The sequence below is a fragment of the Pelophylax lessonae genome, assembly GCF_965119305.1.
Source record: "Pelophylax lessonae genome assembly, chromosome: 12".
NCBI classification, from domain to species: domain Eukaryota; kingdom Metazoa; phylum Chordata; class Amphibia; order Anura; family Ranidae; genus Pelophylax; species Pelophylax lessonae.
This window is the reverse complement of record NC_138779.1, coordinates 29,489,318-29,633,496: the sequence shown is the minus strand read 5'-3', so window position 1 is coordinate 29,633,496 and position 144,179 is coordinate 29,489,318. Positions and strand designations below refer to the sequence as shown.

General features: G+C 43.0%; 1 protein-coding gene across 3 annotated transcripts; it reads right to left on the bottom strand.

Annotated features, from left to right (window-relative positions):
* Positions 1–29,572: 29,572 nt before the first annotated feature.
* On the bottom strand, positions 29,573–133,780 carry B3GAT1 (beta-1,3-glucuronyltransferase 1). 3 transcript variants are annotated; one of them, XM_082273418.1, is made up of 7 exons: positions 133,371–133,780; positions 59,626–59,744; positions 59,345–59,491; positions 50,253–50,761; positions 35,330–35,626; positions 32,189–32,291; positions 29,573–30,252 (listed from the first exon to the last, which is right to left on the bottom strand). In XM_082273418.1, the coding sequence occupies exons 2-6, from the start codon at positions 59,627–59,629 to the stop codon at positions 32,205–32,207; spliced, it is 1,044 nt and encodes a 347-aa protein (XP_082129544.1). In that variant the 5' UTR covers positions 59,630–59,744; positions 133,371–133,780; the 3' UTR covers positions 29,573–30,252; positions 32,189–32,204. The 3 variants fall into 3 exon arrangements, with proteins under 3 accessions (XP_082129544.1, XP_082129545.1, XP_082129543.1); XM_082273419.1 differs by having other exon boundaries at positions 29,573–30,255; positions 59,609–59,744; positions 133,371–133,779; XM_082273417.1 differs by having other exon boundaries at positions 29,573–30,255; positions 133,371–133,779.
* Positions 133,781–144,179: the final 10,399 nt, after the last annotated feature.

The window sequence follows — 144,179 nt, the reverse complement described above, 5'->3', positions numbered from 1 at the left end:
TAGGCTCTCACAGGCATCTTATTTATTCTGCTTCTTGCTTTGTACTAAAATATTGAGCTTGGTTTCTTCTTGTCTTCTTTTCCATGACAAACAATATGAAACTTTGTGTCATTTCTGCTACAGATAATGTTACAGAAATATAACCTGTTTTAAACCAGCACTAGTTTAATAAATAATAATAAAAAAAAACTAATAATATATAATAATAATATATAATAAAAATATATAATAATATATAATAATAATATATAATAAAAATATCTAATAATATATAATAATAATATATAATAACAATATCTAATAATATATAATAATAATAATATATAATAACAATATATAATAATAATATATAATAACAATAGTAATCCAACCTTTTTTTAGCCTGCATAGGTTTAGTAAATAATAAATAAATAAATAATAAATTATTAAATTAAAAAAATTGAATAAATGTACATATAATCTTTTACTTAGGTTAAAAAGGGGACCTGCCACAATTTGCACTCTTGAGTTTTATTCTCATGAAATATGATATTTTAGAACGGTGCCTTCACTACTCTCCAGCTGAAAACCAAGAAATCAAATCATACAGCATAGTTGTTTGGTTGTAAATTGTACTGTGTATGTAAGGGTAACATGGAGCCTGCCTGTTTAACCGATCTGTATCGTGTTGCACCAGGCTCTCGTACGGCGAGGAATTGTGGAACTGTTATTGACTGACAACAAAGATGGAATCCGCTAGGGCAGTATGAAAAGAGTATATTGTCCTCTTCAGCATATAAAATGCCAGTGTTGTGCTGCTCTATGACAGTTTTGTACAGAGGAAATATTAATGAAAATTGCTGGATCATTTTGCTGTTATCTAAGAGTTCATTTACCTTTTAAAGTTCATAAAATTAAAAAATGTAATACTCACTCTTGACCACAAGATGTCAGTGTTGCACTGCTTCAAGGTAACAAGGCTGTCAGATTATAGTATGGGGGTCAGAAGGGCTTTGTCGTTGCTTCTGATCTGCTCAACATAACTAGACTGGTGATCCCTACTCCAATCTGATCAGCCGGACGGTCTTTCAGTTCAGTTCCTGTTACCTTTTCCATATTGAGGAACACAATTACAGCTATAAGGCTAGGCACATGTTTCTTTAAAAAAAAAAAGCCAACCTATTACAGGGGTTCGGAGAACTATTAAGTCACATCCTTAAACACGTTAAGGGAATTTTATGGTGCCAAGAACACATACCAAACAAATTATCATATAAAATACACCGTAATCATTATTACACCTGCAAGTACAAAGCATTAAAAATGGGTGACTCAGTAATAGTTCCGACATCACCAAAGTAATCTTTAGTACATAAAAAGGAACGTCAGCACTTATTGCCTCATAATCACTTACCCTCTTGCCGGCCACGCACTGTAGCTTTACTGCTACAGTGCGGGCCATCTGTGCAGAAACACGTGTATATACAGTATCTCACAAAAGTGAGTACACCCCTTACATTTTTGTAAATATTTTATTCTATCTTTTCATGTGACAACACTGAAGAAATGACACTTTGCTACAATGTAAAGTAGTGAGTGTACAGCTTGTATAACAGTGTAAATTTGCTGTCCCCTCAAAATAACTCAACACACAGCCATTAATGTCTAAGCCGCTGGCAGCAAAAGTGAGTACACCCCTCAGTGAAAATGTCAAAATTGTGCCCAATTAGCCATTTTCCCTCCCTGGTGTCATGTGACTCGTTAGTGTTACAAGGTCTCAGGTGTGAATGGGGAGTAGGCGTGTTAAATTTGGTGTTATCGCTCTCACTCTCTCATACTGGTCACCGGAAGTTCAACATGGCACCTCATGGCAAAGAACTCTCTGAGGATCTGAAAAAAAGAATTGTTGCTCTACCTAAAGATGACCTAGGCCATTGATGGCAAACATTGGCACACCAGATGTTTTGAAACTATATTTCCATTGATGTTCATGCACTCTGCAGTGTATACTTGAGGGGGGGGGGGGGGGGTACCGCGCCTCAGGGAAGTATTGTACCTAGTCTCATAAATTGTTGGTGAACACAAACCAAACAAGTGTTCAATAACTGTGATGATTCTCAACCACATCTATGTGTTGGCTACAAATATATAAGTGTGAAATAGAATATAAATAAATCCGCGCTAAGGATGTCAGAGGATAAATTAAATGCGTGCACAAGTAAGCTGCAGCCTCACTTAAAATATAGCCAAAAAAGGCTATATAAATATGTATGTAAATATGAAGTGGTGGCGCTGCTTATAAAGTGCAAATAGGTATATATAAATATATAAAATGAAAAAAATAATAAAATGTAGAAACACAGATGTGATTGAGGAATAAAAATATAAATATAAATGGTGGATATGTAAATAATACCACAATATAGTGAAAATCCAACATAAAATGGTATTGGGAATGAGTTAATATGGAATATATGAAAAAATATAAAAAATATAATAATAAAATGAAGTAAAATATAAATAACCACCAGAGTGCGTAGTATAAAGTGCAAAGTACTACAATATATATAACTCTTAGTATATACCTAAAATAATAATATCAGCATGTGGCAATAAAATGGTAAGAAAATAACTTGAAATAATAATACATAGACAATAGTATAATATAAAAAAGTGTGCAAAAAGTGCAACAATAAAATTGGGTGTGCGGGAAACTTTTCCAAAAAAATGAATAAAGTGCGGGAAACTATTTTTACAAAGTGCAGCAAGAAGTGATGTGATCTAAATTCATGTGATAAATAGTCCGTATAATAATAAAGGTGCAAACAATATTATGGGCAAGCTCAATGTGCAAAGAAATATGAACTCCAAGGTAGAAATAAGAAATGGTATTAGATCAGATCAGCTGTTAAGATAAGTCCATATATAGATGGTTGTGCCCCGAGGAGTGGTGAATGGATAAGTATCCAGCGGTGACCCCCAAGGTGGGTGACTGGCGAGTGGCGGGGAAACCTCTAGTAGAAAAACCTACTCACCAGATGTACCCACCCCACACAGGGGTATAGGGCAGGTACTGTGGAAATATCCTGTTGGTCCTGGCTCTGGGTAGTAGTTCCCTTCCTGGGGGAGATGTAGTATAGGGTCCGCAGGGATATCCTAAAGTGAGATCCTATCCGATAGTAGGATATCCAACGATCCGTGGGGTGAACTGATATGGCCACTCAAAGGTATGTGGATGGAGGGATCATATAAATGGAAAAGAACTCGATAGTGTAATACCGTTTTTAAGGTTTATTCCTTCCAGCAGTAACATAAAAATGGGTACTCACATAGATAAAATCAGTAAACAGCGAGGTAGTGGCGTCCCGGAACGCAATGCGTTCCAACTGGAGACCGGAACCGGAAGTGACGTGACGGCGCTGTACGCGTTTCGTCATGTGACGTCTTCTGCAGCGTCCAGTCACTTCCAGCGTAAGCCCTTTTGTATATGGTGGTTGCTAAGCGACGGGGCTCGTTTGTGAAATACAACGAGAAGTAACAGGTGTTCAATATAGACTGATGCCGTAGGTCAATTGCGAAAACGTGTGGTGCAACTAATAAGAAAATACGACCATGGCTTTCTTCTTGGCAATTGCAAACCAAGTATGTGTATATTTCAATCAATATCCTATGATAAATCCAATAACCCACGTCCGCTCGATTGAACCACCATATATACATACAGGGAGGTATACAACATATATATATATAATAATAAAAAAATAAAAAAATACTAAACATTTTATTTATTAACAAATATTATAAAAACAGAGGATGAGTGTAAAATATAGAATCTTAAATAGTATGCCGTATGGTGGAAGAAAGTATATAGAGGAGACAAGGAATGTAATCATATATAATGCGCCATCTGGTGGACGGACATATATATGGTATTAACCATATGATGTATATACTAAAAGTGTGTATATAATATAATTTAAATAATTATAAAGCATGATATGTGATTTATAAAAATTATTATAAAATTAGTATGTGGTAATTGGTGAAAGGCAATGTGAATAAAGGTATAAAAGTTATACAATTGATAATATTGAATATCAGTAATTTTATATAACATGAAGGTGTGATATAAAATAAAAATATATATATAAAATTAATATATAAAATTAAAAATGTGATAATTGGTGAAAAGCAATGTGAATTAAAATATAAAATAAATATGTAGTATATTATGAAAGACAAAGTAAGGTGGAATACTACGGAGGAGGACATCTAGTGGATGGTCAATATACTACACCGAGAGTATATATATAAGATGCTAAATGGATGAAGTAAAAAGGATTGAGTGTAATATATTCAGATGATATGATTAGGCTAATAAATATAGATGTATATGGGATGTAGATTAATGGCATTAGATAAGATATAGGAGTGGAGGTTATGTAAAATTAAAATACATTTTATAGTGATAGAATAGGATAATGAGGAATATGAATATAGAAAATAAAAGATAAAAATATTGGGATAATGGATAAAAATTAAGATAAAAAAGGATTTAAATAGAAAAAAGGGGAATTAAAAATTGGAAATAAAACAGTTGAGGTCTATGTCCAAATTGAGTCCCCTAGGCTGAAGTGTATTAAGCCGGTAAATCCAGCTAGTTTCGTTTTTAGAGATTTTGATTCTTTTATTTTCGCCTCTCCAGTGTCCAGTAATGGAGTCGATTCCCACAAAAGTAAGGCACCTTGGGTCCTTATTATGTACCTCTGCGAAGTGTCTGGAGAGACTATGTTTCGTAAACCCCTTTTTTATGTTCTTAACATGCTCTCTGATGCGTACAAACAAAGGCCTGGTGGTCCTGCCCACATATTGGAGCCGACAAGGGCACTCTACTAGGTAAGTCACATGGGTGGTCTGACAAGTTATTAATTTGTTAATCTTGAACTCTTCCCCACTCCATCTGGATTTGAAATGTAGTGTCTTTCTAGGTTGTTTGCTGGTTGATCTACAGGGTAAACATCTATTACATCGAAAAAACCCTTTTAAATCAGGGAACAATTTTACTGGTTTGGGGGGATCAACTGCATTGTGAACCAGTTGGTTGCGTAGGTTAGGGGCTTTTCTGTATATAAATCTCGGTTGTCTGGGTAGCATTTTGGACAAAGTTTTATCAGACTTCAGGATAGGCCAGTATTTCTTCACAATTTTCTCTGTTTGTCTGAAGTTTTGATGAAAACCGGTAATAAAAGCTAGCTCATTCGATTTTTGTTCCGGCATGTTAGTTTTATGTAGTAATTCTTCTCTATCCGTTCTCAATATTTTATTTCTGGCCGTAATTAGCTTCTGTCTGTCATATCCCTTTTCTTCAAATCTGTTTATTAAAATATCCGTTTGTAGTATGTAGTCTTCCAAATTGTCACAATTTCTTCTGATCCTGACGAATTGGCTTTTTGGGATTCCTTCTTTCCATCTAGGATGGTGACAACTGGTACTGGGTATATATCCGTTCCTGTCTGTAGGTTTAAAATAAGTCCTACTTTTAAGTATATTATTTTCTTTAAAAATGTTAAGATCCAAATAATTTATCTGGTTAAAACTCCAATCTCCTGTAAACTTAATGCCATATGGATTCTCATTCATCTTTAAAAAGAAATTGTTCAAAGTTTCTTCAGTCCCCTCCCATAAAATGATGATATCATCTATATATCGTCTGTAAAATATCAATTCTGGTATATTTTGGCTATAAATGATGTTCTCTTCTAAAAGGTCCATAAACAGGTTCGCTACGCTGGGTGCGTAGCGTGCTCCCATTGCGACCCCTTTTGTTTGTAAATAATATTTGTTTTTATGCCAGAAAAAATTACTACTCATAGTGAGTTTTAGACCATCCAGTATGTATTTTATTTGCGTTTGTTTTAACTTAGTGCGTTCATGTAAAGCAATATCTACTGCTTCTAATCCCTCCGTCTGGTTGATGCTGGTATAAAGAGAGTTAGCATCTATTGTCGCCAGGATACATCCTTCTGGTAATTGTACTTCTTTTAGTGCTTTTATCAGCTCTGAGCTGTCTTTAAGATATGATTTTCCCATTTTTACAGCCGGCTGTAAGTATCCATCCAGATACTCCCCCAGTCTAGAAAATAGTGAGTCCACACCACTCACGATGGGCCTTCCTGGGGGTTTAACGGGATCTTTATGTATTTTGGGTAAATAATACAGTACTGGAATTTTACTTGAATTGGGTAATAAATATTGTGCTTCCTTCTTGTTCAAAATCCCCAATTCTTTACCTTTATTGATGAAATCTTTTAGCTTCTTCCTATATGTCGTGGTTGGGTTGCTTTTCAGTTTTTTATAGGTGTCTTCCACACTTAATAAGTGTATCAGCGCTTTTAAGAAGATGGTAGAGGAGGACTTGAGGAAGATAAAGAAACCACATAAAAAATTCAATAAAGTAAAAGCAGCTATCAAACAATTGGAAGACAGAAAGGGAATCATAATCCGACCCGCAGACAAGGGAGGAGGATTAGTAATTCTGAACAAAACTGATTACGAACAGGAAATGAATAATTTATTAAGTGTGGAAGACACCTATAAAAAACTGAAAAGCAACCCAACCACGACATATAGGAAGAAGCTAAAAGATTTCATCAATAAAGGTAAAGAATTGGGGATTTTGAACAAGAAGGAAGCACAATATTTATTACCCAATTCAAGTAAAATTCCAGTACTGTATTATTTACCCAAAATACATAAAGATCCCGTTAAACCCCCAGGAAGGCCCATCGTGAGTGGTGTGGACTCACTATTTTCTAGACTGGGGGAGTATCTGGATGGATACTTACAGCCGGCTGTAAAAATGGGAAAATCATATCTTAAAGACAGCTCAGAGCTGATAAAAGCACTAAAAGAAGTACAATTACCAGAAGGATGTATCCTGGCGACAATAGATGCTAACTCTCTTTATACCAGCATCAACCAGACGGAGGGATTAGAAGCAGTAGATATTGCTTTACATGAACGCACTAAGTTAAAACAAACGCAAATAAAATACATACTGGATGGTCTAAAACTCACTATGAGTAGTAATTTTTTCTGGCATAAAAACAAATATTATTTACAAACAAAAGGGGTCGCAATGGGAGCACGCTACGCACCCAGCGTAGCGAACCTGTTTATGGACCTTTTAGAAGAGAACATCATTTATAGCCAAAATATACCAGAATTGATATTTTACAGACGATATATAGATGATATCATCATTTTATGGGAGGGGACTGAAGAAACTTTGAACAATTTCTTTTTAAAGATGAATGAGAATCCATATGGCATTAAGTTTACAGGAGATTGGAGTTTTAACCAGATAAATTATTTGGATCTTAACATTTTTAAAGAAAATAATATACTTAAAAGTAGGACTTATTTTAAACCTACAGACAGGAACGGATATATACCCAGTACCAGTTGTCACCATCCTAGATGGAAAGAAGGAATCCCAAAAAGCCAATTCGTCAGGATCAGAAGAAATTGTGACAATTTGGAAGACTACATACTACAAACGGATATTTTAATAAACAGATTTGAAGAAAAGGGATATGACAGACAGAAGCTAATTACGGCCAGAAATAAAATATTGAGAACGGATAGAGAAGAATTACTACATAAAACTAACATGCCGGAACAAAAATCGAATGAGCTAGCTTTTATTACCGGTTTTCATCAAAACTTCAGACAAACAGAGAAAATTGTGAAGAAATACTGGCCTATCCTGAAGTCTGATAAAACTTTGTCCAAAATGCTACCCAGACAACCGAGATTTATATACAGAAAAGCCCCTAACCTACGCAACCAACTGGTTCACAATGCAGTTGATCCCCCCAAACCAGTAAAATTGTTCCCTGATTTAAAAGGGTTTTTTCGATGTAATAGATGTTTACCCTGTAGATCAACCAGCAAACAACCTAGAAAGACACTACATTTCAAATCCAGATGGAGTGGGGAAGAGTTCAAGATTAACAAATTAATAACTTGTCAGACCACCCATGTGACTTACCTAGTAGAGTGCCCTTGTCGGCTCCAATATGTGGGCAGGACCACCAGGCCTTTGTTTGTACGCATCAGAGAGCATGTTAAGAACATAAAAAAGGGGTTTACGAAACATAGTCTCTCCAGACACTTCGCAGAGGTACATAATAAGGACCCAAGGTGCCTTACTTTTGTGGGAATCGACTCCATTACTGGACACTGGAGAGGCGAAAATAAAAGAATCAAAATCTCTAAAAACGAAACTAGCTGGATTTACCGGCTTAATACACTTCAGCCTAGGGGACTCAATTTGGACATAGACCTCAACTGTTTCATTTCCAATTTTTAATTCCCCTTTTTTCTATTTAAATCCTTTTTTATCTTAATTTTTATCCATTATCCCAATATTTTTATCTTTTATTTTCTATATTCATATTCCTCATTATCCTATTCTATCACTATAAAATGTATTTTAATTTTACATAACCTCCACTCCTATATCTTATCTAATGCCATTAATCTACATCCCATATACATCTATATTTATTAGCCTAATCATATCATCTGAATATATTACACTCAATCCTTTTTACTTCATCCATTTAGCATCTTATATATATACTCTCGGTGTAGTATATTGACCATCCACTAGATGTCCTCCTCCGTAGTATTCCACCTTACTTTGTCTTTCATAATATACTACATATTTATTTTATATTTTAATTCACATTGCTTTTCACCAATTATCACATTTTTAATTTTATATATTAATTTTATATATATATTTTTATTTTATATCACACCTTCATGTTATATAAAATTACTGATATTCAATATTATCAATTGTATAATTTTTATACCTTTATTCACATTGCCTTTCACCAATTACCACATACTAATTTTATAATAATTTTTATAAATCACATATCATGCTTTATAATTATTTAAATTATATTATATACACACTTTTAGTATATACATCATATGGTTAATACCATATATATGTCCGTCCACCAGATGGCGCATTATATATGATTACATTCCTTGTCTCCTCTATATACTTTCTTCCACCATACGGCATACTATTTAAGATTCTATATTTTACACTCATCCTCTGTTTTTATAATATTTGTTAATAAATAAAATGTTTAGTATTTTTTTATTATTATATATATATATGTTGTATACCTCCCTGTATGTATATATGGTGGTTCAATCGAGCGGACGTGGGTTATTGGATTTATCATAGGATATTGATTGAAATATACACATACTTGGTTTGCAATTGCCAAGAAGAAAGCCATGGTCGTATTTTCTTATTAGTTGCACCACACGTTTTCGCAATTGACCTACGGCATCAGTCTATATTGAACACCTGTTACTTCTCGTTGTATTTCACAAACGAGCCCCGTCGCTTAGCAACCACCATATACAAAAGGGCTTACGCTGGAAGTGACTGGACGCTGCAGAAGACGTCACATGACGAAACGCGTACAGCGCCGTCACGTCACTTCCGGTTCCGGTCTCCAGTTGGAACGCATTGCGTTCCGGGACACCACTACCTCGCTGTTTACTGATTTTATCTATGTGAGTACCCATTTTTATGTTACTGCTGGAAGGAATAAACCTTAAAAACGGTATTACACTATCGAGTTCTTTTCCATTTATATGATCCCTCCATCCACATACCTTTGAGTGGCCATATCAGTTCACCCCACGGATCGTTGGATATCCTACTATCGGATAGGATCTCACTTTAGGATATCCCTGCGGACCCTATACTACATCTCCCCCAGGAAGGGAACTACTACCCAGAGCCAGGACCAACAGGATATTTCCACAGTACCTGCCCTATACCCCTGTGTGGGGTGGGTACATCTGGTGAGTAGGTTTTTCTACTAGAGGTTTCCCCGCCACTCGCCAGTCACCCACCTTGGGGGTCACCGCTGGATACTTATCCATTCACCACTCCTCGGGGCACAACCATCTATATATGGACTTATCTTAACAGCTGATCTGATCTAATACCATTTCTTATTTCTACCTTGGAGTTCATATTTCTTTGCACATTGAGCTTGCCCATAATATTGTTTGCACCTTTATTATTATACGGACTATTTATCACATGAATTTAGATCACATCACTTCTTGCTGCACTTTGTAAAAATAGTTTCCCGCACTTTATTCATTTTTTTGGAAAAGTTTCCCGCACACCCAATTTTATTGTTGCACTTTTTGCACACTTTTTTATATTATACTATTGTCTATGTATTATTATTTCAAGTTATTTTCTTACCATTTTATTGCCACATGCTGATATTATTATTTTAGGTATATACTAAGAGTTATATATATTGTAGTACTTTGCACTTTATACTACGCACTCTGGTGGTTATTTATATTTTACTTCATTTTATTATTATATTTTTTATATTTTTTCATATATTCCATATTAACTCATTCCCAATACCATTTTATGTTGGATTTTCACTATATTGTGGTATTATTTACATATCCACCATTTATATTTATATTTTTATTCCTCAATCACATCTGTGTTTCTACATTTTATTATTTTTTTCATTTTATATATTTATATATACCTATTTGCACTTTATAAGCAGCGCCACCACTTCATATTTACAAATATATAAGTGTATTTCTAAAATATTAAATATATATTAAATACATAATAACCAGTCTTAGTATGTGTTCAAAAAATCTCTTTCAAATAAATAACATATAAAGTGCACCAGTGTCTAAAGAGTTAATATAAATAAGGATACTAACACTCTTACAACCAAATAAATTAATAAAAAAGACAAGAAATTCATACAGGTGACAATAAAGTGCTCAGTACTTAAATATACAGGTGGGTGAATTATTTTTCAATCTTAATATACAGTCCTTGTAAGGTGCTTAGAGTGTCCAAAATAGCAAAGAACAATGTGATGTATTTCTTCTACACGGTGTTCACCCTCCACCTAACACCGTGTAGAGTTGTGGGGTGTTTCTTCTCACTAGTTCCCCCTTAGGGTGTGCTGCTTGCTCACCTCAATATATATGGTAATGCGCCTTTTGATATACATTAACTACTCCTCTCCTCTCCTTCCTTATACTACGATCAGGGATGGTGTTCAGTCTGTATTACATGGATCGGGGTACAGCGTTCTCCAGGTATCCAACGGATCTCAAAATGAAAGGCTCACATAGTGCAATATTGCCATGATAAAAACCACTTTATTTAAAACAATCAAATGCACTTACATACAGACGTCTAAAACTGCGCCTTTAGCTGTAAACAGGTAATCGCGGTCCTCACTTCGCATTCGAACGTCACTTCCGGTCAAACGGCCCTACGCGTTACGCCACTTCCGCTCACGTGGCTTCTTCAGGGTAAAATTGGTGGTTCAGTGGTAGAATTCTCGCCTGCCACTCGGGAGGCCTGGGGTCGATTTCCGGCCAATGCAATTACGGCCTCTTTGTGTTTAGAGCCCCTCGGGTAGCTCACTGCCCACATTTCAAGTCTGGTGGAATGCGTCAAAGCACAAGGTGTTTATTAAGGATCCCCTGAAGAAGCCACGTGAGCGGAAGTGGCGTAACGCGTAGGGCCATTTGACCGGAAGTGACGTTCGAATGCGGAAGTGAGGACCGCGATTACCTGTTTGCAGCTAAAGGCGCAGTTTTAGACGTCTGTATGTAAGTGCATTTGATTGTTTTAAATAAAGTAAACCAGCACATGACATCACTTCTGAAGTAGATTTTTGTTGGCCGGGAAAAATTAGTGTGCAGTCTAGGCACATTCCAACCAACAAAACACCACTCTGGACAAAAGTCGGACGATCGGTCGGCAGATAATCGTTCGTGTGTACGAGGCATAACTCAATTCATCAGGTTGCATTTTTAACTAAACATCTTTTTTGGGTGTATTTTTCTCATATTTTTTTCACTGCATGTTTAGTTGTTTTCATGCCACATTATTTACCATATAATTATTCATGATTGCACTATTAGGCTTTAGCGCCGCTTCTTATTTATATGGATCTCTTTTGGGTGCACTGACCTTTATTATTCTGCACTGTTGGAAGACTCTGCTGCTTCCTCTATCTGTCTTCTACTAAATTTCTCTGCACTGCTGGGGGACTCTTCTCCTTCCTTTTATCCAACTTTCCTCTTCTGAAATACTCTGCAGGAGGACTGCTATTTTCTCTGTTTAACTCTCCACTCTTAAAATTAAGTCTTTTTCTCTTTAGGGCAACAAACCAGTGTTGATGATGGAGTACTGGACGGGGTGGTTTGAGCCTTTATTAACCTGTAAATGTTTCATGGCGGCACTGGTTTTAGGTTCATGGCCGGCACTCTTCACGTTCATGAGTATTGTTCAGATGTCACCAGTTATAGTAAATTCAATTTCTTTTATTTTTTTTTATTGGAATGTTAGTACTCCTACTGATGAGTTCAGACATCAGGAGTAGTAGAGGGTTGGGTTAAATCCATCACTTCCCAGCTTTGATAATTCTCTGTCATGTGAATGAATGCTGTCTTTGTGAATCACATACTTTCTTCCCCAAACTCTGGGGGGCACCATTTGCAAGATCCCCCCCTACCAGATAACTCTTGCAGCTAATAAAAGGCAAATGCAATTTTAAAGCAAACCTGTAAGGAAAGAAATATGGAGGTTGCCATAACTAATTTCCCTTTTTGAAAATGCTAGTTTCTTTAGTGTCATTCTGATCCAGTGCCTTCATCACATAGGGGTCTATTTGTAAAAAAAAGGTTGCTTTGCAATTGTCTCCGCATTTATTTAAAAGTTGCAAAATACAATGTCCTGGCAAGGGATGCCTCCATCCACCTTATTTGTTTGAATGAATAAATCTGTTTTCTTTTTTTTTGTTCAGTCCACTATGGTCAGTTTTAATCCAGAGATGGCAGCAGGAATATCTGACCATTGAATCTTTTGTATGAATTGCTGTCTCTTTCCAAAAACGCACACATTTTTTTTTGGCCAAGTCAGTGTATTTATTCACATAGTAGACGCAGAGGGGAGATTTACTAAAACTGGAGCACTCAGAATCTGGTGCAGCTGTGCATGGTAGCCAATCAGCTTCAAACTTCAGCTTGTTCAATTAACCACTTGCCGACCGCTTACTGTTTATAAACGTCAGCAGAGTGGCACCTACAGGCAGAATCACGTATATCCGTAATTTGCCTGGGAGGGGCTAGGGGGCAAGTGCGCGCCACCGGCGGCGCGCTCCCGCCCCGATTGTCAGCGGGGATGCCGGCGGGTTTGTCAGGCAGCTCCGATTGCCACCTGACACCCGCGATCGTTCCCCGCTGAGGGAGAAGGACGGTCGGCTGATGTAAACACAGCTGTCCATCCCTCTCCCTGCAATGATCACAGAGACCATGTGATCCTGCTATAAAGGATTGCATGTCTCTATGATCATTTCACAAGCCCAATCCCCCCCACAGTTAGAATCACTCCCCTAGGGTCACATTTAACCCCTTGATCACCAACAGTATTAACCCCTTCCCTGCCAATGACATTATTAAAGTAACAGTGCATATTTTTAGCACTGATTACTGTAGTAATGTCACTGGTACCCCCAAGAGTGTCAGTCAGGGGTCCGATCTGTCTGCCGCAATGTCGCAGTCCCGCTAAAAATCGCAGATCGCCGCCATTACTAGTAAAAAAAACCCAATAAAAATAACATAAATCCTTCCCATAGTTAGTAGACGCAATAACTTTTGCGCAAACCAATCAAAATAGGCTTATTGGGATTTTCTTTTTTACCAAAAGTATGTAGCAGTAAACAAATTGGCCTAAAATGTTAAAAAAATTTGATTTTTTTTTTTTTTTTTTTGAGAATGTCATATAGCAGAATGTGAAAAATATTGTTTTTTTTTTTCATAATTGTCAGTCTTTTTTTGTTTATAGCGCAAAAAAGAAAAATCGCACAGGTGATCAAATACCACCAAAAGAAAGCTCTATTTGTGGGAAAAAAGGACGTAAATTTTATTTGGGTACAGCGTCGCACGACTGTGCAATTGTTCGTTAAAGTAACGCAGTGCCGAATCGCAAAATAGGGCCTGGTCATTAAGGAGGAAAATCTTCCTGTCCAGAACTGGTTAAGCTTAGACAATAAAACCTGGAAGCTGATTGGTTACTATGCAGAACTGCACCAGATTTTGCACTCTCTAGTTTTAGTAAATGTCTGTCCACATCTTTAGCGTTGTTGATTCTCTCCACCCTAAGGCTGGCCCTAATTTATTTTTTTTCCTTCAGCCCACAGGCTGATCAAAACAAATCGAACAGATTCCCCCATCCATGCTATACAGCAGGGACAGACAAATCTCCTGCCGTCTCCAATGCATTTCGACAGCTGACACCGGCAGTGGTCAGAATACCCGAAACAGCAGCTGCATCAGGTTGGATGTAACTGCTGTTCAGGCAAAGTACTTTTCAGGCGAGAGGGCCACTCTCATAGAGAATTTTGGCTGGTTCATCAGGAATGACCAGTAAAAACAGTAGTAAAGGCTTTAAAAAACAAAAACAAAAAACAAACCCAGCAAGGTAAAGGCATAATGTGCTAGTATGCTTCTGCAGTGGTGACAGCACTGAACGAAAAAAATAAATTATGTCACCACTGCAGAGGCTTCAATCTTCACCCTGTCTTTCATCCGGGCTCGCGGGATGCAGCCGCTTGAATGGCTGAGCCACTATAACATCACGGCCGCGGCTCAGAGATATGAAGGAACGGTACAATGCATACCATTCCTTCAAAGTGCATGCGCCGGTGATGTCTCTGGCTGCTACTCCCTAGAATATCTCCTAAACAGTGCACTTTTAAGGAGATATTCAGTAGGTAAGCTTTACTATATGCATTCCTGTGGGTAAAAAGAAACTTTGAGAGTTTACTACCACTTTAAGATTGATCAGCTAGGGAGGTCTGCAGAGACCACAGTGCATTTATACGCATGAGATCATTTCCCTCTACCGGCAACAGTCATCTCATGTCTTTGTTGGTGTAAGTGTGTAAGGTAGTACTTTACCATGTAGGGGAAAGTCCTCTCTGGTTGCTCATGAAAAGACTCAGGAGTGACTCCATCATTGGTGAATGCGAAGCCCTATGAAGAGTAGTCTCAAACCTTATTATTGTTAAGAAATCTTGAATTGATTGGTAACCATGCATATACAGCCAATGTGTTTCATAGTTCTACCCCTTCTTCAGGGCTAAAAACTCAGGAATGCTGTATAGTGTGGGATATAGTGTGAGGTTGGACATTTTGAGTGATGTAAAGCTATGGTTCAAGTCTCAGTTGCAATCCAAACTTGTACAAATGTGTACACACATTTACCAAAAAAACTTAAGATGTTTTGACAATCAAAAAAAAAAAAAAAAAAGGCTGTACTGAATGAGGAGCATCGTAGAGAATAGTAATCTTGTGTCTATGGGTAGCCTAATACAGCCATATAGATAATCCATACATATCCAAATAGTTATTATGTCATAAGAGAGGCCCGAAGCAAAAAAATAAAATAAAATAAGCGCAGGACTGGCATGACTAGGGTAGCAGCAGTTAGAGGGTTAAAACATAATAAAGTCAGCAGGGCTAAAACGTGTAGAGTTAGTGTGTGGGTGGGGCAACGTATGTGGGGAGTAGGAATGTGAAGTCTGAAGGGGCACTCGAAGATCGGATGACAAAGTTTCCCACCCTTCCGCCCTGTTGATGGAGATTTTATTGGATGGTTGTACAGTCAGGTTCATAAATATCGTGAAATCGACACAATTCTAATCTTTTTGGCTCTATACACCACCACAATCGATTTGAAATGAAACAAACAAGATGTGCTTTAACTGCAAACTTTCAGCTTTAATTTGAGGGTATTTACATCCAAATCAGGTGAAAGGTGTAGGAATTACAACAGTTTGTATACGTGCCTCCCACTTTTTAAGGGACCAAAAACAATTGGCTGCTCAGCTGTTCCATGGCCAGGTGTGTGTTATTCCCTCATTATCCCATATACAAGGAGCAGATAAAAGGTCCAGAGTTCATTTCAAGTGTGCTATTTGCATTTGGAATCTGTTGCTGTCAACTCTCAATATGAGATCCAAAGAGCTGTCACTATCAGTGAAGCAAGCCATCATTAGGCTGAAAATACAAAACAAATCAATTAGAGAGATAGCAAAAACATTTGGTGTGGCCAAATCAACTGTTTGGAACATCCTTAACCACTTGCCGACTGCCTAACGCCGATCTACGTCGGCAGTCAGCCCCTCACAGGCAAAGTGACGTAGGGCTACGTCACTAGCTTGTGAGGGTCTAGGGAGCGAGGCGCGCTCCCGCTCCCGCGTGGTCACGGACCCCCCCGCGCGTGTGACCCGCGGACCCGATGTCCGCCGGTCACTCTGCGATAAACAAGCTGCCTGTCATTCTCCCCTGTGTATGAAGGATGATCATATGGTTCTATGTAGAACCGTTGATCACTCTTCATACATCTGAAGCCACAGCCAATCACAGTAGAAAGCACGCCCCTAGGGACACACATAGCCCCTCCCTTGCAAAAAAAGTTAACCCCTTCACTGCCAGTGTATTTTTACAGTAACAGTGCATATGTATAGCACTGATTACTGTAGAAATGTCACTGGTAACCCCAAAAGTGTCAAAAATGTCAGTCAAGGGTCCGATCTGTCCGCCGCAATGTTGCAGTACCGCAAAAAAATCGCAGATCGCCGCCATTACGCGTTAAAAAAAAAAACAACAAAAATGACAAAAATCTTTCCCTTTGTTAGTAAATGGGATAACTTTTGCGCAAACCAATCAAAATACGCTTTTTGCGATTTTTTTTTTTAACCAAACATAGGTAGCATAAAACAAATTGGCTGAAAATGTTAAAAAATTTTGATTTTTACATTTTTTTGGGGGGGGGGGGAATTTCATCTAAAAAAATGTGAAAAATATTGCTATTTTTGCAAAATTTACGCTCTTTTTTTGTTTATAGCGCGTGATCAAAAAATCACACAGGTGATCAAATACCACCAAAAGAAAGCTCTGTTTGTGGGAAAAAAAGGACGCAAAATTCGTTTAGATACAGCGTCGCACGACCGCGCAATTGTCCGTTAAAGTCACGCAGTGCCGAATCGCAAAATACCCCCTGGTCAGGAAGGGGGTAAAATCTTCCGGGGCTTAAGTGGTTAAAAAGAAAGAACGCAGCGGTGAGCTCAGCAGCACCAAAAGACCCGGAAGACCATGGAAAACAACTGTGGTGGATGACCGAAGAATTCTTTCCCTGGTGAAGAAAACACCCTTCACAACAGTTGGCCAGATCAAGAACACTCTCCAGGAGGTAGGTGTATGTGTGTCAAAGTCAACAATCAAGAGAAGACTTCACCAGAGTGAATACAGAGGGTTCACCACAAGATGTAAACCATTGGTTCAAAAACAGGAAGACCAGATTAGAGTTTGCCAAACAACATCTAAAAAAAGCCTTCACAGTTCTGGAACAACATCCTATGCACAGATGAGACCAAGATCAACTTGTACCAGAGTGATGGGAAGAGAAGAGTATGGAGAAGGAAAGGAACTGCTCATGATCCAAAGCATACCACCTCATCAGTGAAGCATGGTGGTGGTAGTGTCATGGCGTGGGCATGTATGGCTGCCAATGGAACTGGTTTGCTTGTTTTATTGATGATGTGACCGCTGACAAAAGCAGCAGGATGAATTCTGAAGTGTTTCGGGCAATATACTGGCAACCCTAGCATATGGAAAAACCTATTCAGAGAAAGGAAATACAATAAGACACGTGGCCACTCACTAAAACTAGAGGAAAAGCGGTTTAACCTTAAAATACGTAAGGGGTTCTTCACTGTGAGAGCAGTAAGGATGTGGAATTCTCTCCCGCAAACCGTCGTATCAGCAGGGAGCATTGATAGTTTCAAAAAACTATTAGATGGGCACCTTAAAGACCACAACATAGAGGGGTATACAATGTACGGTTAACAGCAAACACACATACACACACACACACACACACATCATAGGTTGAACTGGATGGACTGATGTCTTTTTTCAACCTCACTAACTATGTAACTATGTAAATATTATCTGCTCATATTCAGCCAAATGCTTCAGAACTCATTGGACGGCGCTTTACAGTGCAGATGGACAATGACCCGAAGCATACTGCGAAAGCAACCAAAAAGTTTTTTAAGGGAAAGAAGTGGAATGTTATGCAATGGCCAAGTCAATCACCTGACCTGAATCCGATTGAGCATGCATATCACTTGCTGAAGACAAAACTGAAGGGAAAATGCCCCAAGAACAAGCAGGAACTGAAGACAGTTGCAGTAGAGGCCTGGCAGAGCATCACCAGGGATGAAACCCAGCATCTGGTGATGTCTATGCGTTCCAGACTTCAGGCTGTAATTGACTGCAAAGGATTTGCAACCAAGTATTAAAAAGTGAAAGTTTGATTTATGATTGTTAATCTGTCCCATTACTTTTGGTCCCTTAAAAAGTGGGAGGCACATATGCAAACTGTTGTAATTCCTACACCTTTCACCTGATTTGGATGTAAATACCCTCAAACTAAAGTTGAACGTCTGCAGTTAGAGCACATCTTGTTTGTTTCATTTCAAATCCATTGTGGTGGTGTATATAGCCAAAAAGATTAGAATTGTGTCTATGTCCCAATATTTATGGACCTGGCTGTAGTGGTCTGGCGGTTGGGGTCTTTGGAGGCGTCCAAATTTTTATGGGTAATATTAGAGTAAGGACCTGTCTATGGTATAGCGTCCTGTGGTTAATTCCGGTTAACGGGTATTTGTGGAAATGGAGGTGTCTGCGGGAAATTTGGTATTGTCCTCAAGCCCGTGTTCTGCGGCTGAAAGCCCTTAAGTAGTCCTGCAGATACAATTTTGTGTTGGTTCAGTAGTGCCTCCAAGCATTGGCAACCTAGGGGGTCATTACTATTATTTTATATTTCTGTTCTAAGGAACGTTGTTATGTTGTTTATGGTTAAAAAATGGCTGATACAGACAATTTTCACTCCAAAAAGGTATGTTGGTTGTATCATTTTAGGTATAAATGGGAAGTGGGGTTAACTTTGGTCATTGCGGTCTACGGGAGCATAGTGGGCAATACCACTGGTATGCCCTAGTCATGTGTTTGAGATTACAGCAGAGTCACTTCTACCTGCACCCTCCCTGCTGCCAAAAGGAGCTTTTACTGTAAAGCTGAAATGCAGCCTGTCACTGTGGGACGTCCTGCATCTGACAGGAGAGGTGAGGGAGGAGATTTCCTTACCTGCTTGGTTTATTCTCTGTAGGCCTGAGGTCAATAGTTTTATGGTCTGATCTACATAAATGAGAATAAAGTATTATATACATTTTGTGGAGCAGACCATAAAATATAGGAGACAGTAAAATCTGTTGAGCTTTATTCTCGATAAAATAAATGACTGAATAATCGATAGTATAATTTAATAGCAAATGCATGTAAAAAATGTTTGCTGTTTGTTAAAATAGAAACAACCATCAGTAATAAATATACAAAGTAGATAACTGGTTACCCCCGTCTGTACTGGTTTTGTATTTACCAGTTTACTAAAATCACAATAATGAATTTTGCTGAACAAAGCTGACCCTGCTAGCCGTTATAAATGTCTATGTGGTGACACCCTCTGACCAAACTGAAAGCCTCAAATTTTTCTGGGATTGAACCACCTTTGGATAGTTGGATGTTAATTCTTTTGGAAGGATACTTGTGCCCTGGACTAACCTCTGATATTCTGTTTTGCTTTGATCCCTGGATCTCCATCTGCAGCCATTTAAGTCGGAGGTTCCAGTAAATATGGAAAGCTTGCCGGTGAATGATGGAAACAGCCAGTCCTATGGCTACACTATATATGATATGGTGATATACGGAGGAGGAAAGGTCCAGATCAAAGGACTTGTCAGGGACCGAGCACAGGTGCCATCTCAGTTCCTGTACACCTTTGTTATTAGATACATGATTGAGTAGACTTACAGTGTGAACCCATCTCTATTTCAGGTCTTCGTGAGCACTCAGTCAGTGGGATTCATACTGTAGACCACAGGTGTCAAACACAAGGCCCGCGGGCCGAATCCGGCCCTCCAAGCCATTTCATGTGGCCCTTGCACCTCTCCTGCAGCTGCTGCATCTCCCTCATCTCTGCCCCCACCTTGTCTCAGCAGATGGCAGCAGAGAGAACAGAACTCCTCTGCCAGATCCTGTGCTTCCCCCTGCAGCTGCAAAGAGGACCCCCCCCCTCATCTCAGCAGTTGGCAACAGAGAGTAGGACCCAACTCTTTCTACAGATCCTGCACCTCTCTGTGCAGCCGGAGCACCCCCTTCTCTCCGCCTCCACTGGTCTCAGCATTTAGCAGACTCCGGCAGCTGACTCTAGCCCTCCTCCAGACCTTGAAGTTGCTGCTTCCCAGCTCTGCCTCCAGCTTCTTCCCAGCAGCAGCACATGGTAAAAGGGATTCACTGTGATGTAAGGGAGGGTGGGGGCTCTTGACTTCTGATGGTGGGCTGCAGATAGAACTGGCCCTCTGAGGGCGACCATAACAGTGATGCGGCCCGCAATTGAATTGAGTTTGACAACCCTGCTGTAGACTATAAGAACCAGGGAAGGCCAAGCTACAACTTTGTGACGTTGTTCTGTGCAATACTGACACTGTAAATTGCTCATGCTGGTTAGCAGAAAACCTAATGCTGTAAAGGGGGTAAACTCTGTACTTGGTTCTTTCAGCGATGAAGGACCTTAGTTTGTGTCATGTTTGCACGGTAATTTAAAAAGTGAAGGAACAAAATGAATAGGGGCATGGGGGAGCTGGAAGCTCGCTGTACCGTGTCGATGTTCCCCACCTTGGGAGGACTAGCCGGATGTGAAGAGATGGCAGCAAATCAGCTTTGTCCTGGCTTCAGGACAATAATGGCCAACATTGGCACCCCAGATGTTTAGGAACTACATTTCCCATGTTGATCATGCACTCTGCATTGTAATTGAGCAATATGGGAAATGTAGTTCCAAAACATCTAGGGTGCCAAGGTTCGCCATCACTGCTTTAGGAGGTTGGAAGTATAGAGATTGCAATCTTATGGGTCTTTCCTAGCACCAGTGTTGGTCTTTATTAGAAAAAAAAGGCATCTTTAAGAATTCTTCCAATGTGTCCATATACAGTACCTACTTTCTTTTCTGTGCAATTATTGCACACTGACTCTCCAACTTATAACAGAATTTAACAAGGAATTTGTAAAATAGACATCTCATCTAAGCTTCTGAATCAAACAATCCTTCCCAATGTGGCACAGCTCAATCCTTCCAGAGGCTTCTCTTCTTCATGAAGCTCCAAACACTTGTAAACAAATGTAGACCCTAAACTCAGGTGCTCACGGACTATTTATGTGTATAATAATATTGTTTTTAATGTATTTTTTAAACTATAAATGTAGATAATATTATTGATTTTAATTATGACATTTCAGTTTTTGATAGGAACTGGTAGGTTAAAAATGTTATTGGCTTCTATAGAGACCTCATTGGTAAGAATTCCCAGCAATAGGTTGTGCCTCCATCCCATTGGACAATTACAAAATTGACTGTTTAGGGGCACTAAAACACTTTTAGGCTTTGTACATGTGGGCTTTAGTATGTGAATGAGTAGTGTACAACAAGTAGTTGCAAAGCTCCAAGCAGCTTTATTGAAGCCTTTACCTCCTTTAAAGTAGACTTTCACTCAAAAGTGAAGTACCGCTCATCTTCCTCATCCTACCCTGCCTCATTTGCAGTGTTATTTTTATTTATTTTTTTCTGGGAGTGGGTACCTTTTTAATGACAAGTACCCAGTCCCATTTTTTCAGTTCTCAACGCACCCAACCCCTTCTTCAAACCTTACCCAACCCACTCATCATGCATCCCAGGAGGCTGCAGGACCAGTCCTATGTGCTGCTGTGTTGTGCAAATGCGTAGTGGTGAGCTGGCTGTGGGACATCGGGAAGTCACAGCCAGCCCCAAATACAAGATGGTGGCACCGTAGATTATCTAGATGCCCGGCAAAGAAGTGACAGTGCTGGACCCCATTGGCTGCTATGTGTCTGTTTCTTAACCACTTCCAGAACGCCTGCCGTATATATACTGCGGCAGGGTGGCCCGGCTGCGCAAAATAACATACATATAGGCGATTTTGTGCATGGGTTTTCAGGGGCGCGCGTGCGCCGCTGGAGCGCCGCTCCCACTGTGATTGGACACAGCCTACCAATCACTTATCTAGTACTTGATCTTGCACTTCCGGGTAGGCGGTGCGCGCGTACCGCCAGCGACCTGGCTCTGCTGTGATTTTGCACAGCAGATGCCGATCAGTGGGTGCCGGCCAATAGATTACTGCTGGCACCTGCCGATCATCCGTAACACACACACAGGACAGGGCTCTGCCTATGTAAACCAGGCAGAGCTCTGTCCTGTCCACAAGGAAGTAATGGATTTACTTTCCCCCCAAAGCAGGGAATTAAATTGATTACTAGTAAAGCACCTAACACTGTACACATAAAACATTGGCTAGGCAGGAAGGGGTTAAAGGATCACTTAACAACAGTTTTAATAACTCAACCCCTTGATGGTGACGTAACACAAATATGCGGCCTTCTGCTTCAAGGGGTTGTTACGGGGTGATGCCTGCAGCTGCCCCGTTTTTTAGAGCTGACAGTCGGCTTTTTGTTATAACAACCATTGCGGCGAATCAGTCACTTGGCTGTTATTACAAGCAGTGTGAGGGGACGTCCCCCCCCCCCGCCGCCTCCTGCATCCTCCCGCACTGCCCGGGTCTCTGGCCGCCGTCTTGGATATAGTAACCAGGAAGCAATGTCACAACATCACTTCTGGTTTAATGGAATCTTAAAGGCGCCAGTTTAAAAAAATATAAAGTATTCAAAAACGCAGATTTTGGCGTTTTGAATACTTTTGAGCGCAAAGGAGGAGTCTGGGGTCCTATAGACCTCAGATCCCTCCATAAAGAGTACACTGCCTATTACTTTCACAAGGGATGTTTACATTCCTTATGGCAGCAATAAAAGTAATAAAAAAACATTTTGTAAGTGCCTCATTTCTCCGTGCTTGCACGCTGAAGCGAATACATACATATGTCGCACCCGCAAATGTAAACAGTGTTCAAACCACAGTTATCGCCGCAATCGTTAGGGTGAGAGCAATAATTCTAGCACTAGACCTCCTCTGTAACTCTAAACTGGTAACTGTTAACATTTTATAAAGGATCGCCTATGGAGATATTTAAGTACTGTAGTTTGTCGCCATTTCACAAGTGTGCGCAATTTTAAAGTTTGGTATCTATTTACTCTACTCTACTCTACTCTATTTACTCTACGTATATCCTCCTCAAACTGAAGCTCTGAGGAAGAGGAAGGGCCTTGAAACGCGTTAGCTAGTTGCTGCAAAGGACTTCATTACTGGGACGTGACATCTTATATGCTGCAACAACCTCATTGTTGATATGCCTTATTATTATCTCCGTTAGTGAGTATACATCTTAATTATTTTTATTAAAGCCGTGTTATCTGGGGTAATGCGCCAGATGGTGCGCCCTCTGTTTTTTTCTTTCTTTTTTGTTCTCTGCTGACAAGGGTACCTTGCAGACTGGCAACTTTCCGCCCAGGGGGCAAGTACAAATCAGAGGCCCATAATGCAGTGACTTGGCCCCCCTCCCACTCTCCCTCACCCCCCCCCTTCCCACTCTCCCAATCCTCCTCCTGACCCCATTCCAAGATGAAGCCCTGCTCCAGATACTCTCTACTTACCGGCTGAATCCGGGCTTCCGACCTGGCCAGCAGGGGGGGGGGTTGGGGGGGAGCTGGGACAGCTCGGTTAGGGCTGGCTGGGGCAGAAGAGTCTCCAGTGGGGCATGGAACCGGCCTCTGCTCAGACACAGTTTACACCATCCATGCTGGCGGGGGGGAGGCTGCGCTCTGTCCTTGTCTTCAACCCGCATTCAGGAATCCTTTAGGCATGTCTGTGGCAGAAGGGGTGCAGCCTTTTTATGTGGCATCAGAGCAGCCCAGGGGGCAATTTCCCCCCTGCCCAAGCCCTCCTCTGGTACCTTGGCACTGGAGTCCTTGAAATCTATAGTCCCTGAAAAAAATTCAACCTGTCAGCGGCTCCACTAATTAAAATCTCACTTTTGGGGACAGATGGTTTGAAAAAAGTGTAGTTAAATCCCTCACTAGCCTAGCAGATGTCTGCTTTAAATTTTTTTGACACGCGATGACAGCTGGAAATTGGTTACTGTGGTAACAGAACACTTTCATCTTACCTTTTTTATATACACACGGTCCATGCTGGTGTAATATCGCAGACGTGAAATGGAAGACGAGGAGCAGGCTCTGTCTAGTGCGGTATTCCGTCTGCTTTTGGCTCACAAACAAACCGGCTGCGCGGCCTTGAGCGGTAAATGAATTGTGTGCAGCAGATGCGCTGCCAGCATTGTGCTTTTAGGAAATCTTCTGTAGGACATCTTATAGCTGTATTATAGGGGACATGCGTATTGTTTTCTTTTCTGCCTTGCTGCTCTGAATCTACAGCTAGACAGATCTAAGCCAGGGATCCTCAAACTACGGCCCTCCAGCCAGGGCCGGGACAAGGAGCTGTATTATAGGGGACATGCGTATTGTTTTCTTTTCTGCCTTGCTGCTCTGAATCTACAGCTAGACAGATCTAAGCCAGGGATCCTCAAACTACGGCCCTCCAGCCAGGGCCGGGACAAGGGGTGGGCAGGAGGGACGGCTGCCCTGGGTGCAATGGGTTATTGCAGGGATGGGGGGCATCCTGACCCTAACCCTAAGGTAAGGGGGGGGGGTGCAGTTTGGCATATTTGCCCTGGGCGCTGGATGACCTTGTCCCGGCACTGCCTCCATCTGTTGCAGAACTACACATCCCATGAGGCATTGTAAAACACAGGCATGATGGGAATTGTAGTTCCTGAACAACTGAAGGGCCATAGTTTGAAGACCCCTGATCTAAACAAACCCATCCAAAGTGATAGGACTGAAATAAGACTTGGGGGGGGGGGGGAAACAAAAAACAAGAAGCATTTTTTTTCACAAACATTCATTTTTTTTTTTTTTCATTTTAAATATGCAAAACAAAAAAAAAAATCAAAACAAAAACCAAATGTCGTTCCAGAAAAGAAAACCTGTTTTAAAAACAGCAGCCTGGTATTTCTGCAGGAGAGGCGGCATGTGGAGGGTGATGAGGGGTTAGAGGTCATCTCTGTCTGTCCCGTCAGTGCTCCCTCTCCTCCGTATTTTCTTCATTATAAGTGCATTTTTCAGGGCATGTGATCAATGAACAAACACATCGGCGGCCCTTTTCTCCGCTGCCGAAAGACTGTTCTGTTGCAACGTGACTGCATATTAGCCTTTGTCCGCACGGTCATGAAACAGTTTGAATATTACAGTGTTTGCCGCTGCGCATCTTCCGGGTCATCCTGCTGTAAGCAGAGGATAATTCATCACTGTAGCCAGATGGGGGCAGTATTTGCAAATGTACAGAGACAAACCTGGTTGCATTGGCACAGATGTATTCAAGTTGGATGTACACCTATTTTAGAGGTATAGGTTTGTCTAACAGTCTTATTATATAATAGGGTTAAAGGACTGAAATATGTTTTTTAAAGGAAAATGCTGCTGCAGGTTCCCTCGTGTACTGTCATGTGATCAAAAGTCTAGATTTTAAAGCAGTGGTCGTCAACTTGTGAGCTAAAGGGGAACTCAAATGCGGCCCCTGACATCACCATAGGGCCGCACATAATGTTCAATATATGTAATGCTTCAGAGGACTGTCAGAAACTGCAGACCTAAGGCTCCATTCACACCTGAGCGTATCATTTTCGGGCGTTTTTCAGGCGTTTTTTTTGCAGGTGATTGCAGGTAGGCATTGACATCTAACAAAAACGCCTGTAATCTGCTAAAAAGCAGCTCATGTACTTTTTTGAGCTTCAGCATTTTGCTTCAGGCGACAAAACGCTCATATGTGACCAGGTGCCATTGAAAAGAATGGGATTTTGCTTGTTGGGCATTTTGAGACTTCAGAGATGAGCGTTTTGTGAGCTGAAAAATGCTCAGGTGTGAACAGGGCCTTATAGAGGAAATGAGGGTCAGAGAGTGAGGAAAGGATAGATTGTTGGCTGGGGAAATGCTGCCGAAGACTGGGAAGACGCTAGTAGAGATCAATCCTATTACCCCAATCAATGTTTCCACTACAGACTGCTGAGGTCCAAGGGCCACGTATCATATATCAAAAGGCTGCATGCCCTTGGGCCATAGGTTGGGCACCAGTGCTTTAAGGATTTAGTCTACTTTTTAGATCATGTTTCAATTTAAACCCACATTTAGGGTTTAACATGAAGCATGGCAGGGGCAGACTGGCAACCTTCGGCCCAGGGGGCAAGTAGAAACCAGAGGCCCATGGTGCGGCGACTCGGCCCCCTCCCACTCTCCCTATTCCTGTCCTCCTCCTGACCCCCATTCCACAGGGCTTCAGATACTCTCTACTTACCAGCTGAATCCGGGTTCCTGATCTTGCCAGCAGAGGGCAGTTAGGGGGAGCTGGGACAGCTCGGTCAGGGCTGGGCGGGGGAGAAGAGTCTCCAGTGGGGCATGGAACCAGCCTCTGGTCAGACACAGTTTACACCATCCATGCTGGGGGGGGGGGATTGGGGGGGGGGCTGCGCTCTGTCCTTGTCTTCAACCTGCACTTAGTAGGTCAATGGCAGGGACTTTTTACTTCCCTTCACCAGGAATCCTTTAGGCATGTCTGTGGCAGAAGCAATGCAGCCTTTTTATGGGGCATCAGAGCGGCCCAGGGGGCAATTGCCCCCTGCCCCCTTGCCCAGTCCTCCCCTGAAGCATGGACACATACAGCATCCAACTAACACAACCCCAACCACCTAACACTCTTAGGCCCATTTCACACAGGCGGTGTGCCCGACGGATTCCGTTTTGCTCAGCTGGGATCGACCCGCCGATCCCCGCTGAGCAGGCAGATGACAGGTTCCGTCTCCACTCACTGTACAGACACGGAGCTGTCAGATCCCTGCTCTCCTCTACAGGAGATTGGATGAGAAAGGACCACCTGTCTGTTTTCATCCGATCCTCCAGACGGATGGAAAATAGGGTTTCCATCTGTCCGGATTTCACAAACAGGATCGGATCGGATAGCAGCGGGTGTCAGCGGAGATGTCACCGCTGCTCCATAGGGCTGCATGGAGCATCCAATCAGGTCCGCCTGAAAAACTGACAGGTGGACCGGATTGGAAAGCCCGTGTGAAAGGGGCCTTAGGGTGCATCTTCTCATTGCAGTTCTACCCTGTTATTTACATTTAGCATCATCAAGGTTCTTCTGGATTCATCAGTGGCAATCGCTACAAATCCCATCTGTCTTTGCACCAGCTGAGTGTGCCAGCAACAAGATGGTGACGTTACCACAATTTTAGTGCTGGAAGGCAGAGGAGAAATCACCACCCCAGGTGAGCCGAGGAGACAACAGGTAACTCTACAGGTGCTGGCCCGACTCACCACTGCGACAAACAAGGAAATTTGGAAAAGGCACCCGGGCACAGCAACGGGATACCAATAAAATGTCTTTATTGTAATGCAGACAGATGCAGTCACAGGAATGATCGGAAGGTTAACATGTTTCACACATCTTGTGCTTAGTCATAACCCTTGAGGTTAACCTTCCATTTATTGCATCTGTCTGCATTACAATAAAGAAGTTTTATTGGTATCCCATTGCGGTGTGCGGCTGCCTTTGCTAAGTTTCCACAATTTTAGTGCTGACATACTTCTTCCAGCCCCATAGCAGAAGGGTTGAGGCAGGGGCGTAACTAGAACCTTCAGGGCCCCGGTGCAAGAAACCATAAAGGGCCCCCCAGACCCCTGGCCGGGGGCCCTTCCCTTCAAGCCTGGGGCTCTTCCCACTGATCCTGGGGCCATTGACTCTCATCGCGGGGCCCTTTATTACGGTCATGCAGCGGGACCCTTTCACAAGTTCTGCAGTGGGCCCCCTTCCTGCCATCTTGGGGTCTCCCCACGGTAATGGAATGCCAGGGCCCGGTTGCAAGTCTGACCTTTGCGATCCTGGAAGTTCACCCACTGGTGTCAGTAGTTTTTATTTCTTGGTATTTTAATTGTATTATTTTTTATCATTTTATTTTATTTTTTTACAATGTCACTGACTATGACTCTGGGAGGGAGCACAGTGTGTGTGTGGGGGGGGCACACAGGGCCCAGAGACAGCAGAACACAAGTGAACTGGATAGGAGGAACGGCGGGGGCAGCGTACAGAGGAACCAATCTCCTCCAAAAAGGAGGACAGAGATTTCTCTACATGCTGCCCCCGCCACCCCTCCTATCCAGGTGTACAGGGGAGCCGCACAGGCCCCCTGGAGCATGGGGCCCAGTTGCAATTGCAACCGCTGCAACCCCTGTAGTTACGCCCCTGGGTTGATGGTAAACACTGCAATAGCTTGCTTATGTACTGAACCTATGATGAACTGATAGCCAGTGCAGGCTTCAGTGCAAAACATTAGCAAATGCACATTGGTGCATTTGCTACTCATTTGCAAAAGGTGGGATATCACTTTAAAGACCATATCACACGGCTACAGGATTACTAAAATCTGCAGAGAAGATCCTCACCTACTTCCATGCATTGCTCCTTCACTGGCTGGATGAGTGTGATGTTGTTCCTTTGCTGATGCTGCAGAATGCAAGTGACCAGCGAAGCAATGCCTCATTCATTCAACCAGTAGGAAGTGAAAGATGAAAAGAGGTAAGTCTCTACCTTGTTTACTCCCAATCCAGTGCCGGGACAAGGTCTTCAAGTGCCCATGGCAAAGATGCCAAACTGCCCCCCCCCTTTTCCTTAGGGTAAGGGTGCCCCATCCCTGCAATAAACCATTGCACCCAGGGCAGCCTCCCCTCCTACCCACCCCTTGTCTCGGCCCTATCCCAATTCCATCCCAACATGTGACATGGCTGTTAAAGTAGATCAGAATTTGGTTTGGCTAATCCTTCCCTCCAGCAGAGATCACTTGGCCGGAGAACTAGGCTTTTGTTTATAAAAGCTGCACATGAGGGAGCTTTGGGGCAGCATTTTCTCCAGGAAAGGTAAACATTTTAAGCATTTCTGTTACTCTTCATTAGTCAATCAACAGTAAGACTGTAAGTATTTGTCCACATAAAGTCCTAATAGAGAAGGTGCTGAATATGGTATTGCTTGGAATTTCTGATATAGTCGTGTTATGAGAAAAGTCTGATTACACTGGATCTTTTTTTTTTTTAAGAAAATCAATCTAATTAGAGAATTAAAATACTGAATTGAATTTCTAAATGTGCAGGATAATGTGAAAGATATACAAGGGTCCCCTTATTTACTGGTACATACTTTCTAACGAGTCTGACACTTGGTTGTAGAGGTCAGGGGTCAGAGGTCACCACATAGTTCTCAGCATGGGGGGGGGGGGGGTTAAGGTAGTGGAAAGCCAAAAACTGCCAAATGACCTCTTTTTCTCAAATCCAAAGCACGGACAAAGTATGGATAAATAAGAGAAAACTTTAAATCTTCCGCTGGTGCATAATTTATAAAAATTCAAGACTAAATATTCAGATTCTTCCATAAGCCTAGTGGTGGTCCATCTCTGCATATGTGCCAGTGTATGCATCTTTTGCTTTATACAGTAATGTGAAAAGATTTTTATTGGTTAGTACGCCATTTTACTTTTTCGTTGTATGACATAGCCAGGGTACTGCTTTTTTTGGCTTTGGGGTAACATGCTTATGTGTGGAGAGCAGTGATGAATTTATCCAGATAGCCAACAGAATGACCAGCAGGTGGCAGCAGAGGAATAGGTCTGTGCTTGCTGCTCTGATCAGTAGGTGAAGCTGTGTGGTCATTGGTTGATGGCACCTCACCGCCATGATTATCGCTCAGCATCCAGCCAAAAGTTCACGTTATTCGCAGTTTTGGAAGGTGATGCTCTGGAAGAGGAGTAAACGTCCTTTGCTCTCTGCATCTCCAACCTTCCCTCTATCACATGTGCTGTGCTTCTTGGAAAATATACACATGGAGCCCCTTGCGAGCTGCAGGGCGGGGAGGGGGAAATCGGCGCTCGAGAACACACTCCCAACTTCTCTCTCTTACTTCATCTGCTGGAGGAAACAAAGTGAGAGCTGTGATAAGAGCAGACCACTGAAACAAGATCCCTTAATAATCATTAACATCTTAATGAGACAAATGTTAAAGCTCTGCTCCGGGCAAACCGCTTAAAGCTAATCTTTAATCTGCTTATATTTTGCCTGCCTAGGTTTAACCCTGGCCCATCATCAGCATACAGATACCAATTGTGAACTGGTCTCTGGGCCAATCCGTGCCCCACTCTTCAGCCCCATACCTTTCCATTCCCAAAACTGGCATCACTACTCCCCACATGTGCGTGATGTGCTGGCTTCCAAATTCCAGCAATCTGTAATCACTGATTGAGGCCTATGACAGCAGCCAAAAGAGGCCTTAGGTTGGTCAGGAAATTCAATGATGATTACTCCAGCAAAGAGAAAAGAAAAGGTGCTGCTACCCCAAATCGTTTCCAGTTTATTCATACTCCATAAAAACAGGTGAGTACAGCAGATGTTAACGCGTTTCAGCCACAAAAGACCTTGCTCACAAGGCCTTTTGTGGTTAAAATGCATTAACATCTAAAGAAAAGACGCTGCTACCCCAAATCATCGAAAATCCTCCTGAGCTGTCTGGTGCAGGATAAGCAGTCGCTCAGCTGCCAACCCGATAATTAATTGAAGATCATCCGCAACTCCATACATGCTCTTAAATCTTTTCCAGTTTATTGATACTCCATAAAAACAGGTGAGTACAGAAGATGTTAACGCTTTTCAGCCACAAAAGACCTTGTTCACAAGGCCTTTTGTGGCTAAAACGCATTAACATCTACTGTACTTGTGACGGACTTCGGACACCCCGACTGGGTATCTCTGCCAAGAAGCTGCTTCCTAACCTCTGGAACACGAGACCCGTGAATCTGGCTATAGTTACCCCAAGAACGAGGCAGTACCAGTTTTTGAGCAAAAAAGAATAAGAACTTTTTTTTTTTTTTAAACACAGGCACAAAGAGATACACACTCTGGGACAATCCCCCCTCCCCTTTAGCAGCTAATCCACATACACATATACATCCCATAATAGGTTGATTCCAAGGCAGACAGAAACCATAGAACAATGGGATACAGGCACTTAACCATACCAAACCCCACCCCACCTAAAACTATCTAGCAATGGTCTATGAGACACTCCTACAATATTCTAGCAATCTGAAAAGTCAAATTATTTATCTTCATATATTTCTTGAGTGATATTGTTCAGAAATAATATTGTCCCAAGTGAAAGAGCCCCTTCATTCTTTCAACAAAAACCACATATATAGAACCCAGGATAACCGGGGTAAAATGAAGTGCTGAGCACAGTGTGGTTGTACAGCGAGTCTGATTAGTGCAGACCCGAGTGGGGTTCTTGGTCACCCTGTGCCCCTAATAAACACAGGGTGACTTACACATAGGAGGGGCCGGGGAAGCTGGACAAGGAGTTTCCCGACCTCTCTAAGGTAATCTGGGTTCCACGAGCCCCCCACCCAAAGTGACTCCTATCACAGTACTCACCTGTTTTTTGGAATATCAATAAATTGGAAAAGATTTAAGAGCATGTATGGAGTTGCGGATCATCTATTAATTCAGTGATGATTACCAGAAGAACATTAAGGCTCCATTCACATCTTCCAACAATTGTTACCAGCACCTCAAATCTGCCCAAAAAAGCAGATGTGCTTTTGTACAGGAGAGGGCAGGACAGAAGGGTGACACACAAGCTGTCTTAAGGGCCATTCACACCTAACATATTTGAAACGCACATATTTTCATGATTTGTAAAATTGGAAGAGACGAAATTGTCATTAGGGGGAGGAGGATTAGTTTAAAAGCAGGTCCTCCCATAATCAGCGTAGTGGTGACTTGCTGCCTGTGATGCAACCGTATGCTGATGACTTGCTTCATTGACAACTAAAGGAAGTTCTCAACTCACTGGTATTAGTCTGTTGTCAGATTTCCACATTGGGGTCTGTGAAGCCTTTCTTCCCCTCATTCACCAACACTGGTTTCTCCGTCCGCGTGTGCCATACCAAAATCTGAAATATAATAAGATTAAAGTGTCAATAATATCATGTTGTACAGCATAATTAAATAGAACAGTTTAGTAATTCATCATGGTAAGAAGGTACTCTGGGGTCTAATTGCACAAGAAATTATATTTGTTTTTGATCAATTTTATTTATATTTAAAATTATATTGAATATATAATTTTTATTTAACTACTTGCCGAGCAGCCGCCATAGTTTTACTGGGGCAGGTTGGCTCTATTACGCAAAACAACGTACCTGTAAGTCGCTTTGTGTAATAAATAGTGGGGGCACATGCTAGAGGGGGAGCCAATCAGCGGGTCCGGTGGACGCGATGTCCGTCGGCCACCCGCAATCGCTCCCCATGGAGGCCGAATGGCGGTCTGCCTATGTAAACAAGGCAGACCGCTGTTCTGTCAGAGATGAACACAGGGATCCTGTGTTCCTGCTATTTAGGAGCACTTGGTTCTGTATTCTGGGAAAAGTAACACATATGGTATAGATCAGTCATGTCCAACCTGTGGCCCGGGGGCCGCATGGGGCCTGAGATCGCAGGCAATGCAAACCACTGCCCCCTGACAATTTTTATTTTTTTTTGCTGGGGAGGAAGGAAGTCGAGTCGGGGGCACGGCCACAGAGGTTGCCTCAGAGGGGATCATCCACTAGTTGTGTTAGATTAGTGCTGGGGGGGGGGGGGGGGGCGCAGCAGCATGGGAGGGGCGCGGCGGCGTTTTATTACTTATATACCTTAACCATAGTATATATTTTTTATGCGGCCCGAGAAAATTTCTCTACACTCAATGTGGCCCAGAGAAGCCAAAAGGGTGGAAACCCATGGTCTAGATGGGGGTCTTCATGGTATTTAATAATATAACTTTATTTTCACTTTTTTTAATATTGTTATGTTGTTGTGCCAGCAGCTGTTCTTCTGCATATCTAGTAAGCGCAGTCGTTTTCTCTATATAGATATGTATATATGGAACCTGGAGCAGGCAACACACATAGGATTGCAGTCAGTGATACCAAATGCTGTGTTCTGCAATCGTCCTACAAAAAAGAGATGAAGAATGCAGACCTGTCAGTCATTCTACGTCTGCTTTACTGGAGGAGAAGCTCCGAGTCAACAAAATGTATCTAACAGAAAGCAGCGAGTAGCAGAATTATTTCCATTTTTCTGGTATTAAACAAGCCCATTAGATCCGGCATTGCATTTAGCTCAGCAATATTCAGCCTTGATGTATGCAGATGCTGACTTTAGTGCTACCTGCTGTGTATTTCTACCTTTGTTGCCAAACTGGGATAGCCCCTACTTATATTTGTTACATGTTCCCATTCATATGGCATATTTAAAAATTGTTGCTTACCTTTTTACTTGCAAAACAAAATCAAAGATATTCCCTGCTCAATTTACCGACAAGCCTGCAAAGAACTGAATTATCCTGTGCAATGGAAACCCAGCACATAGCACAATAGCAGCAAAAGTGTCCAGTACGCCCCCATTACCAATATTATAACAGTACAAACAAATGGCCCCTGCCCCACCTATAACTGGCCTTCGCAGAAAGGGGCGCATAGAAGGGCAACTCAAGCAAAACAAACCCAGAGACATTCCCAACTAAAACTTACCGATCAGCCCGCAACCAACCAAATTATCCTGTCTTACAGTATGCATTAAAAACAGGGGTTTAGTCTGCACATTTGCAAATACATGCGTAAGCTGCAGAGCCCCGTCAAGGTATTTTCTGTAGTCCTATGTCTAAATTTTGAGAGCCTCCATAGAGGAAGAACATGAATTATAATGGATAGGCAGAGGGCAGGTAAGCCTGGAGGGAGCCCACTCCTCCCTAAAGGAGTTGTAAAGGCAAAAGGTTTTTATCCTTATGCATTCTACGCATTAATATAAAAAGCCTTCTGTGTGCAGCAGCCGCTCCAGTACCCCCTAATACTTACCTGAGCCCCATCTCTATCCAGCAATGTCCACGAGTCTCTTGGCCAACCAGGTCTCTCTTTCCTGATTGGCGCCATCGGCTCCTGCTGCTGTCAATCAAAGTCAGTTAGCCAATCAGGAGAGAGACGGGGCAGGCCCGAACAGCAGCTCCATGCCTGAATGGGGACCCAATAGCAAGCTGGTTGCTGTGGGGGCACTCAAAAGGAGGAGGAGGGGCCAGGAGCAGTGAAGAGGGACCCGATAAGAGGTGGTTTGTGAAAAACCACTTCACAGGGCAAGTAAGTATAACATGTTTGTTATTGAAAAAAAAAAAACATGAGACTTTACGATCACTTTAAAGGCACAGGGGCGCACTGAACACCCAGCATATAGCACTTTGGCAGCAAAGGAGTCCAGTGCGTCCCCTCACCGATATTTAAACAGTACAATCAAATGGCCACTGCCGCACCTATAGTTGGGCCTTTGCAGCAAGGAGCACACAGAAGGGCAACACATGCAAAACAAAACCAGAGACTAAACCCCTGTTTTTACCACATATTGTTAGACAGGATAATTTGGTTGGTTAACAGGTTGGTTGGTGAGTTGATCTGGGAATTTTCTTTGGTTTTGTTTTGCATGCGTTGTCCTTCCATGTGCTCCTTGCTGCAAAAGCCACTTTTAGGTGGGGCAGTGGCCATTTATTTGTTACCTTATGTAAACTCCAAAACTGAAGTTTTCCCCTTCTATGTAATGTTAAATCGGAACCAAGCTCTTTTAATTAACATGAACTATTTATAATCCTTATGCTACAGCGCTGTGAGACTAAATCAACTGCCTGTAAGGCATCTGGGTGGATCCCAACATTATTGTCAAGACTCCTCCAGTGTCTGGAGTGGCTCTGTGATCTCAGCCGATGGTGGAGTAAGTGCACTCCTGTGACTCACAAGAGAAGTACTACCAAAAGAGCTCTAACCATACTTATCTTTTAAAATCCGTTTGCTAGAAGACCACAGATAGATAAAATATAAACATTTTTTGGGTGGGTTTAGCATTCAAGTGCTGCCGAGTACCTAAATATGACCAGAAATCTGGTGCCAGACAGAAACATTGAGCTCCTTACCTTAGTGCAATTGTCAGCTTTTGGTTCCAGGTCATTGAGGGTCACCAGCTCCCGCAGCAGACTGCTTTCCTGGTAACCTCCTTTCACCCCTCTTAATTTGAAATATGCCTGCGGTCGCTGAAGTATCAGCCGCAAATTGATGGCAAAGCCGGCCATGTCTATTGCAAACGGTCTGTGCGGGTCAAAAACGGTCTTCCACCCATAGACTTTCCCCGCAGCGTTCACTTTGGGAGACTCGTACCGCAATCCTCCAACAAAAGCCACTGGCCACACGGACACTTTTCTGGTGTTTCTCATCTATAATGATAGGATACAGAGTTCTCACAATCAGGCTGACAACATAACAGTACAGTGAGAGCCAAGTCTTCCATCACAGCTCCCCCCAACCCACAAGTTACACACACAACTAAAACTCAAATACCTTTCACATACTGAAAATATCATTTATTTGGAGTGTCTTCCCATAAATTTAAAAAGTCCTTCCAAGGTCAATTGTCTCTTGAGACGTTTTGGTCTTTGTGTCTGAAAGTGTCTTTCACTTTCCTAAAGTGTCTGTGCTGCCTTCAGCAAGCATATCCCAGTGGTTAAATGGTGGCAATAGGTTTCCAGAATCAGTTCATACATGGTACCCAATAATGTGCGCCATGATGATTTATTATAATTTTACAGATCTTACCTATTCCTACAGTGCCAACATATTCTACAATGCCTTATAGAGGAAAAAAACAAAACATTCAGAAGTCCCCACCCCTGAGGAGCCAAATAATTACCATTATGTTTTTGGTAAGACAAGAATGCTAAAAATTAAGCCAGCGTAGAAAAGCTGTCCAGTTCATAGGAACCCCCTTTTTTACAGTCACTGATTACCAACAAATAAGGTAGTCATTTTTTTAGGCTTGATAGACAAAATCAAGTTAGTCTAGACCAGGGGTCTCCAAACTATTGCCCTCCAGTTGTTCAGGAACTACAATTCCCACCATGCCTAGTCATGTCTGTGAATGTCAGAGTTTTACAATGCCTCATGTGTAGTTCAGCAACAGCTGGAGGGCCAAAGTTTGAGGATCCCTAGTCTAGACCTTATGCTCAAAAGGAGCCTGAAAGAAAAAAACCCTTGTTGGCCATACCACCCAGCCTGTCCTTTTTCCTGCTTCCAACACAATATTGAAGAATGGACAGAAACTAAATGGCTGCTATAGACCACCGTTACTGTACACATAGGTGTGCGCACAGGGTGTGCCAGGTGTGCCCAGGCACGCCCTAATCACCCTGTGTGGCATAGATTCCCCTGTTTACACCCCTGATATTTCACCAAAGCCCCCTAACGGGGCTCAAAAAAAAAATTGTAAAAGCAAAATAAAATTGTAAAAAATAATAAAAAATAAAATAATACAAATAAAAACTACTGACACCAATCTCTGCTTTACTGATGCCTCCACTGCTCTACTGCCACTGTCAGTATATATACACATTCACACACACATATGTGTTTGAGCTTTGAGGTGCACACCCTAATGTGATAGGCCGTGCACACCTATGACTGTACACCTCTTCGTTTATTTGCATAACTCCCAACTGTTCCCTATTTACAGCAACTATCCCGCTGTTGGGTCAGCTGCTGAATACAATACCTGCCCCCCTGTCCCCCTTTCCTCAGTTTTCCCTCTTTTTGAGCAGCTCTTAAAAATGTTCTAGGTAAATCAACTAAACACTCCTGTATGACACTCCAAACAAGTACCAAATCTAATTTAAGGGGAAAAGAAACTTCCTTACTTCCTTCACCTTCCCTGACTGAGTCAAATCCTCTTTCATTTGTCTCTCCTACGTTTCCCCACCCAGACACTGCAGATAACAGTGGGAGGGTTTCATTAACAGAGGCAATGCCGCCAATCAAGAAAGCAAGATCAGGTGTGGCCTGGTGCTGATTGACAAGCTAAGGTCTCGTGAATCAGCAGTGACATTGTTATTAGCCATGCCGCCTGCAACATCTTCTCATCCCACTGTAGCACAAGCAGACACATTCTACATGAGAGTGGAAACTCTGCTCTGAGTTCAGGAGCAGTGCAACATTGTTACCACACTGTCAGGGCCGCCATCAGGGGTGTACAGGCAGTAAAATTGTAAGGGGCCCGAGGTTCCAAAGGGGCCCGGCCCGCACCCCCTACATAATTTGAAAAAGTCAGCAGCACTGACCAGCCGGGATTTATTTCACTGCCAGCACCATCCCCCCACCCCCACGACCCCCCCTCGCGTGACACCGGGAGTGGGGGGGTGTTGTGTTGGTTTAGGTGTTTGTTAGTGTGCAGGGGTTGTGGGAGAGAGCCACCGTGATACATGTCACCAGCAATCCCCCCCCATGCGGAGCCAGCAAAAGAGATGAGAGCACCTGTTCTGATCGCTGACAACACCGCCCCACAGGTAAACCTGGGAAATTCGCTCCGCTTCCTTTTGCTCCCTGCTGAGGCGGAGCCTGCTGCTGCAAGGATAGTTAGGTATCATCTGATTGAGCAGCACTCGGGCATGGGGGGGGATGTTCAGCTGGTCAATAGGGGAAGTGGCCCCAGCCCTCGCAGGTGCAGTGCTGGAAAGCAGCATGGAGGGTAAGTCACTGACCAAGTTATGTGTGTGCAGCGACGTGCTACTTGTGCTGTTGATTGGACTCCTCAGATGGGACACAGACACCAGACAAGCCGGCATGATGGAGTTGCATTGTGAAAAATGGATGAGGATGATTCTGGGTGGGGATGAGAGTTCACCTTCACTATGTAACTTTCATCCCCACCCAGAATCTTCCTCAGCCATTTTCACAATGTAACTCCATCATCCTCATCCCCACTGAGGCCAGATTCATCCATCCCTCTCCACAATGTATCCTCATCACCACCCAGAATTATCCATCTCTTTCCACAATGTATCCCCATCCCTGCCCAGAATTATCCATCTCTTTCCACAATGTATCCCCATCCCTGCCCAGAATTATCCATCTCTTTCTATAATGTATTCCCATCCCCACCCAGAATTATCCATCTCTTTCCACAATGTATCCCCATCCCTGCCCAGAATTATCCATCTCTTTCCACAATGTATCCCCATCCCTGCCCAGAATTATCCATCTCTTTCCACAATGTATCCCCATCCCTGCCCAGAATTATCCATCTCTTTCTATAATGTAATCCCATCCCCACCCAGAATTATCCATCTCTTTCCACAATGTATCCCCATCCCCACCCAGCATCGTCTCCAGGATTCTGGGCGGGGATGGGGGGATACACTGTGGAAAGGGATACGGATAATTCTATGTGGGGATGGGGATACATTATGGAAAGGGATGGATTATTCAGGACGGGGAAGGGGATACATTGCGGAAAGGGATGGATTATTCAGGACGGGGAAGGGGATACATTGCGGAAAGGGATGGATAATTCTGGCTGCCCTGCACACTGTATTAGGTTGACTTCACTTGCAGGAACAACGAGTATTTTTGGTGAGGGACTAAAACAAAACCATAAGGTAAAGTGCAAATATTTTAAAAAATTGCTGCAGCTCGAGTGTTTTTTTTTAACAATGGAAACCTAAAGTTCTATTCTAACTACTAAGTGTTATACTACACAAACATTCCTTTTTCCCATTCTTTGGGATTTGGGTATGGTGGGGTTGTGACCTTTGCCCAGGGCCTTCCATTAGGGGGGACAGCCAAAACACAAGTAGGGGGCCAGGGCATCCCAAAGGGTAGGGTGGACCACCCCCCCGGCTGCTTAATCTGCTGTGCGGTGCTCCTTTCTAGGTTAGGCCCAGCCAATTCAGCAGGGAAGGAAGGGGGGTGGGCAGAGGCAGAGAGGAGACTGTGCGCTGTGATCTGCAGGCTGTAGCAATGAAATAAAACTTTCTCCGGCCAAGCAGACTGTTTCTTCACTTTTGGGTGCCGCCATTCCGGTGTAGTAATCTCCTGTGTGAGACATGTACGTGACAGTCCTAACCTCTTCTATATCAATGCGCAGGGCAGGCCGAGACTGCCATGTACTTGTCTCGCACAGGAGATTACTACACCGGCACAGCGGCCCTGAAAGTGAAGAAAGAGTCCGCTTGGCTGAGGAAAGTTTTTTTTTTTTAAATTGCTAGGGCCTGCAGATTGCGGTGCCCAGTCTCCTCTCTGCCTCCACCCACCCCCTTCCTTCTGAGGCATTCCCCATGACTGGGATGGCTGTGTGTGCTAGGAGGGGGTCTTCCATCTGAAAGGTGTGGAGATGTCCACTAGCAGACCTAGATGTCTCTGTTTGATTGGGCCGTCTCTTTGCTGGACTGGGCAGTCTCTTTGCTGGACTAGGCAGTCTCTTTGCTGGATTGGGCAGTCTCTTTGCTGGATGTCTGCTGGATTGGACAGTCTCTTGCCTGGACGGGGCTGTCTCTTTGCTGGAATGGGCTGTCTCTTTGCTGGACTGGATTGTCTCTTTGCAGGATTAGGCAGTCTCTTTGCTGGATGGGACTGTTATTTGCTGGATGGGGCTGTCGGCTGGAATGGGCTGTCTCTTTGCTGGACTGGATTGTCTCTTTGCTGGACTGGATTGTCTCTTTGCTGGATAAGGCAGTCTCTTTGCTGGATGGGGCTGTCTCTTTGCTGGAATGGGCTGTCTCTTTGCTGGACTGGATTGTCTCTTTGCTGGATTAGGCAGTCTCTTTGCTGGATGGGGCTGTCGGCTGGAATGGGCTGTCTCTTTGCTGGACTGGATTGTCTCTTTGCTGGACTGGATTGTCTCTTTGCTGGATTAGACAGTCTCTTGCCTGGACGGGGCTGTCTCTTTGCTGGAATGGGCTGTCTCTTTGCTGGACTGGATTGTCTCTTTGCTGGATTAGGCAGTCTCTTTGCTGGATGGGACTGTTATTTGCTGGTTGGGGCTGTCGGCTGGATTGGGTTGTCTCTTTGCTGGATTGGGCTGTCTGCTGGTTTAGGCTGTCTCTTTGCTGGATGGGGCTGTCTCTTTGCTGGATGGGGTTGTCTCTTTGCTGGACTGGGCAGTTTATTTACTAGACTGGGCTATCTGCTGGATTGGACAGTCTCTTTGCTGGACTTGGCTGTCTCTTTGCTGGATGGGGCTATCTGCTGGATTGGGTTGTCTCTTTGCTGGACATGGCTGTCTGCTGGTTTGGGCTGTCTCTTTGCTGGATTGGGCTGTCTCTTTGCTGGTTGGTGCTGTCTCTTCGCTGAATGGGACTGTCTGCTGGATTGGGTTGTCTCTTTGCTAGACTAGGCTGTCTCTTTGCTGAATTAGGTTGTCTCTTTGCTGGATGGGGCTGTCCGCTGGATTGTGTTGTCTCTTTGCTGATTTGGGCAGTCTCTTTGCTGATTTGGGCAGTCTCTTTGCTGGATGGGGCTATCTGCTTGCTGGATGGGGGCAGCCTCTTTGCTGGATTGGGCAGTCTCTTTGCTGGATGAGGCTATCTGCTTGCTGGATGGGCGCAGCCTCTTTGTTGGATGAGGGCAGTCTCTTTGCTGGATGGGGCAGTCTGCTGGATTGGGTTGTCTCTTTGTTGGTTTGGGCTGTCTCTTTGCTGGGCAGTCTCTTTGCTGGATTGGGCAGTCTCTTTGCTGGATGGGGCTATCTGCTTGCTGGATGGGGGCAGCCTCTTTGCTGGATTGGGCAGTCTCTTTGCTGGATGGGGCAGCCTGCTGGATTGGGTTGTCTCTTTGCTGGATTGGGCAGTCTCTTTGCTTTATGGGGATTTCTATTTGCTAGATAGGGTTATCTCTTTGCTGAATTTATGGGGATGTCTCTTTCCTGAATGGGGCCAACTCTTTGCTGAACATATGGGGAGGCAAGCACTGATGACTTGGAATACACTTTTAATTTTCATACAATCGGTTGTAAGAGTATTAAAATAAAAGTGGGTGCACTGAAGGACTTGGTTGAATGGCTAGTGGATGGATTCGATAGGACGGCCAGTGGGCGGTTCCTGGGAAATGTTGGTGGTCAGGGCTGGGTGGAGCCCAGGCCTAAAGCTTTGTAAGGGGCCCCAAAATACCTGATGGCTGCCCTGTCTTTGCCTACTAACTCTATGCAGAAAAATGTCCCTCTCTCCCATCTCAGAAAGTTGGGAGTTATGTGATTGTACGTTTAGTTCAAAAGGGGAACAATAATTAAACTCTAAACAAACACAATGTGGCTGATTATAGGAGCCGGGGCCTTGGATGCCTGAATCGTTATTTATTGTACATCGTGCAGCGTAAACGCAACCTCCCCCATGCACAGCAGTACATCAGCGGAGAGCTCAGCAATTCTGAGTACTAATTTGTTGCACCTTTAACAAGCCGTGCATTGTGTTAGAAAACTGCACAGGAACTACAAAACTACTTGACAGTAATTACAGTCATTTGGTTTGAGGCCTGTCAATCACACACTGTATTGGTGACAGCTATTATATTTCTAAAAACAACGCTACTGTTCGGCTGTCTTCTCCCACAGATGAGAAAACAATAACACCCGCACGGTCCCCCAATGTGTTTGGGGCCCCCCCACTGTTCCTGCATCAGTCCCTTTCCTCTCCCGCCCTCAGTGTGGGCTGTTTTAAGACTTTGTTAGAAAAGGTAAAAAGTGAACTATGTTTCTTTTTATAACTGACTAGCTTTGAACTATTCCCAGCAGCTTCCAGCCCTAAAATAATCAAATAATCGTGTTTTTCCCAAGGAAAAGCATTGACAGGCGGCTGTACAGTGAATCAGGAGGAAATCCCAGGGAAAGGCGGAGGAGAGGCCGGTGGCCTGCAGGTTCTCTTGTGTGAAGGGCGGAATCCCAGGAACCATGTGGATGTGTCTGCTCTTATCCCCTGCAGGAGATGAGAGGTTGGGAGTACGCTCACCTAAACGCATTTCTTCTTTGATAATGTGCAGGTAATGTAACCGAAGGAAAGGAAATGGCTTTAGATGGAAAATCAGAACAAATGTGAGCGAAACCATTAAATCTGCACATTTGTATAATTTTCCTTTAACCACTTTAGGACCGGAGGATTTTCCTGCTTTACGTCCAGGCCACTTTTTGCAACTTGGCACTGCGCGACTTTAACTGACAATTGCGCGGTCATGCAACGCCGTACCCAAACGAAATTTACGTCCTTTTTCCCCACAAACAGAGCTTTTCTTTTTAAAGGAAAAGGAATTGGCAGCACTCCAGGTTGAGTCAAAATCCAGATCAGGATTTTGAACCAGATCCAGATTAGGGTAATGATTAAGCACACAGTCAGTGTGTGAAACGCGTCTACCTTGTCACGATTGTCATATTTGGATGTCCAGTCAATAAATCTGGATTTCGACTCAACCAGGAGTGCTGCCAATTCCTTTTCCTTTATCAAGTTTCCACGGAGGCGAGTCGGGGCACCGGTGTGAGTCATCACGCAATTACACCACCTTGAGCAGTGAGTTCTTGTCTCTTCAAGAGCTTTTCTTTTGGTGGTATTTGATCACCTCTGCACTTTTCATTTTTTGCGATATTAATAAAAAAAAGCGACAATTTTGAAAAAATAACAATATTTTTCTACTTTGACAGTTAAAAAATATCCAATATATTCAATTTTTGTCATATATTTAGGCCAAAATGTATTTAGCTACATGTCTTTGACAAAAAAATTCTCAATGAGCGTATTTTTAACCGCTTTAAGACCGGAAGGATTTTACCCCCTTCCTGACCAGGCCCTATTTTGCGATTCGGCACTGCGTTATTTTAAAGGACAATTGCGCGGTTGTGCGACGCTGTACCCAAATAAAATTGCCGTCCTTTTTTCCCCACAAATAGAGATTTCTTTTGGTGGTATTTGATCACCTGTGCAATTTTTATTTTTTGCACTATAAATAGAAAAAGAGCGACAATTTTGAAAAAAAAAAAAAAAATATATATATTTTTCACATTCTGCTATATGACATTCCCCAAAAAAAAAAAATCAAAAAATCAAAATGTTTTAACATTTTAGGCCAATTTGTTTTCTGCTACATATTTTTGGTAAAAAAAAGTCACAATAAGCGGTTATTGCGTTTACTAACTACAGGAAAGATTTCATGTCATTTTAATTGTTTTTTTTTTACTAGTAATAGTGGCGATCTGCGATTTTTTTTTTTTTTTGCGGGACTGCGACATTGCAGTGGACAGATCGGACCCCTAACTGACATTTTGACACTTTTAGGGGTACCAGTGACATTACTACAGTAATCAGTGCTAAATAATATGCATTGTTACTGTAATAATGCCATTGGCAGGGAAGGGGTTAACCCTGTGGGTGATCAATGGGTTAGATGTGAGCCTAGGGGAGTGATTCTAACTGTGGGGGGGGGGGGGGGGGCGTGACTTCTGAAATGACCATAGAGACATGTGATCCTATATAGCAGGATCAGATGATCTCTATGATCATCTCAGGGAGAAGGGCGGTCGGCTGTTCTAAACAGAGGGGAGTGAACTCAGGTGTCAGGCGGCAATTGGAGCCGCCTGACACAGGCATCGACTTCCCCACTGACAAGCGGGGGCGGGAGCCATACATGTACAGAAATTTGTCCATGAGCGGCTGCCTGCCTGCTGTAGTACATCTGCGGCGGACGGTCGTAAAGTGGTTAAAACTCGGGGAATTACAAAAAAACAAAATACCCTTTCCACACTGCAAGGGTAAATACTCATTAACCACTTCTGGACCGGAAGGATTTGCCCCCTTAAAGAGGTTGTATACCCTCTCTTATAACTTGTACCTATAGGTAAGCCTTTAATAAGGCTTATCTATAGGTACTGTAAATATCTCCTAAACATGCACCGTTTTAACGCAGCCGATGACATCATCGGCGCATATACTCTGAAGCACACTTGTATAAAGTACTCGAAACCCATACTTGAGTAAAAGTACAAATGCTCGATCAAAAAGTGACTTGAGTAGAAGTGGAAGTGCTCGATCAAAAAGTGACTTGAGTAGAAGTACTAAAGTATTCAACATTTTTTGTACTTAAGTATTGCAAGTAGTTTTTTTTTTTTACTTTTGCTACTCAAGTACTAAAAGTAAAAGTACAAGTACTGTGTTATGTAGTTATTAAAGAAAGAAGTCAAAAGTATTGCACAAACCAATAAATATACGCTTATTGAGATTTTTTTTTATCGAAGACATGTAGTTAAAACATTTTGGCCTAAATGTATGACAAAAATTTAGTTAATTGGATATTTTTTATAAGAAAAAGTAGAAAATGTAATTTTTTCTCAAAATTTTCAGTATTTTTTCATTTATATCACAAAAAATAAAAATTGCAGAGGTGATCAAATACCACCAATAGAAAGCTCTATTTATGGGAAAAAAAGGACGTAAATTTTGTTTGGGCACAACTTTGCATGACCGCGCAATTACCAGTTAAACTCACGCAGTGCCAAATTGCAAAAAAATGGCCTGGTCATTAAGGGGGTAAAACTTTCCGGTCCAGAAGTGGTCAATATTGATCCCTACGGACTACGACTGGGATGCCATTAACCACTTTAAGACCGGAGGATTTTCCTGCTTAATGACCAGGCCACTTTTTTCAACTTGACACTGCGCGACTTTAACCGACAATTGCGCGGTCATGCAATGCCGTACCCAAACAAAATTTACGTCCTTTTTTCCCCACAAACAGAGCTTTCTTTTGGTGGTATTTGCGCTTTTTATTTTTTGCGATATTAATAAAAAAAGAGCAAAAATTTTGCGAAAAATTGACATTTTCTACTTTGACAGTTAAAAAATATCCAATATATTCAATTTTTGTCATATATTTAGGCCAAAATGTATTTAGCTACATATCTTTGACAAAAAAAATTCTCAATGAGCGTATTTTTAACCACTTTAAGACTGGAAGATTTTACCCCCTTCCTGACCAGGCCATATTTTGTGATTCGGCACTGCGTTACTTTAACGGACAATTGCACTGTACCCAAATAAAATTGATGTCCTTTTTCCCCCACAAATAGAGCTTTCTTTTTACTTTTTTTAAAAAAAAGAGCGACAATTTTGAAAAAAAAAAAAACAATATTTTTCACATTCTGATATATAACATTCCCCCCCAAAAATTTACAAATCAAATTTTTTTTAATATTTTAGGCTAATTTGTTTTCTGCTACATATTTTTGGTAAAAAAAAATTTGCAATAAGCGTATTTTGATTGGTTTGCGCAAAAGTTACTAACTACAGAAAAGATTTATGTCATTCTTATTGTTTTTTTTTTTTTACTAGTAATGGCGGTGATCTGCGATTTTTAGCGGGACTGCGACATTGCAGCGGACAGATCGGACCCCTAATTGACATTTTTTGACACTTTTGGGGGGACCAGTGACATTACTACAGTAAACAGTGCTAAAAATATGCAGTTACTGTATTAATGACACTGGCAGGGAAGGGGTTAAAAGTGTTGGTGATCAAGGGGTTAAATGTGTGCCTCATGCTTATTGACGTGTGTGGGAGGAGGGGGTTCTTTGGCACAGACACAGATCGCAGGTTCAGCTATGCTGAATCCTGTGATCTGTCCCTGCCTGTCACAGAGAAGATCCGCCTGCTTTGTTTACATAAGTGAGCGGATTTCTCACTCTTTCCCCCGACGATCGGGGAAGAGAGACGGTAATCACTGTCTCTCCTCCTCTGGCCCGACTCCCGCTGTGTCTAAACACAGCGGGAGCGAGCCTCTGGGACAGCAGGGAATCCAGTGACGTAGCTCTACGTTGCCAGACCCAGGTCAGTAGCAGCAACGTGAGCAGTCCTAAAGTGGTTAAAGTTCATGTGCGTGTAAAGGCAGGCGTCCCAATATAAAACGTGAAACCTGGTCAGGAGATGGCCTTCGCTTTGATGTCTAATGGCTAATAGGCTGCAATATTTACCTTATTCTTAGCTACGGCTGGCTTTAGGAAGTCACCTCTTCTTTCCAGGGTGCGGGGCTGTGGTGGGCCCTTGCCGTCCTCCCTTGCAATGCAAGGCTTTTGCTCTTTCAGTGACTGATTGCACAAATAGATGAAGCTTGCCAGAGCAAGAAATAGGGCATGTATTACACCCTATTCCTATACCCCTAGACTTAAACTTTTGACCTTTGCAGTGCAGGGGGCTCCACTGCATGTGTATTTTTTGCAATTATTGTACTTAAGATTTTAACCACTTGACCTCTAGCCACTGTGCTGCTACTGCGGCACAGTGGCTCGTTATCGTCCAGCGACGTAGACCTACGTCGCTGGACTCCTCCCCCTGTAGGCGGCGCTCCCTCTGTTTTCATTCACAGCGGGAGTCGGGCCAGGGGAGGAGCGGCGGCGATAGCCGCTGCTCTGCCCCGATCGTCGGGGAATCCAGTTTGGAGATCCGCCCGCCTGTGTAAACAGAGCAGGCGGATCTCCTAAGTGACAGGGAGTGACAGATCGGAGTGTTCAGCATAGCTGAACATCCGATCTGTCCCTGGCTCACTCAGTCACCTCCCCCCCCCCACACGTTAGTAAGCACCAGGCATACATTAACCCCTCCCTCTCCAATAAAATTAACCCCTTCCCTGCCAGTGTCATTTTTACAGTAACAGTGCATATTTATAGCACTGATTACTGCAGTAATGTCACTGGTACCCCCAAAAGTGTCAAAAATGTCAGTCAAGGGTCCGATCTGTCCGCCGCAATGTCGCAGTCCCGCAAAAAAAATCGCAGATCGCCGCCATTACTCGTTTAAAAAAAAAACACCAAAAATGACAGAAATCTTTCCCTTAGTTAGTAAACGCAATAACTTTTGCGCAAACCAATCAAAATACGCTTATTGCGATTTTTTTTTACCAAACATGGGTAGCAGAAAACAAATTGGCCAAAAATTTTTAAAAAAATTGTTTTTTACATCTTTTTTGGGGGGAATTTCATATAAAAAATTTAAAAAATATTGTTATTTTTTCAAAATAAACGCTCTTTTTTTGTTTATAGCGCAAAAAGTAAAAATCGCACAGGTGATCAAATACCACCAAAAGAAAGCTCTGTTTGTGGGAAAAAAAGGACGTAAATTTCGTTTGGGTACGGTGTCGCATGACCGCGCAATTGTCAGTTAAATTCGCACAGCGCCGAATCGCAAAAAGTGGCCCAGACGTAAGACAGCAAAATGCTCTAGTGGTAAAGTGGTTAAAGAATACCTGCTCTAGTTGCCAGGGTGTTTCTGGCTTCAATACCTTCCCAATCTTTGACCAGTAACAAGTATGCATATCTGGAGAGTGAGAATGAGGTCAGACCTGCTGATCTGAATACTTGTTCCAGATCTGAGACTTTGAAGAAGTCATTGAAGCACTGTGACATGCTGAGAACTATCATTTTAAGGTGGTCAGCAGTCGTATCATCTTTACTTTCACATTAGAGGTTTCTTTTAATAAGCTAAAGTGCATTAATAATTGAAATATTATTTTGATTTAACAGATCACAGGAGATATCCAGCAATTGACTGTTTGCCCCTGTAGGGCCAAAGAACAAATTCACTTTAAAGCCCAACTCCAGGCTCAATAAACTTACTAGGGTTATATCTGTTATATATACCTTTGCATCAAAAGTAACCCCCGTCATGCAGGCTTTCTTCCAAATCCATCAAATCCGCTAACTTATGTACCAGATTAGTAGAGCTCCTACTGTACTTCCAGGCCGCTCGGATGTAAGCTCTGCATGTCTCCTAGACCCCAGCACTGCAGTTGTTTCTCCTCCTTGCTCTTCTCATGGACATTCACAAAATGAAGCCTGGGGCTGTGAATTTTGTAAATAGCCTGGAGGAGAGGGAGGTGGAGACGCAACCTCGGCACCGCAGTCTATAAGACCTGCAGTTTACATCCGAGCAGCCCAGAACAAGCAGATTTTATGGATTTTGAAGAGAGCCTGCATGGCAGGGGGTTGTTTTGGATGCAAAGGAATACATTACTGCTATAGCCCTGGTAAATGTATTGAGCCGGGAGTTGAGCTTGAACGTCTCTCCAGCTGTACATATTCACTTTTCCTTTACTCTCTTACAGCTTTGCTTGTACAGACAGCCCTGGGTTAACTGCAAGTTGCTCTAGTTGGAGCTTACACAGGGCTGAGGATTCTCCCTGTTTCCAAAATGTTATATTGCAGCTTACCAGTCCTGGTGGTGGATGCATAAAAGTGGATTTTCACTGCATCTGAGCATTAAAACCAAAAATGCTATTTAATTCATTTTTAATATTCAAAGCAAACTCCCCCCCATCCATCCATATCTCTCCATGAAGTATTTTGGTGAGAAATCTCTTTGAAAAGCATCCCCCCCTAGCATTTCTTGCCGCGGCCATCTCGAGTAAGGGCAAATGATTCAGGTAGCATTTACTTCCTGCCCTTAGCTCAAGTATGCATGCAGGTGGGTGTGCTTAGCCGAGAAAACCCCTCCTCCTCTGCTCCCCTCCAGAAGACTCCTGGGATATATGACATAATTTGCCTAGGCAGGAAACCAGGAAGTAACTAAAGAAATGTAAAAAAAAAAAGTTTAAAACTTGTAAATATGATATAATTTCCTATCTATTCACTAATGCCAGTAGCCACTTTAAGTTTCTTGAGGTTTTTTTTTTTTTGCCTTTACCTTACGGTCCTGGCAGTACCACCGTAAAGTGGGCTAGGACTACAGAACACCTCTCCTTCTTCTTGTCTCCATAACTTTTGGGGGGGGGGGGGGGGATTAGGTCTGTAAACCATAGAGACAACTCAGACAGGGTTAAGAATGTTGACATTTTTGTTTAGTATTGTCATCTCATTAAAAGAAGGTTAGCCCCTCTGCAAGATTTCTGTCTGGTTCGGCAGGTATTTTTTTCACTTATCAAACAGAGATAACTAAACAAAATCTGTTATATAATAAGAGAAGTTCATTGTTAGGGTTCACATACACTTTAGTTTAGTGGTGAATTTGCGCAAGAAGAGGTCTCCATAAAGTCTGGTCCTGGGGACCTGGGGGAGGGGGGAAGGGGAAAGGAAACACCAGGGGTAGGGGGACCCCCAAAAAGTTCAGGGGGTAGCTGTCCACTGTAGTGGCTGCCGGCGGAAGAGACAGAAGAGATCTCTGGGGGGAGACAAGAGGGAAGACAGCGCAGCGCCTTCTAAGTGCATCAAGACATTTATTGCAGTATGTGCAGCAGTAATACACTCACATTTAGTCAGTGAATAAGATGCAGTAAGTCAAGTAATGCAGATCATCAGGGGCATCACTGGAGCGGGTCCTGGTGGTGGAGGCAATGGATCCCAGTGAGAACGGCAGGGGGGGTTTACTCCGAGTGTGCAGGGACGGCCTCGGTGGTGTCCGCGGGCTCCTTGTCAGCTGGTGGAACGCTGGCTGTCCCTGCACACACGGAGGAAACCCCCCCTGCCGCTCTCACTGGGATCCACTGCCTCCACCACCAGGACCCGCTCCAGTGATGCCCCTGATGATCTACATTACCTGACTTACTGCATCTTATTCACCGACTAAATGTGAGTGTATTACTGCTGCACATACTGCAATAAATGTCTTGCTGCACTTAGAAGGCGCTGTGCTGTTTTCCCTCTTGTCTTCACATACACTTTAACTGAACCTCAATAATACCACAACCTCCTCCAATGCCCACATCTAGCCCTTTAGGAGGCAGAAGAGCAATCTTCCTGGCTGTGCAGTTTAGATAAAATATAGACTCTCTGACTTTTCCTAGTTTCTGGCGTACATGCTGATCCAAAAGGCTTTAATATTTTTTTGAGCATTGACCTGGAACAAGGATGAAGATCAGGAGCTCGCACTTTCTGCACAATTGTTCCAAGTCAGTAACTCAGAAAGTACTGAAGCCAGAGCCAGCCAACTAGTATTCTTAGAAGTGACCAATGAACTCCTCTGAATTCCACCTAAAATTAGATGAAATGGCCCCTATTGGAGTGTCTTGTGGATCAAATTTCTTAGCCAAAGGCTTGTGTTGTAGAATTTCACTCACCTCCTCGAACAGGTCCAGACTGTAAGTGTTGTCATCATCTGCAAAATACACCACTCCAGGCAAGCTGTTGTTTTTGTTAAATGTCTCTCTGAGCCATCGTAAGGCCAGGTTTCTCTGCATAGTCCCGCGGGGTATTCTAGGGTCCCTGGTGTCCCCTCTTAGTTTATAATTACGTGGGGTCTCCACGTTAAGGTGGGTGTAATTGAGGCCGGAGTCCTGCAGCATCCGAGTGACCAGAGGGGTGCGCCGCTGAGAGTCCTCCACCAGGATCCAGTGCAGGTTGGGGACATGCAGTAATGTGTTGGCCAGGCGGGTCAGTTCGGCCTTCTGCACCGGTCTGCTGTAGGTGGGGGTGATGACGTGGATGGTTGGGAGGTTACCCATCCAAGGTGGGGGCCGTGTATATACATACTCAGTCCTGACAACTTCTACTATATCCCTCTCCGAGGAACAGTATTCCCTGGAATCTGAGCCTGGATTGGCATCCCTCCTGCCATCAGTCCCGTCCTCTGGAACAAACAGAAGAACAATTATTCCAAAGGAACTCGAGAAATACAGTCCTACTGTGTTAAATTCCCTAACCTTTCACAAACTTCTAACTTCCCCACTGTTCTTGGTGTGTTCAGTTGACTAAAGCTGAATTTTGTAGTTAATATTGCTTTAGCAGATATAAGCCGCAAGTGGTGGTGTAGGGGAAATACGAAATAGGTCTTGCCCACATACAGCAGGATCTCGATTTAGAAGTAATAAGATGTACTAGCATCTGATCAATAGGGAAACCCATTCTATACAATCCAACAAACTTCAGCTCTGAAGTATTGCCCTGACAATATCCCTTATCTTTGGATAAATGTATTTTAATGTTCTAATCAGTGTGACGTAAAAGTAGCATATATAGCCTGCAATGACCTACCCTACAGTATAGTGAAGTGATGGAGAACCTTGGCACCCCAGATGTTTTGGAACTACATTTCCCATGATGCTCATGCACTCTGCAGTGTAGTTGAGCATCATGGGAAATGTAGTTCTAAAACATCTGGGGTGCCAAGGTTCGCCATCACTGGTATAGTGTAATCACAGGCCAGCACTTGGATATGGAAAAAAGACAAAGGTAGGGGGACCAGAGCGGCTCTACTTTGAGAAACATTGGGCTAGGGAAATTTCTTACATCTTTAACCCTTCCAGCTCTCTTCTACTTTTATTGGATCATCTTAAGTCTACCCAAATCTATTAGTTGTGCAAAACAAGACAACAGCAAAGTGCAGAGCCCAAACCAAAAAGCAGATTGACAAAGCACACGATCATCAGTGAAGTAGTAGATGAAATATACAATGGCGGTAAAGATGGTGAGAAGAAGGAGAGTGGTAGATTGGTATATAGACATGGAACTGGAACATGGCTGATGCATGGTTGGTAAGTCCGATTCAGGAATATAGATTATTCTAGTTGTTAACTGAGTGCAAGTAGTGTTTGTGTGAACAATATCAGTCTACAGTAAATGGATATGCTGCATTGTTATCAGTCCTTAATGATTCAGGAGACTGCATTTTCAGCAGTCACTGGTCTCTAGAATTTGGGTAGGTTACATGTTCTTAGTGAAGTCACTGCCCTCTAGTGAATTGATTGATTGTATTCTCGGTGACGTCACCAGTCTTTTGTGAATAAATTGGGTACAACCAGCCTGCTGGATTTATTTGCAATTATCGCTAGCGGCTGCTGAAGCCGCTAGCAATAATCACTGTCTTCTCCCAGGGGGGATGGATTTCCTTGTCTGTGTTGATGGAGAAATCATGCAAGTTTCTTTCCTACAACCTGTGGTTGCAGGAAAGAAATTTGCACCAACCATGGCTTGCTTAATTGATGTCACTGATCTGTATTCAATGTATATGTTGCATTCTTAGAGTCATTTCACACAGGCTTTCCGATCAGGTCCGCCCATCAGTTTTTTAGGCGGACCTCATCGGATGCTCCATGCATCCCTATGGAGCAGCGGATGTCAGAGGTGACATGTCCGCTGACACCCGCTGCTATACGATCCGATCCTGTCCGTGAAATCCAGATGGATGGAAACCCGATTTTCCATCTGTCTGGAGGATCAGATCGGATAGGATGGGATGAAAATGAACAGGCGGTCCATTTTCACCTGATCTCCCATAGACGAGCGCAGGGCTCTGAATGGTACGGTGATCAGAGACGGACCTGGCATCCGCCTGCTCAGCAGGGATCAGTGGATCCCCGCTGAGCAAAACTGAATCCGCTGGGCGGAAAGCCTGTGTGAGAGGACCTTATGTCATGCCACTAGTAATATACAGGCTGCATTCTCAGTGATGCCATTGGTCTTTAATGAACAGATAGGTTGTATTCTCCATGATTAAAGCACTCTCTAGTGAATGGATCGGCTGCATTCTTGTTAATGTTACTGCTCTTTATTGAATGGATAGGCTGCATTCTCCTTGATGCCATTGGTCTTTAATGAACAGATAGGTTGCATTCTCAGTAATGTCCCTATCTATAGTGAATGGATAGGCTGCATTCTCAGTGATGTCCCCATCTCTAGTGAATGGATAGGCTGCATTCTCAGTGATGTCCCCATCTCTAGTGAATGGATAGGCTGCATTCTCAGTGATGTCCCCATCTCTAGTGAATGGATAGGCTGCATTCTCAGTGATGTCCCCTGTCTATAGTGAATGGATAGGCTGCATTCTCTGTGATGTCCCCTGTCTATAGTGAATGGATAGGCTGCATTCTCAGTGATGTCCCGATCTATAGTGAATGGATAGGCTGCATTCTCTGTGATGTCCCTATCTATAGTGAATGGATAGGCTGCATGCTCAGTAATGTCCCCATCTATAGTGAATGTATAGGCTGAATTCTCAGGAAGGTCCCTATCTATACTGAATGTATAGGCTGCATTATCAGTGATGTACCTATCTATAGTGAATGGATAGGCTGCATTCTCAGTGATGTCCCCATCTCTAGTGAATGGATAGGCTGCATTCTCAGTGATGTCCCTATCTATAATGAATGGATAGGCTGCATTCTCAGTGATGTCCCCTGTCTATAGTGAATGGATAGGCTGCATTCTCAGTTATGTCCCTATCTATAATGAATGGATAGGCTGCATTCTCAGTGATGTCCCCTGTCTATAGTGAATGGATAGGCTGCATTCTCAGTGCTGTCCTGATCTATAGTGAATGGAAAGGCTGCATTCTCAGTGATGTCCCCTGTCTATAGTGAATGGATAGGCTGCATTCTCAGTGATGTCCCCATGGCTGCATTCTCAGTGATGTCCCCATCTATAGTGAATGGAAAGGCTGCCTTCTCAGTGATGTCCCCTGTCTATAGTGAATGGATAGGCTGCATTCTCAGTGATGTCCCCTGTCTATAGTGAATGGATAGGCTGCATTCTCAGTGATGTCCCCTGTCTATAGTGAATGGATAGGCTGCATTCTCAGTGCTGTCCTGATCTATAGTGAATGGAAAGGCTGCCTTCTCAGTGATGTCCCCTGTCTATAGTGAATGGATAGGCTGCATTCTCAGTGATGTCCCCTATCTATAGTGAATGGATAGGCTGCATTCTCAGTGATGTCCCCTGTCTATAGTGAATGGATAGGCTGCATTCTCAGTGATGTCCCTATCTATAGTGAATGGATAGGCTGCATTCTCAGTGATGTCCCCATCTATAGTGAATGGATAGGCTGCATTCTCAGTGATGTCCCCTGTCTATAGTGAATGGATAGGCTGCATTCTCAGTGATGTCCCCATCTATAGTGAATGGATAGGCGGCATTCTCAGTGATGTCCCCTGTCTATAGTGAATGGATAGGCTGCATTCTCAGTGATGTCCCCTGTCTATAGTGAATGGATAGGCTGCATTCTCAGTGATGTCCCTATCTATAGTGAATGGATAGGCTGCATTCTCAGTGATGTCCCTATCTATAGTGAATGGATAGGCTGCATTCTCAGTGATGTCCCTATCTATAGTGAATGGATAGGCTGCATTCTCAGTGATGTCCCCATCTATAGTGAATGGATAGGCTGCATTCTCAGTGATGTCCCCATCTATAGTGAATGGATAGGCTGCATTCTCAGTGATGTCCCCTGTCTATAGTGAATGGATAGGCTGCATTCTCTGTGATGTCCCCTGTCTATAGTGAATGGATAGGCTGCATTCTCAGTGATGTCCCTATCTATAGTGAATGGATAGGCTGCATTCTCAGTGATGTCCCCATCTATAGTGAATGGATAGGCTGCATTCTCAGTGATGTCCCCTGTCTATAGTGAATGGATAGGCTGCATTCTCAGTGATGTCCCCTGTCTATAGTGAATGGATAGGCTGCATTCTCAGTGATGTCCCCTGTCTATAGTGAATGGATAGGCTGCATTCTCAGTGATGTCCCCTGTCTATAGTGAATGGATAGGCTGCATTCTCAGTGCTGTCCTGATCTATAGTGAATGGAAAGGCTGCCTTCTCAGTGATGTCCCCTGTCTATAGTGAATGGATAGGCTGCATTCTCAGTGATGTCCCCTATCTATAGTGAATGGATAGGCTGCATTCTCAGTGATGTCCCCTGTCTATAGTGAATGGATAGGCTGCATTCTCAGTGATGTCCCTATCTATAGTGAATGGATAGGCTGCATTCTCAGTGATGTCCCCATCTATAGTGAATGGATAGGCTGCATTCTCAGTGATGTCCCCATCTATAGTGAATGGATAGGCTGCATTCTCAGTGATGTCCCCATCTATAGTGAATGGATAGGCGGCATTCTCAGTGATGTCCCCTGTCTATAGTGAATGGATAGGCTGCATTCTCAGTGATGTCCCCTGTCTATAGTGAATGGATAGGCTGCATTCTCAGTGATGTCCCTATCTATAGTGAATGGATAGGCTGCATTCTCAGTGATGTCCTGATCTATAGTGAATGGAAAGGCTGCCTTCTCAGTGATGTCCCCTGTCTATAGTGAATGGATAGGCTGCATTCTCAGTGATGTCCCGATCTATAGTGAATGGATAGGCTGCATTCTCAGTGATGTCCCCATCTATAGTGAATGGATAGGCGGCATTCTCAGTGATGTCCCCTGTCTATAGTGAATGGATAGGCTGCATTCTCAGTGATGTCCCCTGTCTATAGTGAATGGATAGGCTGCATTCTCAGTGATGTCCCTATCTATAGTGAATGGATAGGCTGCATTCTCAGTGATGTCCCTATCTATAGTGAATGGAAAGGCTGCATTCTCAGTGATGTCCCCTGTCTATAGTGAATGGAAAGGCTGCATTCTCAGTGATGTCAGTCTATAATATGAGCACCTTAAATCATGTGGACGGACAGAATGTAAAAAGCATACATCTCAATGTAATGTAATGTGATCTGAGGCTGAAGGGTGTAAATCACAAAGGTAAATGCTGGCGCAAATGATTCTGATGGGAGATGATATTCCCAGATTCGGGGTCTCGTATCAGTTCTGGGCATCGGTTACAGGGAAGGTTAATACACCCAACTTCATGTCACTCTGAGGATTACAGCTTCTATCAGTGGCTTCTTGCCCAGCTATTTACCTTTGTGATAGCTTCCCCTCAAGCACAACATTCTATTACAATGACAAAACTATACATCAACAAAAATATGAGAGAACATTTCTGAAAACTGATAGAACTGAGCAGAGGAAGAGATATTGCCCATAGTAACCCAACAACCCCCCTTTTTTAACTGAGAAACACAGGCTTTGTACATGGCCCTCACTCATGCTGCAGATATCAGACTGGAGGAAGTCCTCCGATATCCAATCTGCAGCACCTAGGGCAGGGGCGTAGATAAGGGGGGGTCAGAGGGGTCCAAACCCCCCCCCCCCAGAGCATTGGTATATTTCACAGCAGCTAGGCTAGTGTAGCCCATCAGCTGCGGGAGCTGGACTGCCACTGGGAAGACCACCTGTCTCATCCACGAGGCTGATAGTCAGGGCCCGGCTGACATTGAAGCCATGTTTACTATTTGCTTCACTAACAGGTGTGCCTGCTGGGGGTGCTGTATATACTGTATACAGGCATACCCCGCTTTTAAGTACACAATGGGACCAGAGCATGTCTGTAAAACGAAAATGTACTTAAAGTGAAGCAATACCTTTTTTCATTTCCTAGGCAAGCTGGCTGGCCACAAATAGGATATGTTGTAGTCCTGGGTCCCCTCACATTGCTCCCTAAGTTTGGTATCCCTGTCACTTATGGTTTGGGAGTAGTGCCATGTCAAGCTGACCAAGATTTCCCATAGACGCCAATGTTAAAAACTGGGAGTAATGCCATGCCAAGCTGACCAGGCTGTGTCCGTACTCGCGAGTGTACGTAAAGTGAGTGTACTTAAAACGGGGTATGCCTGTATATATATACACACCACAATTTGTCACAGCGTGGCAGGCGTGCTAATTATTGTTCTCTGGGTACTCAAGGCTGACCCCCCCAAGGAAAAAAAATTATCTAAGGATCTGAGAGGGGTACAGAAGCAAAGAACTGAATAGATTCCATAGATATATTGCAGGTCCTTGCCTGCTTCTGTTCTTTATATATTGATAAAGGCCTTGGCAGCACAAGCTTAAAGTTATATTGCATGAAAGATGAAGCTCCAGGAGTTTGACTTCACAATCTCTGCACTCATCTAGGAAAACCGTATGAGCGAGGAGATGGGATTTCTAGAGTTTGAAATGAAAATGTTAATAACATTATATACTGCAGTACAGATTGTGCTGCAATTCTATATCCCAAACCAGTTTACAAGAATGGCGTTTCTCTTTAGTTTTCACCACCCTGAACCAGGTAAGTAGTAACCCTGCACAGTAATGGGACAAGGTCATCCAGCATCCAAGGCAAAGATGCCAATCTGTGCCCCACCCCCATACACCCAGCAGTCACTTGCTTGTCAAAATCAATGCCAATGTTACTACGCCTTTGAGCCTTGTAACAGAAGGAAGGCGCCTCCATCCCTACAGTAAACCATTGTGCCCGGGGCAGCTTCCCCTCCCACCCACGTCTAGTCCCGGCCCTGACCCTGCATATACTGTACATGTTACTTTGGCCACTGTGTAAGATTAGGTGGTGGGTGAGTTTGTTGTCATTTGCTCTGGGATACCAAATGGCAATTGAGTCTAAGTAGAACCAAAGACATTTTGTCTTACTGAGGATAGAGTAAGGGAGGGTTATAACCTGTGTCAGCTTTTTTGCCATCTGTGTCCCATAGGGAAGATTTCCCATTAGTTCTTGTCCCACAACCTAAACTCCCAGCACTACCATAGTAATACTAACAGTCTGCCAGAATGTCAATAGCCAGAGAGAAGACGTGTGAATACCGGAGTGCCCTGTTAGCTAAAGAACCCATATGCAGCAATATGGGACAAACGAGAAGTAGTAATTGAGCATGAAGCTTCCAAATTACGTATTTAACACATTTCAATGGAATAGTCTTCTCCTCTCTTACTTTCTGCCTTCAAATTAGACACTGTGCCCAATAAAGACAGACATAAGGCAAAATGGACTAGTCCCTAGTATTGCCTGTGGTCTACCTACACCTGATCTTTCTCCATTACTAACAATGCCTTGTTCTGCACTGTGTCTTTGTGTGTGGGTGGCCATCTTGGTGGAGACGGTGCCAACACCAAGGAGAACCGTGAACAGTACATTAGTACCATCACCAAATTTCACTCCAAATATCCTGAGACTAGCAGTTAGGGGCAGCAGTGCCTTAGATCTCACACTGCACATACACTATATTGTCAAAAGTATTGGGACGCCTGCCTTTACACACACATTAACTTTAATGGCATCCCAGTCTTTTTTAGGGTTCAATATTGAGTTGGCCCACCCTTTGCAGCTATAACAGCTTCAACTCTTCTGGGAAGGCTGTCCAAAAGGTTTAGAAGTGTGTCTGTGGGAATGTTTGACCATTCTTCCAGAAGAGCATTTGTGAGGTCAGGCACTGTTGTTGGATGAGAAGGCCTGGCTCGAAGTCTCCGCTCTATTTCATTCCAAAGGTGTTTGGGTTATCGGGTTGAGGACAGGACTCTGTGCAGGCCAGTCAAGTTTCTCCACCCCAAACTCGCTCATCCGTGTCTTTATGGACCTTGCTTTGTGCGCTGGTCCAAATCATTTGGTGGAGGGGGGATTATGGTGTGGGGTTGTTTTTCAGGGGTTGGGCTTGGCCCCTTAGTTCCAGTGAAGGGAACTCTTAAGGCATCAGCATACCAAGACATTTTGGACAATTTCATGCTCCAAACTTTGTTTCAAACTCAGTTTGGGGATGGCCCCTTCCTGTTCCAACATGACTGCGCACCAGCGCTCAAAGCAAGGTCCATAAAAACATGGATGAATGAGTTTGGGGTGGAGAAACTTGATTGGCCTGCACCTCAACCCAATAGAACACTTTTGGGATGAATTCCCAGCGGAGACTGCGAGCCAGGCCTTCTTGTCCAACATCAGTGCCTGACCTCACAAATGTGCTTCTGGAAGAATGGTCAAACATTCCCATAGACACACTTCTAAACCTTGTGGACAGCCTTCCCATAAGAGTTGAAGCTGTTATAGCTTCAAAGGGTGGGCCAACTCAATATTTGAACCCTACGGACTAAGAACGGGATGCCATTAAAGTTTATGTGCGTGTAAAGGCAGGCGTCCCATTATTTTTGACAATATAGTGTGTGAAGCTATGAAGCTGTAGTGAAAGGAGTACCTAGGCACCCTCACATACAGGGAAGTGCACTGCTCTTTTTCTGGAGAAATTGCAGAGAAAAGGAACATTTTCATGGTACTGCTTAGCTAAAATTAGCAATTTAAATTTTTCCCTTATTACAAAACAGATCTTCGACTATTGAGTTCAGTTCCGCTTTATATAAGCCGTTTAGTCCTACAAATTACAGAACAAGAAATGAAACCGGCCAACCTGCTTAGAACAGTTTTCAGAAATGTCCCGTTGGATGACATCAGGATATGTTGGCAGAGGATGAGGACATGCACCACAGACTGGTCAGGGGGTTGATGAGTATGGAGGTCAGTGGTGGTCAGTGACACAACAGGACAATTCTAAGTTGAGGGGGGTCACAGAGTCTCCTCACCCTTGTGTGCAGTGAGCAACGGGGACAGAGTACTGTGGTGCCATACTGTGATGAGCAAAGTCCAGGGCAGAACGATCAGTACAATAGCCAGAATGTCCCTTCTCTTCAGCATCTCCAGGGTAGGCTGACCCCAGTGCTCCTCATTACCTGATGAGGACACCCCGACAGCACAGAGAACAGCAAAAGCAGACAGGAAAAGAGATCAGTATACAGACAGAGAGGAGCAGGAGAAACACAGCATAGCTCAACACAGTCACCTCTTACCAGCGTTCAGAACCCACCCATTGCAGCAGGCCGGGGATTCCAGGCTCTGCCTAGATAGGGGGAGGCAGGTCACAGAGACTGGGGGTCAAGGCCCCTCACCGGCCAGGACCTGGAGATGCACCGCACAGAAGGAAACCTGTAGAGAAAGGACGAGAGAGAGAGAAGACATGTGAACACCAGAGAGCACTGTTAGCTAAGGAATCAATATGCGTCTTCCCACTGCATTGCAACAACCCGTGTCACCGTTAAATCCTCACGAGCAAAATAATAAAACGACAAAATAAAACCCCACATGGCATCTGCACATTGAAGAGTAAACTTAACCATAAAGACTATTTTTATTTTTATCTTAGCAATTGTTCGTGCACCAAAATGAATTTGGATTTATTCATGGATTTGTCAGCATTTACGCGGCGCTGATTAAAAGTAATAAGGCACAGATTGCTCACGGTCAAATATACCCATCACACCGCCTGCTACTACCAACACGGGAACTGCATGGAAATGATATACTTCTATAATGGAAGAGTGAATGGTTATATAAGAACTCTTCTACCTGCCAACTGGTTTTCGATGTGGCTATTCAATGTGGCAGGAATGTGAATCGCATTTATTTTTCCAACTGTTTATTTAGCAGTTTGCCTGGAGTTCTGCTGTAAAGCCCAACTTCGGAAAACTTAAAGAGGATCTCCAGGGATCTGTCAAAAAATAAAAGTCAGCAGCTACATAAAGTGTTGCTGCTGACTTTGGGAAAACAGCCACTCACCTGTTCTACAGTCCAGCGGTGAGCTCACCTCAACCATCACTGTGCGCCGTGAGATGTTCGGGGCATCTGGCATTTCCAGCAGATGGTGTAATTGGTGAGCACATTATACTATTGAAATACATTCCTAAGTATCTAAGAACATGAAAATATTGTGGATGGATATTATGTTCTCTTATTATTATTGTGTTTTTCTTTTTTCTTTATAAGCATGTGGAAACAGTTTTTGAATGTCATATACAGTCCCTGAGAAAGCATTCCAATGAGCAGAACGCTCTGCGAAACGCGTTGGACTGATTGACTATGTATTTAGATTGCATGCTTTATCTACAATGAATGCAAACAGGCAAATGAGCCACCACTGTATGGTTGTACAATGTTTTTATTAATATGTTTTTTGATACTATAATAAAAAATGTTTATTTTTAGCAGAATGTATTTTTTCTAGCTATGACAACCTTACAACCTTGAAAGTCCTATGATTTAGGATAAGAGTGCAGAAATATTTCTGTTGGGGTTACAGGTCCCCAGCAGTTTCTTGTTTTCTGGCCTCTTTTTTCCTTCTTTCTCTTTCTAACATACAACTAAGTATGTGGTTGTGATTGGTTGTCCTTGGAACCGATATCCCTAAACTATTTCTCATCTCAGCCATCTTCATCCTCCGTCCTCCTTCGGCGGCCCCATCATCCTCACTATGAGTACCCTGATGTGACAGCTTGTGGCTTCACAGTCGGGTGCCCACTGCACGAGTCGTGCTGCTCATCCTGACTGGTGGTTGCAGTCTTCTGGGAGCTGTCAGTGTCCCAAAAGACTGCAGGGGGGAGGGAGGAGAACTTCCTGACATAAGTGGGAGCAGGTACCTGTCAAAATCGGGTACCTGCTCCCCCCACCGCTCCTCAAAAGTGCCAGTTGTGCAAGAGGAGTGGGGGATGAATCCTTAAAGCAGAACTTCCCCTTTTGGGTGGAGTTCTGCTTTAAGGCAGAGCTCCACCCAAAAGGGTTTCCACTTGTGTGCACCCTCCACTGCCATATTTGGCACCTTTTGGGGGGAGGCGAAGCGGCTACCTGGTTTTGACAGGTACCCGCTCCCACTTACCGCTCAGATCAGCCCCCGTTCCTTCCTCTGCAGTCTTCTGAGACACACAGGGGTCCCAGAGGATTATGGGACCATGCACAAGGCATAGTACGACTCATGCATGTGCAGTAGGAAACCGGCTGTGAAGACGCAAGGCTTAATTTCTTGTTTCCCATACATGAGATGCCGATGCCTGCACCCGAAGCCGATTGAAGAATTGGCTCAGGGGAGGACATCGCTGGATCCCTGGACAAGTAAGTGTCCCTATACTAAAAGTCATCAGCTACAGTATTTGAGCCCAGAGCTGCTCTTTAAAAATTCCTCCCCCTAGTGGGGCAAGCATTAACTGCTTGTTTATGTCTATGGGGGCATAGAAAAGAAGATTTACTTACTTGATCCTCCGCACTGCTAGACCAGTCCCTGCAGCCTCTTCTCCCCCATGATCTAGCGGTCTAAGGTTCTGATATCATCAAGACCATTGCAGGGATTATATATAGCCCTACATTTGATGTGATGGCACCAAAGGATAGTCAACTGTCGGAGCATGGGGGAGCCTAGTCTGTTGGGGGAGCGAAGGATGGGGTAAAGTAAATGCTTTTACTCCTGCCGCCCCAATGCAAGCCCCAGCGCTCTATGGTTCTGATATCATCAAGACCATTGCAGGGATTATAGTCCTATATTTGATGTGATGGCACCAAAGGACAGTCCACACAGTGAAAGGGGACAAATAAACAAAAAAAGGGTTAGGGTGGGGGGCACACCCTGAACATGCATTTCTAAAGCTGGTGCTGCTATGAAAACCAAAATACATATAAAACTACAGAGAATAGTGCACACATGCAAGAGAAATAACCATCGAATATAACAAGGCAACTAAGACCTGATCAAAAAAAGTTAAAATGGTGATTTAGTCCCACCATATGGCCATATCGTGCTCAAGCCCACCACTACGTCAAAGTACCCCATTGTCAGTGGGTCCTACACTATCCATGAAATGAAGGATAAATCCAACCTCCCTAAACCATTGGAGATACACAGTGAAAGGGGGGCACATGGGAGGGACGGGACTCAGAAGCAGACAGAACAGGGAGGGGGATCGGAGTCGGAGAAGCAATGACAAGAATGATACCCTGTGTCTGTGTCTCTCCCTGCAGCAGCGGAAAGCTGGCAAGAAGGGGAGAAACTGGCTTTCAGCTGCTGCAGAGAGCCACACAGGGCTTCCTTCTGTAATTGCACCTTTGCACCGATTTCCCCATGCTGTTGGGGCCCCCCTGTGTGCCCGGGCCTCCTACAGGAGGACTGGTGGTCCCCCCTATCAGCGGCCATGCTGATAGGTGACATTTGCAGCCAAATGTACAAAAGAATCTGACATTTTTTTCATGCAACAACCCTGACACAGCTGTTCACATATGTAAGATTGTCATATATCTGGTTACTAGTATACATAAAGAGACCTCCTGCTTGGAATGTATCAGTACAGGATGATGAAATCTGTATTTGAACAGCCAGGAACATCACAAGAACTTGGACCCTTAACTGCATCAGTGTTCTTAAAATGACAATTGCTGTAAAACATCAGTAGAATGAAATGAATGCCATTCTCCTCCGGCATGAATCATTGATGAGCCCATACTGTATATACAGTAACTGCAAACTCAGGAGACAGACACTATATAAAGAGAAGGAAGGCGGCATGCACATTCTGCTCGCCATACTGCACACATCACGTCGCCTGCAGCTTGATTATGTGAAAGCCATTGCAAAAAGAAAAGTACGTCCACTAACAACTACACTCCAGCTCTTATTTTTCTATCTGACATTTCTAAAAATAAGAACTACAATGTAGCTCCAACACAATACGCATTTTATTGCAGATTATATAGAAACATCTCCAACGGCGCCAGTTCCTTAACCACTGGCTGACCGCCTGCCGTGCTGGCTCAGCTGTGCAAATCGCTATACCTGTATGGCGATCCACTGGAGTGCTCTTGAGGGTGAGCACGTGCCACCGGCGGGGGACGTCCACCCCCACCAGGCAGCGGGAATGCCGATCCACGGGGCCGGTGGCCGCGATTACCGCCGGGCACCCGCGATCGCTCCCCACTGAGAGAGAAGGACAGTCAGACAACGCAGCCAACCGTTGTTCTCTCTGAAATGATCACAGAGCACATGTGATCCTTCTATATAGCATCACAGGTCTCTATAGTCATTTCACAAGTCCCTCCCCCATATAGTTAGAAAGCACCCCCTAGGCCACTGATGGCGAACCTTAGCACTCCAGATGTTTTGGAACTACATTTCCCATGATGCTCATACCCTCTGCAGTGTAGTTGAGCATCATGGGAAATGTAGTTCCAAAACATCTGGGGTGCCAAGGTTCGCCATCACTGCCTAGGCTCACATTTAACCCTTTGATCGCACTTAGGTTAACCCCTTCCCTGCCAGTGTCAGCTATTGTAAACACAGCTGACTGTTCTTCTCCCTGAAATGAACACAGAGCGCCTGTGATCCTTCTATATATGATCACAGGTCTCTGTGGTCATTTCACAAGTCCATCCTCCATACAGTTAGAAAACACTCCCCTGGGCTCACACTTAACCCTTTGATCACCCCTGGGTTAACCCCTTCCCTGCCAATGTCAACAGTAACAGTGCATATTTTTAGCACTGATTACTGTAGTAATGTCACTGGTCCCCCAAAAGTGTCAAAAATGTCAGTTAGGGGTCCGATCTGTCCGCCACAATGTCGCAGTCCCGCTAAAAATTGCAGATTGCCGCCATTACTAGTAAAAAAATGTAAAATAAAATTAAAATGACATAAATCTTTCCCCTAGTTTGTAGACGCAATAACTTTATCACAGTTACACTTTCAAGCGAAATAATGGACAAAGATATTTTATGTCTGGCTTTTTCTTTTGCCATCACAGACGCCGGAAATCAAGACAACTATTCCTGAGGATATGAATTGTCTTTATTAAATGCACTGACCCATGCATACAATTATTACAAAGGTTTTTCATTGAAGGTCACCCTCATTGTTATTACTATTCAGCAGGAAGACAGATAAAACATAGCTACGTATTTAGTACGGTTGAAGAAAAAAGCACCAAAAGTCCATCTATTTTAACCAACGGAAAAAAAAATAAATAAAAAGAAAACCTTCATATACACAATCCTACACCCACAGCGGATCCAGAGGAAGGCAAAAACCCCCTACAAAGCATGGGCCAATTTGTTCCAGGGGGGGGGACTTCCTTCCTGATTCCCCAGAAGGCAATCAGATAGTCCCTGAATCTACAATCCCTGGTGTTATTACCCATAAATAAAGCCAGAGGTTCCCCGCTGTCTCCGGGGGATGGTCAGAGGGATGTGGAAAGTAAAGCTGATTTGATGTTTATGCTTGATTGACGAATGGTTTGGGTTGGGGGGGGTTTATTGGTCTTGATGGTTTGTGGATGTCTGCTGTGGTTGTGGGTGGGTAGACATAAGTAAGTTAGTGGTGGTTGGGGTTGGAGCGATTGTGTCAAACACAAGGCCCGTGGGCCGAATCCAGCCCTCCGGGCCATTTTATGTGGCTCTGGAACCTCTCCTGCAGCTGGTCCTCCTCCAGACCCTGTACTTTCTGCTTTCCAGAAATGCCTCCAGCTTCTTCCCATCAGCAGCACAAGGTAATGGGGGGTGCACTGGGATATAAGAGAGGGTGGGGGACTCAACCATTGATGGTGAAGAGGCTCTTGATGTCTTATGTAAGGGTAGGGGATACTCTGGACATCTAATCTTACAAATACAACTGGCCCTTTTGAGGGAATAATAATGCTGATGTGGCCCGCGATTAAATTGAGTTTGATACCCCTGGGTTAGAGTATGTGATTTTAATGTGGTTGTGTGTACAGATATGGGGAGTCCTGGCATGAGCATGTTATACTAGTGGTTACTAGATGAGTTTTGGGACATTCTATTCTTGCAGTTGGTGCAGGCTGGCCGGTGGTGGCCTTTGTCTCCTCTCTGGATGGTCCTGTGACACCACCTCCTACCTTGTTGGTGGGGGTTGGCGGGTATGCTGCATGTGAGTTGTCACGCAAGCTTGGTATTCAATTCTACTGTGGTATGTACTTTTTTAATGATGAAATGAGCTGTATTGTAATATTTTGGTAAAGTGGATGTAAAACCCATTCATGAAATCTGAACCAGGCACATATATCTGTAGTGTTTACTTATCTCTCTCCAAAGCCCTAAGTCCTGTGTCTTTCTGCTGCTCTGTTCCTCTGTTATCAGCATGATAACTTCTTTTTTTTTTTTTTGTAGATTCTTTATTTAAAGGTATGCAAAATATACAGAAACTGTAGTAAGACAGAGCATCATAGTCCAAGTGTCTATTATACATGGTACATATCTGAAAATGAACTAGCGTGGGTTAAAAAAGTAATAACCTCTTCCGGACCGCCCGCCGCCTTTTTACTGCGGCAGTGCGGCCCTCCTGCGCAAACCGACTTAGACCTACGTCGGTCATGCGCCTGCAGCTAGGGGGCGAGCCTCTGGCAGCGGAGAAGCCAATGCATGCGGCAGGCGGCTCTGATTGCCGCCTGACACCCGCGATCAATCCCTGCTGAGAGTGAAGAACGGTCGGCTGTTGTAAACACAGCTGACCGTTCTTCTCCCTGGAATGATCACAGAGAGCCTGTAATCCTTCTATATAGGAACACAGGTCTCTGTGATAATTTCACAAGCCACGCCCCCATACAGTTAAAAACACGCCCCTAGGTACATATTTAACCCCTTGATCACTTACTGTGTTAACCCCTTCCCTGCCAGTGTCATTATTACAGTAACAGTGCATATTTTTAGCACTGATTACTGTAATAATGTCACTGGTCCCCCCAAAAGTGTCAAAAATATCAGTTAGGGGTCCGATCTGTCCGCCGCAATGTCGCAGTTCCGCTAAAAATGGCAGATCGCTGCCATTATTAGTAAAAAAAAAAAAAAAACAATAAAAATGACATAAATCTTTCCCGTAATTAGTAGACGCAATAACTTTTGCGCAAACCAATCAAAATACGCTTATTGCAATTTTTTTTTTACCAAAAATACATAGCAGAAAACAAATTGGCCTAAAATGTTAAAAAATGTTGATTTTTAAATTATTTTTTTTTTGGGAATATAGCAGAATGTGAAAAATATTGTTTTTTTTCCAAATTGTCGCTCTTTTTTTGTCTATAGCGCAAAAAATAAAAATCGCACAGGTGATCAAATACCACCAAAAGAAAGCTCTATATGTGGGAAAAAAAGGACGTAAATTTTGTTTGAGTACAGCGTCGCATGACCGCGCAATTGTCCGTTAAAGTCACGCAGTGCCAAGTTGAAAAAAGTGGCCTGGTCATTAAGGGGACAAATCCTTTCGGTCTTGTAGAGCGGGAGAATAATCTCTTTATTTCTGGAGTGAATCCCCTTTTTTATACATGCCAGTATTCTGTTGGCTTTGCTTGCAGCGGCTTGGCATTGCATGCCACTGCCAAGCCTGTTGTCTACCAGTACCCCCAGGTCCTTTTCCATCCTAGACTCACCCAGAGGTTCCCCCCCTAGTGAGTAGCTTGCTTTCTGGTAAATATAAAACAATATCCCAAACTTTGAACATCTCACAGAGCACTGTTCAATCCATCATCCGAAAATAGAAAGAGTATGGCATAACTGCAACCCTACCAAGACATGGCCGTCCACCTAAACTGACAGGCCGGGCAAGGAGAGCATTAATCAGAGAAGCAGCAAAGAGGCCCATGGTAACTCTGGGGGAGCTGCGGAGATCCACAGCTCAGGGGGGAGAATCTGTCCATAAGACAACTGTTAAGCTGGATACACACTATACAACTTTTGTTGTTAGAATTCCTTTAGATTTACCTTCAACTATGTAGTGCAAGGGCCGGCCTGACTGCATACAAATTGAAAGTGTTTTGGTTTGAGCTCATATTATATGGTTTTGGTAAATCTAAAGGAAAAAAATCTAAAGACAATTGTATAGTGTGTATGGCCCATTAGTCATGCACTCCACAAATCTGGCCTTTATGGAAGAGTGACAAGAAGAAAGCCATTGTTGAAAGAAAGCCATAAGAAGTCCAGTTTTCAGTTTGCAAGAAGCTATGTAAGGGACACAGCAAATGTCGAAGAAGGTGCTATGCTCAGATGAGACCAAAATTGAACTTTTTGGCCTAAATGCAAAACACTATGTGTGGCAAAAAACTAACACTGCACTTCACCCTGAACACACCGTCCACATCGTGAAACATGGGGGTGGCAGCATCATGTTGTGGGGATGCTTTTCTTCAGCAGGGACAGGGAAGCTGGTCAGAGTTGATGGGAAGATGGATGGAGCCAAATACAGGGCAATCTTAGAGGAAAACCTGCAAAAGACTTGAGACTGGGGAGGAGGTTCCCCTTCTAGCAGGACAACGACCCTAAACATACAGCCAGAGCTACAATGGAATGGTTTAGATCAAAGCATATTCATGTGTTAGAATGGCCCAGTCAAAGTCCAGACCTAAATCCAATTGAGAATCTGTGGCAAGACTGGAAAATTGCTGTTCACAGACGCTCTCCCATCCATTCTGACAGCTTTTTGAAAAGAAGAATGGGCAAAAATTTCACTCTCTAGATGTGCAAAGCTGGTAGAGACATCCCCCAAAAAGACTTGCAGCTGTAATTGCAGGGAAAGGCGGTTCTACAAAGTATTGGCTCAGGGGAGCTGAACTTTTCAGATATTTATTTGTAAAACATTTTGAAAACCATTTATCATTTTTCCTTCCACTTCACAATTATGTACCATTTTGTGTTGGCCTATCATGCAAAACTCCAATAAAATAAATTTTCGCTTTTGGTTGTAACCAGTGGTGTATTTAGGTTTTGTGCTGTCCTAGGCCTGACTAAGTTTGTGCACCCCCTAATTTAAATATGACCCACCCCTTCCTGTAAAGGCCACACCCCTTCCGGTTTATGACCCGCCCTGTCATCTGTACACCACAGTCTATCTGTGCCCATCAGCATAGCCTTATCAGTTCCCATAAGTTCAGCCTCATCAGTGCCCATCAGTGCCGCCTCATTACTGCCCATCAATGCAGCCTATCAGTGCCCATTAGTGCAGCCTATCATACTGGCAGGTAGCAGTGTGACTGCTTTATGGGGGTGCCAGACTGATTTGCCTCCTGGACCCTGCCCTCTGGCCCAATTCGCCCCATAATACTGGCACTAAACTAAAAAGTGTAGCGCAAGCCAGCGGGGACCCTTTCCTTGCAGGCGCCGGGAGGAGGCTGTTTTTTTCCATGCGGTGTGCAGCTTTTTTGCTGCCCCCCTGCAAAGTGCCGCCCTAGGCCTGGGCCTTGTCGGCCTAGGCCAAAATACAGCACTGGTTGTAACATGACAAAATGTGGAACATTTCAAGGGGTATGAATACTTTTTCAAGGCACTGTATATTGCATTTAAGAATGCATTCAGCTTTTTTTTTTTTTTTTTTTAGAGAAGAAGCCATGAAGAACCCCAAAACCCCACGAAGAACCCCAGAGCCATTATGTTTCTACTCTATTTACTATTTCCCATAAGCCCCTGTTACAGCCAACATGAAACTGATGTTCAGTTGCATCAATATTCCCCAGAATACACTTCCATGGCCCTAATCATCCAGCGTTGGCCTGAGTAGATTCCCATGCATACATCACTAAATTATTTACAAACACAATTAGAGGATCACAGACTTTCCTATGCAAATCATTCTGCTGGTATCTTCTATAAAAACAGGACTGTTCCTCGAAGCCCACGCTGTATCTATCAGACACCGGACTAATCAAGTCACTGACTTTAAAACTTTAATTGCGGTCAGAAAGGTCACATTATCGTCAACTGAGAGATGATTTCTTCTCCATGGGCTGGCTACTTTATCTCATGATAGATTTTCCAACAAATTGTCCAGCAATTAAAAATAAAATGTTGCAGTAAAATGGAATCAATATTTTTTAATAAGATATTTAAAGTTGAAGATTAGGTATGACAATTTTTACATGGATATTGTGACGTCACCACCCCGCATCTCCACCTCACCTAATCAGAAAGCGCTGTGCATTCATTAATAAAATGCAAAGTGTTATCTAATTGGACAAGGTGGATATTGTGACGCCACTACCCTGCCTCTCCACCTCACCCAATCGGAAAGCGTTTTGCACTCACTGATAAAATGCAAAGTGTTATCTAATTGGACAAGAAGGATATTGTGGCGTCACCACCTTGTCTCTCGACCTCACCTAATCAGAAAGCTCTTTGCACATAATGATAAAATGCAAAGTGTTCTCCAACTGGACAAGGTGGATATTGTGATGTCACAACCCAACCTTTCCACCTCACCCAATCAGAAAGCGATTTGCACTTATTGATAAAATGCAAAGTGTTATCTAATTGGACAAGGTGGATATTGTGGCACCACCACCCTGCCTCTCCACCTCATCCAATCAGAAAGCGCTTTGCACTTATTGATAAAATGCAAAGTGTTATCTAATTGGACAAGGTGGATATTGTGGCACCACCACCCTGCCTCTCCACCTCATCCAATCAGAAAGCGCTTTGCACTTATTGATAGAATGCAAAGTGTTATCTAATTGGACAAGGTGGATATTGTGATGTCACCACCCTGCCTCTCCACCTCACCCAATCAGAAAGCGTTTTGCACTCATTGATAAAATGCAAAGTATTATCTAGTTGGACAAGTTGGATATTGTGATGTCACCACCCTGCCTCTCCACCTCACCCAATCAGAAAGCGCTGTGTACTCATTAATAAAATGCAAAGGGTTATTATCTAACTGGACAAGGTGGATATTGTGACATCACCACCCTGCCTCTCCTCCTCATCCAATCAGAGAACACTTTGCACTCACTGATAAAATGCAAAGTGTTCCCTGAATGGTGCCCGTGCTGAATAAGTGACCTTCTGTGTTTACTAAGCATCAGGGCAGCTGCTTGGCCAGGGAACCAGGAGCTAATGGAGATCACTAGAGTAGTGGTGCCTACTACAATGATTTCCAACTTCCACAGGGATCCCACAGATATGGCACATACATACTTCCTTGGTCCAAGCTCTAGAAATTGCCATGTCTAAACATGCTTTAAGTTCCGTCACCACAGCCCCTTTCTCCTATGCTCCGGTGGTTGCAGATCCTCTGATGTCATCAAAACCAATGCAGGTCCATAGCCCTACATTAGATGTGAGGATGCTGAGCCCATTGCTGGATCGTAGGGAAGTAGAGGAGGGAGCAGAGGATCCTGTGTATTATATTATGTATTTCTATATTATACATATATATTAAAAAAGAATAGCGCGCAAATGCAAAAGAAATTACTACCAAATCTGAAGACAATCCATAAATAAAAATGGGGATTTGGTCCCACCATATGGCCATATCGTGCTCAAGCCCACTACTGCGTCAAAGTACCCCATTATCAGTGGGTCCTACACTATCCATGAAAAAGAGATGAATCCAGCCTTTCTAACCCTTGGAGATAATACTCCTTGCTGGGAAAGATGTGCAAATGCACTACAGGGGACTCCTCCTATATCCACTTGATGGTGGACACTGATTGAGTACAGGTGTGTGTGGGGGGGTGGGGAGGGTTGCTCAACCTCGATAGTCTGGTTTTTGCCTGTTTATTATATATTATACATATGTGCAACAGTACACTAACAGTTTTGGGGGCGGTAAAACTCTGCGGCTGAGTTGCACTTCTACCCCCCCCCCTCCCCTCTAAGTGCTACCCCCTTTAGCTGCCCGGGGGTGTACATATGAATGCAGGAATGAGGCAGGAAATATACCCTCTGTCATTTTCAGTGGGTGTAGCCCCCGCCGAATGTGACTTATTGGAGTAAATAGGGCCGCTCTGCAAATACCCTGCAACCACATGCAAGGCATACAGTTGCGGGCCACTAGTGCAGGGCTTAGGGGTTAAATCAGATGGTGAGTAGGTGATACAACGCCCCCTCACCGCCTGTCAAGTGCTCTATGAAGTGGATCTCTCTTCAGAGAGCAAAGCACATGTAAATGAGACCTTTGAGTGGATACTAATTCTCAGTGCATGGTTGTATATAATTATATTATGACACTAATAAAAAAAAATACATGTGTCATACCTTACATGAAATGTGATCAATGTGACACCTAAAACTCAAAGTTACAAACTAAAGAATAAACGGAATAAAAAAAAAAATTTTTTTATCGGTATTTAGTTTACAGAGAATGCTCTGAGGCTTCATTTTTAACCACTTCTGGACCGGAAGATTTTCCCCCTTAATGACCTGGCCATTTTTTGCGATTCAGCACTGCGTTACTTTAACTGACAATTGCGCGGTCGTGCTACGATGTACCTAAATACAATTGATGTCCCTTTTTTCCCCACAAATAGAGCTTTCTTTTAATGTATTTGATTACCTGCGCGATTTTTATTTTTTGAGCTATAAATAAAAAAAGAGTGACAATTTTGAAAAAAAAAAACAAACAATAATATTTTTTACTTTCTGCTATAAAACATTCCCCCCCCCCCCCCAAAAAAAAAAAATTGGAAAATCAAATTTTTTCATCATTTTAGGTCAATTTTTATTCTGCTACATATTTTTGTAAAAAAAAATTCCAATCAGCGTATTTTGGTTTGCGCAAAAGTTATCACGTCTACAAACTAGGGGGAAGATTTATGTCATTTTTATTTATTTATTTTTTACTAGTAATGTTGGCGATCAGCAATTTTTAGCAGGACTACGGCATTGCGGTGGACAGATCGGGCCCCTAACTGACATTTTTGACACTTTTGGGGGGACCAGTGACATTACTAAAGTAATCAGTGCTAAAAATATGCAAATATGCACTGCTAAAAATATGCACTATGCTTTTTAACTGTATGAGGGAGGGAACTTGTGAAATGACCATAGAGACCTGTGTTCCTATATAGGAGGATCACAGGCGCTCTGTAATTATTTCAGAGAGAATAACGGTCGGCTGTGTTTACAACAGCTGACTGTCATCCTCTCTCAGCAGGGAGCGGGTTTTATTTTTTGCGCTATAAACAAAAAAAGAGCGACAATTGTGAAAAAAAAAATCTATATTTTTTACTTTCTACTATATACAGTGGTGATCGAAAGTTTGGGCACCCCAGGTAAAAATTTGTATTAATGTGCATAAAGAAGCCAAGGAAAGATGGAAAAATCTCCAAAAGGCATCAAATTACAGACATTCTTATAATATGTCAACAAATGTTAGGTTTTATTTCCATCATTGACACTTTCAAAATAACAGAAAACAAAAAAATGGCATCTGCAAAAGTTTGCGCACCCTGCAGAATTTATAGCATGCACTGCCCCCTTTGCAAGGCTGAGACCTGCCAGTGTCATGGATTGTTCTCAATCATCGTCTGGGAAGACCAGGTGATGTCAATCTCAAAGGTTTTAAATGCCCAAACTCATCTGACCTTGCCCCAACAATCAGCACCATGAGATCTTCTAAGCAGTTGCCTAGAAAACTGAAACTGAAATTAGTTGACGCTCACAAAGCTGGAGAAGGCTATAAGAAGATAGCACTGTAACATTCCCAAAAAAAAAAATTTAAAAATCTAATTTTTATATCAATTTAGGCCAATTTGTATTCTGCTACATATTTTTGGTAAAAAAAAAATCTCAATAAGCGTATTTTGATTGGTTTGCGCAAAAGTTAAGGCATCTACAAAGGTTATCGCGCCCACAGGTACGGCGATTCGCAGGAACCTGCCGACCGCCGGCTGGTCAGCAAGTGGTTAATGTAACTTTTTGAGTGATAAACACTTTTACATACAGAATTCTGCAAAAATGGTAACATGCGTGCCATAAAATCAGTAAATCTGTGCGATAGAAGCTGTATTAAATTAAATTAAATAAAAAAAAAAGGAATTTGATTACCACAATTAGCAAATAGAGTAACCACATTCCTCATTCATTTGTTAATTAGTCCTCTTGCACATTGATTTTTATGCTTGATTTTAGGCCACAATATAGTAAAATATATTGTAATTCTATATGAAAAAACAAAATTAAAACCCGCGCTACACAACGTGAAAATTTAAGAATAAATGCAATAATGGGCAGCTGCTGCAGACACTAAGAAAGTCTTAGGAAAAATGATGAAAAACGAATTTATGCAGCGCTAGCTCAAATAAAGTGTAAAGTGCTGTGATATAAATACAATATTCAATATTTTATAAAGTGCACACTGTATGATCAAATATACATAAAAGTGCTATGTGCTAAAAAAATCTCTAAGCAATAACAAATAAATATATAGATAAATATATTAGTGCACAATAAACAAAATAGGTGGTTAGAAATAGTCCAAATAAATATTCAGTGCTTGAAAAGAGTCCTTAAAGTGATCCAATTAAGGTGCCAAGGTGCCAAATAATTAAGGTGCTTGCAGAGTGATATGGTGCCCCTCAAGGTTCCCCACTCACCAGATTGCAGATAATAATAGACCTTCAAAATTATTGCACATTGCCCGGGATCTTTACAGGACCAGAACTTCTTCTATGTAGCCTTGGAACTTTTTGGGTCAGCTTCCGCTTCCACCGTTAAACAAAAGAATGGCCATACATGGTGAAGTAAGTATGAACAATTTTTATTCCTAAAAAATGTTCAGATGGGTACTCACAAGCATAAATAGAACTCAGGCATATACAGGGAACTCGTGTGGCGCCGCTCTCGGCGTGCGTTCCACACACAGGAAGTTCCTGACCGGAAGTGACGTTTGTTTTGGTCCGCAACCGGAAGTGCGTCAACGCGTTTCGCCGTCAATACAGCGTCTTCAAAGACATCACTTCCTGTTAGCGGAGGCTCTTTATATCGTAGCCTCTCGATGCTAATTTCCGGAATCTAATTGTTTAAACTTTAACAATCGATCGTAAACCATATAACTTATCTAATGGCATTGTTATAGTGGAATTACTCATCTATAACCTTTGTTATTTAATTGATAAATCTATAATATTCATGAACGATTGATACGTCCGGGCATCACTTCCTGTACACAAAGCTTATTTAACCCATTGTTAATCCTGCTGTTTTACAATATTAAAAACATCAGAAATATTAATATTTTATTATGTTCTCATTATCTGATTATTCAATTTTATTACTAAATTTAATAATGATAATAAAAATTAAAATTTAAAAAATCGTTAAAATCAATCTTAGATTAAAAAGATAAACATTAAAAAATATATTAATAATAAAAAATTATAATAATAGAAAAACCTATAATATATTCCTATGAGTATTGGGACAATTAATATTTTGATAATATGATATGCACAAATCACTAGAACCATTATATAAAAATTAATATATAATCTTGAGTTATAAAAACATATATATATGTATGGAGAGGAAAAAATGGTCATTGGAGGAATGTGATAGTGTAATAGTATACATAGTCAAATGTAAATTTCTATACTAAAACTAATAAATAAAGAGTTAATTAAAAACAGTGGAAAGGAGATTATATTATATGCATTTGTATCATTAAAGGAATAAAAGATATTTTGGGAGGGCTACCAATTGGATAGGAAACAGTTAACATCTAAGTCTACGTTCAATCCTTTGGGTTTGAGTGTCTCCAAGCGATGGATCCACTGGGTCTCATTTTGTGACACTGCTTTTTTTAGGTTGCCACCCCTCCAGTGGGGTTCTATTTTGTCTATGGCACAGAAGGACAAAAGGGTGGGGTCACTATGATGGAACAATTTGAAATGGTGGGAAAGGCTGTGGTTTTTAAACCCTTTCTTTATATTGGAGACATGTTCTCTCAGTCTTACCTTCAGTTCCCTAGTGGTCCTACCCACATATTGTAGTCCACATGGACAAGAGAGAAGGTAAGTCACATGTGTGGATGAACAAGTTATAAATTTATTGATTTTATACATTTTACCATTAAAAAATGATTTAAAATTCATATTTTTCCTTTTTCTAAACCTAGAGGTGCGGCAGATCATACACCTGCCACAGCTAAAAAACCCATTCTGATCCCAGAATGTGCCTATTTTTTTAGGTGGATTAACCACATTATGTGCTAGTTGTAATCTGAGGGTTTTAGGCTTAGTATAAATGAACTGTGGTTTCGAGGGAAGTAAAGTTTTAAGAACATTATCTTTTAATAAAAGGTGCCAGTGCTTTTTTAAAATCTTCTCCATTTGGGTGTGTTGTCTTGAAAAGCTGGTGAGGAATGCCATACTAAAATCTCTATTTGTCTTTTCTTTTTTCTATAGAAAGGACAATGTCCGTCTTCTGGTATTATGTGTAGAGCCATCTAATAATACAACACAAAGAGCCTTAATCTACGACGTCTTCCCTTAAACCCAGGCTGGAGAGGCTCAGATCCTGAACACACTATTATGTCTATTAAAAGCTCTCTAGATACAAATCTAGGCCTGACAGACCTTGTGATTACTTAAAACGCCCCTGATAATAGACGCCGCTGGATTTCATTGCTGAAGGAAGCGTCTCCTGTAAGTGTATATAGGGCAGGTCCCCCATGCTCTGTCCTACAGCAGCCCATAGGGAAGCCTTCCAGAATCCGCCAATTAACCTGTAACTAACCTACCCTTCTACTGAGCTGCACACCCAGATATTCTCCGAGAACGGTGCAACCTAAAAAACCTGACCTGCTACTTACCCCCGAGGACTGGCAGCCCTAATTTTAGCCTGCACTTAAAATAAACCTACTGATTCTGAAGCCGTGGAATAAATTGAAGATGAAATACAAGATGGCTGACCTTAAGTGTCAAACTTTGACATCTAGTAATTGGCTGGCTGGAACTTATAGAATGAATTGCACTTTTCCTTCCAGCTGAAATGTTCTCTCAGGCAGCCATGCTGACAGAGTATAAGTTTCAGGAATGTAAGAACTAATTGGCCTGGGAAATAAAAGTCCAAGCGTGCCCTTAATGATGTGCTTTCTGGATCTTGCGTATGTACACTATATTGTCGAAAGTATTGGGACGCCTGCCTTTACACATACATGAATTTTAATGGCATCCCAGTCTTAGTCCGTAGGGTTCAATATTGAGTTGGCCCACCCTTTGCAGCTATAACAGCTCCAACTCTTCTGGGAAGGCTGTCCACAAGGTTTAGGAGTGTGTCTATGGGAATGTTAGGCCATTCTTCCGGAAGTGCATATGTGAGGTCAGGCACTGATGTTGTACGAGAAGGCTCCCCAAACTGTTCCCACAAAGTTGGGAGCATGAAATTGTCAAAAAATGTCTTGGTATGCTGACGCCTTAAGAGTTCCCTTCACTGGAACTAAGGAACCAAGCCCAGCCCCTGAAAAACAGCCCCACACCATAATCCCCAAATGATTTGCCTGACTTGCCTAGGGCGCACTGCCTCCTCGGGCGCAGCCATGGCTGCTGGTTTTAGGCTATCCCCTGTGCAGTGTCTGTGGTCCCCATTGAGGAGTGTGGCTCCTGTGCCCCCCTGTGGCAGTGCTGCGGCAGAGTGTAGTGCAGAACGGGGATGTCATAGCCCAGCCTGTCTTTGTCTCCTTCCCGCTCTGCAGCCGTGATCACACAATCACTCACTCCAAAGAAGAGGGGGAGATTTGCAGCCAATAAATCGGTTTCCCTGTGGCTGTCTGTCCCGCAGCTCCCCATGCCCTCGGTCTGCCTCGCAGTTCCCTGTAGCTGCATCCAGGATAGCAGTGATCAAGGTCTTCCCTTGATCACAGCTGACATCCACTCTGTCTTGGGCTACCACATCGCAGTCCTGACTCGACTGGATCCCCCGGCTGACCCCCCCCCCGTCCTATCAGCTTCAACACTATCTTCCTGGGATCTCCATTGGCCTGACAGCCTCTAAGATCGCCCAGCTCCCTGGCCAAGAGAGATTGAGAAGTTTCATCCATCCAGGTCTATCAATTAACCCCTGTTCAGGTGGCTGTTTTAATTGCCTTGTCATATATTTTCTTGGTTATGTACTATTCAAGCTTTATTCCATTTCTTAAACTTTTTATTACTCATGAAGTGATTACAGATTGGATTTGCATCACTATTGGCCAGGATCAAAGCTGACAGATCCTGTCTCCTCAGCACTATCAATTGCCATACAATCGGATTGTCCGATCCTAGATCACGCAGTCTGTGAGCCCCTCATGACCAGTTCAGGAACTTTAATGGTTCATTCTATTACATCAACCAATGGGTTTTTATAAGGACCTTAGAAACTTGTGGTTAAGGCATCCATTGCACAGGTGTAGAAAGATAATCGGCACACCGGTAGTTGCTCTTAAAAAAATCTTCATCTTTATTCAGGAACCAGAGAACACAACTGCTGATAAGATCAGTTGACGCGTTTCAGCTTATAAGGCCTTAGTCATAACTATGACTAAGTCCTTATAGGCTGAAACACGTCAACTGATCTTATCAGCAGTTGTGTTCTCTGGTTCCTGAATAAAGATGAAGATTTTTTAAGAGCAACTACCAGTGTGCAGATCATCTTTTTACATATGCACTCAGTTACACAGCTGTGGATCGGGCACCCGGGAGCTCGTTTATTGGTGAGCTGTATGGGTAGTAGCACTGCTCCTTCTGTTTGCATCCATTGCGCAGGACATTAGTGTATTGATGTTTGGTTTTTGGACCTAATTCTAGCATCAGAACTCCTGCATAACACTAAACTGATGGCCTGTAAGGGCTTTTAAAATGTTGCCTATGAAAAAATACAGGGTACTGAAGTTTTTAGCTGTTTCATGGATACACAAACCAATCCAATCCAAAATCCAAGATTGTGGAATTCTCTACAGCAAGAGGTGGTTTCTGCGGGAAGTATGGTGGCTTTCAAAAGACTCTTAGACTTACATCTCAAGGATCAGAACATTCAGGGCTATGTGAGATGATTACAGCCACACACACCTACACAGGTTGAACTGGATGGACTATTGTCTTTATTCAACCTCACCTACTATGTAACAAACAGAAAGCCCCTACAGGTCATTAATTTAGTGTTATGCAGGTGTTCTGGTGCTAGAATCATTGAATTCATTATGAAATGTTTTATTTTTCTTTGGGGGGTGCAAGTAGCTGGTCTTGCCTAGGGTGCAAAATAGTCTAGCACCGGCCCTGTTGGTAATATAGTGTATAACAGATGATGCAAAGAAGGACACAGACCATTTTTGTGCCACTTGTATAGGATGATAAGGTGGGGTATGCTACAGCATACAAAGATAACTATGCACTTACAACCTTGTAGCCTTGTAGCAAAGGTTTGGGGAAGGCCCTTTTGTTTTCCAGCATGACTGTCCCCCTGTGCACACAGCAAGCTCCATAAAAGCATGGTTTGACCAGTTTGGTGTAGAGAAACTTTGGTGGCCTTCACCTCAACCCCATTGAAATGCCAACTGCAAGCTGGGCCTTCTTATCCAACATCAATACCTGACCTCACAAATGCTCTTTTGGCTGACTGGGCACAGATTCGCATAGGCTCACTTTAAAAAAAAATTGTGGAAAGCCTTCCCAGAGATGTAGAGGCTGTTCTAGCTGCAAAGAAACCAACTTCATAGTAATGCCAGCGCCTACTGCGCTGATGGCAAAAATACACTCAGGGGTCGAGGTAGGAGAGTATATTGTATAACAGTATATTGAGAGAGTTAAAAAAAACAAAAAACGCATAATCAGGCCCTGCAGGTAAGCACAGCCAACCGGAGCCACTTCCAAACAGTAGAAGTCGATTGAGATCTAGAAATTATGCCAACAGCTTCTGCAGCAGTCCACACCCAAACAGGAGGCTTCCTAAGAGAAGATAATGAAGTCCCTGCACTTTCCCTACTCCCCTGGAACCTTTCCCTGGCACGGAGCACTGTCCCTACCAGACGGGTAATCTGTCCCTACACTAGCTCCTCGCATAACATAACTCTCAATGATCTAAAGAGAGAGCATATAGTGCCTACCTGGAGGTTTGTGTTCTGTTTCAAATGCCACTTTATGCATTGACATAAATTCTTAGACCCAGCCTGTCTGAACAGTATGGCCGCCTGCTGACTTGGCACCATCCATAGGCAGCTTAACTCTTTATTAAGACACATAAATCAAATCCAAAGCAACTGTACTGAAGTGCAAGAAGGCAATGATTTTCCCACACCCTGTCTCTGCAAAGTATTAACCATGACAGAGGGACCATGGAGGAAACAGAGTCCAGCAAGTCCATACTAACAAGCACGAAACAGGAGGGGATTACAGAGGAAGAAACCAAAATCACACAATAAACAAGTTTGTCTAACAGCCTCTGCTAGATGTTAGCATTCTACTGAACAATAAGAACCTGATGCAATTCAGTATAACACATAAAAAAATACATATAAGTGGGACAAAACAGTTTGTCCAACTGAAACATTGGATGGAGCCCGATCAGACTGTAAGCTCTCAGGAGAGAGGCCCTCTTGTATTGAATTATGTTGTAACTGTACTGTTTCCCTTTATAATGTAAAACATTGCACAAGCTGTTGGTGCTATATAAATCTTGTATATTAATAATAATAACAGATGAGTCTTTTTGCTGAACTACTATGTTGTGTGTGTCAGGCTGCATTTACATCTGAGCGATGCAACGTGTCCCTTTTTGTGTCATGTTTGATGTGCGACAGTATAGGACATTACTTATTATATTTACTTAAACTAGCTGCTCTACACGCAGCAAAGTAACTCATGTAACTTTTTTGGCCCATGTTCCCTGAATGCTTAGGTGTAGAGGAGGCATCAATGTCAGCTTGAGCTACTGAGCTCTATAAACATGATTTTACTAGTGACAAGGAGAAGAAAACATGAAAAGAAGCCTAATAGTCCACCTGCTGCCTGGATAAAAGACTACTGTACATGATATTGATAAGTGATATTTCACAATTACCGCACTAAAAGAAAAATAGACAAAAATGAACATCTCTAGCCCTGATGATAATAATTACAGAAATAAAATATGTTTAAAAAATGCTATACATTTCTTTTAAGTGGAAGTGAATGCTGATAATGTCGTGTATTTTTTTTTTTTTTTTTTAGACTTTGAAATTATGTAAAAAAATTAATTCCAAAGGCACCTTATTAAATAATCAAAGCTTCCATTAAGTCAATTAAAAGCCCAGATGAGATACCTATGTAGTTCTTAATTTTACACTTGCAATTCATTTCACAATTAGTGTTCTAATGAGTTCCCAGATGTCATTGAACATGTTTCACTTTTCTAAGATTTCCATTGTGATGCAAATGAATTAATTAACCACACACAATGCTGCAGAGGTTCCTGTCCGAAAAAAAAAAAAATGCTAGAGAGCTGCAACAAGGAGTCACCACACCGATTCCTATCACGGCAAAGTGGCTTTGTGGTGAAGGTAAGTCTGGCATACGTTTTCCTTGGGCACTGGGTTCAGCTATCACTGTAACTACTATAACGTGTCCCTAAAAGTTGTTTTTCTACCAGACTGGCATTTTTCCATTCCTGCTGTTCCATATTTCTGTGAAAATGCTTTCTACAAAAGGGTTGTAAAGGATAATTAAACCCAAGAACAAAAACGTAATATATTGTAGCTTATCAGGCCTTAGATGTGGTGGATGCATTTGTTTTCCTTGCAGGTAACAGCATTCCTATCCGTTCATTTACCCTACTGTGTCAGGACAAAAAAAAAAAGGACATGACTACAGAAACCCCCACTTTTCCTCTTCTCCATAACAGAGAAAGGGGCTTTGTAGTCTTCAGGCCTAGCCTCAAGATTACCTCGTCAGTAAAACCCCTAGTGATTCTGTCAGTAACACACTACCTGTGCTAAAGTGACAACACTTACTTATCCTACTCAGGAAAAGAAAAACAGGACAGGACTACAGAAACCTCACATATGCCTCTTCCCCAGAACATGGATGGAGGGACTCTGTAGTCTGTAGGTGTAATGGAGCCCACACTGTGTTTGTGGACTTCCGTCAGTATACGGTTTCCTACACTCTTGAACATGTATACCAGATTTTCCCAGCCGCCCTCATACAAAGCTAGCCAACAACGTAGCTTGTACTGGAATCACTCTTTATTGAACAGTCACACAGAATTTATATACAGCATGGACCTTCCCCTCATGATCACATTACCACACACAGGTCAGGGGTTGCATAATTACATTATCATATGCAGATGAAATTGTATACAGAAACAGAATTAACCTGAACTAATTATCTAGCCATTTGGACAGAACAATGTGAGCTCATTAACATTTAACAATGGGACAGGCAGACTTAACACAATCCAAATCCCCCCTCAAAGCAGACAATAGGACAAGACTGCCAATGACAGTGACAATGACTGTCCGTCTCCTACATTGAAGTACATGGAATACACATCTACGTATTGCTATGATTATTTAGGAGTCAGACTTCATGTCAACAGGCTATAGGTCTCACAGTGTAAAGTGGGATTAAATCTTCATATTTCTTGAGAGATATTGCTGACAAATATTACTCCCCCACTTGAAGCAATCCAAACCATTAAGTATCTGTCTTTCACTCCCAGTGACGGTGAGTACCGTCACAGTGGGTTAGGCTCAAACTATAAAAATAGCAGAATTAAAACCATGCTAAGCGATACAAGAAAAATATAAAATACAAAACGGAGAACTGGGCACTCGCCGACACCAAGATACCTAAATATCAGAAACTATATATGTAGTGCTTCCCCTGTAGGAGTTGCTGATTAGGACGGGTCCTCTGTTCTTTGCCTAGACCTAGCCCTTCTTATGAACCTTAGCCCCTCTAACACACCAGGTGTATGAACAAACAATATCACAGGAAATCACCAAAAGTAATACTTAGTATCCAATAGTAGTGCTATATTAAAGAAAACAGGCACCAAACCAGGTAGTAAAAGTAAACTTATTATAATGTCAGCCAATATAGTTGGTAACCAGGCAAGCATAAAATGGATTAACAATGGTAATAACACAATTTAGCATACAAAGTGGTTAACAGTAAGGACTAGGCATAGGATGACATTTGACGTCCAGTTCAGCATAAACCGTAGCAAAGCCAAAGACAGCATACAGTGCTTCTATATAGTATAAAGCTACACAATACTGTTTTCCCAGCTTTAGGTTACCGATCACTTCAGCAGCAGGGCCCCTGAAACTCTCACAAATTCTGAATCTTTAAGGTGATTGTAATGTCTCGTGTTTTAACAAAAAAACAAAAAAAACACGGGATACTTACCTCCTCTATGTAGTTGGTTTTGCACGGAGTAGTCCGGATCCTCTTCTTCTTGGGTCCCTCTTCGCTGCTCCTGGCCCTGCCCTCCTGTCGAGTGCCCCCAAAGCAAGCAGCTTGCTATGGGGGCACCCGAGCCGAGCTGCAGCTCCGCGTGTCCATTCAGACACGGTGCTACCGATCAGCCCCACCCCCTCTCTCCTGATTGGCTGACAATGATTGACAGCAGTGGTAGCTAATAGCCCCGCTGCTGTCTCAGCTAATGCATTAAGATAAAAAAACTTCTGCCTTTACAACTCCTTTAAATCCTCAGGGATATCCTATTCTTCTAGTGCTTGGGAATCCTGATCCATCCATGTTTCAAAGTCCTCTTCCCCAGATGGAACTGGAGTCCTCCCTAAGAAGAACTGTAGCTTCCAATATCTGTGATTCATGGGGACAGAACAATTCTTGAGTAGTCTGGAAGTAGATGCAAGAGTAATGGTGTTCGCTTGAGTTCCTGGTGTGGTCTGGCTTGGGCTCTTGGGGTTAACATCTGACCCTCATAACTGGGATAAGCGGGCTTTGACTTCTTCTGTGACCCCTGGTAATTGCTTTGTGTGCCATTCCGGCTTGCTGATATGGGGTATGTGTAGATTCCTCCATTGCAGGGAGTGCTGGCAAGGGTCAGAGCCCGTTCTAGCTCTTTGTAGTAGCCCAAAGCAGAAGAAGGAAGCAATCTCTAATGCTGCACATTCATGCATTGCTGTGATGGTGCCAAGAGTGACGACTTCAGTCTGGACTCCAACCAGGCCACGCCACCAACGCGTTTTTCTCCACCACCCGGAACTTATTCATGGGGAGGGTTTATGAATAAGATCCAGGGGGCGGAGTTAAACATGTTGGGGGCATGGTCTGGTTGGAATCAAGGCTGAGGTTGTCACTCTTTGCACCATCACAGCACTGCATGGATGTGCTGCATGAGGGATTGCTTCCCTCTTCTTCCTTCAACTTTAGATGGGTACTGTTCCCAAGGAAATGGGTTGAAATGTTCCTTCTACATTCTAAGAGCTCATAGGTACAAGCAGCAGCTGGATCCACATTCATGTATAGCACAAACACCCTCTGCTCAGGAGTTAGTGTCTTTATTGCTTTGCAAATCTGCTCCTCAGTCCATTAATCTCCTGCCACATCAAGCACTAGATACAGATCTGGTTGACCATCTTGCTCTTGGCACCATTTGACAGCTGCAGCGCGGTCCATCTCGACTTCTTCCGGTTCAGTATATAGGTACTGGCAATCAGAACAGAAGAATTCCCAGATGTGCCCCCACAGGTAGCACTACCCCTGTAGGAGCTGCTGTTTAGGACGGGTCCTCCCTTCTTTGTCGCAACCTTTTTAAGAATCTCAGCCCCACACTAATACACCAGGTTGAGTGTACACACATAAAATATCACAGGAAATCACTGAAAGTAATCTTTAGTACCCAGTAGTAGTGCTATATCAAAGAAAATAGGCACCAAACCAGGTAGTAAAAATAAAACTAATATTTTGTCACCCAATATGGTTGGTCACTAGGCAAGCATACAATGGATTAACAATGGTGCTAACACAATTTAGCATGCAAAGTGATTAACATTAAGGGCTAGGCATAGAATGACATTTGACGTCCAGATCAGCATAAACAGCAGCAAGGCCACCTCAAGTGCAGCAATGAGCAGTAGTAAAGTTTACTCTGCAGAGTGCTGGAACTATACTGCCAGAGTGCATTTATGGTGGCAATACTAGCCCTAGAGTGACTGGGTATGCACTGTACAAAAGAAAAGAAGAATGGTAGAGGAGGGGGCTGGGAACAAATGAGACTTGTGAAATAATTATTACAGGAGGAGCAGTACTTTGAGGTGTTCTTCTGCTGGCTAATGTTGGGGCCCTTTAAGAGCATTAACGACAGTCCCAGTTAAATTGCATGCAGTATAGGTACAGTATAGATATGGTATAGTCTCGGGGGCAAGGTAGATGTGGTACAGATGTGGTAAATGTTTGGTATCTCGCAGTAAAGAGTTGGCATAGGTGCAGTCTAGGTTTAGAAGGCTGGTATAGATACAGTATAGAGTGTAGTATGGGTGTGGTATGAAAGAAGAAAATGGTCGCACACGACCACAGAATCCAATGAAGAAAAGTTCCTTTATTTACATAAGTGGTACAAGGTACAGCAGGGTAGGACAGTAGACGCGTTTCATATGACTGCTACGTGCTTGTATGACTGCTAGTGAATTCCGTGGTGGTGTGCGACCATTTTCTGTTTTCGGGCTTCTCCTGGTGGCGAGCCGAGTTTCAGCACCCACCTTGAATCGTGGACTTTGACTGGCCTGAGCGGTGTTATCTCTCTTCATTGGGTGTGGTGTGGATTGGGCGCACTCGGTGTCCTGGCTCAGTCCCTTCTAGCAGTATCAGCAATGGGCGAATAGCCCTCCCACCAGTCCCCAGGATGCTGTGGTGACCTCTCTTTGTAGAGGGGGAGGACCCCCTTCAGTCTCTCCACAGAATGCCTCCAGTGAACAGTAGTGGGAAGTAGAGGGTGAGAGGATGCTCTGTTCTCCCTGAGACAATGGTGCAGATGTGATCACCTGTCGTCTGTGCTGTGCTGCCCAGGTGTCTCCACTCCTAGGCCTTAGTGTCTTGCTCTGGTCACTTCCCTCATGGATAATCCGTGTGTACCAGGACCAATGTGCACAGCTCAGCTTCCATGCTGCAAAAAGGAAGAGGTTTCCAGTGCAGTCTGTTAAAAGCTGTTCCACCACTCCCCTTCCTCCTCAATGTCTTATGGAAACTGTATTGTAAAGGATCATAAGTCCCATTCTGTGATTGATGTTTAAGACTACAATTGCTATGATCCTCGGCGTTCTGCATTGAAGTCCATAGGTTTTCCTGGCTATAGTTCTTCTGGTTAATGGAAGGGATAGTTCAGCACAATATGCAGCATAACAGCAAAAAGTCAAAGTAAACTGAATGTAAATAGGGAAATGTCTCCGTCTTCATGTTTCTGTATTCCAGCACCTGGCCACATATATACTGTATATATATTTATACACACACACACACACACACACACACAGACACACACACATACATACATACATATGTATATATATTCACACACACACTCACATATATATATATATATACACACATACATATATATATATACATATATATATATATATATATATATATATATATATATATATATATAGTGTGTTGCGCTGTTCCTTTAATAAACAAAGAAAATGACCAATCAATCAAAAGTAGATATAATCACACATATACAATTTGTACAATCCTATAAAATATTTAATGACATGAAAGTGACATAAAAAGTCCCCATCATGTGAAAACCAAGTGTTGCCTTCAGTGTCACAATAACTCCAGTATACATGTTTATGCAGGAAAAATATATTGCATTTATTATTTTTTTCCTACAGGAGCCTACATTGCACCCATGATCAGTGGATGGCAGGCGCAATGTCAGGCTCCTGTACAATTTCCCTCCAGCTTTCTGCCCATACCTGTGTACAGGCTTTCAGTTAGTTTACTCAGTCACAGATTCCAGATTCTAAGCAGTTTTTAGGGTAAGATATGATTTAAATGGGTGTCAGTATGCCAATCAGTGTACACACATTATTCTTAGGACTGCTGCCAAAACTAATAATCACTAAAGTGCTTCCATAATATAGCATTAGAGGGGGGGGGGGTGTGGTGGTCTTGTATATATTTTCTTTACTTTTTATTGTTACACTTTTTTATTTTAATTTTATTGTTTTCTTTTTCTTGAAAATAAAATATATCGTATACTAGCATTTTGTACTCTCCTTTTATTCCAGCAGGTGGCGCTTTAGGCTCCTTATCATGTTTTTCTCTGATCCCTTTGCTCTTAAAAATTGGCCTGCATAACTCAATCTGAACCTTTTACAATCAAATGAATGAATCATTGCAGTGACTCATCCCTTAGACAGCTGTTTCTGAAGTTTCAATTAGACAATCAAGCCTCAAGGCTAGCTGTCTTTACTGTGCTGCCTCTTGAGATAACCTAGAATGCTATGGGAATGCTTTGTGGTGTTATAAATGTATTCATTGTATCAATCTGTATACAGTTGACCTCCAGGAAAACACCTAAGAGGGGCCACAGAGGATACAATTTTCTTTCCTGCAACCATGGGTTGCAAAAAAGAAAACTGTTCGGTTTTCCAACCAACACAGTCAATGTTGATGGGGGAATTCCTCCCATGGAGCTATTGTGTTCTCCCGGTAGGTGGGCGGGGGAAGCCATCCCTGCAGAGAGAACAGAGTGATTATTGCTAGCAGCTTTAAACACAGAAGGTTTTTTACATTAATGCATGGAATACAATAATTAAAAAAAAGAACCCTCTGCCTTTAGAACCCCATTAAGGGATACTGTGGTGGCTTCTCTCCACTACTCGCCTTCTAAATGGACAGCGATGCAGCAGCAGAAGAGCAGAGAGGTCATCTACATACTCACTCTGCCCTGTTCTCCTATCAGCATGTTCATTGTCAGCACATTTGCATTCTGCACACTGCATTGGCTCTAAGTCCTGTTCTCTTTCGCTCAGTCTGAGTACTGCTGTACAGAGGATTCCAGGAGGCTGATTCAGGTAAAATTCTGGTACTTACACTGCTTGCATTAAAAAAGAAAATACATTGGCGGCCCATTTACTTTTTTGTGGTGTGTTAAGTCTCATGTTGACACGTAAGGCTTACCGGTAGGTACTGTGAATATCTCCTAAACTAGCATAGTTTAGGAGAAATTCGGAGTGCATTCAGCCGATGACGTCATCGGCGCATGCCTCTGAAGGTCCGGCTTACCGTGCCGAACCTTCAGAGCCCGCGCTGTAAACAGCGGCTTCCACATGCATGTGCAGGAGTGACGTCATTGCGGCTCCAGCCTCTTACAGCGTCGGATCACGCGAACCTGGAAGTGACACTGGGGAAGATGTCTTAGCTGTGTGCAGGCACCACTAGAGGGCTTCGTTCTAAGGTAAGTATTTCATAATGGGCTAGTATGTGATGCATACTAGCTCATTATGCCTTTGTCTTACAGGTTTTTTTTAAATGGTTTTTTTCCTGGGTTCACAACCTCTTTAAAAGAGAAGTATTGGATTTTCCTTTTAAAAGAATCATCTTTACCTAGGTGGATGCAGTATCAATAAATCATATATAATAGTGATGCACCAGATATACAGTACTGTGAAATATATAGAGGATAACTATGCAAAATACGTGCAAAATCAATTAGTGTCCATAAGTGAATCTATAATGTTGCAAATCATCAGTGCCAACAAAAAAAGTCCATTCAATGAATCCTGCTCCCAAATGGAAAACACCTCCGTGAGTGAAAAAATCCCTTCACCATATGAAATGGCCTCTCACCTTAATAATAGACCCGGATATACAGTACCCGCCTGTTGTCCTTACACAGGAGACAAGTTCAGGGAGGCTATGACCGGCCTCTAACCGCCAGGCACCATATGGCATATATGGGAATAAAAAAGGAGATCTAGTGCTCTCTGTTTCAGAAGCTTATAGACATTTATTAAACAAGTAATAGCTGTACTCACAAACGAGGCACTCGGCAGTGCGTGCTTGTCAGACTCGGAAGAGATGCAGCATCAGGTACGCAGGCTCCGCCCCCATACGCGTTACGTCAGAATGCCTTCTTAACGATGACTTCCTCGGTAGGGGTCTGTTTTGAGACCACAGATGCAGTATCAGTCCGATGCGGCATCTGTCCCCTGCCGCCTCTAAGACAGAACCGAGCGATTAAACACAGCTGATCGATTGGTTCTCAGAGCTCCCCGAGCAGAGAGCTGGTGACTGTCAGTCACAGCTGTTTGCTCTGCCAACGCCCCCCCCCCCCCCACGGTCATTGGAGAGCTGGGCTGTATGGAGCGGCTAGTCCATGGTTCTCAGCGGCAGGCTCTCAGTTGCTGAGCCAGGTGCCGGTACAAGGTTCTGGGCGGATCCCGACCATATGGTCATGATCTTTCCCCAACCTGGACCGGCTCTGTGACTGTGCTTCATCCCGCTGTCAGCTGAAATCGGGTTGCAGGAGTGCAGAACGAACTGCACAACTGCACTCCAGAAGAAGTACAGCCAAACGAGCTTTAATCGCACATGATCCTTTTTTTGTAATGCAATGCATTACTGTACATTGCGGAGCTCTACGTGTTGCCTACGTATGTTACCGCAACACTGGGGTGGAACTTGGCATTAATGATGTAATAATGAACACAAAGCTGCATTCACTTTTTTGCCTTTGATATCTGCATGGAGTTCAGCTTTAAGAAAAAAATGAAATAATATTGAAAATATTGAAAGAGCGGCAAAGCAAAACCGCTGAGCTGTACATTGTTCACATTCCCATTACTATGTACACAAATACATGAAGTTCTAAGGAATAATTAAAAGGGAAAATATCGAGCATCATTTCACCATTCTAGTGGGCTGATATTTTGCTACACGCACAAGAATCCAGCTGTGTAATCCCATTTCAGAACATGGCCCCCCCCCCTCTGCCTGAAAGGTTGAAAAACAATACCGAAAAACAATAAATTTTCCCTTTCATGATTAATACATATCAATACGATGTACACTAATTACTGTAAGCACTGCTGCTGTATGAAATCATTTAACCCCTTCCTGCCCCTTCCCGGTATCCCTCCACACCGAGGGAAGCGGAACGGACTTCCTAATCACATGACCACTCCCAAGCATAGCCGGAGACTGGGAGGCTGGTAGCTGTCTGTGACAGCTCGGTCACTGTGCTGGCAACACACAGTGAGGACGCTCTCTGCACAAAAACCTTGGCTTACAATGGGATCGGATGCACAACGCAAGGGCATCAAAGCTCACCCTCTTTGTCGCACACATGCGTTACGAGGTTACAATAGAAATCCCCCTCTAGAACAGTTTATATACATTGGGAACTGTACTGCAGACTCCTCTGACGTCATGATCTGGTATTAAGTAATTTTTGAAATGACGGAAAAGGGGACAGTAAATGGTTAATTCACAAGTGTGGCTGTGGGGGCAGTAATACCAGGTGGCTGAGCCATGGTGTTACCGCCCCTCCAACCACCTGCCTGAATGAAGGCATGCTGCAGCAAAAATGAAACAATATGTGCCAATCGGCAGGTGTTAGCGCTGCTGAATGCTCCCCATTCAAGTCTATTGGGCCATAATGTGACCACCTTGCAACTGCATGCATTGCATGCGATTGCCACGCAGTGGTTAACAAGCTTAATTCAGGAGGGGAAGAGGATCGGCAAGGGCTGTAGCACATCTAAACCTTACCTTAAAGCAGGAGTCTTCAAACTATGGCCCTCCAGTGGTTTAGGAACTACAATTCCCATCATGCCTAGTCATGTCTGCTAATGTCAGAGTTTTACAATGCCTCATGGGTTGTGTAGTTCCGCAACATCTGGAAGGCCACTGTTTGAAGATCCCTGCCTTAAAGTGTATCTAAAGTGATCATTATAGTAAGTGCTTCTGCAACACACCCCAAGTCAGGTAGGAGGGTGCCTGCTACAATCACATGTTCATGGAAGTATGCCAATATTTTTGTTGTGTACAGAGTGGAAAAATGTTACACTGGACCTTTCCCCCCATAAACTAAAATCTACAGGTGCATGCAGCTCTTCATATTGATCCGTAAACCCATTATATGCCTATGTAAAACGAAAGCATTTTTCGTAAGATTACCAATTATGTATTCAAGTTCCTGGTTTTCTTAGGGACTGATGACATAGCCAGTACCTTCTAAATGGCCTCTGGGAAGGCTACGTCACCAGTGCCTTACAGGGAGATCTTGGGAGTAAACAGCTCTACCTCCTGAGATAACATCAATTCTATGGAGAAAGGTTAGGAGAAAAGATCTTGAGAAGTGAAATCTGGCTTAATGGTCATTGGTAGGCTTGTCCAGAAAATAAGGAAGAAGAAGCCGGCCACCAATAAGGTTTTATTTTTTAAATGGCAGTGTGGGATTTGGAGGGTACGCAGGACGAAGAAAGCAGCATTTTACCAAATGGAATTGATCTTATTTTCCTATATACATTGAATTAGTGTTGACAGTATCTTAAGATGGAGGGGATGAAGGTTTACTTTAAAAACCTCTGCCAGGTCCGTGTCACCACTGCTGAGTTGGGAAGTGAGAAAAAATCTCCCCAATGGAAAGAAAGGCAGCAAATAAAATCTGACAAAAATTCAAACCCTTCCCCGCTCTATAAAGACCTTGTTCTTGTTTAAAGCAGAACTCCAGACAAAAATTACAAGATAAAAATGAATAGCCTTGTGACAAATTAGGAGTGCAGAAAGAGAAGGCACACAGGACCCAGAGTATGGGGTGTATACTGAACTTTTTCAGTACAAAGGAGTGGGGCAAGATAACAGAGGTGCAGCCAGAATCAGCTGATGGAAATTGGGTGCAGCAACAAGGAGTAAGTCTAGTGGTAACACTCCAGGACACGTTGAGAGACAAACAGCAAGATCATATAAGTACCTGAAATAATAAAAATAATAATAATCATGGGGAAGCCATGTGATACAGCAAAGGATAAGCTTAGAGTCCAAATAGAGAAAACCAAGGATAAGTAGCATGATTGGGGGGAACAGTATGGCAAAATAAGCAACAAGGAATAGGGTCACAGGGCAGCATTATGGCAAAGCCAATGGCCCCATTCAAGGATCTCACACTGTAGGCACCTGACAATCCCCAGAAGCTGGCTGGGTTGGGTTGGCAGAGGGAAAACCAGGCAGGATGGGGATGAGGTGCATGCACAGAGGGAGATTGTTGGGTTCTGGGAGAGGTGGAGGTCTAGGATGACCTTTCTACAGTGTCCAGTACACTTATTAGCAGGCAGCACACAGCAAGGACGAAGGAAGAGGAGGACATTCTGGCACAAGGAGGAGGCTCCTGGGTCAAGGTCAACACCGGGACGTTCTGGAGGTGGGTCAAAGCTTTGGGTCCATACAGGTCACAGGCAGAAAAGGGCCCAAAGAGAGGGAAATAAGGGGAATCTCTTAAGGGGACAGCCAATAAGGAACTATAAAGCAGACCCATAGATGAATCGAAATTTGGATGGTTCAGCAGGAACTCATCAAATTTCGATCTATCTATGGGCAGGCTGGTTGTATTGAAGTGGATCCACTTCACTATAACCAGCCTGTCACGTTTTTCTTGTATGATCACTGCCGCTGGCTATAGCTGGCAGCAGGGGTCATTGTATACTGAAGGTGGGGAAACCTCTCACTCTCAGAATACAAAAACACAGTGTGAGGGATTCCAGTCAGTATTAATGGGAAAATTGCACGATTTTCTTTCCTTTAACCCATGGTTGAAGGAAAGAAAATTGCATAATTAATGGTCAGCTTTAGTCCCAGTGGTGCCAATAACACCAATACACACGTGCCCTTCTAGTGAGTCCCTGCAGCCACGAGTTCCTCCATGCCAATGGAGTCAACTCAGAATCTTTGACTTTTTTTTCACTGAGCACAGGTCTGGTACTTTGTACCTGGAGTTCAGCAGAGACCTGAGCTTGATTTGCTGGTGCAAGGTAGCTAAATTCTGGTACAAGATACAATAAATCTCTCTCTTTGAGTCTCCAGACCTGCTATGTGAGCAGAAGAGCCCATTGATCAATTATGGAGATCAGCCGGTTGACTTACACACTGCCTTTTCAATAGTTTTCATGTAACAAATGTTTAACTTTAGAGGTTGTTGATTTCTCAAATACCTAATACTTCTGATCTACATTACCAGCCCATTAAAAGAAAAAGTGCAGCTTTTGTTGCAATATTCACGTTGAATCCAGAGCTCTACCTTGCAGTACCTTTTTTCTACCACAAGATGTCCTCAGTCTGGTGGCCAGTATCACTCGCTACTTCTCTAAGCCCAGGTCATCCTAGATCTGCACTCAGCCAGTGAATGGACAGTGAAAAGAGAAGCAGCTCCTTGTCAGCATGTGTACTAATTGGCTGCTTGTATAGCTTCTTCCCATCCCACTTAAGCCCTACTGTACAGGAACTGCAAACGATTAAATAAAGGTCCTTTAAAAATACATTCAATGATGTATTAATGATTACAGCGCTTCATTCATATACAGTATGTATTGCCTGGAGTTCAGCTTTAATCTGATCTCACTGACACACAAAAATCTAAAATATTTAATAAGGAAATAGAAATGGGATCAAATGATCCCGATGACCATTCTAAAAAAGATCTTAATAGGTTGGATGCCAGCTGTAAATTGTTAGGCACACTGGCTGATGGGATTCGTCCAGCTCTGCAGTAGTTTATTAGATACATTCTCCTTTTTTGCATTGGCAGGAAAACTAAGAATGTTTTTGTATCAGATGGGTTCGGGGATGGCATTTGCATATTACAGACTGTTCTCGAGTAGTCCGGATCTCCAAGCAAAGTGCTATTAAACAGACAGGTATGAAATGTGACCTGCCTATTGTCAGCACCGCCACATAATAAAGGGGGTCATTTGTAACTATTGTCAGGCGTATGGCATTATAAAATGGGACACAGTCACACAACAGCCATTACTGCGAAGCGCCTTTCTATTCCTGACTCAGGAAAAGAAACATTATGATGATAGAAAAAGATAACAAGCACTAACACTACAAAGGCTGTAGATGATGCAGTAATCTCTAGCAGCAATAGGGAACGTCATGTCCCGATGTACACTCCATCCTTAAAACGGTGTATCTAAAACCAAAAATGATTTGTTTTCCTTTTGGATGGCGCGGTAAGGACTTAAAGTAATTGCAAATGTTAACATTTTTAAAAACGAAAATAATAAACATGTCATACTTATCTGCTCTGTGCAATGGTTTTGCACAGAGCAGCCCCGATTCTTATTTTCTCGAGTTCCCCAGATGCCCCTGACTCCTCCCCCCTGGTGAGCCCCCCATAGCAAGTCGCTTGCTATGGGGGCACTTGTGGATGCTCACTCCCGAGCCCAGCTCTGTGTGGCCATTGACACACAGAGCACAGGTCAGCTCCACCCCCCCCCACTCCCGCCTCACTGGCTGTGACTGACAGTAGCAGGAGGCAATGGCTCCCACTGCTCTCTCTGAGCCAATGAGGAGGGAGAGAGCCGAGAGAGACTCTTCTTTTGTACACATCGCTTGGCTGAGGTGAGTATAGAAGTGGGGACAGGAAATGCATGCAGAAGGTTTTTAACCCAAATGCATAGAATGCATTAAGGTAAAAAATCCTTCTGCCTTTAGAACCACTTTAAAGTGGAGCTCCAGTCCCCACAATCAATTTGTTTGTGATCCGAGCCTCTGAGGAAGAGGCTGAGCCTCGAAACGCGTCAGCCGTCATCTCATCGGATTATGGACTTTCATATGGACTATTCCTGACACTGGAGCAACTGAGCTTGTTATGATAATTTTTACACCTGTGTTTGTGAGTAGCCATTTTATATGTTGCATAAATAAAGCGCCCTTTCTTTGTTTCTTTTTGACTTTAGAAGGTCCGCCTGACTTTTATTGCAATAAATTTGTATCTGGGCCTTTTAGCAGTGGTGTGGCGCTTCAATTTACATTTCTGTAGCAATAGAGAACTGACAGGGGATCCAACACTTCCCCTCTAAATATAAAGCCTTGGCTGGAGGTAGGCTTTAATATGATACCATGTCCAGGGATGACCAGGATAAAGTCATGGGGCAGTATTCAGTTCACTCCACCAATATTTTACTTCAAGTTGTCTATATTATTTTCCTCTAACATCGCCATCATCGATAAGCCGTGATTTAAGCCCACAGTCTATTTCATGATATTCTCTGCAACATTCTAAAGGAGCACAATGAAAAAAAAAAAAAGAGCAAATAAGGGAGATTGCCTCATGGCTACGAGATGAATGAACAGCTTCAGACAGCGCACTTTAGAGCTATGAACAAATGCAAATCGATAATGACTAAAATCTGCCATGTTAGTGTGGAGAATCACTCAAAACAGCACAAGATTTCCCCTGCGCTAGCAAACTAAACAAAGGAAGAGGAAAAAAAAGCTAATCTTATCCTTGTCCATCAGCCAGCTAGTCAGGGCTGGGAGAAGCGTGGAGGGCTGCTTAGGGTGTGATTAATATAGATGTCTGCTTTTATCTGCACACTGCTGAACAAAGCAATGCTTATAATAAAGACGTATGATGTACCGGGATACAAAAATGCATATGTTACAAAAAAAAGATGCATCTAACAGCATACAGTAGATGTTGCAAAGGCAACTGGAGGATCCACCAGTATGAGTCAAAGTGAATATGACATCAATTTATATTTGTGAGAAGACGGAAAATAAAGCATCATTATGCTTCCAACTGCCAATTTTTTTAAAGCAGGTTAGGAAAGTACTATAGGAGTGGCTTTCATACCAGTAGTTTACTGTTATACTGGTTTTGAGTTGGATGTTGATGAGCGCCCATTATATAGTTTCATACCACTAGGCCCATTTAAAATGTGTGTTAGCTAAGCGCATCAAGTACAGCCAATTCATTTTGGGGGGTAAGGCTAAAGTGTTGGCATTACTTGATGCTCTTTACTAATAAACATTTCAGACAGACCTCTTGGTGTTTTGTAATGGTCGCTCTTCAACATCCGCCCCAGAGTTTGTCATGTTGTAGGCAGGTCTAGTCTACTTTCTCCACTGCAGGTGGCGCTGTCCGCAGAGCGGTGCTGGAGATGAACTAATGGAGAAAGAGCTTGCTTCTGGTGAATACATGATAGAGGAAGTCCTCCTTCAAATGTGCTGACACACTATGAAGGTACAGCGTGGAATGACCTTGTTCTGGTCTTTGGTTGTCCTCTGGTGGCGACGAAAAAAAAAAAAAAAAGCTCAGCAGGTTTTAGGTGAGGTGCAGTGCGATGTGGCAAAATAATTGGATCCTGCAGCCCCAGGTGACTCTGACGGCCATCTTGGGTCAGGCAGAGCCTATTTTAGGCCCTGGCTCCCAGGTTTGGTGCATATTTGTGGGAGAGGTGTTTGTATAGCATACATATCATTGTACAGATCATTCTCCAGAAAGCTCCTGCTTTTACTTCGAGTTCACCGCCTGCTGGCTGTAAGTGGTACATTTGTATTATGTCTGCTTGCAGGCAGATGCAGTCTATTTTCTCCATGGCAGCTGGCTCTCTTTTGCAGCAGCACTGTTGTGGGAGAAGAACTCAAGAGGAACAGGTTTCCTGGGTCACTGTGGAAGTTATCCTTTTGCATGCTGCTGCCCAGAGTGACTCAAGCAGCCATCTTGGGTCAGGCAGAGCCTATTTAAGGCACTGGCTCCAAGGTTTAGCTTACATTTTGCAAGTTAGAAGAGTAGGGAAAGGTAACCTGCCTGTTAGGGACAACACTAGCATCAGGGAAAGGTTCCTGATAAGGAGGGGCAGCATAAGGTCCGCAGCTTCTCTGGACACCTGTCTGTTGGGCACAAGACTGCCAGGCCGCACTCTTCCCCTCTCTAAAGACACTAATAGTCGGCTACAGCCTGCTCTCTACACGCTGTTGGACCTGTTAGTGTTCCTGTTTGGGCTGCCTTTCCACCGGGTTATTTGTGAACCGTCTCTGCATCATTTTTTTAATACAAGATCTTTCATTGCACTGGGACTGAGTGTGTAATTCTGCACCCCACCTACTATCTGCTGAGCATTTTTTTTTGTCGCCACCAGAGAGAGAGCAACCAAAGACCAGAACAATACATTGTGCAATGGAGCATCGCAACATTCCTGAAACTGATTGGCAGCAATAACATAACATTGGTGTATTCTGGTCTCTACAATTGTTTGCTGGAATAGAGTGTACACAAATCCATAAATATAACCTTCTGCACATGCTGGTGGGTTACTTGGCATCTGATGAAATTGGCACTGGTGTGCATGGGTGTGGTTGGGTCTTTAGACTGTAAGACTGACTGTGAATGGGTATTCTAGGGAATTCTGTACAGAGCTGATACTATTTAAATGGATTTATACTGGAGAAAAAAGTACCTAAAGTGTTACTAAGCCCAGGACCCTGCATTTACTATACCTTGTCTCCCACAGTACACAGAACACAAACAATGCAATTATTTTAGTAAATGTAACCTGCTAAATACCTTTTCTCATCAGCAGTTTATAGTAGGGATCGACCGATTATCGGCAAAGCCAATATATTGAGGGCCGATATGCACTTTCCCTGATATATCGGAATCGGCCCCTGAGGTTACCGATATTGCCGATATTTCGGGAAAGTGCTTGTACCGGAGTGATGCCTGCAGCTAGAGGCATCACCTTGGTACCGGCGTCAATAGCCGACGGTCAGATGTCTTGTGATGACAACCGATGCGGCTGAGAAGCCCCTCGGCTGTTATTACAAGGAGGCGGAAGGGACGTCCCCCCCTTCCGCCGCCTTTCGTGGCTCGTCCCGGTCTCCCGTCCTGCCCGGGAGACCCGGGCAACCAGCCTGCACGGCCGCCAAAGCCCCGATCAAAGCTGCATTCGACTCTGATTGGGTGTCGATGCAAAAACCAGGAAGTGATGTCATGACATCACTTCCGGGTACTGGCGCCAAATTCAAAGAAATTACAGCATTCAAAACAGCCAAACTTGCTGTTTTGAATTAAATGCAGAGGAGGGGTTTGGGGTCTTTTAGACCCCCAGATCCCTCCACAAGAGTACCTGTCAAGAAAAAAAAATAAAAATATATATATTTTTAAATGTACGAAAATATCGGCCCATATTGGCCGATACTGATACGTGATAACCAATATATCGGTATCGGCAATGAAAAAACAACATCGGTCTATCACTAGTATATAGCAGTCCTATGACTTTTAGGAGTGTCTTGTTAAAGCTTGTAGGAGTTTTCATTCTACCATGACTGTCCTATGAGGCCGCAGGACCCCTGACCCTCTAGACAGGGCTGATTGGCCCCGTGCTGATCACATTCACCCTCCCAAGAAAAAAAAAATCCTCACTAGTAATACTGTGCACGCCAAACTGAGCATGTGTAGAGTGACACCAAGGCTCTGTTCTATCAACAGTTGGATTGGGGACAGTGTAAGAAAGGGAGGATCAGGGAAGACGGGATAAAACAGCCTTTTTAGACAATGCAGAGGATTACCCACTTAGGTTCCACACAGAGTACAACAGTCATGCTTTACTGCATATACAGACTGCTTTTACTGTTGTGAGCTTAGTGATACTTTAAATTTAAAGTACAACTAAATGCTCCGGTATGGCAGTCCAAACAAGTATCAAATGCAGTTACTATGTGATGTACAAGCTTTAAAAAAACTTCCTTTACTCTTCCAAATCCTCCTTCATTTGTGTCTCTCACATTCCCCTCCCAGACGCTGCAGCTCATAGTGGAAGGGTTTCAGTAGCAGAGGCAGTGCTGCCAATCCAGAAAGCAGCGGGTGGGGCTAGGTGTGGCCAGGTGCTGATTGACAAGCTACAGGCTTGTGAGCCAGCAGTGACCATGTTCACAGTCCCTGCAAAATGTTCTCCTCCCACTGTAACGCAAGTAGGCACAGTCTACATGAGAGCGGCAACTCTGCTCTGGATTCAGGAGCAGTGCAGCACTGTTGCCACCCCATCACAGGAAGTTGAATAAGATGGACTTCACAGGTATTTGGGGGAAAACTCCAAGTGCAGATGCACTTATAATTTGGTACTGCGGTACACATTTTAATAATTTGAAACTGTTGTTCTCTCCTACATAAATATTCATCTTCCACACTAAAAAATGGAAGAGAAAGAGCTGAAAGTGTCACCTTATTTGAGAAAAAAGGGGCTCCAAAAGCTGCAGGCCAAGCCACATGATCAACGTCAAGGCACTGATCACAGTCTCTGCTGGAGGATCTTAGGGGACTGAGTTTGGACAAAGATGACCAGTCTGAGCAGTTCCCTGATGTCAGTCTATTAGGGTCCTTTACATCAGATTTTTGTAAAGTTGCCCAATTACAAAGAAATGAAGATTACATAATTTTTATCATAGGTGTATTTTAAATGACAGACAGAATATCAACCAAAAATCCAGAAAGAAAACATAATACAAATGTTATAAATTGAGTTGCAGTTCAGTAAAATAAGTATTTGATCCTAAAGCAAAACATGACTTAGTACTTGGTGGAGAAACCCTCGTTGGCAAGTACAGAAGTAAGCTCTCTTTCACACGGGCTTTCCGCATGTCCGCAAATCATCCTATTTTTTTGCGGATGATTTGCGGACATAATGTAAGTCTATGGCATTGCGGATGTCAGCGGAATACCATCCGCTGACATCCGATTTCCTTCCTTTCAGTTCTGTTCAGTTTTTTGGAACGGAACAGAACCCTATTTTTCCTCAGTTCAAAAAACGGAAAGGAAGGAAAATCGGATGTCAGCGGTGTCATCCGCTGACATCCGCAATCCCCATAGACTTACATTAGGTCCGCATATCATCCGCAAACGGATGGGATGATATGCGGACCTACGGAGCGGATGACAGAAATGTCATCCGCTCCGTGAAAAAAAAAAAAAAAAGGACCGCAGCGGAGCTCTCACACGGAAAGCCCGTGTGAAAGAGCCCTAAGACATTTCTTGTAGTTGGTTTGCACACATCTCAGGAGGGATTTTGGTCCACTATTCTTTACAGATCTCTAAATCCCTAAGGTTTCTAGGCTGTCATTTGGCAACTCAAAATTTCAGCTCCCTGCATACATTTTGTATAGGATTAGGGTCTGGAGAAAGGCTAGGCCACTCCATGACCTTAACCTCTTGCCGACCGTCGCACGATTATTTACGTCGGCAGTCAGCCCCTCACAGGCAAAGCGACGTAGTACTACTTCGCTAGCCTGTGAGGCTCTAGGGGGCGCTCATTCACGGACCCCCCCGCGCGTTTGAGCGGCGGACCCGATGTCCACCGATCACTCGTGATCGTCCAGTACAGCGGGAGAAAGGCAGGCGGCTAATGTAAACACAGCCGCCTGTCATTCTCCCCTGTGTAAGTGCAGAGATCATACAGTTCTGCTATGTAGGATCGTATTTCTCTGTAGTTACACAAACAGCCACATCCAATAACAGTAAGAAGCACGCCCCTAGGGACACACTTAACCCCTCCTTCTCAAATAAAGTTAACCCCTTCCCTGTCAGTGTCATTTTTACAGTAACAGTGCATATGTATAGCACTGATTACTGTAGTAATGTCACTGGTACCCCCAAAAGTGTCAAAAATGTCAGTCAAGGGTCCAATCTGTCTGCCGCAATGTCGCAGTCCCGCCAAAAAAAATCGAAGATCGCCGCCATTACTTGTTAAAAAAAAAAACAACAAAAATTACAACAATTTTTCCCTTAGTTAGTAAACGCAATAACTTTTGCGCAAACCAATCAAAATACGCTTTTTGCGATTTTTTTTACCAAACATATGTAGCATAAAACAAATTGGCCGAAAATGTTAAAAATTTTTTACATTTTTTTTGGGGAATTTCATATAAAAAATGTGAAAAATATTGTTATTTTTGCAAAATTGACGCTCTTTTTTTGTTTATAGCGCATGAACGAAAAAATCGCACAGGTGATCAAATACCACCAAAAGAAAGTTCTGTTTGTGGGAAATAAAGGAAATCAAATTTGTTTGGGTACAGCGTCGCACGACCGCGCAATTGTCCGTTAAAGTCACACAGTGCCGAATTGCAAAATAGGCCCTGGTCAGGAAGGGGGTAAAATCTTCCGGGGCTTAAGTGGTTAAGGAGGGGGACTTTGCGGGCACTGCAGGATTTCAATCAATGGTGGTATATTGTGTTACTAATGGTGACTGTGGTCCCAACTACCTTGGGATCATTCACAAGCTCCTCCGGTGTAGTTCTGGGCTGATAACTCACTTTTCTCATGATCATCTTTACTCCATGAAGTGAAATGTTGCATGGAGCTCCTGTGAGCGATTGATGGTTATTTTGTATTTCTTCCATTTGTGAATAATTGCTCTAACAGTTGTCTCCTTCTCACCAAGCTTCTTGCTGATGGTCTTGTAGCCCATTCCAGCCTTGTGCAGGTCTACAATCTTGTCCCTGATGTCCTTTGACAGCTCTTTGGTCTTGCCCATGATGGTGGGTTTAAGCCCAGGTTCACACTGGGGCCATTTTGAAATCCTGTGAGTTCAGCTTATCTCGCACGATTTCAAGCCAGCATTTCAGTGGGGACGATTTCACAGACAACTATGCGGGTTCCTGCACAGATGTCTATGGAAATCGCCCCCCACCCCCAAAATTGCCAAAGGTCGTACAGAAACTACTTTTGGGAATCAGTGCTGCGCTGCACCAATACGAAAAGTGCTAATGCTGGCAATTGCCTCCGATTTGACATGCGATTTGCATGTCAAATTGTACCAATGTGAACATGGGCTAAACAGAAGAAAGAGATTCTGTGGACTGGTGTCTTTTATACACATAACGAGTTGTCGTTAGGAACACCTTCTTAAATTGACAGGACTAATCTGTGTACCATATGAGTACATACTGTAGCCGGTCTGTGGGAATAAGAATTAATTATTCTTGGTTGGTGGGGGATCAAATACTTATTTTACTCACTGAACTGAAACTCAATTTATAACATTTGTATTGTGTGTTTTTTCTGGATTTTTGGTTGATATTTTGTCTATCATTTAACATACACCTATGATAACAATCATAGACCCTTCATTTCTTTAGAAGTGGGCAAACTTACAAAATCTGCAGGGGATCAAATAATTATTTTCCCCAGTGTACCTCTATTTATATTGCTTATTGATACTTTGAATATTCAGTGGTGCAAGTTAGGAAAAAAGTAAGCATCTGATTGGCTGCTATGAGAAGCACCACATTATTCCATTGTCTAGAATTAGAGATAAGACTTGTTTAATTCAGGACAATTCCACGGGAGGATGAAGCGCGGTACTCCTGCAGGTCAGACGAGTCAGATGGTAATGGAATTACAGAAAGTCAATCAGCGTTAATCATTTCTAACCCATAAATCATGTTAAGCAGCTCTGGGAGGAGGAAAGAAAATCATTTTGCCATCATGGATATCACTTGTAATAATCTACACTATATCCCTTCTTCCCAGATGCGTGTTCAGTGATAACTGTCACCATTCTTAATGAAGGCGATTGTTTATGGGAAACACCTTCCTGCCTTAAAGCTGGCACACTGCTATGTTGTTGGGCTCGTTTACACCAGATGCAGATAAATGCATTTTTAAATGCAGCAAGAACACATATTCCAGAAAAATGAATGTGTATCGATGAGCCTAGTTTACATAAATGCGATAATTTCATGCATGTTTAAAACTTATGCTGCACTTTTTCACACTTGCCGACCAGCAGCCGTAGTTATACTGCGGCAGGTACCTATACGTCATTTCGTGTAGCAGTAAGTGGGGGCACACGCGCGCCGCCGGAGGCATGCGCGCGCGCCGATTGGCTAGAGAGGATAGCCAATCATCGGATCCGGTGGACGCGATTGTCTGCTGGGCACCCACGATCGCTCCCCATGGAGACAGAATGGCGGTCGGCCGAAGTAAACACGGCACACCGCTGTTCTGTCAGTGATGACCACAGGGATCCTGTGTTCCTCTTATTTAGGAACACAGGTCTCTGTGCTCATCCAGTAAACCCATCCCCCACACACTTAGAAATCACCCCCTAGGGACACATTTAACCTTTTGATCGCCCCTGGTGTTAACACCTTCCCTGCCAGTGTCAGTACAGTAACAGTGCAAATTTTTACAGTAGTAATGTCACTGGTCCCCCCAAAAGTGTCAAAAATGTCAGTTAGGGGTGCGATCTGTCCACCGCATTGTCACAGTCCCACAGATCACTGCCATTACTAGTAAAAAAAAAAAAAAAAAATGACATAAATCTTTACCCTAGTTTGTAGATGCGATAAGTTTTGCGCAAACCAATCAATATACAGTTATTGGGATTTTTTTTTACCCAAAATTTGTAGCAGAAAACAAATTGGCCTAAATTGATGAAAAAATTTGATTTTTTATTTTTTTTTATTGGGAATGTTATATAGCAGAAAGTAAAAAATATTGTTTTTTTTTTGTTTTTTTTTTTTTGCAGAATTGTCACTCTTTTTTGTTTATAGTGCAAAAACTAAAAACTGCAGAGGTGATTAAATACCACCAAAGGAAAGCTCATTGGGAAAAAAAGACATCAGTTTTATTTGGGTACAGCGTCGCACGACCGCACAATTGTCCGTTAAAGTAACACAGTGCCGAATAGCTAAAAAACGGCCTGGTTAATAGGGGGGTAAAACCTTCCGGTCCTTAAGTGGTTAAATAGATTGTAAATGATCACCTTGTAAATCAACCCATGCACTTTAAAATAGAAATGAAAAAAAAAAAATCTATCTATCTATATATATATATATATATATATATATATATATAATAATGCCTAAAAATGCACTGAAAGCATAAGACAAACGCATTACAAATTCATATTAAAGCATAGGCAGGACTGCACACTGAACATGGGGAATTGTGGTGTAAACGAGCCCCAAACACATATATGTTTTCTGTTTTACCTGTTGAAGCATTTTACATAGAGAGTTTTTCTAGTTTTACAGCCCTGACACATAATTCATAGACAAGCAAGCTACAAACATATTTCCTAATTCAGCAATGCAGCTTCTTAGAGCGCAACTCCAGGAAGACAGCTAAACGCACAGATGTAATATATTTATGGAACATGGGGTGAACAGATTGGACACACTACACTTGGTAGACTCTTCATTGGACTTAAGGGTTATGTACATTTTGGTAATACTTAAAGCGGAGTTCCACCCTGGATTTTTTTATTTTTTTTTTAATACCCCCGGGACAGTCAGGGCTAGTACATTCCACAATGGCTAGCCTCTGATCTGTCCCGGGTTGCACTTACCTGTTAGGACAAATACTTACCTTGCAAACGTCTTGTCCAGCGCTGCCATCTCAGATGTGGGCAGCTTGAAGCCAGCGAGATCCCTTTCGGCGTCTTCTTCCGCCTTCTTTGGTCCCACGATGCTCTGCGCCGGCCCCGACGTCACTTCCGGGTCGCGCGCGTCATCCCTCTACAGCTTCTGGGCATGCCCAGAAGCTGTTTAGAAGGGGATGACGCGCGCGACCCGGAACTGACGTCGGGGCCGGTGCAGGCGCAATGATTCCTGGAAGCTATGACGTTTAGCTCCCAGGAATCATTGCAGAGCCAGGAAGTGATGACGGGCCGCGGCCGAGGAAGGAGGAAGAAGGAAGTAAGGTAAGTATTTTTTCTTCGCTACGAGGTAAGTAAAAAAAAAAAAAAATATGCGATTATCCATTTCTTTTTCAGGTGACCCGGAGCGAGAAGATGGAGGTAAGTATTAAATTAGGGTGGAACTCCACTTTAATGTAAGTAGTTGGGTATTTTTCAATTTCAATTATACTGAACAAAATTATAAACGCAACACTTGTTTTTGCCACCTTTTTTCATGAGCTGAACTCAAAGATCTAAAAAAAACGTGAATTCATCCGTGAAGAGAACACCTCTCCAATGGCCAGACGCCATTGGATGTGAGCATTTGCCCACTCAAGTCGGTTACAACAACGAACTGCAGTCAGGTGGAGACCCCGATGAGGACGACGGGCATGCAGATGAGCTTCCCTGAGACGGTTTCTGACAGTTTGTGCAGAAATTCTTTGGTTATGCAAACCGATTGTTGCAGCAGCTGTCCGGGTGGCTGCTCTCAGATGAACTTAGAGGTGAAGATGCTGGATGTGGAGGTCCTGGGTTGGTGTTGTTACACGTGGTCTGCGATTGTGAGGCCGGTTGGATGTAGATGTACAGCCAAATTCTCTGAAACGCCTTTGGAGACGGCTTATGGTAGAGAAATGAACATTCAATTCACGGGCAACAGCTCTGGTTCACATTCCTGCAGTCAGCATGCCAATTGCACGCTCCCTCAAAACTTGCGCCATCTGTGGCATTGTGTTGTGTGATAAAACTGCACATTTTAGAGTGGCCTTTTATTGTGGCCAGCCTAAGGCACACCTGTGAGGTGGATGGATTATCTCGGCAAAGGAGAAGCGCTCACTAACACAGATTTAGACAGATTTGTGAACAATATTTGAAAGAAATCGGCCTTCTGTGTACATAGAAAAAGTCTTTGAGTTCAGCTCATGAAAAATTGGGGCAAAAACAAAAGTGTTGCGTTTATAAAAGTTGTTCAGTGTATTTAAAGCAGTATTACACTATTTTTTTTGTTTTTGGGGGATTTCCAACATTCGTTTTGAAGTGAGGGAGGACGAATATCTCTGAGAAGGATACTCAACAGAGAGGTTGTTAAAGGAAAGAAGATTCATCATTGTTGTATAAAAGTCTTGCTTATGAAGTTGGAGGGTAATAGTATATAGAAAGGGATCATATGAGAAGGCAGAAAAAGGGTGTTTCATTACACCTATTTAAATGTGAGCACATATAAAGGGCTGATTTTGAAGTAGAACATGCTGACCTAGCGACAGTGGCAGCTGGTGCATTGGGGGCGCAGGAGCATCCCCCCCCCTTTCCATGCGTCCGGCCTCCTAAGCTACATGCGGGGCACCGGACGCATGAATTCTAATGGGGTTTTTTTTTTTTTGAAGCACGTGATTAGAGCCAGAGGCTCTAATAGGCTTCAAAAAAGGGTGGGCTCGGGGCATAGAGCACTGAGACCCGTTTCCCAATTGGCCGAAAGTAGAGGCCATGCTATTGGTCAAGGAGGAGGGAGGAGACGCAGGGGAAGCCACCGCCGCTGGGGGAAGCCGCCGCCTGCTCTCCATTTCAGTCCAGGGTGGGTGAGTGAGCCGGCGACGGGGGGTGGTATTGTGTTCGAGCAAGCTGGTGTGGTCCGGGGGTCGTGGTCCGGGGGGCGTATGGTGTGCCCATTTGCCGTCCCCTCTGGCCCATGGAGCACCAGTCGCCACTGCCTAGTGATATGGTGTCGGGCTCTTTATTTTTTTGGTCTCTAGGATGGTAGTTCCATATCTCCCAACGTTTTGAGATAGGAATGAGGGACACCTATTAAAGTGGAAGTAAACCCGTTGACTTAACAGTGTTTTCAAAATACAGTTATTTTCCGGCACGGGCCAGGAATGTAACTGTCACATTGGTGGTGCTCTATACCAAACTTTCAAGCCATCCAATGGCTGGTGTGATAAATGATCACTTGTGCAGTATCATTGCAGTTGAAGATCAAACAGAGGCCAAGATGGCAGCTTCCTTGGCTGCAAAAGGATAGAAGGATTTACTTTCCATTTTAACAAAAATATGTAGGCATAGGACACACCCCTGCCACCCCCGCTTAAAGGAGACGCATACAAAAAGTATTTTTTTTTTTACCACTACTATTCCTTTAAATCTATTTCTTTTGAAATCTGTAAATGCAGCAATTTAGAAATTGGATGAAAGTTTTAGCACTGGGAAACACTTTTTGAAAGATAAATAGTGCATTTTATATACAACTATATAGATCAGACCAAAATGAGGGACAAATGAGGAGGACAGAGGTACTTTGTTCCAAATCAGGGACAGTCTCTTGAAATCAAGGACAGTTGGGAGCCGGGACCAATACTGTTGTACTGTTGTACTGGGCCCAGGCCCCATCAGCTAGTAGTTCCATTTTTCCTCCTAACCATGAATTCTTCTCACCTTCTTCTTCCACACTTCTGATTTTGGCTATTCTCTCATATATCCCTCACCGCTGAGCCATCATCAAATCTAACACCAGGCTTACTGCAAGAGACGTGCTCAGCACTCTTATAAATGTTCTTTCTGTTATTCCCTGATCACTGAAAAACATAAAACCATGAATATCCCTCTGCACCATGCAACGTGCCAGAGATCTGACAGTGCTTCTATTTCTGGCATTGGTGCATCACATGTAAGTGTCAATCATCGGAACAAGGCCTTCTATCAATGGAGACATTTTAGCACACAATAACAGATAACACCAGCCATCAGCCGTTACCTGAAGATGAACTTGGCAGCTCAGATGATAACGTCTAAAGGTCAACACAATGGCTGATAATCCGACAGGTAACGAGCTACTCAGGGGGCAATTATGACTGAAGGTGAGGGCACAGAAAATTGTAAGTGCTTTGAGCATGGGGTGATATTAAGTGCCATTATCAGGTTCAAGGAAAAGTGATATTGCTTTTGTTGGCGGAACGCTTAAAGCCAAAATTCAGGAAATCTGAAAATTCTCTCTTGCAATCAGGCAGCTCCTACATTTACCTGCTCGCTTCGTCTAGGGGCTGTGAAAAGCACTTTTACATACCTCATCCTCTGATCCCCTGGCAGATGGCGCTCCCTCATTTTCCAGCGTTGGATTGGCACTCAGTGTCCTCCCATCCAGTGAAGTGCTGTGGACCGTACATAGGTCTTCATGATGTCAGGACCACTAGCAAATAGGGGAGAAGACACTGTGAGGTAGTGATCGACCGATATCGTTTTTTTATTGCCGATATTTTGGTCATCGCATATCGGTATCGGCCAATATTGGCCGATATATTCGAACATTTTTTTTTTTTTTGCACAGGTACTCTTGTGGAGGGATCTGGGGGTCTAAAAGACCCCAAACCCCTCCTCTGCACTTAAAAGCTTTTAAAACGCCAAGTTTGTTTGTTTTGAATGCTATAATTTTTTTTTAATTTGGCGCAGAGTACCCGGAAGTGATGTCATGACATCACTTCTGGGTCTTTTTATGGAGACCCGATCAGAGCCAAATGCAGCTTTGATCGGGTCTTCGGTGGCCGCGAAGGTTGGTTGCCCGGGTTTCCTGGTGGAACGGGAGACCCGGCTGAGCCGCAGAAGGCGGCGGGGGGGGGGGCTGTCCCGTCCCACTCCTTGTAATGACAGCCGAGCAGCTTCTCAGCCACATTGGTTGTCATTACAAGACAGCCGACCGTTGGCTATGGACGCCGGTACCGGGGTAATGCCTCTAGCTGCAGGCATCTCTCCGACACAGCAGTTTCCCAAAATATCGGCAATATCGGTAACCTCAGGGGCTGATTCCAATGTATAGGGGAAAGTGCATATCGGCCCTCGATATATCGGCTTCGATCTCTACTGTGAGGATCTGTCTAGCTGTTCAAAGACGTTAAATCTATTTTTCTATGCCCCCCTAGACTTAAAGAGCAGTAAATCTTTGCAGTGCGGGCACAGTCCCAGTGCAAAGGAGAATTTTCAAGTTTCCTGGAGTTCAACTTTAACCACTTAAGGTCCGCCCTTTAGCAGTTTTACTGCTACAGGGCGGCACCTCTGTGCCAGATCACGTATATATACAGTTTGTGATTCAACACTTCCGGGTAGGGGGCGCTCACGTGTGCTGCGGGCGTCTCACTCCCACTATGATTACACACAGTGGGGAGCCAAGTGGCGGGTACCGTGGGCTCGATGTCCGCCGCCACCTGCCGATCATCAGGCAGAGAGACAGAGAGGCAGAATGGCGGCCTGCCTATGTAAACAAGGCAGATCTCCGTTCTGACAGGAGGGAATGGATGGAATTTGTTTCCCTGCAAAGCAGGGAATAAATTCCATCTCTTCCCCTAATAAAAGCACCTCCCACAGTATAGTAAAACTTTGGCTAGGCACACAGCTAACCTTTTCATCGCCCCTGATGTTAACCCTTTCCCAGCCAGTGTCATAAGTACAGTGACAGTGCAAATTTTTTAGCACCGATCACTGTATTAGTGTCACTGGTCCCCAAAAAGTGTCAGAAGCGTCAGTCAGTGTCAGAATGTCCGCCGCAATATTGCAGTCACGCTATAAGTCACTGATCATCGGCATTAGTGTACTAGTGAAAAAAAAAATATATCAATTATTATATGCTTATTGGGATTTTTTGTTCCAAAAATATGTAGCAGAACACATATTAGCCTAAAACTACAAAGAAATTTGATTTTTTAAATTTTCTTTTTGAATATGTTCTATAGCAGAAAATAAGCTTTATGTATGTTTTTTTACGGTTTTATAACTTTTACTGTACTTTTAAAAGCATTTTAAGGTCTTTTAACCACTTTACCACCGGAGGATTTAGCTGTCTTACGTCCAGGCCACTTTTTGCGATTCGGCACTGAGCGACTTTAACTGACAATTGCGGGTTGTGCGACGCCGTACCCAAACGAAATTTACGTCCTTTTTTTCCCACAAACAGAGCTTCCTTTTGTTCTTTTGGTGGTATTTGATCACCTGTGTGATTTTTACTTTTTGCGCTATAAACAAAAAAAGAGCGTAAATTTTGAAAAAATAACAATATTTTTCACATTTTTTTTTATATGAAATTCCCCCCCAAAAAAATGTAAAAATCAAAATTTTTTTAAATTTTTGGCTAATTTGTTTTCTGCTACCTATGTTTGGTAAAAAAAATAGCAAAAAGCGTATTTTGATTGGTTTGCGCAAAAGTTATCGTGTTTACTAACTAAGGGAAAGATTTCTGTCATTTTTGGTGTTTTTTTTTTTTAACGAGTAATGGTGGCGATCTGCGATTTTTTTTGCGGGACTGCGACATTGCGGCGGACAGATCGGACCCTTGACTGACATTTTTGACACTTTTGGGGGTACCAGTGACATTACTACAGTAATCAGTGCTATAAATATGCACTGTTACTGTAAAAATGACACTGGCAGGGAAGGGGTTAATTTTATTGGAGAGGGAGGGGTTAATGTATGCCTGGTGCTTACTAACGTGTGTGGGGGGAGGTGACTGAGTGACACAAGGACAGATCGCAGGTTCAGCTATGCTGAACCCTGTAATCTGTCCCTGCCTGTCACTTAGGAGACGGTGTAAACAAAGCGGGCGGATCTCCAAACTCGATTCCCCGACGATCGTGAAAGAGCAGCGGCGATAGCCGCTGCTCCTCCCCTGGCCCGACTCCCACTGTGACTGAATACAGCGGGAGCGAGCCTCCGGCGGCGCGCGAGCGCCGCCCACAAGGGGAGGAGTCCAGCGACATAGGTGTACGTCGCTGGACGGGAACGAGCCACTGTGCCGCAGTAGAGGCACAGTGAGCGGGGGTAAAGTGGTTAAAACACTTTTAAAACAATAGAAACACATTTAAACACATAAAAGATATTGAGAGAGAGAGCAAGAGCAATGGAAAACACAAAAATATTTAATTAATAATGAATACAAAAATATGAATAGGTTTTACAGAAATAAAATGCAAAATACCGGGACCGCAAAAACCGGGGGTTTACTGTAAATTAATAATCAACAATTCATAATAATAATAAATAGCAGATTTGCAAGATATAGTCCTTGTGATAATAGAATAAGTTAATTTATTGAAGTGATTTAGATTTAGTAAAAATCAGGTTACTATGTGAGTCACTCTGTGCTCCCCTCCTGTGTCCCCACTCACCAGACAGATGGGGAAAAAGAGCATGGGCTATAGTTCAGCGTTAAGAATCTGTCTTTATCGTTTTCTTCTTAGTGTGCCGATCTTTATGTAGAAGCCGGTCCTCAAAGTAATAGCTCCCCAGTTAGGATATATGCAATTGAAAAGAGATCTCCATAGCATGAAATTGTATTTTTATTCAAAGATAAAAACAATCCACTTACATAAAATTTCAAAGCAATCTGCTTATCCTGGCCGTGTGGTGAGCGCCGCCTTGATGTGCGTTCCAACCACCGGAAGTGACGTCAGACGCCAAGTTCCTACTTTACACGTTTCGATCCTCCCACTGGGCGTCATCTGAAGCTGATTGGTTTGCGCAAAAGTTCTTGCATCTACAAACTAGGGGAAAGATTTATGGCATTTTTTTTTTTTACTAGTAATGGCGGTGATCTGTGATTTTTAGTGGGACTGCAACATTGCTGCGGACAGATCAGACACCAAATTGACACTTTTGGGGGGACCAGTGACATTACTACAGTAATCAGTGCTAAAAATATGCACTGTTACTGTAATAATGATACTGGCAGGTAAGGGGTTAACCCCAGGGGAGATCAAAGGGTTAAATGTGTCCCTAGGGGGTGCTTTTTAACTGTGTGGGGATGGACTCGCTAGATGAACATAGAGATCTGTGTTTCTGAATAGCAGGAACACAGGATCTCTGTGTTCCTCACTGATAGAACGGTGGTCTGCTATCTTTACAGTCCGTCGTTCTTTCTCCATGGGGAGCGATCGCGGGTGGCTGGCGGACATTGCTTCTGCCAGGCCCGCTGATTGGCTTCCCCTCTGGCCAATCAGTGCATGCACACCCCCACTGGCCATTGCATGAAACGAGGTACAGGTATGTCCTTTCGCGCAATAGAGCCAACCTGCCACAGTAAAACTAAGGCAGCTGGTCGGCAAGTGGTTAAATCTTGGCAATGATCCAGTTTAAGCTATCACCATCATCACTGCCCCAGGGTTCCTGTTTCTGGGGGGCTCCTTTCTCTTGCAGCATGCAGCATCCTATGGAGCCACCCTTGCAGAAACTAGAGTTGTGTCTCCCTACACTGTGTGCATCAATATAAACACACAGGCCCGTAACCTAGGATGACAAGGCACTTCCCTGCTCCTCCCTTCCCCTCCTTTTTCTAAACTAATGATTTTTAGCAAGGCTTCCCTGAGACCTTGAAATGATTAAGGGTCCCTATGGGGTAATAAGGTTTATCTTCAGCACACAAATTCAATAAAGGTACCTAGAGAGCACTAGAACATTCAAATATGTTATTGGTTGAACTAGACAGACTTGTGTCTTTTTTCAACCAGACTAACTATGTAAGACTGGCTGGAGACTGCACTGTCCACCCTTATCTCTTTCCTGTGAAGGCCTGAAGGCAATTTTCTATTGACAAAAGGTGAACATCTATATTGACCATTAATGTTAGGATCAGGGCTTTTTTCAGCGGGAACGTGGGGGAACGCAGTTCCGGCACCTCCAGTCTGAAAGTATGCAATGGCAAAGGGGTGCTGGGGTCAGTGGGGTGAGCTGAATGGCCTATTGATGCTGGCTGCTGGGGATCTATTATTGCTGGGGTGAATCTATTGTTGCTGGAGGGCATTTTGTTGTGGGGGGGGGGGCTACTGTTGCTGTGTAGGATTTATTGTTGCTTGGGGGAGCTATTGTTGTTGGGGGGGTCCATTGTTGCCGGGGAGGATTTATTGGGGGGGGGAGGCGATTGTTGCAGGGGAGGATTTATTGTTGCTGGGGGGTTATTGTTGTTGGGGGGGGGGTCCATTGTTGCAGGGGAGGATTTATTGGGGGGGGGGGAGGCGATTGTTGCAGGGGAGGATTTATTGTTGCTGGGGGGTTATTGTTGTTGGGGGTCTATTGTTGCTGATTGCAGGGGATCTATTTTACTGTTTTTTCTATTGTTGCAGGGGAAGATTTATTGTTGCTGGGGGGGATCTATTGTTGGAGGGGTCTATTGCTGCTGATTCCAGGGGATCTATTTTACTGCTTTTCTAGTTATCATTAACAAATTCTATACAAAATACCTAGAACCACAACATAATACTTGGTTCTGTATTCTCTAAAATGGGGGGTACTGGGAGGTGGATAGAGGGTTGAACCAAAGGACAGTGCTCGGAGGAGGGTAGGGGGCGGAGACAAGGGGTGACTCAGAAGAGGGGAGTACCTTCACCTATTCTCTGAGAAAAAAAGCCCTGGTTAGGATACACCACCATTTTATTAGCTGCATTTTATTATAACTATTTAATTTCAAGTTTATTGCTAAATAAAATGATGGCATATTTTTGTACAGCAGGTGGGTGCTAAAATTTATTTTGCCTTAGGTGTCAAATGCTCTAAATATACCACAGTTTGTGTTATTCTATTTAAAACGTTCTACAAGTTACTGTTAATGGTAATATATGATGATCTGTAGGTGTAATCATTTTTAGAAAGGCTTCCCTGAGACCTTAAAATGATTAGGGGTTCCTTCGCGGTAATAAAGTAGGGTGTAGCTTACCTTCAGCACACAAATCCAATAAAGGTATCCAGAGAGCACTAGAACGTTCAAATATTTTAATAAGTAGTCAATCAAGAGGTTAAAGACTTCATTCAGGCACAACAACCATGTTGCAGCTCTCAGTGAAATAGAGTCTGGAATATCCCATCAGGTATGTAACGGCAACATCGCATCAATTGTGCAATGATAACTTAAATCCGAAAAATCATTTTTTTTAGCCAAAAGATATGAATATACTCACAAGAGTAAAATATAAAAATGTATCTGCAGTCCCGATACATGTTCCATCTCCAATCCAGATAAAACTTCCAGCTGTGGGCAGCGGTGTGGGTCCAGGAACCTGGGATTGGCTCAATGAAACCTGCCAACACAGGATGCTCTATGCCAGTGATGGCGAACCCTTGGCACCCCAGATGTTTTGGAACTACACTTGCCATGATGCTCAACTACACTGCAGAGTGCATGAGCATCATGGGAAATGTGGTTCCAAAACATCTGGGGTGCCAAGGATCACCGTCACTGCCAGTGCTGTATTTTGGCCTAGGCCAACAAGGCCCAGGCCTAGGGCGGCACTTTGCAGGGGGGCAGCAACAAAGCCACCCCCCCCTCCACCTGAGACTCTATTGGCCACTGGTTGCTAGAGCCGCCTCTCTCACCCCCCTCTCTCTCTCTCACACTCACCCCCCCCTCTCTCTCACTCCCCTCTCTCTCACCCCCCCTCTCTCTCATCCCCCCTCTCTTTCATCCCCTCTCTCTCTCACTCTTTGATCCCCCCTTCTCTCTCACCCCCCCTCTTTCATCCCCCCTCACCCCGCCTCTCTCTCTCATCCCCCCTCTCTCTCTCCCTCACCCTTCTCTCTCTCTCCCACTCTCTCTCACCCCCCCCCCCCGGTGAGATCTCAGGGGTTCATGCTGGGACTTTTAGTGCTTCAATTTTGGAGGGAGTTACATCCGTTAAAAAAGGAGTGGGGCAAATTTACATAAGAAGGGGGGCTGCCCAATTTTAGTCTTGCCTAGGGCAGCACAAAACACTGGTCACTGCTCTATGCAGTGTCTAGCAGTCAGGAGGAAGGGGAATTCCTTCCACTTCCAGGTCATAGCTTGTGCTGTAGCCTGGCAAGGCGTTTTAAGAAGTGATTCCCTTTTTCAATGAGATCGACCAACAGAAGAATTATCATACTAAATGGCACTCTAATAAAAGTACACTATATTACCAAAAGTATTGGGACGCCTGCCTTTACACGCACATAATGGCATCCCAGTCTTAGTCTGTAGGGTTCAATATTGGGTTGGCCCACCCTTTGCAGCTATAACAGCTTCAACTCTACTGGGAAGGCTGTCCACAAGGTTTAGGAGTGTGTCTATAGGAATGTTAGGCCATTCTTCTAGAAGTCAAAGAACAAACAAGGGTGCACCGGCCTAGTGCATTATCCTGTATAAAGATTTTATTGGATAAAAGGTATAAAAGTACTCACAAACAGAGTCTTGGTAAAAGCATATCAAATGGATACAGTGCCATCCGCATCAGAACCCCAAGGTATAGCATCCTATGAAACAAGGCTTACGCAGTTTGAGGCTTCGCCTCTTCCTCAGAGCCTTCCAGAAGTGCATTTGTGAAGTCAGACACTGATGTTGGTCGAGAAGGCCTGGCTCGCAGTCTGCGCTCTAATTCATCCCAAAGCTGTTCTATCGGGTTGAGGTCAGGACTCTGTGCAGGCCAATCAAGTTCCTCCACCCCAAACTCGCTTATCCATGTTTTTATGGACCTTGCTTTGTGCAATGGTCCAATTCATCTGGTGATGGGGGGATTATGGTGTGGGGTTGTTTTTTTAGGGGGTTAGGCTTGGCCAATTTTATGCTCCCAACTTTGTGGGAACAGTTTGGGGATGGCCCCTTCCTGTTCCAACATGACTGCGCACCAGTACACAAAGCAAGGTCCATAAAGACGTTGATGAATGAGTTTGGGGTGGAGGAACATGACTGGCCTGCACAGAGTCCTGACCTCAACCCGATAGAACACCTTTGGGATGAATTCCCAACAGAGACTGCGAGCCAGGCCTTCTTTTTCACATCAGTGCCTCACCTCACAAATGCGCTTCTGGAAGAATGGTCAAACATTCCCATAGACACTCCTAAACCTTGTGGACAGCCTTCCCAGAGGAGGTGAAACTTTTATAGCTGCAACAGGGTGGGCCAACTCAATATTAAATGCTGCCGACTAAAACTGGGATGCCATTAAAGTTCATGTGCGTGTAAAGGCAGGTGTCCCAATACATTTGCTAATATAGTGTATGTGTACAGCTATGCACCTGCCCTTAGTATATAACAAAATAGTTAGATGTGAATGCACTGTACATTGTGATGCAATCTGATATCACTTATCTGTATCCCAGAATGCTTCCTGTGTCCAGTCCAGGAAAAATCTCCAGCTGTGGCCAGTGGTATGGGTTGGAGCTGTAAGGGGCTCCAGGGGTCTGGAAATGGTTAAATAAAACCCACCAACACAGGATGCTGTATGCAGCATCTAACCACCGGGAGGAAGTGAAGTTCCTTTCACTTCCAGGTTAAAACGTTGGGCAGTAGTTAAGGCAATGCGTTTCAGGTAGGCATCAGCTTTTGTCAATGAGACCCAACAGCAGAGGGCCTATCATTCAATATGGCACTCTAAGGCACATATGTGTAAAGATACGGCAGGAGGAAGAGAAGTTTCTTCCATTTCCAGGTCAAAGTTTGGGCAGTAGTTTAGGCAACGCGTTTCAGGGAGGCATCTCCTTTTGTCAACGATACCCGCCAACAGAGTGTCAATCATTCTGAATGGCACTCTAATGTACATATGTGTAAAGATACACGCCTGCCCTTAGCACTCCACAATGAAACACATAGATGTGTATACACTGTGTATTGTGGTGCAAAGTCTTGGTCAAAATTTTTTTGCCATTGAAGCTTGGTAAGCGCACATTCAAAGTGAATAGAATGCCTTAACACAGCACAATTCAACTCACAAAAAAGTGTATTAACATGTGCATGCATTGGTGTGATTGTAACCTAAAAATGTAAAATACTTAATAAGATTACAGGTATATTCCTTATGCTGATCACATATGTTGCCACAACACAAAGGTGGGAAGCCAGCCTTAAGGAACAACACAGTAAAACTCCACTTTAAATGTAGAGTTCAACATTTACTATCTACTCCTATTTGTATTGCAGATGCATTACCATGTCGTAACAGTATGGTTGCTTAATAGTTAGCGCTTCCCAGACCTGTAGTGCTGGGGTACCTGGTTTAAATTTGGGATCAACCGATTAACGGCAAAGCCGATATATTGAGGACCGATATGCACTTTCCCCGATATATCGGAATCGGCCCCAGAGGTTACCGATATTGCGGGAAAGTGCTTGTACCGGAGTGATGCCTGCAGCTACAGGCATCACCCCGGTACCGGCGTCCATAGCCGACTGTCGGCTGTCTTGTATTGACAACTGATGTGGCTTGTCTTGTATGATGACAACCTGCCACCTTCGGCGGCTCGCCCGGGTCTCCCGTCCCACCGGGAGACCTGGGCATCCTACCTGCACGGCTGCCGAAGACCCGATCAAAGCCGCATTCGGCTCTGATCGGGTGTCCGTGTGAAAACCCGGCAGTGATGTCATGACATCACTTCCGGGTACTTGGCGCCAAATTAAAAAAAAAATGACAGCATTCAAAACGCTTTTAAGTGCAGAGGAGGGGTTTGGGGTCTTTTAGACCCCCAGATCCTTCCTCAACAGTACCTGTGTAAAAAAAAAAAAAAAATTTTAAATGTCCGAAAAATATCGGCAGATATCGGCTGATACCGATATGCGATGACCAAAATATCGGTATCGGCAATAAAAAAACGATATCGGTCAATCAATAGTTTAAATCCCACTCAGGACACTAGCTGCATGGAGTTTGAAGATTCTACATGTGCTTGTATAAGTTTCCTCCAGGTACTTTGATTTCCTCCTATACCAAGGCTCATTGTAACTGAAATGTGCAGGTTTACTAATGCAGTGTCATAGTTAACCTTTCTTGCAAGAAGTTCCCTTTTTCTGCCACAAGATGGAGCTTTACGAACTCAGATTTATCTTTAGTCAAGAACATTACATTTTGGGAGTTGTGATCTCAGTTAGAAAGAACTCCATTACTAAACAGACACAGGAGACTTCAAATTCCAGCATGCTGGTGTAGAGTGGGGGTTCATATAAATTAGGGAGACCAGAGGGGAGTCTGGGAAAGAGAGAGAGAGAGGGACAGAGACAGAGAGAGAGAGAGAGAGACTGGAAATGGAATTAGGACAGCACAGACAAAGCTACAAGCCCAGGGAGAGGGGAGAGGGGGGAGAGGGAGAGAGAGGGGAGAGAGAGAGAGGGGAGAGAGAGAGAGAGAGAGAGAGAGGGGGGGGGGAGAGAGGGGGGAGAGAGAGAGAGAGAGGGGGGAGAGAGGGGAGAGAGAGGAGAGAGAGAAGCTACAGTTTATGCAGTCTTATCCGAACCTATGGAGGCACTCCTACTGCATTATTTGATATTTGAAACTGCAAATGTCAAAAAGTCTACCACATTGTGATCCCCTGTTTTTTTTTTTTTGGTTACTCATTGTTAAAGGGTAATTCCACTTTTGTGGGGAAAAAAAAAATGTAATAAAGAAAAAATAATATAGCGTATACAATTACGGCACAAATCATAATTGAATGTTATTAAAAATGACCTTTACTTTTCAATCTGCAGCCACTGTAATTTTCTGAAAATACAATATGGCTACCTGGAGCTGTTCTGTACACAGAATGTATACTGATCACACCCCCAGAAACATAATTTCCTGCTTGTGTGATTGGCTCACCAATTTTCCCAGAAGTCAGACAAGTTACCGGTCAGACTTCAGGCATCCCCTGCTACAAAAATGTCATTTTTGGTGAGATCCTCCGAATAGGAACACGTCTAAAGGGATGCAGACCCAGCAGATTTCCTCATTATTTCTCTGCAGCTGCCACAGCTGATAGACAATTATGAAACCACTCCCATTAGACCCACTCAGTACAGAGGCACAGAGGAACAAACAATGATTTCTTCAGAATAACAAAAAGGTAGGAATCTGCAACAAAGGTTGTTATAATCCTTGTAATGTACAGAGATCACCCAGAGGGGAATGTTTATTTCTCAACTAAAGTGGAGTTACGCTTTAACTGCATACCGACCAGCCACAGTACATATACTGCGACAGGTCGGCTCTATTGCACGAAACGACGTACCTGTACGTTGTTTCGTGCAATAGCCAGCGGGGGGCCGTGCTGATTGGCCACAGGGGAAGCCACCCGTGATTGCTCCCCAGAGAGGAAGAACAGCGGTCTGCTGATGTAAACAAGGCAGGCCGCCGTTCTCTCAGGGATGAACACAGTGATCTTGTGTTCCTGCTAAGCAGCAACACGGATCTTTGTGCTCACCCAGTGAATCCATCCCCCACACAGTTAGAAAGCACCCCCTAGGGACACACTTAACCCTTTGATCGCTCCTGGTGATAACCCCTTCCCTGTAAGTTTCATTAGTACTTTAACAGGGCATATGTTTAGCACTGCTTACTGTAATAATGTCACTTTTTCCCAAAAAAGTGTCAGTTAGGTGTCCAATTTGTCCGCCGGAATGGCCTAAAAAAATTGGCCTAAAATGTTAAAAAATTTTGATTTTAAATTTTTTTTTTGGGAATGTCATATAGCAGAATGTGAAAAATATTTTTTTTTTCAAAATTTACGCTTTTTTTTTGTTTATAGCGCAAAAAAAAAAAAAATTGCACAGGTGATCAAATACCACCAAAAGAAAGCTCTATTTGTGGGAAAAAGGACATCCATTTTATTTGGGTACAGCGTCGCACGACCGCGCAATTGTTCGTTAAAGTAACCCAGTGGCGAATCGCAAAATCGGGCCTGGTCAAGAAGGGGGCAAATCCTTCAGGTCTTAAAGTGGTTAAAGTAACGCAGTGCCTTATCGCAAAATATAGCCTCGTCATTAAGGGGGTAAAACCTTCCGGTCCAGAAGTGGTTAATGTAACTTGTTATCATACTTCAAGGTCCCGAGTCTCATTTCAGGGTGACCCTAAGGCACTTATCAAAAGTTATCAACCTGTGTTTATTGACAGGTAAACCGGAGGTGTCAGAAGTACAGAGGTCTTTGTAGGGGGTCAGGGTAAGACCGCATTCACACTGAAGCGGCACGACTTCGGGGGCGACCTGTGAAGTCGCGTGCACCGCGACTTCGGCGCGACTTGCACGGACTTCATATAATGAATGTCTATGCAAGTCACTCCGAGGTCGCCCCGAAGTAGTACAGGACCCTTTTTCTAAGTCGGAGCAACTTGTGTCGCTCCTATAAGAACAGGTCATGTAGCAGTGCATGGACCGCGACGGACCGCGACTTGTCAGGCTGAAAAGTCGCCTGACAAGTCGCGGTAGTGTGAATGGAGACTTAGAGAACAGAGGACACAATACAACCAGCGACTCCTGCGGGGGGGGGGGGTAGTGCTACCCTCCAGTCCAACACCCCCAAAGACATGCTGGGGTAGGTTAATAAGCTCCTGTCCAAATTGGCTCTAGTATATGCATGTACGATAGGAACCTTAGATTGTTAGCTTCTTGAGGGTAAGGACTGACGTGAATGAACAATATGTAACGCTCTGCATAAACTGTTGGCGCTTTATAAATGCCTGAAATAAATAAAGCGACCCTGGAAACAGTTTTCACCCTGTGGACACAATGCTTTAATAAAGAGACAGGCGGCAACTGACAGCTCTGCCTCACAATCTTTACAGCCAAGGCAGCAAGTGCTGGGCAAACATCAACAAGCCTATATGCAAACGTACAGCGGATGTGCGAGGACTTGATGGCTTGAAGATATATTTACCCTGGTTAAATGTCTGCTACCCAGCGGGCTTTGTACAAGGACAAAACATGTCATCTGCCACTTGCCAATCCATCATTTCCCCAACGCTCTGCCAAATGTTTTCTTTAACTCCCTAGCAGGCTTCAGAGAAGGTAATAAAAGTTGATTAACAAGCTTATTACACAAGATGAAGCATCAAAAGACACTATCAAGAGAATGGATGTGACTGGTGACATCTCTTCAGTGTTAGTTGAGCCAATTGATTGATGATATAAAGTGTTATGATGACTGTCAGTCTATCACCATGGGGAAGGTCATTGTAAAGCAGAGATTATAACAAAAAAAAAGAAAACATGGGATTCTGGCACAACGTATCAACATGAGTCCTTCATATCTCGTACAATAAGTGTCACCCATGAACAGCATTCTTTTTAAAAAAAAGGTTGGGTACATTGTGTAATTTATGTACAGTAAACTGATTATTTGGTTTCCAACAATAAGACATAGGCTAGAGCAATTTATGTTTAAAGAAAACATACAGCATGCTTTAAAGTAAAATGATAATGCCACATAGAAGACATAGAAACTAGGTAAAAGAAAACAGTGTCCAGGAACGCAAAGTTTAGAACTGGCTCTCACATCAAAGATCAGGGATGTCCAATAATGTGCTCCGGCTTTGTTGTCTTGAAGAGTGCCCAGGAAACCATAAAAAATTGGGTTGGAGACACCATACTAGATTTTTGATCCACTAAAGCCTAGTACACACGCAACGATTATCGGCCGACCGATCGTCCGTCTTTTGTCCAGAGTGGTGTTTTGTTGGTTGGAATGTGTCTAGACTGCACACGAATTTTCTCGCCCGACAAAATTCTACTTCAGAAGTGATGTCATGTGTTGGTTTGCTTTCTTTGTGTTCTTTCTTCTCTGAGCATGCCCACACGCCGAAATCTGTACTGACTGCACGAAAATCGGCTGTGTTTTGATGGCGGGCAAAAATGTTATAGTCTGCACACCAGATTTTTTTCGGCCGAAAAGTCGGAGTCGGTTGTCGGAAGCACCATACTAACAAGCCGAAAATAGGCAGATCGGTCGTTGGACGAAAATTCCCTGCCGATTTTCGACGCGTGTGTACGAGGCTTTAACTGTGATAAGTGACCTCCTAAACCAATAGGAATTCTGAGGAAATGGAGGATGAGAGTGCCTAGAAAACCATAAAAAAATGGGTTCCTCTGTTATGGAGACAGTGACCAGATTCCTGGTCCACTTCTTCATTGTGATAGATGGCCTCTTTATACATAAAAGGAAAAAATTCTGCGCTATTACTGATGAAATTAATGAAATGGTGAATCAAAAATATGTAAATGGATAAAACACAAGCGGCTCACACAAACCTATAGAAAAAGTTCATAAAGATAATATAAAAAACGTGTAGCACTAAATAGTATTGAGTATCAAAGAAAATTCTTAAATTTATGTGCACATAAATCCAGAAACATTTTTGAAAGTGATAAGTCCATATGAAAAGTCCATGAATAGGAGAAAATCCAATGGTAAAAAAACGTTGTGCTGTATAGAAGAACCACAAGTCCCAGCATGTAGGTGGAGACAGCGCTCCTCTCATGGCAGAGAAAACAAATAGAAGCCCCCAGTGAAGCAAAGAGACAAATGGCTTCTTACCAGATGATGTTGGCTTCCAAACTAATGGAAAAGCCAAATGCGCATAAAGGGGTTAAACCCATCAGGTGCAGATCATCAGAAAAGACCTTCAAAATGTGCTCTCAGGCTCCATTCACACTACCGCGACTTGTCAGGCGACTTGTCAGCCTGACAAGTCGCGGTCCATCGCGGTCCATTGACTGCTACAGGACCCGTTCTAATAGGAGTGACACAAGTCGCTCCGACTTAGAAAAAGGGTCCTGTACTACTTCGGGGCGACCTCGGAGTGACTTGCATAGACGTTCATTATATGAAGTCCGTGCAAGTCGCACCGAAGTCACGGTGCACAGCGGTGCACGCGACTTCACAGGTCACCCCCCGAAGTCGTTCCGCTTCAGTGTGAACCGGCACTCAGGAAGACACATGGAAACCACATAGATGTAAAAAGGGAACACAGGGCACATAGCGTGATACCGTTTAAAACAAAGGTAATTTATTAACCATTATTACACTCACATGTTCATAGAGACAAGCAGGCATATCTTAACTACACGGTGGAGAAAAACACAAGCTGCAGCATTCAATCCTATAAAAGCCGGCTTGGGGGCGTGGTCACAACACGTCTGAGACTTTTCATATGGACTTCTCACTTTCAAAAATGTTTCAGGTGGCCTCTTTAACCAATAGAAATTCCAAAGAAGATGAAGGACAAGATTGCCCGGGAAACCATAAAAAATTAGGTAATCCGATATGGAGGTCAGTGTTCAGATTTCTGGTCCATCTCTTTACTGCAATAGGTGGCCTCTTTAACTAATAGAAGTTCTTAGAAAGATGGAGTTTGAGAATACCCAGGAAAGCATAAAAACTGGGTTCCTCTGTTATGGAGACATTGACCAGATTCCTGGTCCACTTCTTCACTGTGATAGGTGGGCTCCATAACCAATAAAAATCTGCAAGAAGATGGAGGATTGGCGTGCCTGGGAAACCATAAAAAAAACAGGGTTCCTCTCTTATGGAGGTCAGTGACCAGATTTCTGCGGCCTCTTTAACTATTTAGAAATTTTAAAGAGCTTAAAGGATGAGAGCGGCACAAGCTTTTGATAGGTCCCATAAAGGTTTATTAATCATGAAAAAAGATCAGTAGGTAAAGCCAACGCGTGTTGGGGGCTCACAATCCCCACTTTATCAGGGATTAAATGCTGTCGTTGATGGGAAGAAAATACCTTGACAATGTATGCAAAGGATCAAGGATTAGTATAACATCAGTGCAGACGCCAGTCTAACAGCTCTGATGAGAGGAAAGCAGCGATCCCCCAAAATACATTGGATTTATTTACTGATTTTTTAATAAGATTAATACATCTTTACTAAACTTATCATAAACTTGTGGTGCTCTCATTCTTTACATTTTCTTTGGACTGCTTGGGGGACCCATAGGGGTACCCCATATGGTTCAAAGCTTCCTCATAAGACTGGAAATTACACCAGATTATATTTAGCTTGGGGTTCAGTGATCCACCAATACCCATTGTACAATAAATTGGAGAGGCAGGACCAGGGCTTTTTTTCTCACAGAATAGGTGCCGGAACTCCCCCTTTCGGAGTCAATTATTGTCTCTGCCCCTTACCCACCTCCAAGCACTGTTTCTTGATTCCACTCCCCACGCACCTCTCAGTACCGCTCCTTTTAGAGAATACAGAGCCAAGTACCATTTTGTGGTGCTAAGTAATTTGTATGGCAAGAATAGACCCCCCCCCCCCCAGCAACAATAGATGTCCCTCAGCATCAATGGACCCCTGCAAAAAAATACCACCCCAGCCCAGCAATAGACCTTGAGCACCATGCAACAGATCTCCCAGCAGCAAGTATCAATAGAACCCACCCTCAATAGCAAAAGACAAGCAACAATTGACCCCCCCAGCAACATAAGCACCCCCCCCCCAGCAAACAGAAACAACAGACGTCCTCAGCAAAAATAGATCAACATGCAAAAAAGATCCCCTCCATCAACAATAGATCCCCCAGCAGTGAGCATCGATAGCTCCTCCAGCACACCCCAGCACCCATTGTCATTACATACAGTACATTCAGTACTAGAGGTGCCGTAACTGCGTTCCCCCGCGTTCCCGTTAAAAAAAGCCCTGGGCAGGACTGAACCAATGAGTAAAAAGCCGGTTGTTGTTTCTATAGCTGTGTAATGGGTCTCTGGGGTCCACAGACATTCTGCAGGACAACAGTGGTGGTATATAGTCATCCAGAGGAGCCTACACTTTGGTGTGACAGCTTTAGATTTTTGTTGGCAGTATTCGTTTTACTGGAAGGTGAGTTATTTTTAATTTCCCCACTGCTTCCCATTGAGCATTGCTTTCAAACTGCATGTGGGAATTCAGCTGGCCATACATCATACCATCTATGTACAATTTTGTATAGATTCACCAAAATGATGTTATGTGAGGACAAACCATTCTAGTAATACCAAGACAGGCTCTTGTACTACGTAGCTGATGTAAGATCTAAAGGAAATTGTACAATCAGATTATATAGGGTATTTTCAGCCTTACTACAGTTCGAGGGGCATTAATGCATTTTGATTGATCAGACGTGTACATATTTGGGTTGCCTCATTTGCATCTATAACTGCAGAGCAATATGGGTGGAGCTGGGACTACCTAGCCTGCAGAATTTTGGTAATTAGTGCTCCTACAACACTGGATTACCAGTAACCATATGAAGGGCTAACCTGATATACTCAAGCAATGTCAAGATGAATAAAACAAGTTGGGCAATGCATTTAGATGCAAAAATATTTACATTTTTTAAGGTCGACGAATTTCTCTCAAAATTGAAAAATGCTATTGCAACATTTCTCAAAACGACCATATAAAATATCTGTCCCTTTCTATTCAGAACATAAAAGGCAATTCAAAAGACTTTAGAAATTCTGCACCTTCAGAAGAACAGATGAAAGTTTATACATGCTCTAGTTCTTCCAGCATGTTTCTTTTGCTCTTTCTATGTGATCTTCTGAATCTACTATTATATGACTACAATAAATCAGAAACTGGCATGTTTAGGAAACAGTACTGCTTAAAGCTGAAATGTAATCTGCTTCTAATTTTCTTTCTCTGGTTCCTCCTTTCCCTAAACATAATGCTAATAAAAATTTTAATAAAACCTCTCTGTTTTCATTACATATCTTATTTTAGTTCCAGGGACTTCATCGCTGGGTCTTTGTGCTTCTCTAAGCAATGCAGGAAAGATTATGCCTGGTGGGAGTGCCTGCAGGGGGTTGAACATACACTATATTGTCAAAAGTATCGGGGCGCCTGCCTTTACACGCACATGAACTTTAATGGCTTCCAAGTCTTAGTCAGGGTTCAATATTGAGTTGGCCCACCCTTTGCAGCTATACCAGCTTCAACTCTTCTGGGAAGGCTGTCCACAAGGTTTAGGAGTGTGTCTATGGGAATGTTTGACCGTTCTTCCAGAAGGGAATTTATAAGATGAGAAGGCCTGGTCTCCACTCCATTTATCCCAAAGGTTTTCTATCGGGTTGAGGTCAGGAAATTTTTCTTCCTCCAAACACAGCGAGTCGAGGTAATGCCAAAGACCTCAATTTTGGTCTCAGCTGATCACAGCACTTTCTCCCAATCCTTCTAATAGATGTTCATTGGCAGATTTCAGAGACCAAAATTGAGCTCTTTGGCATTAACTTGATTCGCAGTGTTTGGAGCAAAAATGCTGCCTATGACCCTAAGAACACCATCCCTACAGTCAAGGACGGAGGTGGAAACATTATGCCTTGGGGCTTTTTCTCTGCTAAAGGTACAGGCCAACTTTGCCGCATTGATGGAGCTATGTATTGTAAAACCTTGGATGAGAACCTTCTTCCCTCAGTCAGAACACTGACCATGGGTCGTGATTGGATCTTCCAGCATGACAATGACCCAAAACATACCGCCAAGGCACCAAAGAAGTGGCTCAAGAAGAAGCGTATTAAGATCATGGAGTAGTCTAGCCAGTCTCCAGATCTTAATCCTATAGAAAATTTATGGAGGGAACTGAAACTTCAAGTTGCCAAGCGACATCCAGGAAACCTTAAGGATTTAGAGAAGATCTGTAAAGAAGAGTAGACCAAAATCCCTCCCGAGATATGTGCAAACCTGGTAAACTACAAGAAACATCTTACCTCTGTGCTTGCCAACAAAGCTTCTCCACCAAAGTACTAAGTCATGTTTTGCTTGGGGATCAAATACCTATTTTACTCACTGAACTGCAACTCAATTTATAACATTCGTATCATGTGTTTTTCCTGGATTTTTGGTTGATATTCTGTCTCTATCATTTAAAATACACCTATGATAATTATAGACTCTTCATTTCTTTGTAAGTGGGCACACTTACAAAATCTACAGGGGATCAAATAAATATTTTCTCCACTGTATATGTCTTTTTTTTCCCCTTTCAGCTGCATTAAAGACCCAATGGGAGAGTAAAAAGAATGGATTTACTAAATCAGGGATGTAGCAGCTTTTCACTCTATATAGTATACATATTTTTTTGAAGACGTTCACAGTGAGCGGAGTAAGCAATTTCAGAACTCGAGAGGGGCCTATACAACAGTGCAAAAATGTGGGGAAGGCTGGATTTCACTTTTCGGTCTATATACACTCACCAGCCACTTTATTGGGTACACCTGTTTAATTGCTAGGTAACACAAATTGGTAATCAGCCAATCACATGGCAGTGACTCAATGCATTTAGGCATCTAGACGTGGTGAACGTAATTTGCTGATATTCAAACCGAGCATCCGAATGGGGAAGAAAGGGGATTTAAGTGACTTTGAACGTGGCATGGTTGTTGGTGTCAGACGGGCTGGTCTGAGTATTTCAAAATCTGCTGATCTACTGGGATTTTCACACACAACCATCTCTAGGATTTACAGAGAATGGTATACAGTATCTCACAAAAGTGAGTACACCCCTCACATTTTTGTAAACATTTTATTATATCTTTTCATGTGACAACACTGAAGAAATTACACTTTGCTACAATGTAAAGTAGTGAGTGTACAGCTTGTATAACAGTGTAAATTTGCTGTCCCCTCAAAATAACTCAACACACAGCCATTAATATCTAATGTCCGCTGGCAACAAAGGTGAGTACACCCCTATTTAAAAAAGTCCAAATTTGGTCCAAAGTGTCAATATTTTGTTCTTTTTTTTTTGCAATCAAAGTTTATTGAAAAAGGAAAAGAGTAGGAACAGGAACAAGTGTCAATATTTTTTGTGGCCACCATTATTTTCCAGCACTGCCTCTTGGGCATGGAGTTCACCAGAGCTTCACGGAATGCCACAGTAGTCCTCTTCCACTCATCCATGATGACATCACGGAGCTGGTGGATGTTAGAGACCTTGTGCTGTTCTACCTTCATTTTGAGGAGGCCCCACAGGTGCTCAATAGGGTTTATGTCTGGAGAAATGCTTGACCAGTCCATCACCTTTACCCTCAGCTTCTTTAGCAAAGCAGTGGTCGTCTTGGAGGTGTGTTTGGGGTCGTTATCATGTTGGAATACTGCCCTGCTGCCCAGTCTCCGAAGGGAGGAGATCATGCTCTGCTTCAGTATGTCCCAGTACATGTTGGCATTTATGGTTCCCTCAATGAACTGTAGCTCCCCAGTGCTGGCAGCACTTTTGCAGCCCCAGACCATGACACTCCCACCACCATGCTTAACTGTAGGCAAGACACAGTTGTATTTGTACCTAGTTGCCGCCACACATGCTTGACACCATCTAAACCAAATATGTTTATCTTGGTCTCATCAGACCACAGGACATGGTTCCAGTAATCCATGTCCTTAGTCTGCTTGTCTTAAGCAAACTATTTGTGGGCTTTCTTGTGCAGCATCTTTAGAAGAGGCTTCCTTCTGGGATGACAGCCATGCAGACCAATTTGATGCAGTGTGCGGCGTATGGTCTGAGCACTGACAGGTTGACCCCCCACCCCTTCAACCTCTGCAGCAATGCTGGCAGCACTCATACATCTATTTCCCAAAGACAATCTCTGGATATGACGCCGAGCACATGCACCACTCAACTCGACCATGGCGAGGCCTGTTCTGAGTGGAACCTGTCCTGTTAAACTGCTGTATGGTCCTGGCCACTGTGCTGCAGCTCAGTTTCAGGGTCTTGGCAATCTCCTATAGCCTAGGCCATCTTTATGTAGAGCAACAATTCTTTTTTTCAGATCCTCTGACAGTTCTTTGCCATGAGGTGCCATGTTGAACTTCCAGTGACCAGTGTGAGAGCGATAACATGAAATTTAACACACCTGCTCCCCATTCACACCTGAGACCTTGTAACACCGGGGAGGGAAAATGGCTAATTAGGCCCAATTTGGACATTTTCAATTATTAGTATATTCAATTAATATATTAGTGTATATTGTCTGAACAAGACCAGTAAACAGTGATAATCAGTAAACACTTATGGGCCCCCTGAACTTAGGGGCCCTATCACAGTTACTCCATAAGCACACCCTACAATAAAAGGATTGACACCAAGAACTGCAAAGTCTCAATATATGGAAACACTTTATCAGCTTGCATGCAGCATCCACAAAGCATATATTCAAAATGAAAGCTTAAAACAAAAAGTATAGCTATGCCCAGCAATGTATACTCGTATTGTTAAAAAGATCTACAGCATATTGTTATTGTTCACCAGCCATGTGTGTAAAAGCAGATTCTCTACGCTTGGGCCACGATTTGCATTCCAGGCTTGTAATGCAGAGCCATCTTGCTGAGGGTTATGGGTGTATTACATCTTATAGTCTGTTCACCCGGCACTATAGATGTGATTACAGTGCCATGTACCTCCTGTGTGTGTTATATAAGTCGACACTGCACTCTCTCTCCTTCCTCATCTCCAAATCATTACTGCGAACAGCAGCAGTCCGTCTTGCACCGGCCCCAGTTTAACACCCAGGATAAATTGTGTGCGTTTAACACATTACCGGCGATAGCTGGCTGGAAAGAGATATGATAAGGTGGATGAAGAAAAACGCACTCTATAAGCCAAAGCAACACGGCGACACAGCCTGCATTGCACCCCACTGTCCATACACAGCCAAGGAACGGGAATGAAAAAGAAATCAACTCACATGCCAGATTATATAGAGTCCCTCTAAACACAGCTAGAAGAATAATTGTACCTGGACACTGTATCTGAAACAAGGTGAATATTACATTACACTTGAAATTGTAGTAATATAATCTGCAATAAATCAATGCGCATATTACATATTTTTATATCCTACACCTGCTGAAGCAAAGGAAGTTTCAGCTAAATTACATAGAATCTTGCAAAATTCATAGTCCAAAAATATAATGCTTCCTCCTGTCAATTTGAATAACATAAGGATGTTCTGTATCTCGTACTGCAGAGTTGGCAGAGGTCAGAAAACTGAAGCATTAAAATTTTGTATTTTGGGGAATACTATAAAGCAGCCATTCTCAACCAGGGCTCTGTGGGAGGCTAAGATTTCTCCAGAGGTTTCCATGGGTTCCTTAAGTTATATCTGATTGTTCTTCTATTTGGTGGTGCTTGCATAGATCTGGTGCCAATGGCACTTGAATGAGCCATTGGTAAGACATCAATTATCTTCTTTAGCTGTCTAGAACGGTGGCATTCTCACCAACACTAAGGGGGGGCATTCTTCCTATTAACCGCCGATGTAAGGGGTATTTTTCCCACTGATCCCATATGTACTGGTTCTATCAGTGGTTTTCCTGAAAATAATGTCAAAGGTTATCCTAAGGTAAAAAGGTTGAGAAAGGCTGCTATAAAGTTTTGTGGGTGCACCCTATTCTAGAGATTGCGGTTGACATTAACAACATTTTTTTGTGAAGTTGAAGACTAAATTTAAAATCTTATTGGTTTTGGTCTATAAGTCATAGATATAGTATGGCATTATTATGGTATTTCTTAAAACTCCTGGAGCTAAGAGTGTGTGTACCATTATCATAACTTGCCAAAGTTAATTGTGGCATTTCACTGATAAAGTGTCAGTTTGTCAATGTGCTGGAACACCCAAATCTTCATGTCATTGTTCTAAGACCCAAAAGAGGGAGATTTACTAAAATTGGTGCACACAGAATCTGGTGCAGCTGTGCATAGTAACCAATCAGCTTCCAACTTCAGCTTGTTTAATTAAGCTTTGCAAATAAGACCTAGAAGCTGATTGGTTACTATGCACAGCTGCACCAGTTTTAGTAAATCTCCCCCAAAGTGTCAGTGTGTCGCTGTCCTGGGACCCCAAGAGTCAATATGCTATTATTCTGGAAAAATAAATATTGTGACATTTTTCAAGGTTACAATGTTATTGTTCTGGGACCCCCAACTATCTATGCACCATGGTGCTAAGATCACATGTTCTTGAATGTCATTGTTCTAGAACTCAATGGTTATTGAATTTTCCAAGGATCATAAGTGTTACAATGTTATAGTTCTGGGACCCCAAAGTGCCCATGTGCAATTGTTCTAAGATCACAGGCTTAAATGTAATTGTTCTAGAACGTAAAGGCTTACTGCACCATACTTCTGTGATCCCCAAGTGTCAATATGTCACTGTTTCAAAATCAGATATATAAACGTCATTGTTCTAGAACTCAAAGGGTTATTGCACCATACTTCTGTTATCCCCAATTGTCAGCGTACCACTGTTCTAAGACCACACGTGTCCTAATGCCATTGCTCTAGAATCCCAAATGTCGATGTAGCATAATTCTAGGATCTAAAGTGTCATTGCTGTGGAACCAGGAGATAAGTGGAACAACTATATTTTTTCTGGAAGCCCATGGGTCAATGGACCGTTGTTTATTTACTGTAAGTGCCAGTGTGTCCTTCTTCTGGGACCCAAAGATTATTGGGCCATTTTTCCAGAACTCTGAGTGTCAAATTGTCATTGTTCTACAACTGCTCAGGTCACTAGGCTTCCAAAACCGTAAGAGGGTATGAACTGTTCTTTTATCCTCAAATGCAAACGTGCCATTGCTCTGAAACCACAGTTATCAGTCTCAAATTTATTTGGTACTTCAAGTGCTAGAGTGCCATAGTTCTGGGGCCCCAATTGTCCATGTACTATTGTTTCAGAACCTTAGGAGTGAGTATGCTGTTCCAGTTCATAAAAGTGGAGACACATTGTTCCATAAGCCCAAGCGTTAGTGTACCATAGTTCTAGGATGTAAGGTGTCAATGTGTCAGTGTTCTAGGGCTCGGAGATAAATGGGCCATTTTTCTAGAATCTTAGGTGTCAAAAAATAATTTTATGGTAGCCCAAGGATCAATGGTCCTTCTCTTGTTGACTGCAAGTGCCAGTATGTCATTCTTTTTGGACTAAAAGATCAATGTGCCCTTGTTCTGGAGCCCCAAGTGTGGAATCTACTACACCAATGACCTGGTTACCCCTAGAGGGACATTGTGGGGCCCCAGTTGGAGTTCTATATCTATTAGAATACATGTCATAGCTGCAATCCAATGAACAATGCCATAATGCATAAATTAACTGCTTTTAGAAATATGTATATATATATATATATATATATATATATATATATATATATCATAGCATTTTTGCATAGTTACAGTGATGTTTCAGTATACCACATCTTTAAAATTAAAAGTGGCAGAGTGGGAAATAATACAATAATACTTTCCAATACACCGCTGATTTCACATTTAGAGGTCTAATAGGGGTAAAAAACCAACAGTCCTTCCACCAACATCGGAAGCTAACAGATTTTGAAAAAGGATGCACAGAGAAGTGACACGAATACCACTAACTGTAGTTTGGATTCAGGCTTGGAAGCTTCTGAAAATAAAGTAGAGAGTATCACAACAGATCTTTCACGCTTTTTTGTTTGTTTGGTGAATGGCAGTCTTTTAATTTGCTTTTGCAAAGGATATCAAGTGGGGTAGAAATGCGTTGCCTTTAAATATAACCAGAAGCCACATTGGTGTTATTTAAACTTCTTTCCTGCACATCATTTATGAGATTTCTGTAGAAGATCATATACCATTAGACGCAGTAATATGCAACTGATGTCTGAAATATTTTTTTTTTTTAAATATTGGTGGTATACTGGTGGAAGACCAGTAACCTCTGAATGACACTCGGCCAAAAAACCCCTTCAAAATAAAATCCCCCACCCAGCCAGCCCAGCTCACTCACAAAAAAACTGAACTGCAGTGCTCGATTCTGGGTCTCCTTTTGTAGTAGGATCACTCAGATACAAGGCAGGGGACCAGTACCATCAATAAGTGATCTTAACTCTCTATGGCAGCCTTTCTCAACCTTTTCAACAGAGAAGAACCCTTGAAATAAATTTCTGGTCTTGGGGAACCCCTACTATAAATAAAAAAATCTACAACTCATAACACATTAGTGTGACAGTCAGTGGGAAGAATGCTCCTTACTCTTGTCATCATTGGAAAGAATTATCCCCTTACAGATAGCTAAAAGGTACAATGGTGTTATTGGGAACTTATCTGAACTTATCTAAGAGGCAGAAATTGCCCATTGCTCAAGGAACCCCTAGCAACCTCAGGAGGAACCCCAGGGATCCACAAAACCCTTGTTAAGAAACCCTGATCTATGTGGCTGAAGCCTGCAAGGCTAACCAGGGTCTACTAGTGGTCTCAGGTCTTAAAACACAGTTTGGTGTTGATAAAAGTTAAACAATGATCACCAGAATCTAGTTTGTGCAAGGAAAGTGATTCTAGATTTAAAACTCAGTTTTTTTCATTTCTAAAGAGTTTTAGATCCACCTCATTAATAAGAACTGGCCTATGTGCACGGTGGAATAATATCCCATGATAAATGCACCACGGGTATCCAGATTTTCTCAACATAGGCACAATGGGTTTCAATATTAGCTATGCAGGATGTGTGCTGCTTTCTGTTTATCTTTTGTTGAGGTTATATACTTGTTGCAATAAATTCTATCGTTTATTTAAATAAAGAGAAAAAAGGAAGTAAAGAGAAGACTGAGAACACATGAGAAAGCCATGTCACTGATAGTCAAAGATAGATGGAAAGATAGATAGATAGATAGATAGATAGATAGATAGATAGATAGATAGATAGATAGATAGATAGATAGATAGATAGATAGATAGATAATAGGATATATGTATATGTGATATATATATATATATATATATATATATAGAGAGAGAGAGAGAGAGAGAGATCAGATAGATAGATAGATAGAATAGGATATATTTATATGCAATAAATATATATATTTATATTGATAGATAGATAGATAGATAGATAGATAGATAGATAGATAGATAGATAGATAGATAGATAGATAGATAGATAGATAGATAGATAGATAGATAATCGATCAGTAGGCTGTCCCAGTAACAGTATTGTGAAATACTGGCAACAAAACTACTGGCTATTAACATCATATTATTCTTCTTCAAATGTCTACACCTTGTGGCGGTGCCAATTTCATCTAATGATGCTAAGCTGCCCCCAGACCTGACCCTACAACCCCCTCATTCACCAAGACACAGTCAGCCTTTTAATTAGGCAGCAATACTGTGCAAAAGCTCAGCAAACCATGGCGGCCAACCGGATTCCATCTTTTATCCGGTAACAGAGATCAAGAGAATCAAAGACAGTTACCTGATTGGTTGCCAAGGGCTGCTGCACTTTGCACATTGTTCTGTGCCATATGAAATAAGCAGGCTATCTCCTGCCTAGCTGGTGAAGACCCCTCCGCTGACCCCCCTGGCAGTTTTAGGCACAATGTGGATAGAAAACGAGAGGGTTTATTCATCCTGTGAGGAGTAAAGAAAGAGTTAAGGATACCAGATTGCTGCAGAAAGCATATAAAACAAGGGTGACAGATGATTGCAGTTGCTAGAAGCCCGGGGCGCCTTCCTACTGTTCCAGGCAAACAGGCAAGTGATAGAAAACTATATAAAGTTATAGGGGGGGGGGGGGGGGGTTGGTAAGGCTCACCCCAATGACTGCATGCAGCAGTACCATTATGTGTGCGTTGCAGGTGTACTCGGGTAAGGATGCACAAGTGACCAGGAATAAGAGACAATGCATAATATACAGGAAAACAGGAGGATGGAGTGAATGGATCACCATACCTCATTGTGGAAATAGGGTCTGCCTCATTCTCTGCACTGAGCTGTGCCTTTCATTCATTCTTTAATCCTTCCTGCTCTTAGAACAGAGGGCAATTCACGACTGCTCAGAGCATCCTTTGTGTGTGTTCTATGGAGCTGCTCCTAAGGATCCCGGCAATCAAGGAACAAGATCCCCCCCCCAAAAAAATCAGATCTCAGGGCTCTGTGGAGATCCCGCCAGGCTCTGGGCTTCTGTATTCTGCAGACACCCGGGGATGGATAGGATAACCTCTTCTGCTTGCTGCATGGAGGAGAAAAAAAAAAGGGGGCTTCTTCTCTCATCAAAGACCCAGACAAAGCTCAGCTCCTCTAGCATGCAGCACAGAGAAGGAGATGCTTGCATAGAGACAGAAGCAACTGCACAGTGCTAGGTCTATACCAATCCAGCAGCAGAGAGGGGGAGAGGTATGGTACTTGGTACATGCTGCAACGCCTCTTGGAATCCAAATGTCTTTTTCTTTCATAAAGGCAGGTGGTGAAGAGGCAGCAAACCAATAACCGCCTCTGCCGGACACCTAAACAGGCCCATTTTCTGAAAGCTTGGGAGGGAAACTGTCCCCAAGAAAAGAGCGTTTGAACGTGTAGCAATTCACTGTTCAAATAAAGTAAAATGTTTTACATAAGTGTGTTCCCCTCTGCAATAATGTGAAATATACACTCACCGGCCACTTTATTAGGTACACCTTGCTAGTACCGGGTTGGACCCCCCCCCCCCTTTTGCTTTCAGAACTGCCTTAATTCTTCATGACATAGATTCATTAAGATATTGGAAACATTTTTTTCTGTTCCCCTTCACATCATTGGATAGGGCAATGTACAAACCCGATTCCAAAAAAGTTGGGACACTGTACAAATTGTGAATAAAAACAGAAAGCAATGAGGAGGAAGTTTCAAATTTCAATATTTTATTCAGAATACAACATAGATGACATATCAAATGTTTAAACTGAGAAAATGTATAATTTTAAAGGAAAAATAAGTGGATTTTAAATTTCATGGCAGCAACACATCTCAAAAAAGTTGGGACAAGGCCATGTTTACCACTGTGTGGGATCCCCTCTTCTTTTATAAAAGTCTGTAAATGTCTGGGGACTGAGGAGACAAGTTGCTCAAGTTTAGAAATAGGAATGCTGTCCCATTCTTGTCTAATACAGGCTTCTAGTTGCTCACTTGTCTTAGGTCTTCTTTGTCGCAACTTCCTCCTTATGATGCGCCAAATGTTTTCTATGGGTGAAAGATCTGGACTGCAGGCTGGCCATTTCAGTACCCGGATCCTCCTTCTACACAGCCATGATGTTGTAATTGATGCAGTATGTGGTCTGGCATAATTGTCATAATTGAAGGTCTTCCCTGAAAGAGACGATGTCTGAATGGGAGCATATGTTGTTCTAGAACTTGGATATACCTTTCAGCATTGATGGTGCCTTTCCAGATGTGTAAGCTGCCCATGTCACACGCCCTCATGCAACCCCATACCATCAGAGATGCAGGCTTCTGAACTGAGCGCTGAGAACAACTTGGGTTGGCCTTGTCCTCTTTAGTCCGGATGACATGGCATCCCAGTTTTCCAAAAAGAACTTCAAATTTTGATTCATCTGACCACAGAACAGTTTTACACTTTGCCACAGTCCATTTTATATGAGCCTTGGCCCAGAGAAAACCCCTGCTGGATCATGTTTAGATTTGGCTTCTTTTTTGGCCTATAGAGTTTTAGCCGGCAAATGGCTCGGTGGAGTGTGTTCACCGAAAATGTTTTCTGGAAATATTCCTGTGCCCATGTTGTGATTTCCATTACAGTATCATTCCTGTATGTGATGCAGTGCCGTCTAAGGGCCCGAAGATTACGGGCATCCGGTATAGTTTTCCGGCCTTGACCCTTACGCACAGAGATTGTTCCAGATTCTCTGAATCTTTGGGTGATATTATGCACTGTAGATGATGATATCTTCAGACTCTTTTCAATTTTTGAGAAACTCCTTTATGATATTACTTAACTATTTTTCGCCGCAGCATTGGGGGAGTTGGTGATCCTCTGCACATCTTGACTTCTGAGAGACACTGCCACTCTGAGAGGCTCTTTTTATACCCAATCATGTTGCCAATTGACCTAATAAGTTGCAAATTTGGTCCTCCAGCTGTTCCTTATATGTACATTTAACTTTTCCGGCCTCTTATTGCTACCTGTCCCAACTTTTTTAGAATGTGTAGCTCTCATGAAATCCAAAATGAGCCAATATTTGGCATGACATTTCAAAATGTCTCACTTTCAACATCTGATATGTTATCTATATTATATTGTGAATAAAATATAAGTTTATGAGATTTGTAAATTAGTCCATTCCTTTTTTACTCACAATTTGTACAGTGTCCAAACTTTTTTGGAATTGGGTTTGTATATTTTTAATATGTATTATGATGTATATATTGATTATGTTTGCTTTGTTTGTGTATATTAGATTTGTTGAGTCAGACATGGGGAAAAAAGCCCTGAAAAGCAGCCTGTACCGCAAAACATGTAGGCAAGCTCCATGTAGTACATTCCACGTCTGACTGCTCTAAATATACAGTATCCCACAAAAGTGAGTACACCCCTCACATTTTTGTAAATATTTTATTATAGCTTTTCATGTGACAACACTGAAGAAATGACACTTTGCTACAATGTAAAGTAGTGAGTGTACAGCTTGTATAACAGTGTAAATTTGCTGTCCCCTCAAAATAACTCAACACATAGCCAGTAATGTCTAAACCACTGGCAACAAAAGTGAGTAGTACACCCCTAAGTGATAATGTTCAAATTGAGCCCAATTAGCCATTTTCCCTCTGCAGTGTCATGTGACTCATTAGTGTTACAAGGTCTCAGGTGTGAATTGGGGAGCGGGTGTGTTAAATTTGGTGTTATTACTCCCATTTTCTTATACTGGTCACTGGAAGTTCAACATGACACCTCATGGCAAAGAACTCTCTGAGGATCTGAAAAAAAGAATTGTTGCTCTACATAAAGATGGCCTAGGCTATAAGACGATTAGCAAGACCCTGAAACTAAGCTGCAGCACAGTGGCCAAGACCATACAGCAGTTTAACAGGACAGGTTCCACTCAGAACAGGCCTCCCCTTGGTTGACCAAAGAGGTTGAGTGCACGTGCTCAGCATCTTATCCAGAGGTTGTCTTTGGGAAATAGACGTTTGTGTGCTGCCAGAATTGCTGTAGAAGTTGAAGGGGTGGGGGGTCAGCCTATCAGTGCTCAGATCATACGCCGCACACTGCATCAAATAGGTCTGCATGGCTGTCGTCCCAGAAGGAAGCCTCTTCTAAAGACGATGCACAAGAAAGCACGCAAACAGTTTGCTGAAGACAAGCAGACCAAGGACATGGATTACTGGAACCATGTCCTGTGGTCTGATGAGACCAAGATAAATTTATTTGGTTCAGATGGGGTCAAGCGTGTGGTGTGGCAACCAGGTGTTGAGTACAAAGACAAGTGTGTCTTGCCTACAGTCAAGCATGGTGGTGGGAGTGTCAAGGTCTGGGGCTGCATGAGTGCTGAAGGCACTGGGGAGCTACAGTTAATTGAGGAATCATGAATGCCAACATGTACTGTGACATACTGAAGCAGAGCATGATCTCCTCCCTTTGGAGACTGGACTGCAGGGCAGTATTCCAACATGATATCGACCCCAAACACAGCTCCAAGACGACCACTGCCTTGCTAAAGAAGATGAGGATAAAGGCGATGCGTGTCTCCAGACCTAAACCCTATTGAGCATCTGTGGGGCATCCTCAAACGGAAGGTGGAGGAGCGCAAGGTTTCTAACATCCAGCAGCTCAGTGATGTCTTCATGGAGGAGTGGAAGAGGACTCCAGGGGAAACCTGTGAAGCTCTGGTGAACTCCATGCCCAAGAGGGATTAGGCAGTGCTGGAAAATAATGGTGGACACACAAAATATTGACACTTTGGGCCCAATTTGTACATTTTCACTTAGGGGTGTCCTCACTTTTGTTGCTAGCGGTTTAGACATTATTGGCTGTCTGTTGAGTTATTTTGAGGGGACAGCAAATTTACACTGTTATACAAGCTGTACACTCACTACTTTACATTGTAGCAAAGTGTAATTTCTTCAGTGTTGTCACATGAAAAGATATAAAATATTTACAAAATTGTGAGGGGTGTACTCATTTTTTCTGAGATACTGTATATCAAGGAGTAGAAATAAATTAGGCCACTTATTTCTAGTAAAAACTAAACTGTATCGATGCAGCACACAGATAACAGTTACACAAATTTGTACAAGCAAAGCAAAGACGTGAAGCAATGGCTAAATCATAACACCGGGTCTCCAGTGGCCCCTGTCCAATTTGCTGCACTAGATATAAGATTAGTAATCACTTCAACAACGTAGAAAATATGGGCTTATTTAAGCCGTTCCTAGACAGCTGATTCTGTCCCAGCACATAATCTCTGTGACAAAAATGACTGAAACAGCGTTAATTGACCAAGAACTAGCATACCAAGCAATCTGTAACGATCTGGGGTTTGAAAACCACTTAGCTGTGAAATGTCAGGTGGCTCAGCAGTAAATTAGTCATTTGAACTAGTTAAACAGCACACACTATGCAAGGGACCTAATGCAGCTGGCATGTGCCACATTTTATTTGCAAGAAAAAGTCTACATACAAGCTTACACTTTTAACACAAAATCAACTGTCAGGTTTATGTACCCACATATGGGAAATGGTTAAATCAGTTGATTTATAGCAGCTTTCATAGCCATTGGAAGAAATTTTTTCACTTCCTGTTTGGTCTCCAAGACAGGAAGTCAACAAAATGTATGGCAAAGGTACAGTCAGTGACAAAGTATTGTGGGCCATTGCTGCCTAACAGCAGGCCCATGATTTCAGCTGGCTGTCATGTCTCCCAGGTGTGTCTGCTGAGAGGGGAGCCCCCCCACTGGCTCCATGAGAGAATTCTCATTGGGCAGTGGAGGAAACCCAATCAGAGACACACTCAGGCCTGTAGTGGAGGGAACGCATGACGCAGCATCTTTGGCGGGAAGCAGAGTCCCAGGAGGGATAGTACAGCTGTCTCTCCTCCTGTCAGAAGGATCTGGAGTCTCGGGTGGTGGCCTGGGAATCCATAGAGTGCTGTGTTGAGCTGCAGAGGGGATCAGGTGTGCCAAGGACCAGTGGAGGAAGAGGGGTTCAGTTCCAAAAAAGCCTGCCAAGGTCGTGAGTACTGTGAACAGCCCGTGGGGGTCTGCCTAGTGTAGAGGGGACCACTCCATTGAAGGTCCCAGGGATCCAGGAGTCAGCTATCTGTAAAGGGGGTGCCTAGTCAGAGGACGCTGAAGTGTTAGAAGGGGTACCTAGTCAGAGGACCCTGAAGTGTTAAAGGGGGCACCCAGTCAGAGGACCCTAAAGTGTAAAGGGGGCACCAACGGTTGGGCCCTGAAGAGTCAGTGTACAGTGTGCAGTGTACAGAGTTAAGAGTTGCAGTAGCACAAGCAGTGACAAGGAGCTGCCTCAGCCAGTGAAGGGCTGGAGGGAGCTGTTCAGTGACTTTTGAGCTAAATCGAGTGTCAGGAGTCAAGTGTTTTACAGTCCTGGATCTTCTGAGTTAACAAACAAGTTAAAGTTTAAGTTCTAGCACTATTCAGCAAGTCAGTATCCTTAAGTGCCAGGAAGCGTTGGCCGGCATTCAGCTGGCGTTAAGACAGCGCAAACGGCCATTTTTCTGTACAGTGTCCCAGTTAAGCCTAGAAGAGCCAGAGGAGTATCCCACTCATTTCCTTCTCCCATACCCAAAATACAATAAACAAAACAAACCAAAGATTCCGGAATGTTCATTGTCTCAGTTCTCACACTTGGGTTCACAACTTAGATATGTTGGAAGTGTTACCGATAACAATAGCAGACGCACCTCCATTATGCTTTTATTGCTGTCCTAGTCCAATGGGGGAGATCACCTCACTTTCTGCGTGGTCACCAGGACATGAAGTAAAATCTCCCCAGCAAGGGCAAAAATATGATTGAGGTTCTAACCCCTTCGCACTCTAACCAAAAATATGTTTTTGATGGAGTCGGCTTTATTTATTTATTTTTTGTTGAGTCAATTACCAGTGCTCATTGACATGTATAGAGGAGAGTGGAACTCTTTATAGATGAACATGATGGTTATTGTGTAAAAGCTTTTCCTGTTCCACAAGAATCCATGAAGCAATGAGGGAGGTGAGGTCTCAGTGTTGAAAGAACATTCTTGAAGAAATTGTTGTTCTGGTCTACTTCTGTTGGCTGGTCATGAGATACATTCCTGGGCACTGTTCATGTGGTCTGCACTGAACAGGCATGGATGGTGTCCTGATGGCGAGGCTGGCAAGTTAAAAGCTCTGAATAAATATGGATCTTTTCCTTTAGCACAAACCACACATCCAATGCTTCCACCTGAAATGCATAACCAGCCAAGGAAATTGGAAAAATAGAGCGGGACCCATAGGGTTATCTCACTGGTACTGCTATCTTAGAGTATTCATGCTGATGTAAATGATCTGACTGCTGGGGAGGTGACTTCTACACCCCAAAAGGATCTCCAAAGTCTCTTTGGCTTGTAGTGTATTGTTGCAAAAATGGAAATTGAAGCAACACACCGCTGTTAAAAGGTCCAGATACAACTTTGTTCCAATAAAAGTCAAGGGGACAATCCAAAAAGTATCCAATGCGTTCTGGGGGTCCAAGGGTGCTACCTTCATCAGGGCTTGATTGACAAAAATCTGAGTAGACTAGAAGCTAACAGGACCTTTAATGTTATTGTTTCCATTGTGATTGCAAATACAGGCAGTGTCAGCAGCTGGTTTGGCAATAACCATGCCATCAAACTATTTGCTGACAAGGCAATCACACTGGAAAAATTACATTAAAGGTCCGAGTTCACTTCCAGCCTATTCATATTGTTGTCAATCAATCCCTGATGAAGGGGGTTCTCTTGGACCCTTGAAATGCATCGGCAATTTTTTGAACCGTCACTTGGCTTTTATTGGAATAAAGTAGTATCTGGACCCCTTAGCAGTAGTAGGGCACTTCAATTTCCATTTCTGTTACATTAAATGACTGGCCAAGCCAGCATTCATGTGTACTATAAGTATATTTTATGAATGTGAGGAGAGCTGGGGTGGGGGCTATTGTGCCTGTCGGTCTGCTTTAATATATTGATTACTTTTATTGTGAATTTGGTTACCCCTTACATATTTTCATATAACATTAATTGATTTATTGCATTTTAATAGTGTGGTTGGCTAAAAGTGCTTAGCGACAAATGTTTCCAAGACTCCAGAAATGTAACAAATTAGAAGTCTAAAACCAAAACAGATAAAAGATCAAATTTTAGTATACTGCAGTTTAATCAATACATTTTAAACACCTCATTTCGATGTTAAGGTTTAAACATCAATCTGTCAGTTCTAAATATCTCACCCCAGGAGCTCGCTAACTTCTACTTTAAGCAACTCTGGCACTTCCTCAACAAAATGAGTATGAAAGCACCATGCAAAAGATGAAGAATAATATTCACATTTCCAGTGGGTGGTGTGTTGAAATGTTCTTCTAGTGAGAGGCTCTGGAAAATGCTGCTATCCCATACTTCTGGTTGTGTCAGATATCATGTCCCTTCCTGGCTGCTGTGGTTTCTTCACTAACCGATATGCAACAACAAGACACAGAAGTGGCTTGGGGGTCAACGGGAGGAACTGTAGCAGAGTGCCCCTTTACAAGCTTTCCTCAGCAGTGGGTGTGAGCTTTTTTTTTTTCTTTTTGCTCTGTTCCCCACAATCCCCTGGGCTCCCATCACCCCCTGGACTCCTAAACATGTTCAGGGGATATCATTTCCAACTCTTAACACTCTCTGGTGCTGAGAGACCATGCCTGATGGCACAGAAGCCACTGGAGAGGAGAACTGCCACCAGGGGCTAGGCTTTCCAACATAGTATCTAGGATGCAGACTGCCAGTAAGCATAGGAGCATGCAAGCACTGTCACAAGTTAGCCTGTAGTTTTGTTTCTATCTCTTACTTCCTTGCTGCTATTGCCTCTATCTTGCCTCCCTTCACATGTGGTGTTTGGCTTCTCTGTTCTCCTATGGGCGTCGCCGGCTCCACTGTGGCTTATATCCTGTTCCTGTCTATTACTTCCTGGGTCACCTCCCTGTGTGCTTCCCTATATATACACATGCTCAGTGCACTGCTCCTTGCTTGAGCAATATCGCTGTACTCTGAGCTCCCATCCGTGTATCCCTTGGCTATTGTATCCGATCTCCTGTGTACCGACCCGGTTTCGTTTCTCCGTCTATGTTTGTCTGCTGCCTGTCCTGACCTCGGCTTGTCTCTTGGATCTCCTCATAGTCTCCTGTTTACCCTGCACACGCCAGCGGTCTCCACATCCTCAGCTGGGCCTACCTGGGGGCCGCGACCTGGTTCCAGTCTGCTGCAAGTCCATCCCCACCATCAGGGGCCCTGGTGAAGAAGCAGGCTGGGGCTTAGACTCTGCGCCCTGGGGAATCCTGAGCTGGGGATCTATAAGGTCTCACTACCACAGACTCGTTGACAAGCACCAGTCATGGTGGACACTGTGTTGACTGGCATACTGCCTTTCCAGTGGTGTGATATTACCCTCAACCACCTACACCTGAAGACCAAAGACTTTTGTGGAGCGCTTTGGGTTCCCTGTGACCCACTACCTGCACTAACACCTGCAGCCATTCTCCTAGTGAGAGGTGTCACAATCCCATTTCCAAGTAAATATATTTGTTCTAATTTGTACTACACTTTTTGCTTTGCTTGTGAACTTTTATGATACTCTGTAATATTGTATTATGCTGCCACATTGTACTTCAGTGTGGAAATGTTTCCCCTGCATCCCTGTTACTTAGAAAGCTTAATTGACTGTTATTCTCTGCTCAACACTATTGCCTACCTTAACACCATCCTATCTGTATTATGTATTCACTCTGCAATAATTCAGTATGTGTCCAGTTGCTCATTGCCTCAATATTTGGCTGATACCATTACATAACAAAACCACGACAGCCAGCGGGGAAAACATTTAAGGATCAAAACACAGTAGCGTTCAAAGCTTAAGAGAGGAACCTTTTTAACATACGGCTATCAGAAATGTGAGTAGTCCTCTGTGAGGGACGTGGGTATCAGACCCCTGCCCTTCTCATTAACTTGTGACAAAGGACCAGTTAATCTCACACCACGCTGTCACTTACGTAACAATGCCAATCTCAGCTGCACCCTGCACAATGATTTCCAGCTTGCGGGACCACAATCTGGGTGCCAGCAGCCTGAGAGTGAATGTCACTGGGCTAATTAAGCAATTAACCCTTTAACTGCCACTACCAGCTTTGGGGAAACTCGTACTTTTAGCAATACCGATTATGTTTTAGAATAATCGTTTGTAACACACATTGTCACCACAGACAGGTATGTTCATAGGATTTATCCTATACAGTAGCACTTTTCAAGAGACAGGTTCTTTTTTCAGTTTGCATTAGGAGCTTAGGGACAAGGTTAACACTTTTAAAATTTGGTTTAATAATGAAAAGGTCAAAGTTAGTACAAAAAATATTTACAGAAAAAAGGTGTTTCAAAGAAATAGAGACATAATTCAGCAATAGAAAAATAAGGTAGGATTGAGGAGGATGGACACTTGCAGTCAATGTCCTGGGTGTTATCAGAGTTCAGTAGATGAGCCAGGTGTTATCTGTTCTCAAACTTGACAGATGTTTCTGATTTGATGGCAAAGGAGAACTCACAACTGGTTAGGCATCTCCCTTTTTCTCTGGGATCAAAGGGGTGTTGACAGATGCCCCAGACCAATAAAATGGAGTGTCCATGGGCTGTCCTGGGTTTATGACAAAATCAGGTCCCTCTCTTACAGACAGTTTTATACCATTATTCATATCGTCCAATATGTACCAGGTGCATTCTTGAAACTTATAGATGATTGTTCAGCATTGAATTTTGCATTCCAGGGATACTAAACACAGGGTAGCTCAGATAAACTTGTTACCCAGGAGGCATCTGACAGCTATCTTCCCTTCTGTATGTTTTAGCCCAGTCATGTTTGACCCTAATTCGCACGACATCCCCCATTCAAATATATATTTATTATTAATGTGTCATGTTCCGGTTTGAGTTTATGAACTTTGTGAGGATTTGTTATGTTTTGAATTGGGCAGAGCTCTCTGATTGCCTTTTACGATCCCCATTCGTTTTGGGTATCCTGAATGGATTTGGTCATAGTTTTACGATAGGCCTGGACAGCAGAAACAGACATCCTGCCAGGACTCATTTAACTGTTTACAGCTCTGCACAGGCCTAAGTGCTGGTTTCTGATGTCTCTGAGTTGAGATAACGGCTTTTTTGAAGTGTAAAACCGATGCATTCTATGAATTGAAGGAGGAGGGAGGGGGGTAGGATCACTGCTGCAATGTGTAACTGTTCTGCAAGACTGTCATGGCTTACCTATGATAACTGAACAACATGGGCGCTAGCTACAGGTTTTTGTGTTTCCAGTACGTGATATCATTACACCTCTACTACTAAAAAAAAATGAAAAAAATCTTTTATAAGGCAGTACCACCAGTCCTCCTGTACGGGGTCTGGGCAGCAGGGGGAATCACATGTAAACAGGACAGGAAGGATGATCAGTGCAGTGGGGGTGCAATAGCAGGAATAATGCTGCACTGATCATCCTCTTTGTCCCGCCCACATCTAATAA

Bases quoted from the DNA above. Each gene is read 5' to 3' on its own strand.
- B3GAT1 (XM_082273418.1), bottom strand. The intron at 50,762-59,344 runs GTGAGGAGACTC...TGTTTGTTCCAG, and splicing joins GTTGCTCACTGCACACAAGG to AGGACGGGACTGATGGCAGG. The intron at 32,292-35,329 runs GTAAGGAGCTCA...ATTATATTTCAG, and splicing joins AAGCTGACAATTGCACTAAG to ATTTTGGTATGGCACACGCG.